Raw genomic sequence first — 144,179 nt, 5'->3', positions numbered from 1 at the left:
TGGCACCAGGGCAGAATGCTACCAACCTCTGCCCAGCACCAGTAACAACTGGAGTTCCAGGGACCCTGGGCAGTTGGCCCCTCTCTCCAGCGAGAAGCTGAGGTAGTAAAGCTTCTACTCCCAGCTGAATCACTGGTAACAGGGCAGAGCGCCCTGGGCCTCTGCCTAGCACCTACAATGTCTCTACAGCTTCAGGAAGCTGAGGCAATCGGTCACACTGTCCAGCAGCAGAGGGCGCCCCAGAATGATGACACCAACCCAGCTAAAGTGCTGGCAGCTGGACAGAGGGTCCAAGACCTCTGCCCCACACCTGTGGCAGTTCTGGAGGCCCAGGGTGAGGAGGTGGTGGTCACTCCCGACCAGCAGATCAGGACCCAAGGAGAGAATGCAATCTGCACCTCGCAACTGCAGCTTGAGCTAATACCGGTGGATGGGACTTCAGTCTCCACTTGTATACCCCAGGGATGCTGTGCGGCCGGCCCAGATCCCCAACAGCATGATGGAGTGAGCCCAGTCCCCCTGTCTTCTCTCCAGAGGCTGAAAAGACTCCAGGAAGAAGGGCCAGTCCAGGCATCTCCCCAGCGACGGGCATGTTCTCTGAGAGAGGCAGATGTTGGCTGGGTAAGTAATGTTCTGTTTGGGACAATTTGGGGTACTGTGTGGATGCCAGCATTGGAGGACTGGACCCACTAACTTCAGAGTCAACCCATCTGGAGTCTCCTCCTGTGTTAGTCTCCTGCCGAAAGGGGAGAAATGTGACAGAGGCTTTTGGAGGGGACTGAATGCCAGCCTCTTGCGACCGATCATGGGCCCTAGCATTTGGGGGAACGGTGCTCTTTGTGAGCTGTATGCCTGGGGACCCTTGAGGTGGCGCTACTTGAGATTCAAGTCCATGTCCCCCAAGTCTAGTATGGGATCTAAGAGTCATTAGATCCCCATTGTTGTTTGTGTTAATTAACTCTGCTATAGTGTAAAGGAGTCTGTGTTGATTTGATTGTGTTTTCTGAGCTACAAGACTGCAAGTCTGGCCTAAAGGTCATGTCTGAGTCATTTAGGCTGTCTAAAGGGATTAGTTAATTAGCTCATATTAATTAGGTTTCTGGTCACAGGTGTACATTCCGAGTAATATGAGCAGACGGTATGCACCTCCTCTTTTACTGTATAAAAGCCTGTATTCCTTTCAATAAAGATTCATTCCTGCTTGACCCTCAACACAGAGCCTTGTCTCATCTTGGGGGGGGAATTATTTGTATGGGTTTCTTGTTCAGCTGATGGAAGTGTTCGGTAGCTGAACTTTTGTTTGGGTATGGAATGTCCTAAGCGACTTTAACCCCTTTCCTACATGGGGTGTCGCTACACCAGCAATGTCTTAATGGCGTTCATTTCTTTCTGGACCACAGAAATCAATTCCTTAGAGGCCCCGTTGCCTCTTTGTAAACCAATTTGTCAATACAGGGCTTACAGAAGGGCTTTTTCCACCCTTCATTAAATTTGTTGGCACATGACGGACACCTCTTCTTCCCCCCTGACCTCTCCGGTTCTTTGGGCTAAGCCTGGGACAAGAGAAGGGGAGAAGAAAGGAGGAAAAGGAAGGGAGAAAATATACACAAGCTACCATCAGCAAACCTTTAACAGACTATGGGTGTCCTTCACCAACACCTATGCGCACCCCCCCCCCCCAGCCGCTGATGGGATTCACAGGACCCTAGTCTGGATCCCATCTAAAGAGAGGGGGGGGGACATGGCTACATAGGAGTCCATCACTTCCCCCCAGCCCAGTAGTTCCAAGGAACCCCTGTGTCCGCAGCTCCACTGCCACCTGGATCGGCTGCATCCATGCTGTCTGTTCCTTGCATTGTAAGGTAGACTACGCTGTGGTGTAGCATTGGGCTTCTGTGGCTGGCGCTTTTCAAATAAAGCACCCTGGCTCCATCGTCCAAGCTCACCGCATGACCCGGAACTGGAAGTGGTGCGCTGGAAGTCCCCGCCCTCCTCGTGCTCTGGGTCATGCGGACGCCAATACCAGCTATGTTTAGCCTGGCCGGAGGACCCAGATGCGTGCCACCTTAGACCGTCAGACCTCCCTCCTCTTCTCCCATGGTTAGCTCCCACGGTCAGGGGAAGGAGAGTGTCTTATCCAGACTCCTCCTCCTGTGGAGAAAACACAAATACTGAGGCAGAGGGACGGAAGCCGCCCATTAACCCTGACCGGCGCACACCGATGTACGTCGGCAGAATGGCACGGACAGGCAAATGGGCGTACCTGTACGTCCTTTAAAATTTGCCGCAGTGCCATCACATGAGAGCTGCCAGCTCCGAGCGCACATGTCAGTCGGGACCTCCATGAGTCGGATCGTGGGTCCCGCTGACTCGATCACCACGGGGATACCCACGATTGTCTCACAGGGAGGAGGAATGGGGAGATGCTAATGTAAGCAAGCATCTGCCCGTTCTGCCTAGGGACAGTGACACTGATCTCTGCTCCCTGTGATCGGAGCAGAGATCAGTGACATGTCACACACAGCCATGCCCCACACAGTTAGAAACACGCAACAGGACACACTTAACCCCTACACTCCCACCTAGCGGTTAACCCCCTCACTGCCAATGTCATTTACAGAGGAATCGGTGCATTTGTATAGCACTGATTGCTGTATAAATGGCAATGGTCCCAAAAACGTGTCAAAAATGTCTGGTGTGTCCGTCGTAATGTCACAGTCACGATAAAAATCGCTGATCGCCCCCATTACTAGTAAAAAAAAAAAAATTATCAATAAAAATGCCATAAAAGTAACCCCTTTTTTGTAAACGCTAAAACATTTGTGCAAACCACACGCTTATTGTGATTTTTTTTTAACAAAAATATGTAGAATACGTATCGGCCTAAACCAAGGAAATAAAATGTTTTTTATATATTTTTTCGGGATATTATAGCAAAATGTCAAATATTCGTTTTTTTCAAAATTGTCGTTATATTTTTGTTTATAGCTCAAAAAATAAAGACCGCAGGGGCGATCAAATACCACCAAAAGAAAGCTCTATTTGTGGGGGAAAATACGTCAATTTTGTTTGGGAGCCACTTCGCATGAATGCGCAATTGTCAGTTAAAGCGACGCAGTGCCGAATCGCAAAAAGTGTTTTGGTCTTTGCCCAGCAAAATGGTCCGGGGCTTAAGTGGACCTGGTGATGTGTTTCCTGCCTCCGGAGGTGGAGCCCATCTCCCTAGTGCTGTCCTGGACAGACGACTAGCGAAAATACATTTTAATTTTGAGATGAACTGTTTATTTCTCTAAAATAAAATTGTCCTTGCAACAATGTTGCTTCTTCAGAATTTTTGAATTTTTTTTAAGAATACTAGTAATGTGTAATGTTTTGGAAAAATATATTTTTCTCAAAAATCTAATCCAAAACTCACGTAGGTGTCTTCACAAACCACAAACAATACCATTGCTGATTCAAATTTTAAATGAGTCACAATTTTGTGTGTTGTTTAGTATTTCCAAATGATCATAATTTGATCCCAAAAAAAATGTAATATGTGTACCAACATCAGAAATAAAAATGTCAAATTCAGAGGGTAACATCATTATTTTATACATACACACCAAGAACCACCAAATATCACAGAATAAATCAAGAAGCATAACTCCTGACCTATTAGGTAGATGTCTAAAGAGCACTGGGGTCCAAATTCCAAACATGCCACTTCATGTTGAGAAGTTGAGAAGTTGTCTGTTCTTCCTATGTTATTAACCACTTGACCACTGGGCACTTAAACCCCCTTAATAACCAGACCAATTTTCAGCCTTCGGTGCTCTCACATTTTGAATGACAATTACTCAGTCATGCAACACTGGACCTATATGAAATTTTTGTCCTTTTTTTCACACAAATAAAGCTTTCTTTTGGTGGTATTTAATCACCGCTCGGTTTTTTCTTTTTTGTGCTATAAAAGAAAAAGTGACCGAAAATTCTGTAAAAAAATGAATTTTTCTTCGTTTCTGTTATAAAATTTAGCAGATTAGTAATTTTTCTTCATAAATTTTGGCCAAAATTTATACTACTACATATCTTTGGTAAAAATAAGTACAAAATTGGTGGATATTATTTGGTCTTTGTGAAAGTTATAGAGTCCACAAGCTATGGTGCCAATATCTGAAAATTGATCACACCTGAAGTACTGACGGCCTATTTCAATTCTTGAGACCCTAACATGCCAGAAAAGTACAAATACCCCCCAAATGACCCCTTTTTGGAAAGAAGACATTCCAAGGTATTTAGTAAGAGGCATGATGTTTTTTGAAGTTGTAATTTTTTCCCACAATTCTTTGCAAAAATCAAGATTTTTTTTACTTTTTTTTTTTCCACAAAATTGTCATATTATCAGTTTATTTCTCACACACAGCATGTGCATACCACAAATTACACCCCAAAACACATTCTGCTATTACTCCCGAGTACGGCGATACCACATGTGTGAGACTTTTACACAGTGTGGCCAGATACAGAGGCCCAACATGCAGGGAGCACCATCAGGCGTTCTGGAGCACCCAGGACAATTCTGACATTTCTCTCCTACATGTAAAAATCATAATTTATTTGCTAGAAAATTACATAGAATCCCAAAACATTATATATGTTTTTTTAGCAAACACCCTGGAGAATACAATGGTGCTTGTTGCAACTTTTTATCTCACACGGTATTTCCGCAGCAATTTTTCGAATGTTTTTTTTGGATAAAGTAGTAAACTAGTAAACTAGTAACTAGTAAAGTTAGCCCAATTTTTGCATAATGTGAAGGATGAAGTTACGCCGAGTAAATAGATACCTAACATGTCACTCCTCAAAATTGCACACGCTTGTGAAATGGCGCCAAATGTCGCTACTTAAAAATCCCCATAGGCGACGCTTTAAATTTGTTCTACTGGTTAGATGTTTTGAGTTACAGAGGAGGTCTAGGGCTAGAATTATTGCTCTTGCTATAACGTTCGCAGCAATACCTCACATGTGGGGTTTGAACACCGTTTTCATATGTGGGCGGGACTTACGTATGCGTTAGCTTTATTTTAGTTTGACATTTTTCCCCCCAAAAAATTTTTTTTATCACTTTTATTCCTTTTTATGTAAACATCCCTTGTAATAGGAATATGGCATGACAGGTCCTCTTTACAGTGAGATATGGGGTCAATAAGACCCCACATCTGACCTCTAGGCTGGGAAGCCTGAAAAAAATAAAAAAATAAAATAAAGAAAAGGGGATTCTGGCTTTGATCATATTGGCGAGTCGGTAGAAGCACCGTAGGGCGGCGGGAGGGGGGGGATGTCTATGGCTGGGTATTGCAGGGTATCACCGAGTATGGCTGGGTATCTCCGAGTATGGCAATTTATGGCAGGGTATTGCAGAGTATTGGCTGGAATTGTACTGCAGAGTATTAGCGGGTACTGCAGAGTATTGGCTGGCATTGCAGAGTATTGGCGGGTATTGCAGAGTATTGGCAGGGAATTGAGGGGTTACATTTCGGTGAGCAGCGATGTGGGCACTGCAGATGCAGCCCACAGCGCTGCTGACACCGATCTCTTCCCCCTCCGCTGTACCGAGAGGGGGAGGGAGGAACCGGCGTCATAACATGACGCCGGTTTGTTTACAAGTGATCACTCCGTCATTTGACGGAGCGATCACGTGGTAAACGGCCGGGATGAGTGGCCGTTTACCATGATCCGTGATGCGCCGGGTCCTGTGGACCCGGCGGTCACGGATGCTCTTGAGTGCGCGCCCCAGGGGGCGCGCGAGAGCGGAATTCTGAGAGGACGTCATATGAGTTAAACAACCGCCCTAAGTTAAACAACCGCCCTGTAGCCGTCATTCGGCTATGGGCCGGTTGTTAAGTGGTTAAACATAACTCCTGCCCTATGTCTAAATGTAGTATTTATGTGGAGGAGGGTTCCACCACCATTGCAAATCGTGTCATATGTTTCCATGGGCAAGGACATTAATCAGCCTTAACATTTCCCCACCAGCACTAATTGCAGCCTCTTGCCAAGCAAAAAGCAACACAATTTGAGATGGTTCAGCATGCTGACAGCAATCAGCCATACCCAGCCTTCAAAACAGATGGCATATGCCAGAAACAGGTTGTTTAATGGTTCTCCAGCCTTCCACAGTACATCTGCATTGATTAACTTATTGCACCCCTGGGACTTAGGACTGTTTGACAGCATAAAGATGCAGCCTTATAACAAGTTATACTACACAGTGCCTGTGTTTTTTTAAATGTATGCAGCATCACAGCGCCGCTGTGCAGTCACATGCTGTATAACATGCTTTAAAAGACCTTCTTCATCTTTTCTTTTTTTTGGGGGGGGGAGGGGGAATACAATCGCTTTAACCACTTTCTGACCATGCTCTAGCCAAATAACATTAATACATAAATAAATACATTTCCGTGACAGAAATAATAATGATAAATAGGGATGGCCGAGCGGTTCGCCCGGCGGTCGTTTCACGGCAAATTTCGGCTGTTCGCCGTCCGCCCGGCGGACTTCCGTGTTTACTGTGTAAAAGAATTTTGACCTATGATGACACATCCATCATGGGGTACAGGATAGCCAATTGAGACATTACAGCACATGGACACTTGGACATTCCCCCTAACTTATAAATAGACCCGATCCGGCGGCCATTTTACATTCTTTCTTCTGTCACTATAGGGAGAGGTTGCTGTGTGGAGCAGGGAGAGATTACAGTGACCCAAATCGCTAGCTATTTGGTCCACAAAAGTTCTTTTCAGGACTGGTATAGGTGTTAGGTGTAGTTCAGGATATAGGTTTGAGGCACTGCTGTGCTACTGATTGTTGCAGCAGCCTGTCTCTTGTCAGTGTAGAGAGAGGGACAGGACGCTGTGTGCTGCAGGGACAGTCAGTTTAATCATTAGCTGTTACTATTAGGTCCACAAAAGTGCTATTCAAGTTATTGTTCCAGCAGCCTCTGTTTTGTCAGTTTAAATAGGGACAGGTAGGAAGCTGTGTGTGAGGCAGTGAGGGACAGTCAGTTTAATCAGTAGCTGTTACTATTAGGTCCACAAAGGTTCTTTTCAGGACTGGTATGGTAATAGGCTTGTACACGTATAATATAGAAAGAATATTATACTTGACTGCTGCCCTTCTGCTGCAGTAGTCCTTTATGAGTATAGGAACTGAGGTACAGTCTGCTAATCATTCACAACCAACTTTTTACACAAAGGTCCTTATAAGGACTGGTAAGGTCTAGGGTGCTACAGTACATAGGGTTGAGTGAGGTACAGTCTGCTATTCCTTAAGGACTGGTATAGGTCCACAATACATAGGGTTGAGGTGCACTACTGCTGAGTCTGACTGCTGCCTTATACTGCAGCAGTCCTTTATCAGTATAGGGACTGAGAGTTTTGTCACAGGGTCATTTAAAAAATGACAGGCAGGGGAAGAGGCAGGCCCTTCCGCAGGGGTGGTAGGGGTAGGGCAGGAGCAACAGGCTTGAGCCAAAGTGGGAAGTTGCAGAAGGTGCGTTCAATTACTTTAAAGGACGCACCAGATTTGGTTGAGTGGCTCACTCAGCCTTACTCTTCTGCACCCTCCTCATCCTCTCGATCTGCACCCTCTTCTTCACTCTCTGCTATGTGCACCCCCAAAGACACTACCACCAACAACACCACCACCACCACCACCACATACCTTCCGCTTGAGTCACAGGAATTATTTTCCGATCCATATCAAGACATTTCTGATGCGCAGCCACTCTTGGTATTGGATCAGGAAGAGGAGGTAGCAACAACCGCTACTCAGCAGTCTGACGACAGTACCCAGATCAGCCCAAGGAGGAGGTTGGTCCCAGGTGTTGCTGCCTACTCCGAGATCTCTACTTATAGCGGTGGGGAAGGTGACGTCGATGATGACGTGTCTAGTGATGTCACGTGGGTGCCCACAAGAGAGGAAGAGGAGGGGATTTCAGAGGGAGATATGGACCAGCAGATAGGGAGGAGAAGCAGGAATAACTTACATTGCACAGGAGGGACAAAGCAGACTGCTAATGTATCAGGAGCGAGTCATCGACCATGTACGGTCACATCTGGCGCTCCCAGGACGCCGGCACATGGCTCCGCAGTGTGGGCTTTTTTTAACGTGTACGCTGCTGACAATAGCGTTGCCATCTGCAATCTTTGCAGTCAACGCATTAGTCGCGGTAAGCCCAACACTCACCTAGGGACAACCGCCTTAAGAAGGCACATGAGCAGCCATCACCGAGCCCAGTGGGAGCAACGGAACACACAAAGCCACACTCCAGGCTCTCACCATCCAGCCTCGTTTTCTACTTCTCCTTCTCCTCTCTCCTCGCAATTGTCCTCCACTCCACCTTCCATCACGCCAAGCTCACGTTTTTCTGCAAAAAGGCAGGCTTCCCTGGGCCTAATGTTCGAGCGTAAAAAAATGATGACGCCGGATAACCCTCTTGCCCAACGGTTGACGGCTGGTTTGTCAGAACTGATAGTCCGCCAACTACTGCCATATAAACTGGTGGACTCGGAGGCCTTTCGAAAATTTGTGGCCATTGGAACACCACAATGAAAGGTCACAGGAAGGAAGTATTTCTCAGCGGCAAGTGAATGTATCTCTGGCACACAGTGTCGGTGCCAAGATACATCTGACCACAGACACGTGGTCTAGCAAACATGAGCAGGGAAGGTATATCACTTTTACTGCCCACTGGGTGAACCTTCGACGGCCGTCAAGCATGTAACCCATGGCACCCGTGTAGATTTGGTTTTACCGACATGGATTGCATGCAGGCCTGGCTCTTCTCCTCCTCCTCCTACTCCATCCTCCTCCCTCTCCTCCTCGGCTGACTCCTCCTTTTCCACTGCTAGCGTCTCTTCCGCTGCTAGCGTCTCTTCCGCTGCGCCGCCCAAGCTCCCCAGAACCTATTCGACATGCCAGGTGAGACGTTGCTATGCCGTGCTGCGTCTGTTGTGCCTGGAAGCCAAGAGCCACACTGGCCCGGCACTCCTTTCAGCTTTGCGTTCACAGGCAGATCAGTGGCTAACACCGCTCAATTTGACAGTTGGTAAAGTGGTGTGTGACAACGGTGCCAATCTGCTTAGCACATTGAAACAGGGCAAAATTACGCACGTGCCATGCATGGCACACGTCTTAAACTTGGTCGTGCAGCGATTCGTTGTCAAATACCCTGGGGTCCAGGACATCTTGCGGCAGGCAAGGAAAATTTCGGCCCATTTCAGAAGATCTTACACGGCCATGGCTCGCCTTGCTGACATTCAGCGGCGACACAATCTGCCGGTCAGACGTCTTATTTGCGATTGCCCGACGCAATGGAACTCAACCTTCTATATGTTCGATAGGCTGCTCCAGCAGAAACGTGCAGTTAACGTCTACCTGTATGAACTCTGTGGCAGAACAGGTTCTGGGGAGCTGGGGGTTTTTTCACCGCGCCAGTGGCTGCTCATGCGCGACGCATGCAAACTTCTGCGGCCATTTGAGGAGATCACCAAACTGGCCAGTCGCAGCCATGGCGCCATTAGTGACATGGTACCTTATGCCTTCTTTATGGAGCGTGCATTGCGACGTGTCATTGATCAAGCTGTGGAGGAGCAGGAGCGGGAAGATGAGCAAGTCGCAATGCTGGATGAATTCCCAGGGGGGGCTACTCTATCTGAGACAAGTGAACAACAGGAGTCTGAAGAGGAGTCAGAGGAGGATGGTGCCGGGGCGGATGAGGAGGAGCAAGAAGAGCATGCTTTAAACCTTTCTGGGATCCCTGTTTTTGTGCGTGGATGGGGAGAGGAGAATGAAGAGGACGACATTATCCTGGATGATGAGCAGGAGCCAGGCCACCACACCGCTTCCAGTTTAGTGCAAATGGGGGCCTTCATGCTCCAGTGTTTTAATAGGGACCCCCGTATAAAAAGCATAAGGGTCAAGGACGAGTACTGGGTGGCAACGTACTTAGACCCCCGGTACAAACACAAAATGGCAGAAATGTTACCGCCATCACAGAGGACCGTCAGAATGGAGCACTTCCAGGCCTTGCTTCGAGAAATGCTGCATTCTGCTTTTGCGTGCGCTGGCAGAGGAGCAATTCCCACTCCCAGAGAAGGAGTTGCGGGTACCAATCCAACAGCGCCCGCAAGAATAGGCCGGTTTGAAGATGTGTTGGTGACTTCGGATATGAGGTCATTCTTTCAACCCATCGACAGGTGTCAACCGGATCCAGCATCAGGGAACGTCTAGACCGCCAGGTGTCCGACTACATCGGGTTAACGGCCGATGTGGACGCTCTGAGGAGTGATGAACCCCTGGATTACTGGGTGGGCAGGCTTGACCTCTGGCCATAACTTGCCCAATTTGCAATTGAACTGTTGGCTTGCCCCTCGTCCAGTGTCCTGTCCGAAAGGACGTTCAGCGCAGCAGGGGGGGATCGTGACTGATAAGCGTACTCGCCTAGCTCACGACAGTGTTAACTACCTCACATTTCTAAAAATGAATGAGGCATGGATCCCGGAGGAATTTAACACATGTGACCAGTATGGATGAGCCGAACACCCCCCGGTTCGGTTCGCACCAGAACTTTCGAACGGACCCCAAATTCGTACGAACTTTAGAACCCCCATTGAAGTCTATGGGACTCGAACATTCGAAATTAAAAGTGCTAATTTTAATGGCTAATATGCAAGATACTGTCCTAAAAAGGGTTTGGGGACCTGACTCCTGCCCCAGTGGACATGGGTCAATGCCTAAAATGTTTTTAAAAATGGCCGTTTTGGCGGGAGCACTGATTTTAATGACGATTAAAGTGAAAAAATAAAGTGAAATATTCCTTTAAATATGGTGCCTGGGGGGTGTCTGTAGTATGCCTGTGAAGTGCCACGTGTTTCCCATGTTTAGAACAGTCCCTGCACAAAATGACATTAAACGGAAATAACATCATTTAAAACTGCTTGCGGTTTTAATGTTATATCTGGTTCCTGCAATATGGTTGAAAATCATTCAGAAAAATGGCATGGGTAGCCCTCCCTGCCCATTACCAGCCCCTTTGGGTCTTGTACGCATATTAAGAGGAACCCCGTACCCATATTAAAAAAAGGAAATGCGTGTGGCCCCCAGGCCCTATATACTCAGAACAGCAGTATACAGGCGGTGCAAACAAGACAGGGACTGTGTAGGTTTGTTGTGTTAAGTTGAATCTGTTTGTAATTTTCAACTGGTACATTTTTAAAGTGTAGCTCCAGTCAAAAAAACTATTTTTAAGCTTTTAGGAAAACATAGGGAAGGGTTAACACCCCTGTATAATTTGTTTTGTCGTCCATCTTTTTTCATCTCACTTGCTGTTGTCTCCTTCCGTTTGCAAGTAGGAGATGTTTGTAAGTTGGATGTTTGAAAGTAGGGGCCTGCCCTATATGCTCTGCAGAAATGGCGGAACAAGGTGTTGGTTTTGCCACAACATTGTAAGCCCTGAAAGTGACTCTTGGTGGGCGCTGGAGCGCCCTGCTGTGAACGATTATATCAAGAATTGTAATTACATGCCATTGTTGAACAGTGGTAGAAAAATTGACCTTTGGTGGTTGTGGTGCTGGTGCCACAACACTATAAGTCCTCACAGTTACCCTGGGTGGGCACAGGAACGGGCCCTCCTGTGAAATATATCAAGAATTGTAATTACATGTCCCTGTTAAACAGGAGCAGAAAAATTGGGCCTTAGGCACTGGTGCTGGTGCCACCACACTGCAACCTCTCCCATATACTCTAGTTTTATTGCAGGAATTAGCCCTGCTGCAAAGCATTGCATCAAAAATTGTAATTAAACGCCCCTGTTAAACAGGGGCAGAAAAATTGGGCTGATGGCATCACCCAGAACCAGAAATGTTCTTCCAACATATCAGCGGAGGAGGAAGAGGATAGACAATCAACATAACAGGACAGTCACTCAGCATCAGCATAGGCAGTCTTGAAGGGATGTGATATTTTAAAAAAAATTATTCGGTTACATCAGCTTCAGGTGCTTGGTAGCTGTGGGTGATCCAAGACTGATTCATCTTGATGAAGGTCAGTCGATCAACTGATTCGGTGGACAGGCGCACCCTGTGATCGGTACCAAAGCCACCAGCAGCACTGAAGGTGCGTTCCGAAAGAACGCTGGATGCAGGACAGGCCAGTAGCTCAATTGCATACTGTGCAAGCTCTGGCCAGTGATCCATCCTCAAGACCCAGTAAGCCAGAAGATTTTCGGTGGGAAAGGTGTCCAAGTCTGACCTTGCCCCTAGGTATTCCTACACCATGTAAATCAGACGCTGGCGCTGGTTGCTGGAACCGATCATACCTTGGGGCTGCGGACTAAAAAATTGTCTGAAAGCATCAGTCAGACGGCCACCTTCTCCACCGCTCCTTCTGACCGATGCCTCAGCAACACGTTGTCCAGGACCAGGAGTTTGTAACCTCCCAGTCTCTGGGAACGCGTTGCACAGACCTTTCTGCAAGGCCTCCCGGAGATGTCTCATCCTCTGCTCCCTCTGTGATGGCAAGATAAGGTTGGCAACCTTACCCTTGTACCGTGGATCAAGGAGAGTGGCCAGCCAGTAATGGTCCCTCTCCTTGATCCGAAGAATACGAGGATCCTTCCGCAGGCTTTGCAGGATCAGGGAGGCCATGCAGCGTAGGTTAGCTGAGGCATTCGGTCCAGAGTCCTCTGGGTCACTAAGGGCAACATGATCCGCAGCTACCTCCTCCCAGCCACGTACAAGTCCACGTGTTTCTTGGGACTGTAAATCATCCCTACAAGACTCCTGCTGCTGCTGCTGCTGCTGCTGATGCTGAGTGCCAGCCTCCACCTCCATGCTGACACAATCATCCTCCTCCTCCTCTTCCTCCTCCTCATCCTCTTCCTGTGTGATGGGTGGCACAGCAGGAACACTGTCTGGATAAAGGGGGCCTTGAGAGGCAAGGAAGTCCTCCTCTTCCTGCCTCTGTTCTGCCTCAAGTGCCCTGTCCATTATTCCACGCAGCGTATGCTCCAAGAGGTGGACAATAGGTACAGTGTCACTGATGCATGCACTGTCACTGCTCACCATCCTTGTGGCCTCCTCAAACGGTGACAGGACAGTGTATGCATCCCTGATCATGCCCCACTGGCGTGGTGAGAAAAAACCGAGCTCCCCTGTCCCTGTCCTGGTGCCGTAGTCGCACAGGTACTCATTGATGGCCCTCTGCTGCGTGTGCAGCCGCTGCAGCATGGCCAACGTTGAGTTCCACCTGGTGGGCATGTCACATATAAGGCGGTTCTTGGGCAGGTTCAACTCCTTTTGGAGCTCAGCCAGCCGAGCACAGGCATTAAATGATCGGCGGAAATGCACACAGACTTTCCTGGCCTGCTTCAGGACATCCTGTAAGCAGGGGTACCTGCCCAAGAACCGCTGCACCACCAGGTTAAGGACGTGAGCTACACAGGGCACATGGGTCAGTTGTTCCTGTCGGAGGGCGGAGAGGAGGTTGGTGCCATTGTCACAAACCACCATTCCTGGCTTAAGCTGGCGTGGCGTCAACCACCTCTTGGCCTGTCCCTGCAGAGCTGACAAAACATCTGCCCCAGTGTGGCTCCTGTCCCCAAAAAAAAACAGCGCAAGCACGGCATGGCATCGTTTTGCCTGCGTACTTGCGTAGCCCCTGGAACGCCTATGGAGCACCGCTGGTTCTGAGGACAGAGCACTGGAAGAGGCCATGGAGGAAGAAGAATAGGAGGGGGTGGAGGAGAGAGGTGTGTCACAACCAATAGTAGCATTTTGGAGGCGTGGTGGTGGAACAACCTCCAACACTACTCCACCTTGTCCTGCATCCTTCCCAGCTGCCAGAAGAGTGACCCAATGGGCCGTGAAAGACAGGTAATGTCCCTGTCCATGCCTGCTGGACCATGAGTCAGCGGTAATATGCACCTTACCGCTGACCGCCCTGTCCAGCGAGGCAAAGACATTGCCTTCCACATGCCGGTAGAGAGCCGGAATCGCCTTCCGTGAGAAAAAGTGGCGTTTGGGGACCTGCCACTGAGGAACCGCACATTGTACAAACTCACGGAAGGGGGCCGAGTCTACCAACTGAAAAGGCAGCAGTTGAAGTGCTAGCAATTTAGCCAAGCTAGCATTCAACCGCTGGGCATGTGGATGGCTGGGAGTGAACTTCTTTCGCTGGTCCAGCAGCTGGGACAGGGACATTTGCCTGCTATAATCGGACGTGGGTGCACTGCTAGCAGAGTGCCCGGAAGCACTTGGCTGTGACACACCTAATTCTACACCTTCATTCCTCTCAGAGCAGGTTTCAGAGAGGACTGAAGGTCTAGTGGGGTTGGAGATGCCAGCTGATGAGGAGCAAGGAGAGGTCCGCTTTGTTCTTTGGTGTGGGTCTTTGAGGTACGCTTGCCAACGAGCTGCATGGCAGGTCAACATATGTCTGGTCAAGCATGTGGTGCCCAAGCGGCTGATGTTTTGGCCACGCAAGATACGCTTGAGACATATGTTGAGACATATGTTGCAAATAGCAGCGGTGCGATCTGATGCACTCATCTCAAAAAAGGCCCACACCAGAGAAATTTTTAGAATAACGCGCAGAGGCAGCGCCCTGCACAGGCGGAGCTCTGCGGTGTGATTCAGTCGGTGTGCTGCCCCTAAGCTGGCCCCCGAAGGGCATCCTGCCTCGTTGGACATTTTCCTCCTCCTCCTCGTCCTCCTCCTCTCTCCTACCAGGCACCCACATGGAGTCAGTGCCCTCATCATCCCCTCCTTCTTCATCGTTGTAGCAAACCTGGCAATATGCTGCAGCTTGTGGAACATGACTGCCAGATTGCTGTGCTTCTTGAGCATCCCCTCTCTCTTTATTCACGCTACTGCCTTCCCCTAGCTGAGTGTCATCATCAGAGCCTACAAAACACTGGGCATCCTCCTGGAGCATGTACCCAACACTGTGCTCAAAGAGTTCAGGAGACTCCTCAGGAGGACGTGGTGGGTCTAGGGAAGGAGTCACTGATGATGACATTGAGAGGAGGGAAGACGATGCGTTAGCAGCTGCTTTGCTAGTACCCTGTGGCCAATCATGGCTCTCCTCGCTGCTGGTGCTGTGATTGGCCAAGCATGCGGGGTCACAGTGCATGCTTGGCCAATCATGAGCCAGCAATGCACTGCACCATCGCCGTGAGCACCACGCGAATTTGGTGCGAACGGCCCATAATGTTCGGAATTCGCCGAACATCCGATGTTCGAGTCGAACGTATGTTCGACTCGAACACGAAGCTCATCCCTAGTGACCAGTAGACCATGTATATGTCTAGAAACTATTTTTTTAATCGATCACACAGACCTTCTTTCTTCATTTGGCTCACTTCCTTGTCCAAAAAAAGCACACCGTACTATATGCACACAGACCTTCTTTCTTCATTTGGCTCACTTCCTTGTACAAAAAAAGCACACCGTACTATATGCCCGTACCCTCCTGTTTGAAGAGGTTGAGTGGTGTCATATTTCTACTGGGGCTGCTTATTATGAGGGGCTCCCACCATCCCTGTGCTGTGCTGACTTCCTCCTGGGGCTGTACCTCTGCTGTGCATATTATGAGGGGCTCCCACCATCCCTGTGATATGCTCATTATGAGGGGTTCCCACCATCCCTGTGCTATGCTCATTATGAGGGGCTCCCACCATCCCTGTGCTATGCTGACATCCTCCTGGGGCTGCTTATTATGAGGGGCTTCCACCATCCCTGTGCTGTGCTGACTTCCTCCTGGGGCTGTACCTCTGCTGTGCATATTATGAGGGGCTCCCACCATCCCTGTGCTGTGCTGACTTCCTCCTGGGGCTGCTTATTATGAGGGACTCCCACCATCCCTGTGCTATGCTGACATCCTCCTGGGGCTGCTTATTATGAGGGGCTCCCACCATCCCTGTGCTGTGCTGAATTCCTCCTGGGGCTGTACCTCTGCTATGCATATTATGAGGGGCTCCCACCATCCCTGTGCTATGCTCATTATGAGGGGCTCCCACCATCCCTGTGCTATGCTGACTTTCTCCTGGGGCTGCTTACGGTGCAGGTGTCAGTGCTCTCTATCACGGTGCTGGTGTCAGATCACTCTATCACAGTGCTGGTGTCAGATCACTCTATCACGGTGCTGGTGTCAGATCACTCTATCACGGTGCTGGTGTCAGATCACTCTATCACGGTGCTGGTGTCAGATCACTCTATCACGGTGCTGGTGTCAGATCACTCTATCATGGTGCTGGTGTCAGATCACTCTATCATGGTGCTGGTGTCAGATCACTCTATTACGGTGCTGGTGTCAGATCACTCTATCACGGTGCTGGTGTCATTGCTGTATGTCACGCTGCTGATGTCAGTGCTCTCTATCACGGTGCAGGTGTCAGTGCTGTATGTCACGGTGCAGGTGTCAGTGCTCTCTGTCACGGTGCAGGTGTCAGTGCTGTATGTCACGGTGCAGGTGTCAGTGCTGTATGTCACGGTGCAGGTGTCAGTGCTGTATGTCACGGTGCAGGTGTCAGTGCTGTATGTCACGGTGCTGGTGTCAGTGCTGTATGTCACGGTGCTGGTGTCAGTGCTGTATGTCACGGTGCTGATGTCAGTGCTCTCTATCGCGGTGCTGGTGTCAGATGACTCTATCATGGTGCAGGTCATTGCTGTATGTCACGCTGCTGGTGATCATCTCCTGCACCCTCTTCTTTGCCTACCCTGACCTTCCCTCTCCTCCATTGCCTTCATGCGCTCCACAGTCCTGAATTGTCACAATTTCACATATAAAAAAAAGAATGCTTGTAGTTGTCGATCCCAGATTCACCTCATACATGTGTTATGTCATTGGCCATGTGGTGGGACTATGTTTGCACAGCTAGTAATTATTTTTTGGCTGCAAATTTGACCTGTAGGTTTGCAAAGTTCGCCTCCCATTGAAGTCAATGGGGCCCGCCGCGAACGTTATGGTTCGCAAACTATCGGCCGTGTTCGCGGTCCGCGGTCCGCGTTCGCGAAACGTCCCGTCGGAAGTTCGTCCACGACTAATGATAAATAAACATTAAATAACAATAAATAACCCAGTGAATAAGTGATAGTTCACACTATACATTCAAACACTCCTCAAGGAGTATTGCAAAACATATACAGTGTTCATACAATGTTGCAAAAGTCCAGGAGTCTTCAAAACATGCTTCACTTTAAGCAAACAATATTGATCAGTGTTTTTTTCTCAACACACCTTTCCTTCACCACACCGCTGTGAAATGTGATTCCTCTCCCGCTTATGTGAATTAACTCACCGACTAAATCAGCCTCACACTCAACGTGTTTGGCAAAAAAACGCTTTCCAAACCCTTTTTGCAGGGATGTGGATGACAGGCATACAATCCTTCACTTCAGCGGGAGAAGAGCTGACCCCATTGACAATTTCATAAACAGTGCTCTCATGAAATAGAAAAAAGAAATGCTCCCAAGCCACAGCACACTTTAACACAGCTAATTGCCAAAGCATTGGTGATCTTAGTGGACCCAGGGCATGCGAGACACACTCCTTAAATCTCTAACCGCTCCTTGGCCTTGCCAGCACCTTAGTGAAGATAGACATGAGCCGTCCGATGGTTCCTCTCACGCTCAGTCACCTAGTAGCCACGCCCCGACATGTTCCATCATTCACTTGACTTAATCATGGGGTTGGCTACTAGGCAGGCCGTCTGGCTTTTTATTCCCACCACAGCTAGATCACTGAGCGGAAAATACCTGTGCGCTTGCGCACTAACTGTGTCTGCTATCACATCAATGCCTCAGCAATATGAGTATGAACCAACTCCCGTGTTGTGCATTTCTGCTATGCCACAGGGTAAAAAATATGAAACACAAGAAAATCATTTCTGTCATGCACTAATGTAGTGTAGTTCAGATAGAACCAACAAGGAGAAAGGACACAAGCAACCTGCAGCATTGTGTTTTTCTGAAACAGAAAGCATCAACAAGCTTCAATCTTGAGTATTTCTGCTGTGCAACATAAAAGCAGACACTGCGGAAAAAGACAGACAGCCTTTACAGCGGCAATCTTTCTGGTCTGCTGCAAAATAAAACAATAATGCCATGATGAGTATTCCTGCTGTGTAGCAAAACCTCAACCAAAAAGGGACAGTTAAGTTTAGGGCTCCCACACCCGTGCGACCCAACCTGCGACTTGTGACTGCAAGACGCATCAGAAGACATACACTATGGCTTCCAATGGGTACCATTTGTGTCTGTGCGACTCCAGCAGTCCCTGATTCCTGGATCCACAGACCTCAAGATTACACAGGTCGCAGGGAAAAAAAAAAGATAGCAATTTTCAGGTCGAACAAGTAAGGGGTCCCCAATGCTGTGACTCACTGGAGGAGTGCAGCCAACAACCCCCTGCTGTGTATTCCTAAGATGCAGAAAGGTAGATCAGTGAGAAACACTGCTCACTGCTGTGCCTGATATACAAACGATAAGGCAGTAAATATAGGACACAAACATTCAATCTTTGTGTATGTCTGATGTGTAGCAATATACCAATAATGAGCAGAGATGCCACCATCCTCAATGTGTCTCTAAGCTGAGCAGCAAAAACAAAAATCTGAAAAAGACAAGCAACCTTCACTGCTGTGTCCTTTCTGATATGCAGCCAATAAGACAGTATATGCAAGACATAAAAAAGGACAGACAACCTTCAATCATGTATATGTCTGATGTGCAACAATATAACAATTCTGAATAGAGATAGCACATCCAAATTGAAGCGATTTGGACTTGCGACTCAACATGTCAAATCACATGGCTAAAATCAGCACAACACCACTTTGTGGTGCTACACGGATTACCAAAGGCAGTATATGTACTACACCTGGCAGGGGTTCAATTTGTATTTCTGCTATGTAGCCCAACAAATTCGAACCATCAGCTTTCACTGCTGCCTTTCTGATAAGGCATTAATACAGGACACAAAACCCCACAGACCTTAATCCTGTATATGTCTGATGTGCAACAATAAAACACTCTGAATAGAGATAGCACATCCATATTGAAATGATTTGTCATGCGACTCAACATGTCAAATCGCATGTTTAAACTCGGCAGCCATTGTCGTTAATAGCACTGTCTGAATCAGCACAACGCCGCTCAAATCAGGACCATCAGACTTCACTGCTGCCTTTCTGATAAGTAACCAACAAGGCAGTAATACAGGACACAAAGCCCCACAGACAGACCTCAATCTTGTGTATGTCTGATGTGCAGCAATATAACCATTATGAGCAGAGATGTCACCAGACTCAATGATGTGCATTTCTGCTGTGCAGCACAAAACCAGAAAGTACAGACCACCTTCACTGTTGTATTTTTCGGATCTGTAGCCAAACAAAGCAGTACCTTTAGGATATAAAAAGAACAGCAAACAAGCTTCAGTGCATTTCTGATGTACAGCAATATAGCCCTTATGAGCAGAGATGTCACAAATCTCAATGTGTATTTCTGCTGTGCCACAAAAACATCCCAGCAAGGACAAACCTTCACTACTGAGGTCTACTGGTGTGCAGCCAATGAGGAGTCATGGTCTATCCCTTTATGAAATAACCAACAGGCAATTCATTTCATAGGCATAGCCTGGGCTGTAGATACTAAACCTTCACCACCAGTGAAGGAACAAATTCTAAAATGGTTGGACACCCTACTATAGTAGTTGTTGTCCTACCTTACCTCCATAGACTGAGCAAACGCTAGCCAGCAAATACCCAGGTGGTGCTGATTAGCAACTAAAGTCTCAATGAGCCCAGCCCTAGAGACCAATTTAAGACAGCCTCTAGAAGAGGTGGTTACCAATTTAGCCTGGGGGTAAATAGCTACTTGCAGGCTTCAAACAAGCAATTATGTAGCTCTTGCATAGGTTTGCACAGAAAATCCTCAATTAAAAGGATGTAGGAAGCGATCTATGGTGAATCGCCTTTAGATCTGCCACTGAGTGGATTGTAGCCCAAACCAACAAGAAGGTTTTTCTTACCTCCTACACATAACCACAGTGTAAAGGTGGAGTGGGAGGTTGGAGCTTATGAAAGTTACCTATAGCAAGCAACCCCCAAAAGGATCTGTCACAAGGGAACCCCTACTGTGCCATACAGAAGCTTGGTCCCTGCCCATCCTTGAATGTTAGGTCAGCTTTTAAGCAGCATGAAGCAACTTCAGATTCCTAGCAGCTGGGCTAATAGGGCCAGTAACCTAGTGCACCTGCTGCCCAGGGAAGCTTCTGAATCCTCCAACCACCGCCCAATTAATTACTTGTTCAGTGGTATACCTGGCCTGTAAGTAACTTTGTATCTACCAGGTCCCCTCTTTACGCTATATTCATCCCTACTAATGTACCACAACTGGGCATGTAGGGAGAGGCTGGCAACCTACTGCTGCAATAACCACAGTGTCTCTGCTGTAAGAGGGAACTGTGGCTGGTGGTTTTAGCAGTGGCGTCTGGGCTATTTGTATCCCGACCCCAGGTTCTGCACTGCACCAGTCAGTATATACACTGGGAAGGGGGAGCAATGGCCTACCTACCTCTTTCTCATCTGAGGCGGTTTAGGCACACTCGTTCCTCTGCACCACCTGTCCACCATACAGTGTCTCTGATGTAAGAGGGAGCTGCGGCTGGTGTTTTTGGCTGAAGCTTAAGGGCTATTTGAATCCAGACCCCAGGGGAGATTATCTCAAATGCCCAGAAACCCTCTGGCTGGAATTGGGGATTTTGCAGCTAAATTCCCAAGGCAAAGGAAAGTACTCACCGTTGTCTTTCCCTTTTTGCCACAGCCAGCGGGCTTGCTTTTCCATCCTTATGGTCCACACGCAAGGAGGATAGCCGTCAAAGTGCCCCCCCAACTGCTGTCCCCTTAGGGAGGTGCAAGGTTAGGCTGTGTCCTGCACTGTACCAGTCAGTATATACACATGGGGGGGGCAATGCCTTCTGTTCCTCATTCCCATCTAAGGTGGTTAAGGCAGACATCCACCGTAGTAAACTGGTGCCTCCTCGCTCTAGCGAAAGGAGGATGTGGGCGCCTGCTCCTACTGACTCTCAGCCTTCCCTCCTGGGTAGAACGCCGCCGCCATTTTCCCGAAGTTTGTAAATTACACGGGTGCTTGTTGCCACGCCCTCCACGGCAACCCACGCGATCTACCGGGGACCCAGGAGTCGGGGACACAATCCCCCTGGAAAGAACCGATGGCCAGCACCCCCGTCCGAACAGCCACAGGAAATTTTACCACGAAATTTTACCATTTCCTGCGACCTATGAAATTCGCTCACCCCATCACTTCCGGTGCGGCTCCGTCACTGAAACAGCTGACGGCGGGCCTGTACCGCGCATGCGCCAATCCCCTGCCATTAACAGCGCATGCGCTGTATATTTATTTTCTCGGGTGGGCGGAGACTTGCGGGTGGGCGGGCGGAGCTGAACAGATGGTTAGAACGTCAGCAGCAGCCCCGCCCACCCCACGATTTTCTTCACTGGTCAAGAAAAATTATGGCTTCAAGCTGTATTAGCGCATGCACGGGATATTTGTTCAGTGGTCGACCAAAATTATGGACTCAAGCGGGCGGAGACTTGCTGGGAGGGAGAGATAGAGCGGAGCTTAGAGAGGGGGCGGAGCTTGGAGAGGGGGCGGGGCCCCGTGCATAGCACTGACTACATATACAGTACATTGTTCTGCCAATAAATACGCCTCACTGCGCCCAGCAAACACCACCTCACTGTGACTAGAAATCGCCGCCTCACTGTGCCCAGCAAACGCCACCTCACTGCGCCCAGCAAACGCCACCTCACTGCGACCAGAAATCGCCGCCTCACTGCGACCAGAATTTGCCGCCTCACTGCACCAAACGCCACCTCACTGCGCCCAGAAATCGCCACCTCACTGTGCCAAGCAAAAGCCACCTCACTGCGCCCAGAAATCGCCACCTCACTGCGCCCAAAAAATGCCGCCTCACTGCGACCAGCAAACGCCACCTCACTGCGACCAGAAATCGCCACCTCACTGCGCCAAGCAAACGCCACCTCGCTGCACCCAGAAATCGCCACCTCACTGCGCCCAAAAAATGCCGCCTCACTGCGACCAGAAATCGGTGCCTCACTGCGACCAGAAATCGCCGCCTCACTGCGCCCAGCAAACGCCGCCTCATTGCGACCAGAAATTGCCACCTCACTGCGCCAAGCAAACGCCACCTCACTGCGCCCAGAAATCGCCACCTCACTGTGCCAAGCAAAAGCCACCTCACTGCGCCCAGAAATCGCCACCTCACTGCGCCCAAAAAATGCCGCCTCACTGCGACCAGCAAACGCCACCTCACTGCGACCAGAAATCGCCACCTCACTGCGCCAAGCAAACGCCACCTGTGTGCACCAACCTCACTGCCCTGCCGCCCATGTGTCCTGTGTGAGGGCCCTCCTGTGACAGCTCTTATAAGGACTTCACCCCACTGTGTGATCCCCCTACATGACTGATCCCTCTGTGTCCAAAACTTACACGGGGAACCCCTCTGTTTGCTCCCCCTACATGTCTGCATACTCTGACCACCACCTGTACCATTTCCACATTCACTGACTGCCTCCTGTATCCTGTGCACATGTTCCGACCACCTCTTGTACCATGTCTGTAGCCTCTAGCCACCTCCTGTGTCCTGTCTGCAATCTCTGACTATCTCTTGTCTTTTAACGTGTCTCCAGTCTTTTAGGAGGAGTCTGGAGAGGAATCAAGAGTGAGAGCACCACCAGGATTGGGATTATGCAAGGAGTCAGATGTGTATGGACTGTGGAGAAGAGACTATAGAATAAAAACCAGAACCACCAACCTGGAGCCGTCTAACTGAGCCCTGCACGCTGCACTGGAGAGGAGGTCAGTGACAAGAGGGCATTGATATAAAGGTTTCCCATCATCTCAGTAACACCCCCCCCCCCCCAGTGTATTCACTCTGCGGAAGGTGGTCTCTGGTCACCAGAGTCCCCCCCCCCCCCCCCACATAACATTTCCCGGCATTCACCTTTACATCAGAGTCCGCAGGATTCCTCCCCAAGGCAAAGGAAAATGCTACAGAGCACGATCTAAGGAGGAACTCTGATGTAAGGGGTGCTCTGGTCACCAGAGACCACCTTATATCAGAGTCCACTGCATTCCCATTTACATCAGAGTTCCCACTTACATCAGGGTCTGCAGCATTGCCCTTTGCATCAGGGTTCGCAGAGTTCCCCCTGTTAGATTAGAAGGGATGGAGACACAGGGACATGTCCAGAGTACACAGAGGATACATGGGATAGATTAGAAGGGATGGAGGCCTCCTCTGTTTTCTCTGGGCCTCCATCCCTTGGGCGCAGTGAGGTGGCGATTTCTGGGTGCAGTGAGGTGGCGTTTGCTTGGCGCAGTGAGGTGGCGATTTCTGGTCGCAATGAGGCAGCGATTTCTGGTCGCAGTGAGGTGGCGTTTGCTGGTCGCAGTGAGGCGGCGATTTCTGGTCGCAGTGAGGCGGCATTTTTTTGCGCAGTGAGGTGGCGATTTCTGGGTGCAGTGAAGTGGCGTTTGCTTGGTGCAGTGAAGTGGCGATTTCTGGTCGCAGTGAGGTGGCGTTTGCTGGTCGCAGTGAGGCGGCATTTTTTGGGCGCAGTGAGGTGGCGATTTCTGGGCGCAGTGAGGTGGCTTTTGCTTGGCACAGTGAGGCGGCGATTTCTGGTCGCAGTGAGGCGGCAATTTCTGGTCGCAGTGAGGTGGCATTTTTGGGCGCAGTGAGGTGGTGATTTCTGGGCGCAGTGAGGTGGCGTTTGCTTGGCGCAGTGAGGTGGTGATTTCTGGGCGCAGTGAGGTGGCGTTTGCTTGGCGCAGTGAGGTGGCGTTTGCTGGGCACAGTGAGGTGGCGTTTGCTGGGCGTATGTGAGACGGCAATTTCTGGGCACAGTGAGGCGGCGATTTCTGGGCACAGTGAGGCATATTTATTGGCAGAACAATGTACTGTATATGTAGTCAGTGCTATGCACGGGGCTCCGCCCCTCTCTAAGCTCCGCTCTATCTCTCCCTCCCAGCAAGTCTCCGCCTGCTTGAGTCCATAATTTTGGTCGACCGCTGAACAAATATCCCGCGCATGCGCTAATACAGCTTGAAGCCTTAATTTTTCTTGACCAGTGAAGAAAATCATGGGGTGGGCGGGGCTGCTGCTGACGTTCTAACCATCTGTTCAGCTCCGCCCGCCCACCCGCAAGTCTCCGCCCACTTGAGGCTAGAATTTTTCTCCACCATGAAAATAAATATACTGCGCATGCGCTGTTAATGTCAGGGGATTGGCGCATGCGCGGTACAGGCCCGCCGTTGTAGTGTCACAGTTTGCTGCCTATCACAGGATGCTGCGGAAGTGACGTTGTTGCGTACTGCGCATGCGCGATGCGTTCCAAACACTCGCGCCGTGCGTTCCAACATAGTTTCGGCAATACAGTTCAGCAAAACCATCACATAATGTTACGGAAGTGATGTTACACACAACACAAACACGGCCACGTTGTTGCGTACTGCGCATGCGCGATGCGTTCCAAACACTTGCGCCGTGCGTTCCAACATAGTTTCGGCAATACAGTTCAGCGTAACCATCACATAATGTTACGGAAGTGAAGTTACACACAACACAAACACTGGGCCGTTCGTTACAACACTAATACTTCCCTTGTTGCCTAGTAGGTTTTGCATTGCTGGGACTTGTAGTGCCTATCCTGAGCTACATGCTTCAATGTTCAGTGTCCTCATCCCTATCCCCATGCTTCAATGTTCAGTGTCCTCATCCTTATCCCCCAGCTTCAATGTTCAGTGTCCATCCTTATCCCCGTGCTTCAATGTTCAGTGTCCTCATCCTTATCCCCGAGCTTCAATGTTCAGTGTCCATCCTTATCCCCGTGCTTCAATGTTCAGTGTCCTCATCCCTATCCGCGAGCTTCAATGTTCAGTGTCCTCATCCTTATCCCTGTGCTTCAATGTTCAGTGTCCTCATCCCTATCCGCAAGCTTCAATGTTCAGTGTCCTCATCCTTATCCCCATGCTTCGATGTTCAGTGTCCTCATCGAAGCAGGGGGATAAGGATGAGGACACTGAACATTGAAGCTCGCGGATAGGGATGAGGACACTGAACATTGAAGCTTGCGGATAGGGATGAGGACACTGAACATTGAAGCATGGGGATAGGGATGAGGACACTGAACATTGAAGCTCGGGGATAAGGATGAGGACACTGAACATTGAAGCACAGGGATAAGGATGAGGACACTGAACATTGAAGCTCGCGGATAGGGATGAGGACACTGAACATTGAAGCAGGGGGATAGGGATGAGGACACTGAACATTGAAGCTCCGGGATAAGGATGAGGACGCTGAACATTGAAGCAGGGGGATAGGGATGAGGACACTGAACATTGAAGCTCGGGGATAAGGATGAGGACACTGAACATTGAAGCACAGGGATAAGGATGAGGACACTGAACATTGACGCTTGCGGATAGGGATGAGGACACTGAACATTGAAGCACAGGGATAAGGATGAGGACACTGAACATTGAAGCTCGCGGATAGGGATGAGGACACTGAACATTGAAGCATGGGGATAGGGATGAGGACACTGAACATTGAAGCACAGGGATAAGGATGAGGACACTGAACATTGAAGCTCGCGGATAGGGATGAGGACACTGAACATTGAAGCACGGGGATAAGGATGGACACTGAACATTGAAGCTCGGGGATAAGGATGAGGACACTGAACATTGAAGCATGGGGATAGGGATGAGGACACTGAACATTGAAGCAGGGGGATAGGGATGAGGACACTGAACATTGAAGCTCGCGGATAGGGATGAGGACACTGAACATTGAAGCACGGGGATAAGGATGGACACTGAACATTGAAGCTCGGGGATAAGGACACTGAACATTGAAGCACGGGGATAAGGATGGACACTGAACATTGAAGCTGGGGGATAAGGATGAGGACACTGAACATTGAAGCATGTAGCTCAGGATAGGCACTACAAGTCCCAGCAATGCAAAACCTACTAGGTAACAAGGGAAGTATTAGTGTTGTAACGAACGGCCCAGTGTTTGTGTTGTGTGTAACTTCACTTCCGTAACATTATGTGATGGTTACGCTGAACTGTATTGCCGAAACTATGTTGGAACGCACGGCGCAAGTGTTTGGAACGCATCGCGCATGCGCAGTACGCAACAACGTGGCCCGTGTTTGTGTTGTGTGTAACATCACTTCCGTAACATTATGTGATGGTTTCGCTGAACTGTATTGCCGAAACTATGTTGGAACGCACGGCGCGAGCGTTTGGAACGCATCGCGCATGCGCAGTACGCAACAACGTCACTTCCGCAGCATCCTGTGATAGGCAGCAAACTGTGACACTACACCGTCAGCTGTTTCAGTGACTGAGCCACACCGGAAGTGACGGGGTGAGGGTTTTTCAGGAAATTTTACCACACCTTCAGAATGTGTAACGGAAGTGAGGTTTCATCACCGCCATCTTTCTACACCCGCACTCCTCCATAGTAAGGATACACTGAGAAGGGTGAAAGCGGACATCTTGTTCTACCCACCGGAGTTTTGCATTTTACAGTTATCTTTAACAATAAAGTGACTTTATACAGCGAAATACAGTACTTAGAACTCCGTCTGACTGGTTAGATGTTGAATTTTAAAAGCAGCGGTGAGCCTGCTCATCTGAAAAAAGTTTTTTTCTGCTTTTAAAAATCAACATCTAAACATTCATGCAGAGTTATAAGTACTGTATTTCCCTATATAAACTCACTTTACTGAAAAAAAAAAATGTTGAATGCAAAACTCCGGTGGGTATAACAAGATGTCCGCTTTCCCCCTTCTCACTGTATCTTTACTGTGGAGGAGTGCGGGTGTGGTAAGATGGCGGTGACGGAACGTCACATCCGTTACATAGTCTAACGGGTTGCCTATTCTGACGAAACACTATTTTCTACACTAGAGAACATGGCGGCCGATGATGTGAAGCAGTTCAAGAGTTTCTGTGAGAGCGACAAACAATGGCGAGCGAGGGAGGAATTTCTACTAAGAAATCTGAGGAATTTCCAGGGTGACAATGAGATAGATAAGCTGCTGGCTCTGTCTATGGTCTGGGCTAATCATGTCTTCATGGGTTGCAGGTATATATTACGTATTCTTTGTGTATCTCCCTGGCTGCTGAGCTGATGGGGAAAAGCTGGCCATGTACCGTGCAATCCCCTTTAGATCTACCGTTAAAGGTATTTAAGATCCTCTCTGATCATTTATAAATGGGATGATTATTAAAGCCCAAGTCAGCGGAACCGCCCAAGTTAATTGCTTCTTTGTGTTTAGGGGAACAATAGGACTAGATTTACCTGATCTTCTCCCTAATGTTAGGCAACATTCACATTGGCAATGAGGGCTGGTGCAAATTGTTGTGGCAGTTGATCACTGATGTACACACACACAAAATCCGTCCGACAGCGATCACCACAGGTAATCAATCACTGGCTGTGCAGAGAAATGTAAAGAGCTGCGGCCGCTGGCAACCTGTTATCGGGTCGGAGGCTGCGATGAGTCACAGAAAACTGCCACTACAATTTTCGAACCCCCTGGGATATTAGGGATGCACTAATGCTGCTTTTTTAAGTACGAGTACCGTGTAGGTAGGGTTTTTGTTTGGGGTTGTTAGGGGAGGGGGTGGCGGCAGGGTAGTTGGGGGTGGGAGAGTTGGGATGGAAAAGGCAGTGATTGCTGGGGGAAAAGGACAGGATGGGAGGGTCATTAGGAGACGTGGTGAGAAAGAGGGGGCAACACATGGCGTTATGGGGAGGGCACAGTACAGGGTGTTATGTACAGACTATACACTGACAGCATCCTGTACATTATATACAGACCAGTCTGTACCCTGACACCATACTGTACATTATATACAGACTGGTGTGTGTATAACATATAGTATGGTGTACAGACTGGTCTGTCTGTATATTATGTACGGTGTCGGGGGACAGACTGGTTTGTATATAATGTCCGGTCTGTACCCTGCTGAAACTGTACATACTACGCTAACCAGTTTGCAGGAGTTGCTCCCCTCTGTACTCGGTTCTGCTTCAGGGACGCTTCACAGCTGCCTCGCATAGAAACACAGGTGCTGATGCTGTCCAGCCCCTTGCCAACCCTCCCCCTCTCTGTCATTGGATAACAGCCAGCTCTCGCTCTCTGCGCCGGTGCATCACAAATATATCTATATACAGTGCCTTGCAAAATTGTTCACCCCCCTTGGCATTTTTCGTGTTTTGCCTCACAACCTGGAATTGACTTGGATTGTTTGAGGATTTGCATCATTTAATTTACAGAACATGCCCACAACTTTTGAAGATGGGGTTTTTTTTTTATTGTGAAGCAAACAACAAATAGGACAGAATAGCAGAAAAAGTCAATGTGCATAACTGTTCACCCCCCTAAAGTCAATACTTTGTAGAGCCACCCTTTGCACAGATCATTTTCCACTGGCTCCAAGAGCCAAACAGCCCTTATCATTCACACCCTCCTGTAATTACAGTGCCTTGCAAAAGTATTCACCCCCCGCCCCCCCCCCTCTGGCATTTTTTTTGTGTTTTGTTGCCTCATAACCTGGAATTAAAATGGATTGTTTGATGATTTGCATGATTTAATTTACAGAACGTGCCCACAATTATGAAGATTTTTTTTTTTTTTTTTTGTGAAGCAGACATCAAATAGGACAAAATAACAGAAAAAGTCAATGTGAATAATTATTGACCCCTCCCCTAAAAGTCAATACTTTGTAGAGCTGCCATTTGCGGCTGTCACAGCTCCAAGTCGCTTTGGATAAGTCTCTCTTGAGCTTGCCACTGGGATTTTTGCCCATTCCTCCTTGCAAAACTGCTCCAGCTCCTTCAAGTTGGATGGTTTGCGCTTGTGAACAGCAATCTTTTACCTCTGACCACAGATTTTATATTTTATATTTTATATTTGGATTGAGGTTTGGGCTTTGGCTAGGCCATTCCAACACATTTACATGTTTCCCCTTAAACCAGTCACGTGTTGCTTTAGTGTGTTTGGGGTCATTGTCCTGTTGGAAGGTGAACCTCCATCCTAGCCTCAAATTACACACAGAGTGGTACAGGTTTTGCTGAAGAATATCCCTGTATTTGGCACCATCCGTCTTTCCCTCAACTCTAACTAGTTTCCCAGTCCCGACTTCTGAAAACACCCCCACAACATAATGCTGTCGCCACCATGTTTCACTGTGTGGATGGTGTTCTTTGGGTGATGTGTTGGGTTTGAGCCAGACAGCGTTTTTCTTTGACCAAAAAGTAAAATTTTTGTCTCATCAGACCAGAGCACCTTCCTCCATACATTTTGGGACTCTCCTGCATGCCTTTTTGCAAACTCAAAATGTGCCATTTTGTTTTTTGACAAAAGTAATGGCTTTCTTCTAGCCATTATGCCATAAAGCCCAACGCTATGGAGCGTGCGGCTTATTGTCGTCCTATGTACAGATACTCCAGTCTCTGCTGTGGAACTCTGCAGCTCCACCAGGGTTACTTTAGGCCTCTGTGTTGTCTCCCTGCCTGGTCCGTGAGTTTTGGTGTGTGGCCATCTCTTGGCAGGTTTGCTGTTGTGCCATGTTCTTTCCGTTTGGCTATGATAGATTAGATGGTGTTCCTAGGGATCATCAAAGATTTGGTTATTTTTTTTTTTATAACCTAACCTTGACTTTTACTTCTCAACAACACTGTCTCTTGTTTGGAGAGTTCCTTGGTCTTCATGGTAGTGGTTGGTTAGTGGTGCCTCTTGCTTAGGTGTTGCAGCCTCTGGGGCCTTTCAGAAAGGTGTGTGTGTGTAATGACAGATCATGTGACACAAAGATTGCACACAGGTTCACATCATTTCACTAATTGTATGACTTCTGAAGGTACTGAACTAAAGGCTGTAATGTAACAAAATAGGTAAAAAGCCAAGGGGGGTGAATACTTTTGCAAGGCACTGTACACATACATTAGAGGTCAAATCTGGTACAAACCGTCACTCTAAAAAAAAAAATGTTTATTTAACCACTTGCCGACCGCCGCACGACGATGTACGTCCTATTTTTGAAGAGGGATATCTCGGTAACGACAGCAGCTGCTGCCACATTTGAGATATCCATCTCTTCAGGCGGCGGTCGGCTGTACGATAACGGTGGTCTCCGCGGCGGATTCGCCGCGAGATCACCGCTATCGGCGGCGGGAGAGGTGCCACCTCCCGCCGCCCTTCCGCCGCTTACCGGAGCCGTCGGTAGCGGCGGAGGCGATCGGGTCCTTTCATCTGCTGGGCATAGAGACAAGTGAGGCTAAGATGGCCCCCACTCGTCTCTATACCATAGGAGGGTGGAAGCAACATCAAAACGTCACTTCCGCCCATACCTCTTAAAGGTATTTTTTTTTTTTTTTGAAAACTAACATTTTATTGAAATTTCAAGTGAAACAAAGAAATCAAAAAAGGAATAATAAGGCACAGGCAATAAAAGTAAGCGGTCACAGACCACAGTAAGCAAAGGCAAAGAATACAACATTGCATCAACTCATGCATTACAGTACAATGACACTCGGTTACCGGGAGAGTTAGATTCCTGCAGCCTGCTACCGGTCAAGTTAACACACCTTTCTGTGACCAAAAAAGGAAGGGAGCTTAAAGAGAAAGAAGGAAAATAGGAAAGGTGAACAAGAACACGAAGAATCGTGCGAACAGCCCTAGAATGGGAGAGAAAAGGTGTAGAGTAGATTTTTTTTTTTTAAATGTCAGATTTTTTTTTTTTTTGCATTTTAGCCCAAATATGAGATCTGAGGACTTTTTGACCCCAGATCTCATATTTAAGAGGACCTGTCATGCTTTTTTTTATTACAAGGGATGTTTACATTCCTTGTAATAGGAATAAAAGTGATCCATTTTTTTTTTTTTTTTAAACAGTGTAAAAATAAATTCAATTAAAATAAATAAGAAAAAAAAATATTTTTTTTAAAAACACCCCGTCACGACGAGCTTGCGCACAGAAGCGAGCGCATATGTGAGTAGCGCCCGCATATGAAAACGGTGGTCAAACCACACATGTGAGGTATCGCCGCGATCGGTAGAGCGAGAGCAATAATTCTAGCCATAGACCTCTTCTGTATAACGCAAAAAATGCAACCTGTAGAATTTTTTAAATGTCGTTTATGGAGATTTTTAAAACTAAAAGTTTGACGCCATTCCACGAGCGGGCGCAATTTTGAAGCATGACATGTTGGGTATCAATTTACTCGGCGTACCATTATCTTTTACAATATAAAAAAAAATTGGGCTAATTTTACTGTTGTCTTATTTTTTTAATTCAAAAAAGTGAATTTTTTCCAAAAAAAGTGCGCTTGTAAGACCGCTGCGCAAATACGGTGTGAAAAAAAGTATTTCAATGACCGCCATTTTATTCTCTAGGGTATTAGAAAAAAAACAATATAAAATGTTTTGGGGTTCTAAGTAATTTTCTAGCAAAAAAAAAAGTTTTAAACATGTAAACACCAAGTTTGAAAAAGAGGCCTGGTCCTTAAGTGGTTAAAAATATCTAAAATGCTGTTTTGCAGATTTTCAGACAGGATTGTAATATTATGCAGACAAACTCCCTTGCCATATGCAGATTGCTTGATACAACCTCTGGCTGCTGTTATTTATGCTGGCCATATAGGAACGTATTTTATTTTTATTTTTTTTTCCGTAAAAAAAAAAAAAAACTACACTTTAAGAACGTTCAAATTTTTAATCATCAGTGGGGTCAAATTGACATTTTGTTTTCAACCACGGTGATGGGAAAATTCGAAGGAGCAGAATAGAAAACTTCTCGGCCTAAGGAATTTTCTGACCGCGTATGTGATTTTTTTTTTTCATTCAGAAATTACATTAATTTTACAATTGAATGTTAAAAGCAAGTGAACTTACACCTACACTTTCTTCATAAACAAAATGTTGGCAATGTTCTCTTTCGGGAGACTCATTTCTGCTCTGATCATATACCAAAAAAAAAAATATATATATATAATGAGGCATGTATCTCAGAGATTGGGTCAGCAATATCGAATTTTACGCAGGATCACGTAAACGATAGTACTTCCCTTTCTAACCAATGGGAAACATTGAAATGTATAGTGAGGGTCTTTTTTTTTATAAAACATGGAGCTAGGTTAAAAAAAGCAAAAGGAAATAGATGAGTAAAGCTTTTACAGGAAATCACTCATTTGGAAAAGCAACATAAACAAAACTCAATAGAGATATTTAATGAAATTAACAGATAAACGATTAGAATTAGGAACCTTATTAAATGAACAAACATTAAGGATTAGAGGTAAAAATCTCACCTTATATTCTCAACAAGGAAACAAACCCAGTACATTATTAGCTAGAGCACTACGCCAGCGAATAAACACTACAGCCATTGTTAAGGTTAAGACAAAAACAGGCGATACGGTATATGATCCAAAAGCGATTTTGAAAACATTCCACACTTTCTATTCTCGACTATAATATACCTAATCAACTAGCAGAGCAGGATCCCGAAATATTTCAGCAGAATATACGACAATATATAACGGATACTGCTGTACCAACTTTAACAATAGTAGAGGTAGAGCAATTAGAACAAGAATTTTCAGAGATCGAAATCCAGAAGGTAATTGACTCATTCATACCAGGTAAAAGTCCTAGCCTGGACGGTTTTACTCCACGGTTTTGTAAGCAATTTAAAGATCTGCTAATTCCAATCATGAAGCGGACCTTTAATTCAGTCTCTACTTCTCAACCATTTGTTCCACAGGGTATGCAAGCATATATCTCACTCATACCCAAACCAGAGAAGGACCATACACTCTGTGGAAAGTACCGACCAATCTCACTGACAAATATCGATCTTCGACTATACTCAAAGATAATAGACTTACACCGAAATTGCTGAGATGCATTCACTTAGAGCAAGTGGGGTTCATAGAGAGACGAGAAGCAAGGGACAATTCCCTGAAGACCTTGACATTAATAGAATATGCTCAGAAACATGCCATCCCATCCTGCCTCCTGGCAATTGATGGTGAGAGGGCTTTTGATAGGGTGGGATGGCGTTTTCTCGAAGAGACATTAAGACAATGGGGAGTGGGCCCAGTGCTTCTTGAAAAAAATAGTTCTATACAAGAATCCAGGCAAATGGAGAGGTATTCGACAGTCAATATAGCGGTTGGAACTCGGCAGGCATGTCCCCTGTCTCCATTAGTATATGTATTAGCCATGGAACACCTGACGAAAGCGATTCAAATTGATAAAGACATACAAGGAATTAAAGTGACAAATGAGGAATGTAAAATGTCGGTATAAGCAGACGATCTGCTAATGTATATCAAGAATCCAGTGGTGACAATACCAAATTTGATTAAGGAGTTTAAGCGCTTCACAGAATTGAGTAATTTTCAAGGTAAATTATAATAAATCTGAAACTTTGAATATTGCGCTTCCTAAGAATACGGTTGAACGTCTTTAAAAAGAATTTTCCTTTTAAATGGCAGAAAATGCAGTCAAAAACCTTGGAACATTCATACCTAGGGAATTGGGGAAGCTCCAGGAGTATAACTACCTCCCAATAATGCAAAAAAATAAGACTCTTCAACAATACGACAAGGGGATATTCTCTTGGACGGGCCGTATAAATATTATAAAAAATGGATATACTACCAAAAATACTTAATATTTTCCATACTATTCCAATATTTCCCTCAACAAATATCTTGAATCTTCTAAGAAAGGCCATTGGGGTGTTTTTTAAAAAAAATTTTTTATTATTAATTTATTTTTATAACAGGAGAAAAATGAACACTCCTTCTGTATATAACATTTCATTTCTGTACATACAGCCAGACTTAAAAAAAAAAAAAAAAAAAAAAACATAATGCCTTGTTACATTCCATTCTATCTACTCCTGTATGTTTCTAATATACTATCCAATAAAGATGGATACACAAATGAACCCAGGTAAACAAAAGAAAGGCGATAGAGACAGAAATAAGAGTACACTTCCTCTCTTAATTCCTTCCTCCCTGTTGTTACTCCATGCTGCGTCAGAAGGGGGCACCTACCCCAGACCCTGCCAGGACACTTCAACTACCTCTCGATATTCCGTCTGTTTCTATTTATAGTCCATTTCCTCCTCTTTTCCTTACACCCCCCCCAAAAAAAAATCCTAAATTTCAAAGACCCCTCTCTTATTCAACAATATTCTCCTCTCCTCCCCAAAACCCCTCCTCCTTTTTAAATTGTATCAATTTGTGACCAGGTTTTTAAATACATTTCCTTTTTTTTTTTTTTTTTTTTTTTCTCTCTAGTTGTCCAAACTAGGTCTTCCATCCTGTTTGCTTCCTCTACTTCCTTAATCCACATGCCCACTGTGGGGTGTTGTCTATTTCCACTTAGGCGGAATGCATGCTTAAGTGGCACAGGGTAGAATTTCTATATGTTTTCCCCGTAATCTCTGGCAGGTGCAAGAGAAAAAAAGCTGGGTCTTCCTGTATTTCCACATCACTAAACCTTTGAATTATCTCCCAGACCTTCCCCCATTTTGGGGCAGGACCAAAGAACACGTAGCAAAGTCCCCTGTTCTGTCTGGCATCGCCAGCATCTATCTGATACATTTGGGAAACCTTTTTTACGTTTATCTGGGGCTCTGTACCATTGTGAAATAATTTTATAATTAGTTTCCTGTATTTTGGTACATATCGCTGTCTTTAAATATTGAATGTATCATGTTGGTTTTTTGTTCCTCCGAGAAGGTCCTCCCCAAATCTATTTCCCATTTCCGAAGAAATTGTAACTGAAAATTCTCTGGTGGCCTAATCAACAACCATATATATATACATTCTAGAGACAGCGTGTGTTATTGGTTCAGTCTCCATACAACATTTCTCAAATGGTAACCGATTTCGGTCCAGAGGACTTGGCGGTATCTAGGTACATACATAATGTCATAATTGTGCTGCTGACCAGAAATATAATTGGAAAGGGCTACCAATTCCTGCACTGTTGGCCATCTACCAGATCTCAAAAAAGTGCGATGCCTGGAACAGCCCCCGTTTGTAATCAGTACGTCAAAGGGTCCTTTTTGTGTTCCTAATATAAATTGCGGGTTCCCCAATATAGGTACTAAAGGTGATTCCTGTGTAGATAGCTTGCCCTTAGATAAAAGGTTGTAACAAACCCAGAGAGTAGGTCCTATTGTAGGGTGAGTCTTGGTTTTAGATGCCAAGTCCTTGAAACACCAAAGGGCTCTATGCAGTAACTAAGGTTGAGCTCAGGCGGGTTCGCATAATTCACGCGCAGCGCCCGCCAGGAAGTCGTGCAGCTCTGCGCTAATCACAGGCAGTGAGACATTGCCCCAATGCACAGCTGCAGAGATCGGGCAATGTCTCACTGCCTGCGATTAGCGCAGCACTGCCCCCCCCACTGCGCTTACTTGAGTCTTGGCCAGATTTTAAGTTCTCTGTCGGCACCAGTCCAACATATGGCCCAGATGTACTGCCTGGTAATATTTTTTTATATATCTGGGACGGCCAACCCCCCCTATTGTTTTGGGAGGGACAACAGAGGAGTCCTGATCCTAGGATGTTTGTCAGCCCAGATACAAACATAACTTACAAAATGTATGTTTTAAAAAATTCTAGGAATTGCAATTGGGACCGCCTGGAGAAGGTACAAAATCTTTGGTAGGATGTTCATCTTGATTATATTGCTTCTTCCAGACCAGGAATATAATCCCTTATGCCATCTCTCCAGTAAGCCTCCAACCTTAACACTGGCAAAAAATGAAGCTCATATGTTTTAGAAGGATCAGCTGCTATACAAGTCCCTAAATACTTCAGGAATTGATCTGCCCATTTAAATTTATAGTTTTCTTTTATTGACGCCATAATTTCTTTCGGGACAGCTACTGCCAATGCCTCTGATTTAGAGAAATTTTATCTTGAAATAAGATGGTGTACTATATATCTCAATTTCTCTAAATAAGTTTGGGAGCGAGATTATCGGATTAGTCATTGGAAAGAGCATATCTGCATATTCTGCAACTTTATGTTGGGTTCCTCCTACCATTATTCCCCAGTTGTCCTTGTAAAGCCGAATTTTACACAGCAAAGGTTCCAATATCAATGCGAGCAATAAAGGGGACAATGGGCATCCCTGCCTTGTCCCATTCATTATCGCAAATAGGGGGGCGGAGACTACTCCATTTACCTTCACTTGGGTTCTTTATACATGCCTGTAATCCATCTGATCGTTTTCCCTCCTAGATTTATGTGACGAAGAACTGAAAACATGAAACCCCATCCCAACCGATCAAAAGCCTTCTCCACGTCTGTTCCTAGGAACACACACGGGGTCTTAGTTGAGTTTGCTATATGCATCAGATTCAAGGTTTTGATGGTATTATCCCTTGCTTCTCTTATTGGGACAAACCCTACCTGATCCCGATGGATCAGGAAGGGTAGTTGCTGTTGTAGTCTTAAGGCTACAATCTTACTGAATATCTTCAGATCCGCGTTCAATAAAGATATTGGCCTATAACTTCCGCATTGCTTTGGATCTTTACCTTCTTTTGGAATCACCGCTATCATAGCTCTTAATGTCTCTGGATGGAAAGAAGCTCCCTCCCCCAGCTCATTAAACATTTTAACCAAATAGGGTCCCAATACTGATGAGAATGAATTATAATACTGGGCCGAGAGCCCATCTGGTCCTGGTGCCTTCCCTGTTTTTGCTAATCTTATTCCTCTCTGTACCTCTTCTAATGTAATTGGGGAGTCCAACTCCTGCACGCTAGTTGTCAGGCACGGCATTCCACTTGTTTTTAGATACCCCTCCATCACTGTTCGATCTGGTGTGCCTATGTTCAGATTGTAAAGTTATGAGTAGAACTCTCCAAACTCCTCAGCTATCTGTCCAGGCATCCCAACCTCCTCTCCGTCTCTTTTCCTCACTAAAGGGATAAACGTCCTTTCATGCGTTTCACGTAATGTTCCTGCAAGTTCCCTACCACATTTATTGCCTGACTCGTAACTGCATTTTCTTCCTATTTGTAATGCCAATTTAGCTCTGTATTGTAATAAATCAGTCACTTGTCTACCGGCATTTAATAATTCTTGTTTCACTTAATCAGTCTGAACATGTTTATGCCCTGCATCTAACCCTTGAATTTTAGTTTTTATGGCTACCCTCTCTTTCTTTATTCTTGCACTGTGATTTATCAACACTCCCTGTATTACTGCTTTATGTGTTTCCCAGATTACTCCCGGGAGCTATCTGTTATTTGTTCATCTGAAAAAAACATTCTATTTCCCTCTGAACGCCCTTCCTTACCATGGGATCCTGAAGGAGTCTTTCATTAAGTTTCCATAGCCTCGGGGATGTATGGCGTCTGTCAGATTATATTTTTAAAAAATTGGTGCGTGATCTGACCATGTAATTGAACCAATAGAGGCCTCACTTACTAAATGTGATTTGTTTGTGTGGTATCAAAAAAAGGTCAATACATGAGTATACTCTATGTGGGTTAGAAAAGAAGGTATAGTTTTTTTCCCTTGGATGAAATAATCTCCATATGTCTACTATTCTTGCCTCTGCCATTGCTTCAGAAATCCCTTTCCTTATTTTAGGTGTCACTGAGGATACTCCTGATGAGGTGTCTTCTTTAGGTATCTAGGGCATGTTTAGGTCTCCTCCCATGATTAGCTGTCCTTCTTTAAATCCCATAGGTTTTTCTAATATATTTTTAACAAAAATATCTTGCTGGGAGTTTGGGACGTAGTATGAAGCCAGCGTTGCTGCCTTCCCACCAATGGTTCCCTTTATGAACCGATACCTTTTTCCTTTTACATCTATCATGGAATCTTTAAAATTCCAAGCCACTGTGTTCGATACCATGATAGATACTCCCTTGCTTTTGGATTCAACGTTGCATGCGTGGTACACCATTGGGTAATTTCTACTTCTTAACAGAGGAAGGTTATTTTCTCTAAAGTGTGTTTCTTGAATTATCGCAATATCTATATGAAATCTCCTTTAAATCCTGTTTTCTGGGATGTTTAGTCCCTTAACATTAAGGGATATTACAGAGAGGTTTTCCATTCTCTCCTACTCCCCCACCCACTTATACTCCCTAAGTGGGTTCTTTCCTCGCTAATTCCTTATAAGGACCTATATCACGAAGATGTGGAGGAGAGGGGAAAAAAAAAAACTATTTACAAAAAAAGACCTTTGAACCGGTCATTTGACTATGACCCCCAGAAGGTCCCTAAAGCACTACTGCTTTTTTTTTTGAGTGCTGGCCTATTTGGGGGTTATGATTGAGCACTTCAGCCCTCGTCTTATTCTATCTCTGTACAGTGTGGGCTCATGGACTCTTCATTGCCTATTCATTCCTTTCCTTACATTCCCTTACATATAACATTCCCCTAATTACATTACAACGGGGTACACAATAAAAAAAGAGGATGGGAAAACCCTTTGCGATAGGTCCCCCCCATCTCTACAGTTATTATATATATATATATATATATATATTTGTATATTATAATCTGTACATCATCAGTTCAGAAAAAAACAACCCAGCTTCCTAATTTTAAATGTAATAGTTCTATGTAGTTCCCTTACCCTATCCCCAGTCTCTACTTCTGTACCTTACCCTCCCTTCCCGTCCCTTCCTTCCACTCTCTTCCCGTCCCTTCCTTCCACTCTCTTCCCGTCCCTTCCTTCCACTCTCTTCCCGTCCCTTCCTTCCACTCTCTTCCCGTCCCTTCCTTCCACTCTCTTCCCTTTTTATATTAGTGTTTATATTGGCATCTACCCCTGTGTTCATTCGTGCATTTATCATCCTCCTCCTTTTTAAAAATTTTTTTTTTTTTTTTTTAAGGGTAGGGGGTTGATTGAGTTAACAAAAGCAATTGGAGATTAAGCCAAGACACCCCATGAAGAGAATGGGGAAGATATATGGACACATGCACATTATTATAATAATATAACAATAATAAATAATACAGGGAATACAAGTAGTATGGAAGGTGATGAAGATGCCTGGAGGAGTGAGTGAGGAATGAAAGAAATAGGAAGGAAATAGGTGAATGGAGGTTGGTTTGGGAAAGGAAGATGGGGTAGATGGGAATAGATTACCGTATATACTCGAGTATAAGCCGAGATTTTCAGCCTCTTTTTTGAGGTTGAAAGTGCCCCCCTCGGCTTATACTCGAGTCATCGCTGTCTGCCTGCTCGATCAGCGTGTCGAGCAGACAGACAGCGGCCATTCTATTCTAATTCAAAAGCCGCGCCTCCGGCTCCGCCTTCGCCTGTGATAGGCGGAACACTGAATTTCCCAGCAGCCTGTGTTCCGCCTATCACGGACATCCGCTCATCCTCGTACTACGGACGAGGATGAAAGGATGGCCGTGATAGGCGGAACACAGACTGCTGGGAAATTGTGTTCCGCCTATCACAGACAGGGAGGCGCGGCATTTGAACAGGAAAATGGGCGCCGACGAAGAGCGGTGATCCTGGGACGGGACCGGACGGAGGCTCGGCTCGGCTCGGGACGGGACGGGACCGGACGGAGTCTCGGGACGGGACGGGACCGGACCGGACGGAGGCTCGGCTCGGGACAGGACGGGACCGGACGGAGGCTCGGGACCGGACGGAGGCTGGGGACACAGGTAGGCTGGACACACACACACACACACACACACACACACACACACACACACACACACACACACACACACACACACGGATGGACACACACACAGGGATGGACACACACACAGGGATGGATGGATGGATGGACGGACACACACACAGGGATGGATGGATGGATGGACACACACACACACACAGGGATGGATGGATGGATGGACACACACACACACAGGGATGGATGGATGGATGGATGGACACACACACAGGGATGGATGGATGGATGGACACACACACAGGGATGGACAGGCATATCTCACCCTCGGCTTATACACGAGTCAATAGGTTTCCCAGTTTTTTGGGGGTAAATTGGGGGCCTCGGCTTATACTCGGGTCGGCCTATACTCGAGTATATACGGTAAACAAGAGGGGGGAATAAGGAAGGTAGTAGTAGGTTATAATTTGTTAAAGAGAATAAATAGATACTGTGTTATGTATGGTATATGTATGCTGTACAGCAGGGATATGCAATTAGCGGACCTCCAGCTGTTGCAGAACTACAAATCCCATGAGGCATAGCAAGACCCTGACAGCCACAAGTATGACCCCCAGAGGCAGAGACATGATGGGACTTCTAGTTTTGCAACAGCTGGAGGTCTGCTAATTGCATATCCCTGCTGTACAGCATACATATACCATACATAACACCGTATCTATTTATTCTCTTTAACAAATTATAACCTACTACTACTATCTTCCTTATTCCCCCCCCCCCCTTGTTTAATCTATTCCCATCTACTCCATCTTCCTTTCCCAAACCAACCTCCATCCACCTACTTCCTTCCTTCCTATTTCTTTCATTCCTCACTCACTCTTCCAGGCATCTTCATCACCTTCCATACTACTTGTATTCTCTGTATTATTTATTATTATTATAATAATGTGCATGTGTCCATATATCTTCCCCATTCTCTTTATGGGGTGTCTTGGCTTAATCTCCAATTGCTTTTGTTAACTCAATCAACCCCCTACCCTAAAAAAAAGAAAAAAAAAAAGCCAAGATATTCAGGGTGCATACATAGTACACACTTCCATAACCCCCTTCTCCCAAGAGAAAAGGACAAAATTTTTTATATATGTCCGGAGCTAGAAAAGAAGGAAAAAAAAAAGGGGCAAAAACGTGGGAAGTTCCTGTAGTTTCTTCTGGAGTTCCCAATACTGCTACTTTCTCATACTAATGCCCATACTATTGTCCTTTTAAATCTCCCCACTGGTCTTCCTGTATGGCATTAGTTTGTCTGCGGCAAAGGTGATCGCCAATTCGAGACCTCAAACAGTTCCACATTTAAGAAGGCAAACTATGTACTTGTAAGGTAACTTTTAACAGGCCCTTCTTTATTACTACCGCCAAGGGGTACTTCCATCTATAGGTTTCCCCCTCTCTCCATACACTGTCTAACACCGGACAGGGTAAAGCTCTACGTCGCCGTCTCACTCGGGATAAATCGGGCAATATCTTCACCACAGTCCCTTCAATTTCAATAGTTCCTGCCTCCCATGCCCTTCAGAGCAGGGTCTCCATATGTGTATATCGATTGAGGCGGCAGATGTCTCGGGGTCTTTGAGGGTCTAACGGTCTTTGGCCCAATGCCCAATGTACCCTGTCCAAGTTCATGTTGACCGAGATTTCACCCTCTAATATTTTATGAAAAATACCCATTACCTTCTCCTGGAGTTTCTTCCGTTCTGTAGCTTCTGGGACGCCACAGAGCCGCAAATTGCATCGGGGGCTTCGGTCCTCAAGATCTTCGACCTGAAACTGCATATCTGCCACCGTTTCCTCATGTGCTTCTCTCTCTCTCTCCAACGCCTCCACTCTTCCCTCTAAAGAAGACCCTGTATCCTCACCTATTGTAAGGCGGTCTGTTATCTGTTGTATCTAGGAATGTACCTGCTGCATCTCCATACGATGTGCTTCTTCCACTTTGTGACTGAGAACCTCAATATCTATTTTCTTAGGGAGGGCCTTTTATTAGGGACCTTTTAAGTCCTCCTCCATACCATGTTGCTCCTGCCAGGGAAGTACCATTTCAGGGGCTTCTCTGACCCTCAGTGCTTGTGGTGTATTCACCATTCCCCTGCCTCCTTCTCCCGGGACTGCTTTATCTGCTCTGCTCTTACTGGCCCTGCTCCTTTTGGGCTTGCTATTCTGGTATCCGGTTTCCCTTCCTGTAAGGCTGAGAAATGTTGTTTAATTCGCTGCAGTATATCGCTATTCCTTGCTGCCTTGCAGGAGATCTTGGTGTCCCACTGTTTAGCCAAGCACATGCCGGGGGATTCAGTCTCAGTAACTCTATTTCAGCTCACTATCTCACTCCACCTTGCTGTGTCTGGAGTGCTAAAAACTCATGTACTATGTGTCCTCATTCAGCCATGCTCAAGCCATACCCCCAAAGGTCATCTCTTAACCACTTGAGGACCGCCGTATTGCCATTGTACGTCAGCACAATGGCACAGGCAGGCATAATCACGTACATCTACGTGATTGCCTTCCAGCGGGTGGGGGGTCCGATCGGACCCCCTCCCGCTGGTTACGGCGGTCCGATTCGGTCCAGGAGCGCTCCGTGATGAGGGGATGGCCGTTGGTTTTCGGCCACCCCCTCTGGATCGCTCCTGGCCAATGAGAAGCTTCCTCCCCTGTGTATTGTTTACACAGGAAGGAGGAAGTGATGTCATTCTCCTCGGGGCGGTCTTTTTGACCGGACTACGAGGAGAAGAGTAAAAGTAAGTCTGCACGAACACTACACTGACATGTAGGTACACACAGGCACACAAACCCCCCCCGATCGCCCCCCGATCCCCCCCGCCCAGTCACAGTGTCACTGATTGCATTGATCATTTCTTTACTGATCAATGCATTCAGTGTCAGTTGTGACAGTAAAAACTGTCAGGACAGTTAGTGTTAGGTCCAGGGTAGCCCCCTATCACCCCCCAATAAAGATTTAACCCCCTGATTGCCCCTAGAGTTAACCCTTTCACCCCCTTTTGCCAGTGTCACTAAGCGATCATTTTTCTGATCGCTGCATGTGTCGCTAGTGTCGCTAGGTAGCTAGTTATTTTTTTAGGTTCACCGCCAGGTTTTTATATCGCTAGGTACCCCGATACACTACCCAATAATGTTTTTAACCCCCTGATTGCCGCTAGTTAACCCTTTCACCCCCTTTTGCCAGTGTCACTAAGCGATCGTTTTTCTGATCGCTGCATTAGTGTCGCTACAGTCGCTAGGTAGCTAGTTATTTTTTTAGGTTCACCGCCAGGTTTTTATAGCGCTAGGTACCCCGATATACTACCCAATAATGTTTTTAACCCCCTGATTGCCGCTAGTTAACCCTTTCACCCCCTTTTGCCAGTGTCACTAAGCGATCGTTTTTCTGATCGCTGCATTAGTGTCGCTACAGTCGCTAGGTAGCTAGTTATTTTTTTAGGTTCACCGCCAGGTTTTTATAGCGCTAGGTACCCCGATATACTACCCAATAATGGTTTTAACCCCCTGATTTCCGCTAGTTAACCCTTTCACCCCCTTTTGCCAGTGTCACTAAGCGATAATTTTTCTGAACGCTGCATCAGTGTCGCTAGTGTCGCTAGGTAGCTAGTTAACTAGGCTCCCAAAAAGTCCCCCACATGTGGTATCCCCGTACTCGGGAGAAGCAGCAGAATTTATTTTGGGGTGTAATTTGACTTCTGCCCATAGCATGTGTGAGCAATATATCATTTAGTGACAACTTTGTGCAAAAAAAAAAAGTTTGTAATATTCCCGCAACTTTTGGCAAAATATAAAATATTCCATGGACTCAACATGCCTCTCAGTAAATAGCTTGGGGTGTCTACTTTCCAAAATGGGGTCATTTGGGGGGGTTTTGTGCTATTTTGGCATTTTATGGCCTTCGAAACTGTGATAGGTAGTGAGGAGTTAAATCAAAAATTTGCACCCTTAGAAATCCTGAAGGTGGTGATTGGTTTTCGGGGTGCCGTGCGCGACTAGACTCCCAAAAAGTCCCACACATGTGGTATCCCCATACTCGGGAGAAGCAGCAGAATGTATTTTGGGGTGTCATTTCACATATAACCATGGCATGTGTGAGCAATATATCATTTAGTGACAACTTTTTGTAAAAAAATTTTTTTTTTTTTTTTTTTGTCATTATTCAATCCCTTAGGACAAAAAAAATAAATATTCAATGGGCTCAACATACCCATCAGCAATTTCCTTGGGGTGTCTACTTTCCAAAATGGGGTCATTTGGGGGGGATTTGTACTGCCCTGCCATTTTAGCACCTCAAGAAATGAGATAGACAGTCATAAATTAAAAGCTGTGTAAATTCCAGAAAATGTACTCTAGTTTGTAGACGCTATAACTTTTGCGCAAACCAAAAAATATACGCTTATTGACATTTTTTTTACTAAAGACATGTGGCTGAATAAATTTTGCCCTCAATGTATGACTAAAATTTAGTTTATTCGATTTTTCTTATAACAAAAAGAAGAAAATATCATTTTTTTTCAAAATTTTCGCTCTTTTTCCATTTATATCGCAAAAAATAGAAATCGCAGAGGCAATCAAATACCATCAAAAGAAAGCTCTATTTGTGGGAAGAAAAGGACGCAAATTTCGTTTGGGTGCAATATTGCATGACCGCGCAATTACCAGTTAAAGCAGCGCAGTGCGAAATTGCAAAAACACCTCTGGTCCTTAAGGTATTTATTGGTCCGGAGCTGAAGTGGTTAAACAGTGTCATTTCTTACTGAGTTTTCTTGGACCCTATAATCTGCATCCACTCACTGTTTGTTTTTAAACAAGTTTGGGAAATCATCCACAAGTGGCCTGTTGATGTACTGTTTATAAGACCACTGAGTTATAGTCCCCGAGTCAGCCACACAGTCCAACAAAGTGCCAGGCGGTTATAACTGCTATTATAACAAATATCTGAGAGCATGTTTCATACACTTAGCAAAACTTAATTTGCGGAGAATGTATTTGTATGATATAGTACCACAGAGCTGTGCCTCTGAGATCCTGAATATCTTTGGATTCTTTGTGTGGTAAAGATTTTTGCTAGAGCAATGTAATATACCAAACACCATATAGTTCTTTATAGTGCTGTTAAAAGTAAATTTCAGAGTAGCCTCCTGGATAACACTAGATGGCGCTAAATAGCACTAAATATAGAATCTGATATGTTCTTAATTCACTGACACAACTTGTGTATCAGCATGTATCGTAACATTGCCAATCTATAGAGTATTGTGTAAATTATATACGTTTTATATAAATCCCTAACTTTTCACAGCCTGAAACCAGTCCTCCAAACATTGTTTTGTTTATCACAGGCAAACACACATGCTGGAACCTTGTACTCAGATCCAGCTAATCAAGCAGGTAATTGGCTTCTCTCCTCACTTTCCCCTCTCGTCTTGACCTCAAAGACCGGCTTCAGATTACAAGGGACAGCATATAATTAAAGCACAGTCCGATGTTGCAGTGATAAGGGGAGTGAGGGGAGACACAGGGCACCCAAAACAGAGTTCAAAGCTCACAATCAGTGTTGGTATTCGCTCCTCTCTGCTTTGCTAAAAATGCTAAGAATGCAATCCACTCCACTGCGCTTCTTCTCTGTTCTCTGGACTTATTCCGGACATAATCCGCATATTTTACCAGTCTGCTGTGTTACCGGTTACTCTCTATGGCTCCAAGCTGATCCACCGGCAGAGCTCCAGGCAATAATCCACAGGCGGACCCCTTGCTCTAGCGTCTGCTCAGGCTGTGCAGGTGGCTGAACAGTCAGGAAGATTTTTTTAGAGAGGCTGGATCAAGTTGACAGTCAGTAATCAGGCTGGAGTCATGCTCCGGAGGTGTTCATCTCTCCAGTTTCCCGCTGTTTAGCTATGCTCGTGCCAGGAGCTCCAACCATACTAAATCTGGTGGAGCGCTCGGAGCTCGTGTGCTGTGCGTCCTCACTCAGTCATGCTCAGACCACGCTGCCTCATTGGGAGTTTTATTTGGGCAGGTAAGCCCGCCAGAATCGGTGGGAAGTTCTAACTAGGCTAAAAAAAGGATCTGTCGGTTTACCTTTTTAGAGCGGTATTTGTGGCTAGGATTGTGGGCTGGTTTCATAATGCGGAATACAAACCGTGGGTGAAATTGGAGGAGGACTGAACTGAAATCATTGCCATGGATAAAGAAGGAAAATAGGTCCCCTAAAGAAGAGATACTGTTTCTGGTTGTATCAACATTAAAAGTATGGGATGGGCCCAATGACACCCCTGTTCAGCAATCCTGAATTTCCACCAGCAACGGAGACTGCGACCTTCCTAAAATGGCAGAAAAGGGAGGATACAAGGATAGTAGAGATATTGGAGGGTAATAGACTTCCCCGATTGGAACCTCTGGGAAGGGAACATGAGGGGAAATGGATACAATATTGGCAACTTCAAAGATATATAACCTCTCTCAAGGAGGAGGAGACATTGGATAGATCACTGACAGCATTGGAAGTATTATTATTTCTACAAGAGCAGAAACCAACACAGTTTATATAATGTATATAAATATTTAGTTTCGAACAATAATGAACAGGAGATGAGCTTTATAAAAATTTTTTAAAAAAAGTGAGGAAGAGCTGGGGATGGTTATCCCCAGGGCTAAATGGGAGAAGATAATCACATTAATACACAAGATGTCGATTTTTTTCTAGTAGGCATCAAGAAAAATGACAAAATACTAGTCAGATGGTACAGATGTCCGCTAGATTTGCATAGAATTAATCCAGATAATGAAGACCTGGAGATGTCGGGGGGCAATAGGCACAATGTCACATATTTGGTATTCCTGTCCAGAGGTCCAGACATTTTGGAATAAAATATATTGGGATGTGATGGGTGCTAAGTTGCAACCTGACATATTGGTATCTATATTATCAATGATCCCAGGTTTGGTGAAAACTAAAAAAAAAATTTCTAAAATTGGATTTTTTTTTTTTTTTTTTTTTTTAACAAGCCTGTCATACTTGCCTGCTCTGTGTAATGGTTTTGCACAGAGCAGCCCCAATTCTCCTCTTCTGGTGTCCCCCACCAGTGCTTCTGGCTCCTCTTCCTGCCTTCAGAATGCCCCTATAGCAAGCCACAAAGTATACTATAGAGTGCCCCTATAGCAAGGTAAAAAAAAAACTTCTGCCTTTTGGAACCGCTCACTTCCTTCTCCTGCCCAGGACTACATGTCCCATGAGGCATTACTCCTCACACATTCACAAGCTCTCAGGCACCTACTGACATATACAGTGAGGGAAAAAAGTATTTGATCCCCTGCTGACTTTGTACGTTTTGCCCACTGACAAAGAAATAATTAGTCCTATAATTTTAATTGTAGGTTTATTTTAATAGTGAGACAGAATAACAACAATAAAATCTAGAAAAACGCATTTTAAAAATGTATTTGCGTTTTAATGAGTGAAATAAGTATCTGATCCCTTCGCAGAGCATGACTTAGTACTTGGTGGCAAAATCCTTGTTGACAACCAGAGGTCAGACGTTTCCTGTAGTTGACCACTAGGTTTGCACGCCTTGCAGGAGGCATTTTGTCACATTTATTTTTTTGCAGATCCTCTCCAAGTCATTAAAGTTTAGAGGCTGACGTTTAACTTGAAGCTTCAACTCCTGGCTAGGTCACACCAGGATCTTAGGCTGCATTCACACCTGAGCGTAGCGTTTTTTTTTTTTTTTTTAATAATTTTTATTAGGGAAAATAGAAAACAATACAGAGAATCGTAACAAGGCACAATCAGAGCATAAGAGGCATACATGCATGTGGATCCCAGGGGTGAATAAGAACCGAGGACGTAGGATTGGACAAAGACAGTAAAAATATGAAAAACCGAGGATAATAATGACCAGACTGGATGGATCAGCGACTGTTTTGAACCTCAGGTAGAATAGACGACAAATCCGTCTCTCTAAGGGCCAAATGCCTAGCTGTAATTTCAAATCAGTATAATAACATAGTAATAATAATAAAAGAAGAGGAGAAAAAGAAGGGGAGACAAGCAAAAACAAAAACAAACTTGGGGGGACCTGGGGAGGGGGGGGTACATTGGTATTATCCACAAAAGGATCCTGGTGAGGAGGAGAGTAAATGAATGAGAGTCGGCCTGCGCAGAATAGTCACGATGCGGTATCAGGAGTGGAGCGAATCATCATAGATGAAAGAGAGTTGGTCTAATGAGCGTTGGTCGTGGTGAGACATGGTGGCGTTCATGTACATCTGCCATCTGGCGAGGTATGCTGCTTTTTGTTTAGCATGGGAGAAATCTGTCATAAGTCTCTCCGTGTGGAGAAGGGATAGAAGATCCTTGTGCAGATGGGAGGCTGAGGGGCCAGACGGCTGCAGCCATAAACGTAAAATGAGGCGACGGGCCACAAGTAAACATAACAGGATCCAGTCCACTGTAGCTCGTCTTGGGGGTGACCCTGGAGAGGGTCTAGCGTCTGTAGAGATAGACCATGGTAACAGAATGGGGTCCCAGTAACCAAAAATGAGAAGTAGGGGTTCCTTAGGCACTTTCAGCAAGGTAATGTCAAATATGAAGGCCAAGACTTGGTCCCAGAAGGTGGATATTACAGGGCAGGACCAAAAGCGATGAGAGAGTGGCGGCTTTGATTGGTGGCAGTGAGGGCAGGAGGCTCCATCACATTTGGATTTAGGAGACAGGAAGGGGATGTAGGCCCTGTGGGCAATCTTAAGCTGAGTCTCCCTCCAAATTTCGTTTGGCGTCAGGCGTATAACCGTATTAAGACTGTGTAGAATCTTATAGACAAGATCAGTGTCCGGGAAGGTCGAGGTCCAGTTAGCAATGGAGGTAGAGGAGGCGGACGTCTTCGACCGTTGCAGAAGAGGTTTATATATATCTGAGATCTTGAAGCCTTCATCGTGAATCAGCTGATCCAGAAAGCTGGTTTGAAATCGTCGGGAGCCCTCCCTGCAAGTTTGGGTGATATAGCTGATGCACTGTCGGTAATGAAAAAAGTGAGAGGAGGGGATTGAGAATGAGTCCATCACTTTTTGAAAGGGTAGCGGACTTCCCGTATGTGGGTCGCATAGGGAGGAGAAGAGGGACAGGCCCTGTGCCGACCAAACAGAGAAGGCTTTGCAGTGAAGACCTGGAAGAAAACATGGATTTCCTTGGATAGGAAGATGGGCGGATAAGAAGGGTGGAAGTCCGGCCAATTTTCTGGATTCTCTCCACGCTATTGCTGTGTCCCTGAAAACAAGATTGTGTTGGTGGGGGGGGGGGGGGGGTACCGATTTCCAATGGGAATGCAGCAGTGCAGACAAAGAAAAGGGGTGGGCCATTGCGGATTCCAAAACAAAATTAGAATACCTGGAAGAATGAGTAATCCAGTCCAGGCTGGTTCTGAGCAAACAAGCTAAATTATATAACCTAATGTTAGGTAGACTAATGCCACCGTCGCCCCTAGGAAGGTGCAGTTTTTTTAAAGCAATACGTGGTCGTTTGCCATGGCATAAGAATTTGGAGATAGCAGATTCTAACGAAGTAACATCTTTGTGCTTGAGCAAGAGTGGGAGTGTTTGCATAGGATACAGAAGTCTGGCAAAACTGACCATTTTTATAAGGTGGCACCTTCCCAGGAGCGAGAGGGGCAGATCCATCCAGTTGGTCAATTCCTGAGATATCTTATGCAACAAAGGAGGAAAATTCAGCTGGTACAAAGAAGGCAGTTTCCCAATTTTAATTCCCAGGTATGTGATGTATGCGGGGGCCACAGAGAATAGGGAGTCACCTATCCAGGAGGGGGAGGAGTGAGAGCCAATGGGTAAAATTTCACTTTTAGAGTAATTTATGCGTAACCCTGAACACAACCTAAACTCATCGAAAGTATTTTTAATGGTGAGAATGTCGGATGGGGGATTTGAGGAGAATATAAGGATATCATCTGCGAAGAGGGATGTGCGTAATTCCACTCCTCCTATATTTATACCCTGAAGGGGAGCCGAGTGGGAAAGGTATCTGGGGAGGTGCTCCATTGCTAAGTTGAAGAGGAGGGGGGATAGAGGACAGCCCTGTCTGGTACCTTTATGCAGGGGGAAGTTGGGCGAAAGAAGGCCTGCCGCTACTAAGCGGGCGGTAGGGGAGGCATACATCGAGGTTATAAGGTGGCTAAATGGTCCTGAGAATCCAAATTTGGAGAGGGTCATGGAGAGCCAGTCAAAGCTCACAATATCGAAAGCTTTTTCGGCGTCTAATGTGATGATGGCATAGGTACCCTCGGGGTTCTGTTTGGCTGATTCGAGTGCTAGTAAAACTTTGCGGATGTTTAAGGTGGCCGTCCGACCCTTGACAAATCCCGATTGGGCAGGATGTATTAAGTGGGGGAGGATGTCTGCTAGTCTCGTGGGCCACTATCTTTTGAGAGGATTTTCACATCCAGATTAAGGAGGGAGATAGGTCTATACGAGCCGGGTTGTAACGGGTCTTTGCCTTTTTTGGATAGAAGTTTAATAACCGCTTGATTCCCAGAAGGAAGATAGGGACCCCCCGCCCAGATAGAGGAATAAACCGAGAGAAGTGTGGGCGCTGTGAGGTGAATGAGGTTTTTGTAAAAATCGCTAGTAAAACCGTCGACCCGGAGCTTTGTGAGGATGCAGATGGCGAATAGTAGCTTCAATTTCAGCTTAAGAAATGGGAGCATTGAGGGACTCCAATTGCTGCGCTGAAAGAGTGGGAAGGGACACTTTGTTTAAGAAGGCCTGAGCTTTCTCTCGCGATATGGGGTCTGGTGCATAGAAGTCAGTGTAAAATTTCAACATAGTTTCATTAATGGCTTTTGGAGAGGATTGTGTGCGGCCCAAGTGATCACAGAGGGAGGTGATGTGGGTGGGGCGAAAGCCCCCCCTTACATAGTCTGGAGAGAATTTTACCTGCTTTATTGCCGTATTTGTGAAGGGTGGCATCCAAGTAAGCCTTTTTCGTTCGTTCAATAGTATCGGCCCAAGAGTCAAAGGCTGCCTTGGCTGACACCCACTCATCATGATGAATGGAGGAATCAGATAGGGAGAGCTGTCGCTGGGCTGCATGTAGTCTGGCGCTGGCGGATTTGTAATGCTTGAGAGCATTACGTTGAAGTGGCGTAGCAAATAATGCGACCCCGGAGGTATGCCTTCCCTGCATCCCAGAATAGGTTAGGTTCTGTTGCATGAATGGCATTTGCGGAGGTGTATTCCGCCCAGGCTGTCTCCATGTATGTAATAAAGTCCGAGTTGTTAGCCAAAAAGGCTGGAAAGCGCCAAAGGTTGGGGTGGGAGGGGAGATCAAGCCTGTCCAGGGCGATAGCTACTGGGGCATGATCGGAGACCGCTATATCATGTATCTCAGAATCAGAGACCAAGGGTATACAATCGTCTGAACCAAAAAAATGATCAAGCCTGGCCAAGGATCTATGGGGGTTGGAATAGAATGTGTACTCTCTGTCTGTAGGGTGGGCGAGACGCCATAGGTCCGTTAAATGCAGGGAGTCCATGGTGGAGGAAAATGTAGTAGGGCTCGGGGTGGTGACGCTGTGCGGCTGTTTGTGGGGGGGAGGATCTATCAAACGAGGGATGCAAAACGTCATTAAAATCCCCCCCCTACCAAGTGAGGCAGGTGGGTGGATTGAAGCAACCACGACGAAAGCTCAGAGTAAAATTGCTTAGTGGGATTATTCGGGGCATAAATGTTAGATATATAGAGTTCTTTAGTGCCTATCCGAACCCTCGCGGTGAGAAAACGACCCGTATTATCTGAGAGGGTGGATAAAACCGTACAGGGAAGATTTTTGTGAATGAGGAGTAACACCCCCGCTTTCCGACCCACTGATTCAGCTCCATGAACCGATCCCACCCATAACTTTTGCATGCGCGGAAAGTCGGCTGCGAGTAAGTGGGTCTCCTGCAGTAGAGCAATGTCAGCTTTGAACCTTTTAAGATGGCGAAGGATCTTCATTCTCTTTTGAGGAGACCGAAGACCCTTGACATTCCAGGAGATTACTCTAAGAGGGGCGGAATCTGTGGGTGTGAACAGCTGGGTGGGGGACGTATAAGGGTGTGGGCATTTAGGCGGTGTAGGCCGAGCTCAGTAAAGGAATAAGGAGTGGGGTACAGACCAGGAATCCATGACTTATGATCGGGAGAAACCCGGGGGACATGATAGGGGGGCCGGGGAGGGCCAAGGGAAGGGGGGGTATGGGGGGCAACTGAAAACATAGTAAGAAAAACCATCCAAAACAACAACAGCATGTACTTCTCTTTTTTCCGCATGAGTTCACTGCGTCATGAGGGGAGCTCCCTAGCAGAGCCCCGCAAGGGAAGTAATAAATAATAAGCGGCGGGTAGTGCCGTGGGATCCTAAAGAGCCCGCCGGGTTAGGGAATAAGTCACAGTGCCACATTTAGGCAGCAGAAAGGGGGTATAGAACACAGTGGAGTCATGCTGAGAGTCGTCAAAACATGTAGGAACAACAAAAATAAAGATATGTTAAGGCAAAAGTATTGTAAGCATCAACTCCTAGCATAATGCCGAACCCAAGTAGCAGATATATTACAATGAAACGAGAAAAACAAGAACTGAACACTGGCCCGTGGGTACAGGCGGGTAACCTGAAATACAAATAGAGAGATACTAAAGGCTTACGGCAGCGGAAGTCCAACACCTCCAAGTCCGGTGGGGTGGCAGCACCCGGTGCTAGCTGGTGGCGAGCTGAGTAGTCGGTACGGATGAGATGTAAATATGGGGTGACCAACCAAGGTGGAGAGAGCGTCGGATAGCCACAACTCGAGCAAGGCCTAGCTCGTAGGCCGTGTGGAGGGAGGGGGCTGTAAAAAGAAAACAAGAGAAAAAAAGAAAATACAGAACCGTCATATGAAGACAGTGAGGAATTCAGCGAGGGAAGTTACGGTGTCTGTGGTCCGGATCTGAAGCTCGAAAGCGCTTGGGGGAATCCTTCCTAGGGCTCCTTTGATCCAGGGCTCGAAGGGTAGAAGCAGATTTAGATGGTGTAGCCGGTGAAGAGTCCGAACGGAGAGAGCGTAAGAACGCTTCCGCTTCAGCTGGGTCTTGGAAAGAGAGCTGTTCCCCTTTAGGGGATTGGAGACGGAGCACGGCAGGAAAAGCTAACTTGATCTGATGCTTGAACAGTTCCGTGCAAATCGGTTGAAAGGCTTTACGCTTTTTAGATACCTCAATAGAGTAGTCCGCAAAGATTAGGATTTTGACCCCGTCAATTTGCACAGGGGGAGATTGCCGCAATGCTTGTAGGATAGCAGCTTTGTCCGCATAATTAAGATATTTAGCAATGATGGGTCGGGGAGTCTTGCGGTCTGAGTTGAACAAACCTATGCGGTGGGCCCTTTCCACTGTGAACGGGCCTGTGAGACCCAAGGCTTCCGGTATGCGTTTTGCGCAGAAGTCGCTCAGATTAGCATTGGGTAGCGATTCGGGGACACCGACGAAGCGGAGGTTGGAGCGTCTGGATCTGTTCTCCAAATCATCCAATTTTTGAAGAGCATATTGAAGCATTTTGACCTGAGACTGCTCTGTGGCTTGGGACTGATAAAGGTCATCTTCTACCTCAGAGACTCTGTGTTCCAGTTCATTGAGCCTTGTAGCATGCTCTGTAAGTTGGGTTTTGATTTGTTTCATCCCGGCCTGTATGGCTTTCTCCACAGAGGATGTAATCATGGGAGATAGCAGGGCCGCCACCGCTTGCGCTATGCGGTCTGTGTGTCCATCATCCCCAATGGATGTCTGATGGGTATCCCCAGTGTGATGGTGAGGGGCTGTTACAGCATGCCCTCGAGGGAGGGGGGGTCCGGGATGTACCGGGGAGGTCGTTGTGGCGTTCCCACTCGCCTCCATAGCGGCCTCAGGATGACCCATGGAAGAGGCCTGCGAAGCTGGAGCGGAGTAGGCCGAAGCCGGGGGCTCAATTTGCGGCCGTTCGGCGGGCGCCGCCGCGGCCGCGTACGAACGGGCGCCCGTTTTCTCCACGAAGCGATCCATAGGAGCGGGGATCGTTAGAGGGTACCCGGGTCCGATGCGAGGCACTGGGGCCGCTGTGGCCGAGTTTTTAAGCCGATTTAGGGGGCTCTGCAGCGGGAGCTAGGCGGGAGCGCAGCTAGCTCATGCGGCGGGGATCGTTAGAGGGTACCCGGGTCCGATGCGAGGCACTGGGGCAGCTGTGGCCGAGTTTTTAAGCCGATTTAGGGGGCTCTGCAGCGGGAACTAGGCGGGAGCGCAGCTAGCTCATGCGGCGCCGGAACCGGAAGTCCCGTAGCGTTTTCAATCGTTTTTTTTGCGGCTTTCTACCAGGATTCGCGGCGTTTTTTGCCGCGATTTTGTGCAGGGCAAAAGGTCACCAATGTTAAAAGAAGAAAAACGCCCAAATCTGCTCAATTCGAGCGACAAAAAAGGGTCCGGAACTTGTTTGAGCTTCAGGCGTTCGGCTTCAGGCGACATGTAGTGGAGATGTGAACCATCTCCATTGAGAATAATAGAATTTTTCCCCTCTAGCGTTTTTGTAGCTTCAGGCTTCAAGCTACAAAACGCTCAGGTGTGAATGGGGTCTTAATGTGCTGCTTCTTGAGCCACTTCTTTGTTGCCTTGGCTGTGCGTTGTGTCATTGTCATGCTGGAAAACCCATCCACTGCCCATTTTCAATGCCCTGGTTGAGGGAAGGAGGTTCTCTCCCAAGATTTGGCGGTACATGGGCCCCATCCATCGTCTTTGATGCAGTGAAGTTATCCTGTCCTTTTTTTAGCAGGAAAACGCCCCCAAAGCATTCCACCTCCCATTTTTGACGGTGAGGATGGTGTGCTTGGGGTCATAGGCAGCATTCCTCCCTCCCTCCTTCTCCCCCCCCCCATTCATCATCCATTCATCATCCATCCATCATCGCGGCTTAGTGTGTTACCAATTGTTTTCTTGGTGGCTATGGTCCCAGTTGCCTTGAGATCATTGATGAGATTCTCCTGTCATTCTGGGCTGATTCCTCGCCGTTCTCATGATCATTGGAACACTAGAATGAGGGAGATTGACAGTTATTTTGTGTTTATTCCATTTGTGAATAATCTCACCAACTGTGTTTCACCCTCTCACCAAGCTGCTTAGCGATGGTCTTGTAGCCCATTGCAGCTTTGTGTAGGTCTATAATCTTGTCCCTGACATCCTTGGATAGCTCTTTGGTCTTGGCCATGGTGGAGAGATTGCAATCTGATTGCTTCTATGGTCTTTTATACAGGTAAAAAGATGAGATTAGGAATACTCCCTTTGAGAGTGCTTCTAATCTCAGCTCTTGCCAATATAGAAGACACCGGGAACCAGAAATTTTGCTGATCGATTGGGGATCATAGACTTTTTTTCGCTGATTTAAAATGCAAATCGATTTCAAATATTTGAAATGCGTTATTATGGATATTTTTGGTCAGGGTGGATTCAATTTAAATCGACCCATTTTTTTTTTTTTTTTTTTTTTTTAAATCGCGCTTTAAATCACTAGTAAAAAAGGCTTGATTTTAAATCATAATTTCTATCCGCTTCATCCCTGGAAGATTTTACCCTCTTCCTGACCAGAGCACATTTTGTGATTCGGCGCTGCATCACTTTAACTGACAATTGCGCGGTCTTGCGACCTTGCACCCAAAAAAATTGACGTAATTTTTTTCCCTCGCAAATAGAACTTTCTTTTGGTGGTATTTGATCACCTCTGCATTTTTTTTATTTTATTTTTTTTTTTCTCTTTCGTTCATTGACGGACACAGCTCCAGTAATCTTGACCGTAGGGTTATTACGCCACCTTCAGGAGAAGACTGGCAGAGCATGTAATACATGTGAAAAAACAGAATTTTACAGTTCTACCCAGGGGGCGGTCCCTCTGGTAATAACCCCTAGCCTTCTTCCTGCAGCTCAGTTTTTTTTTTTTTTTTTTTTCTGCCTAATAAAGGAGAAGGACCTAGGCTCTCTGCGGGACCATTGGTCCTGGGATTTTTTTGCTGAATGTTTGCCTTTTGTGCAAGATTTTAAGATCCTGTGATCTATCAACAGCCGGCTGGGTGACGGGCTAGATAATCTAGATCCTTGTAGTCTCCCCAGCCTGGCCATCAAGTGTGTGTAGACCCTAGCTACGCGCTGGGTCGGCCACGACATGCCCCTCAGGCTCCAGGGGTGGCCGGTGGCCGCAACGCTCCGTGGCACACACATTACTGGACTACCGATGTCCTTGTCACAGTGTGCCATGGCCAGCAGCCACCCCGTACTGCTCGGGAGTGGGTCTGTGATGGGATGTCGCCAACTCGTCCGGATGGTAAGTACAGCTCTTCCTGCCTCTGTGGGATTGAGCACCTGGGCGTTTCCTGGGAGGTCGATTAGGGGGTCCCTCTCCTCCCTCTCTTCTCTCCCTATCCCCCCCCCCCACCCATGGATGATTCTGCATGATGGGCTGCTGAGCAGTATGTGTACCTGAGACAGTGGTCCTCCGGGGGCTCTGACCTTAGATTGGGACCTGTGTCTGTGGTCTCCCCGCTGGGTGTCTGGAGATCTGCATGTGTTGATCGCCATAGCGCTATTCTGCTGCCATTATCTCTGTTCATTCAGTGTACAGTTGTTTGTCGGCCATTTTTGGTGTACCTCAGTGGAAAGCATGGCCAGGGGCCATTTTTCTGTAGCTTGGCTGCCATTTTCTTTGTAATTTATGTGCCTTATACAGGGCGGCCGGCGACCATTTTGTTGTAGTCCAGCACGGCTTTTATCCTCAGCGCTGGTCCCTGCTGTTTAGAACGGCACATTTTTTTTTGCTCAGGACACCTGGGAGCTGATACTGGACGCAGACACCTGTAACTGAACGGCGCAGCACTCGGTCGGGGTGGTGAGTCCTGCAGTGGGGGCCCCTCAGTCTGCAGCATCTAGGAAGGTGGGATTGTGCACCTGTCCTAAGTCCCAAGGGTGTCCTGTCCTAAGGGTGGCAGACGGTGAGTCAGCATGGCTTCAGAAACTGGTGTTTCTTCCCCAGAACTCCCTGCAATTGCAACCGGCTTGTCTGCAAACAGTGCAGTGCCTTTGGACGCTTTGTCGGCAGTCCTTAAAATGTTTGTTGCCAGGGTGGAGGTGGTGTGCAGGCGCAAAGGTGGTAAAAAGCGGCCCCTGCTCAGGCCCCCCCACCCCCCCTCCCCCCCGTCCTCCAGGGAGAGCTCTGATGCAGGCTTGGCCCCGCTGAGACTGGCGGCCCCTGCTCTGTTTCAGATGACGCTCGCCAGGACCGATCAGACAGTGAGGATGAGTCCCCATCCAGGTCTGCTCAAGACAAATCGCTTGTTAGAGCACTTATCACAGCTGTGCGCGATACCCTGAAAATTCAGGATACAGCAGGTTCCCGTAAGCCAGCCCTTACACCTAAGGTGTTTCCGTATCTGGCTTATTTCGATAAGTTCATATACAAGGAATGGGGAAGCCTGCAACGGACCTTCTCGGACCCTAAAAGAATGGCAGTGCTCTACCCCTTTGAGGAGAACCTTCTTAAGAAATAGTCGGCTCCTCCGGTCGTGGACCCCCCCCCCAGTATCCAGGTTAAATAAAGTAAGCACGATCCAAGTAGAGGGGACACTACCAACAGGAAGGCCGAGGCAGTAGTCCGTTCCTTGTTTACGGTTGTGGGATCAGCAATACGACCAGTACTGGCCACAGCACTTGTCGCAGACACTTACTGAATGGGCAAAACTTTTGCACTGCGAATTGGAGAAGCAGCAGGCTACTCCTGTCTGCATGGAACTAGCAGACCAGTTAGTGCAGGGCCTTAAGTACATTTGTGACGTGATAAATGTAAACATTGACAAGGAAAAAGGGAAATTGGGGAGAAAAATAAAAAAATAAAAGAACCTTCACATAAAAGACCTCGAAAAAATGTGGGTTCAGTTGGACTTTTTAGGCATAAAGAAAGTTGTGAACACAACCAATATATTCAAAAATAATTATTTCCATTAAAACAAGTAAAAACAGAAAATAAATAAAAAATTCAATTTTCTTTTTACAAAAAAGAGAGATGTTTTCTCCTTATAACTACACATTTAAGACCTAGTTGACATCCTATCAAAGGTAATAAAGTCCATTTCAAATTTCCAAAAGGGAAAAAAAAACAAAATACATATCTATATAAATATAGAATCAAGGATATCAACCATACAGTCAACAATTACATGTATTTTTGGTGCTCTACATGTTTCGCGTCTGTAATGACGCTTCTTCAGGAGCTGATAACAGTGTTATTCCTTCACAACGTGTGTCCCAGATGAAGAGACCGCCATTTCCGAAGGAGAGTGGGGAAGTTGATACGATTATTTACACACCCATTTCTCCACAAAGGAAAAAAAAGGAAGGGGAACGGGGAAAGAGAGAGTAGTTGTTGAACAAATAAATGTAAATATATGATTTTAAACTTGGTGGGATCACTTTAAAGGTGTATTGAGCCCATGAGGCTTCCGACACTCAATTTTTAATAGGTGTTCTTGAAACGTAAGTAACCAGAAGTAAGATCGGTGATGGGTACTTTTAGTATCCCCTGAGCTCAAGGTGCAATAAAACGGACCAAGTTCCCACTGGGAACACCTATTAAAAATTGAGTGTCGGAAGCCTCATGGGCTCAATACACCTTTAAAGTGATCCCACCAAGTTTAAAATACTTCTGTTTTAATGGAAATAATTCTTTTTGAATATATTGGTTGTGTTCACAACTTTCTTTATGCCTAAAAAGTCCAACTGAACCCACATTTTTTCCAGGTCTTTTATGTGAAGGTTCTTTTATTATTTTTTTATTTTTCTCCCCAATTTCCCTTTTTCCTTGTCAATGTTTACATTTATAAAGTGATAACTAGGACGTGGCATTTTGTTTATCAGTGTATCCACAGACACCACCCTGTGACAGATACACACTTTTTTTTCATTTAAATATCAACATTTGTGACGTGGCCCTGGACACGCTTCCTTTGCCCTCCAGGGCTTCAGTGTCAGCAGTGGTGCTGCAGCACCAGATATGGCTAAAATGCTGGTCTGCAGACCAAGCATCTAAAAAAAAAAAAAAAAAAAAAAAAAAGCCTTGACTGATCTAACCTTCCTTTTGGTGAGTGGCTCTTTGGAGCCTCGTTGGATAACATTATTAAGAATGTCACAGGTGGGAAGAGTACCTTACTCCCACGGGCCAGGAAAACGAAGGTGCCACGCCGCAAGCAAGGGCCCTCGTTTTCCACTCGAGGCTTTTTTTTTTTTTCTCTGTCCGGAACCGCAAGGCTACGAGCAAAAGTGCTACCAAATGAAGGTTTGCCCCCGCCCATCTCTCAGGAGGGATGTCGCCTTCGGCTGTCTGGCCAATGGGTCTGCAAACTGATTTCCTCTGGCTACAAGATAGAGTTTCTATTGGCCACCAAACAGATTCTTCCCTTCCAGCATACCCTTACTCACGGCTCGCCGGGAGGCCCTATTGGGGGCAGTAAGGGACCTGCTAAGCCGCGGGGTGGTAGTGCCTGTTCTGGAATCGGAAAAGGTTCCAGGGGTTCTACTCCAATCTGTAGTCCCCCCCCCAAAAAGGAAGGGGTGTGTCCAATCTGGGACCTGAAAGCCCTCAATTGCTTTGTAAAAGTACAGAGGTTCAGAATGGAATCAGTTCGTTCAGTAGTCGCTGCATTCCATCAAGGGGACTCCCTGACATCTTTGGACATTCAGGATGCATACCTGCACATACCCATATGCCTCAGGCATCAGAGGTTTCTGTGATTTGCAGTAGGGGAAGACCACTACCAGTTTGTGGCTCTCCCTTTTGGCTTGGCATCAGCATCCCGAGTCTTTACCAAGGTATTGGCTCCAATTTTGGCATTGTTGCAACAACGCGGGATTGCAATAGTAGGTTACCTAGACCATCTCCTCCTGAGAGCAGCTTCCGCCTCAGAATTAAAGGAGGATGTGGCGATCACCATGCAAACCCTGCAGGAATTTTGGGTGGCTGTTGAACCTCAAAGTCGGTGCTTAAACCGACTCAGCACTTGGAGTGCCTAAGCTTACTGCTGGACTCCATGGAAGCGAGGGTTTTTTTTTTCTCCGTTCAAAGAAACTGCAGACGCTCAGAGCCACGGTAAAACTATTGATGAACTGCAGGTGGTCATCGCTGCGCTTCTACATGTGAGTCCTGGGCCTCATGGTGGCCTCCTTCGAGGCGGTACTGTATTCCCAGTTTCACACCAGAGTCTTGCAGAAGGAGATATTAACAAAATTGGACAAATCTCCGTTATCCCTGGATCGGCAGATTTGGGTGAGCCAGTCAGTCAGGGACTCCTGCTCTGGTGGCTGAGGTCCCCGGCACTTCGGTCCGGGAAGTCGATCCTACCTCTGTATTGGACAGTGATCACAACGGCCACCAGCCTTACCGGCTGGGGTGGAGTACTGGGAGTACAATCGACCCAGGGCCTCTGGTCGGGGGAGGAATCCAAGTTGCCGATCAATGTGCTCGAGCTCCGAGCGATCAGGCTTTGCCTCTCCACATGGTCGACAAGACTAAGAGGGCGTCTGATCAGGATCCAGTCAGCCAATGCTACAGCGGAGGCATATGTCAATCATCAAGGAGGAACAAAAAGCTACAGCACAGGAGGTCGCTCACATCCTACAGTGGGCAGAGCGTCATGTACCGGCCTTGTCAGTCATTTACATGCCGGGAGTAGAAAACAAGCAGGCGGACTACCTAAGTTGCCAGTTGCATCCAGAGGTGTTCAGGGTGCTGTGCCTGTGGTGGGGCACACCACACGTGGATCTCCTGGCCTCCCGGCTCAATCGGAAGGTGCCGAGATTTGTATCCAGGACAAGAGATCCTTGGGCAGACACGTCGGAGGCGATGGTGGCTCCATGGGGTCAGTACCGACTGATCTATGCCTTTCCTCCGCTAAAACTTACCACATCTGCGCCGCAGAGTGGAGGCCAAGGGAATTCCAGTGATAGTCCCTGGTACGACGACCTCGTACGCCTGGTTGCGGACCCTCCCTGGCGAGTACCGTTGCGAGAAGACCTTCTGTGTCAAGGTCCGATTCTCCATCCTGCTTTACCATCGCTGGTTTTAACGGCATGGCTGTTGAGAGCCAGGTGCTAAGGAACCGGGGACTATCGGACTCCATGATTTCAACTATGTTGAGGGCACAAATCTTCTTCTCAGAAGATATTCCATCGTACCTGGAAGGCCTCCATGTGTGAGGAGAAAGGGTGGCATCCACGTGCCTATTCGGTTTCCTGGATCCTGCTGTTCCTACAGCGAGGAGTAGACCAGAAATTGGCTTTAAGCACCATTAAGGGACAAATATCAGCATTGGCTGTTTTTTTTCCAACGACCCCTGGCGTCTCACTCTCTCTAGTGAGCACTTTTATTCAAGGGGTCCGGCATGTAGTTTCTCCGGTGCTTCCACCTTTGCCCCCGTGGGATCTGAACCTGGTGCTATCGGTGCGTCACAAAACGTCTTTTGAGAACATCAGGGAAATTCCCTTGTTGACTTTCTCAGAAAGTGGTCTTCCTAGTGGCCATTACATTTGCCAGAAGGGTTTCGGAACTGGTGGCCTTGTCTTGCAAGTCGCCCTATCTGGTTATCCATAAGGCTAAGGTGGTGTTGCATCCGCGACCTTATTTCTGCCGAAGGTGGTTTCGGCATTTCACATCAATGAAGACATTGGGGGTTATTTACGAAAGGCAAACTTGGAAGTGCAGTCGCTGTAAATCTGAGGGGTAGATCTGAAATGAGGAGAAGCTCTGCTGATTTTATCATCCAAACACGTGCAAGCTAAAATGCTGTTTTTTATTTTCCTTGCATGTCCCCCTTTGGATCTACAGCGACTTTATTTCCAAGTGCACTTGCAGTGCAAGGTGTATTTTCCTTTAGTAAATAACACCCATTGTGTTACCATCTGTGTCCTAAACCGACATCCTAAAGAGATGGCCCTTCATTCCCTGGACATGGTCCGGGCTCTAAGGGTATATTTGTCTGCCATGGCTCCCTTCCAGAAGTTAGACTCAGTTTCAGTAGCTGGTCCGCAAAAAAAGGTATGGCGGTCTCGTCGGTCACCATTTCCAGGTGAATCAGACAAATAGTGGTCCAGGCCTACGCCTTGAAGGGGCAGATGCCCCCCTTTCTTGTCACGGTCCATTCCACCAGGGCAAATGGAACCTCTTGGGCTTTCCGACATCAAGCGTCAGTCGCTGAAGTGTGTAAGGTCCTCCGTTCTTACTTTTACCAAATTCTACAAAGTGGATGTAAGCGCATCTTCGGATGCATGCTTTGGCTGCAAAGTTTTGCAGGCGGCCGTGTAATGTTTCAATTATGCACTCTTTCCTCTCTTTTTAAAGAAACAGTTACTTTTGAGTATTAATGCACTGTTACATTTGTTGACTGCAAACTGCGGTTAGTTAAGATGGTGACTCACCTGTTAGGGAGCACCGCTGGTTGTGGGTGAAGTTTTATTGCTATTCCCACCCCTCGTTATGACACTGCTTGGGGACATCCCTACGGTCAAGATTACTGGAGCTGTCAGTCAGTGTACGAAAGAGAAAATAGGATTTTTGTACTCGGCGTAAAATCCTTTTCTCTGAAGTTCATTGACGGACACAGCACCCTCCCCTCCTATTTATGTTATACTGCTTGTTGACTTACTGAGCTGCAGGAAGCAGGCTGAGGGGTTATTACCAGAGGAACCGCCTCCTAGACAGAACTGTATTGCATGATCTGCCTAGTCCTCTCCTGAAAAATAATGCTATGGTCAAGATTACTGGAGCTGTGTCCATAAATGTACTTCAGAGAAAAGGATTTTACGGTGAGTACAAATATCCTATTTTTAGATAGAGAATATATATTCTCTCCCTCTCCCTTTCTCCAACTATTATCATAAACTATTATAATTTGATTATGCCAATATTGGTTTCAACCCTAGTAATTTGATTTTAATTCAACTTTCAATATGGTTATGCAGTGTTGCTTGGACATGGTTTGCATATTCTTTGGGCCAAAATCTTGCTGGAGTCACTCCAAAGTAGAACAGGAATCGTTGTGTCTTGAGTTGCATTGATGTGAACGGGCACCACGGAAAACAGTGGCATTTCCATTGTCGTGCAGTTCTGTAAGACTCAAGTCACATCTGAAATCGTACTTGTGTGAATCAGGCCTCAGGGTAAACTCGCATGTTACATCATTTTGGCAGAACTAACGGAAAATATACAGATTGTATAGGTGTATGACCAGTTGTAGTCTAGTATGGCCTTTTCTAGGGTTGGTGTAGCCTGTTTTGACTTGTAAGGCTACAGCAGCTAGGCTTACCCAGGTGCATTATACTATTATATATTCATAGATTTTAAATAATAAATGCACATTTTTTGCAGATAAAAGAAAAATGTGCATTTTATTATTTTTTGTTGCAGGAGCCTGTAAAGCATTGCACCAGCGATCAGCATATCGCTGATTCAATGCAGGCCTCCTGCAGACCTGCCAGTGTATTTGCTCAGACCTCGTATGGGCAAGCCGATACACCCTGACGGGAAGAATCAATGAACTACCATGGCGCTAAACTACAAACCAGCAGCCGCTAAGGCTGTCAAGACTTGTAGTTTTCCATTCACTAAACTAAATACTGTGAATAAGTGATGCGGCAGAGAAGATCCCCCCCCCCCCCAGCTGTCCAAAATGGAGGCCTGTCTATTGATAACATGGATATAGGTGTAATATGCTGTAAAACTATTCTTTAACCACTTCACCCCCGGAAGTATTTACCACCTTAATGACCAGGCCATTTATTTATTTTTTGCGATACGGCACTGCGTCGCTTTAACTGACAATTGCGTGGTCGTGCAATGTTTAACCCAAACTGTCCCCCCCAAAAAAAAAAATATATAAAAAAAAAAATATTCATCGGTTTAGGCCAATATGTATTCTGCTACATATTTTTGGTAAAAAAAAAATCGCAATAAGTTTGTATTGATTGGCTTGTAGCGTAAAAAAGTTATAGCGTAAAAAAAAATGGGCACAAAGATTTATGGACTGGTTTGTTTAAATTTTTTTGATCTATGTATAAATGACACTGGCATGGAAGGGGTTCATTCTAGGAGGTGATCAAGGGGTTAACTGTGTTCTCTGGGTGTATTCTGTGTGGGGGCTGAGATCGCTGTTCCTGATCACTAGGAACAGCAGATCTCAAAGTTGTCCCCTGTCAGAATGGGAATCCACCTTGTTTACATAGACAGACAGATCCCCATTCTTCCTCTGTACCGTGGTGCGCATCAGGCGTGCCCACAGTATCGCATGGAATGACATACAGGTAGTATGTGTGGTGGGCATTCTTAAAGTGGTTAATATGTTGGCCAAGGTTGGCCATACATAATACAATTTTCTTATTTAATCTTTTACCTTCAACTATGTAGTGTAAGAGCCTGTCTGGAGCTTTAGAGGAGGAAGAAAAACATTTGCTTACTGTAATTATCTGTTCACTCGTAAACTTTATGTAAGCTGGTATACTGATGTATTAAATCGTGAACATTTTACAGATACAGTGATGAACTTTTGGGAAGAGTTTTCGCTATGGCAAATGATATTCACATCGAGGATGCTCCACATTTCACCACCAGGGATGAAATAATGAAACGGGTATGTTTTTCTGAATTTGTAACAGTCATGATTTTTTTTCTGTAGACTGGTGCATGCTGCTCTTTAGTAGCTGGAGCAAAGTTTAAGTAGAAACTAAAAAAGAAAACTGCAGCAGGTGCTTTATTGCAGAAGAGAGATACTTTGTCCCTTCTGCAATAAAACAAACGTATCTGGCTTACCCACCAGTCATCTTTAGAAGCTCAGCTCAGTGTACATTCTTGACACACAACTGTGCTGGAATGAATGAACTCTTGGGTGCATGTGTGGGAGTTGCATAATTTCATCTTCTGCCAATCAAGATGGCAGAAGGTTCCAAACGTAAAGGAAGGTGGGTTCAGTTTTTTTTTTTAACTGCTTACCACCCGGGCCATTGTAAAATGATATTATTATTATTCACGATTTATATAGCGCCAACAGTTTATGCAGCACTTTACAATGTAGAGGGGGGGACAGCCCAATTACAGTACAATACAGAAGGGACAGGAGGGCCCTGCTCGTAGAGATTACATGCTAAAGGGAGGAGGTGGTGGTGCAAAAAAAAGTGAGTTTTCAGGGATCTCATAAAGGTGGACAGGTTAGGGGCTGATTGTATATACTGGGGCAGGGGATTCCAGAGGATAGGAGAGGCTCTGGAGAAGTCCTGAAGACGAGCAATTGAGGAGGTAACAAGGGAGCTGGATTGCAGGAGGTCCTGGGAGGAGCGGTGGGGACGATTTGGGTGATATCTGCAGATGAGGTTGTTTATGTAGCTGGGGCGATGGGGCTGGCCTTGTATGTTCTGGTTGGCATTTTAAATTTCCTACGGTGGGGTAGGAGAAGCCAGTGAAGGGATTGGCAGAGAGGAGCAGCAGTCACGGAACGGTTAATGAGGTGTATTAGTCTAGCAGCAGCAGCATTCGTAATAAACTGAAGGGTGGCTAGACTGCGCAAGGGTAGGCCATTAAGGAGAACATTGCAGTAGTCAAGGCAGGTAATAATCAAGGAGTGAATAAGTTGCTTTATGGTGTCAGTCAGGAAGGGTCGAATTCTGGAGATGTTGCGGAGGTTAAGGTGGCTGAAAAAGTGAGTTTGAGAAAGTTGTGTGACATCCATACCGAGATGTCAGTCAGTAAGTGTGAGATCCGTGAGATTGAGGGGGTGAGTTGAGGAGTGGAGAGATAGATCTGGATGTCATCAGCGTACAGGTGGTATTGGAAGCCATGGTAGGTTATCACCTGGCCCAGGGAAGAGGTTTAGAGAGACTAGGAGGGGCCCAAGGACAGAGCCTTGGGGTTCCCCAACATATTGTATACAATTGTGTTGCTAGCTGTTGGTCACAGTGATCACACGGTACCGACAGGGCCAATTACAGCCCATTTGTACCATGTGAGTAGCTGTGGCCAATCACAGTTAATCCCAATAATACCTTGTCTACACACTGTCATTTAGTGAAACCATAGTATGTTAAAAAAAAAAAAAAAATCCTCAACTTCCCAGTGTTACTATGGCCACGGTATATAAGAAAGAGAGAAAAGAAATTAATATATAAAAATTATTATTTATGTTGTCACCAGTCAGTGTCCCTGGTCACCGCCACACCAGTTATGTTGACTCTGTTTTGCACTGCTGACTGTATGTAAATATATAAACAAAATGTGAAAAATCCTTTTTTTTTTTTTTTTTTCCTTCACGCTCCAAAAAATTACTTAACCATTTCCCGACCGACGTACGTCAGCAGAATGGAACGGGCAGGCAAATGGGTGTACCTGTACGTCCCTTTGATTTTGAATGTGCCATCTCTTGCGTGCCGGTTGGGACTTCCGTGAGTCGGATCGCGGGCCCCACAGACTCGATTGCTGCGGGGATACCCGCGATCATCTCATGGGGAGATGCTAATGTAAACAAGCATCTCCCCATTCTGCCTAGTGACAGTGTCGCTGATCTCTGCTCACTGTCATCGGGAGCAGAGATCAGTGACGTGTCATACACAGCCACGCCCCCCCAGTTAGAAAGACGCCCCAGGACACCCTTAACCTCTACACTGCCACCTAGTGGTTAACCCCTTGACTGCCAGTGTCATTTACACAGGAATCTTGTATAGCACTGATTGCTGTATAAATGACTGATCCCAAAAATGTGTCAGTCACGATAAAAATCGCCGATCGCCACCATTACTAGTAAAAAATTATTAATAAAAATGTCAAAACTATCCCCTATTTTGTAAACCCTATTACCGTATATACTCGAGTATAGGCCGACCCGAATATAAGCCGAGGCCCCCAATTTACCCCCAAAAAAACTGGCAAACTTATTGACTCGTGTATAAGCCGAGGGTGAGACATGCCTGTCCATCCCTGTGTGTGTGTCCGTCCATCCCTGTGTGTCCGTCCATCCCTGTGTGTCCATCCATCCATCCCTGTGTGTGTGTGTGTCCATCCATCCATCCATCCCTGTGTGTGTGTGTCTCCATCCATCCATCCCTGTGTGTGTGTGTCTCCATCCATCCATCCCTGTGTGTGTGTGTCTCCATCCATCCATCCCTGTGTGTGTGTGTCTCCATCCATCCATCCATCCCTGTGTGTGTGTGTATCCATCCATCCCTGTGTGTGTGTGTGTCTCCATCCATCCGTGTGTGTGTGTGTGTGTGTGTGTGTGTCCAGCCTACCTGTGTCCCGAGCCTTTGTCCCGAGCCTCCGTCCCGTGCCTTGCCTCCTTGCCTCCGTCCCGTGCCGTGCCTTGCCTCCGTCCCGTGTCATGCCTTGCCTTGCCTCCGTCCCGTCCCGTGCCTTGCCTTGCCTCCGTCCCGTGCCCTCTTCGTCGGCGCCTCGGCGGCCATTGTAAAATTCAAAAGCCGCGCCTCCGCCTTCGCCTGTGATAGGCGGAACACTGAATTTCCCAGCAGCCTGTGTTCCGCCTATCACGGACATCGTATCATCCTCGTCCGTAGTACGAGGATGATACGATGTCCGTGATAGGCGGAACACAGGCTGCTGGGAAATTCAGTGTTCCGCCTATCACAGGCGAAGGCGGAGCCGGAGGCGCGGCTTTTGAATTAAAGAATGGCCGCTGTCTGTCTGCTCGACACGCTGATCGAGCGGGCAGACAGCGATGACTCGAGTATAAGCCGAGGGGGGCACTTTCAGCCTCAAAAAAGAGGCTGAAAATCTCGGCTTATACTCGAGTATATACGGTACTTTTGCGCAAACCAATCAATAAATGCTTATTTCGATATTTTTATATATATCTATATAATCTCAAAATGTAAAAAATAAAAAAGCTTTTCCGCGATGGGGCATTTAAAAATATTTGCGGCCAATCACTAAAATTAGAAAAGCGATTTAACCTTAAACTGTGTACACGATTCTTTAATGTAAGAGCAGTAAGGATGTGGAATTCTCTTCCAGAAGCAGGTTTCAGCAGGGAGCATCAATTAAAAAAAAAAAAAAAATTAGATTGCCACCTAAAACGTCCACAACATACAGGGATATACAATGTAATACGGGCACACACACACGATAGACTTTTTTCAACCTTACCATCTATGTAACAAAGAAGGCCTAGGCCAGCGTTGGCGAACCTTGGCACCTCAGATGTTTTGGAAATACATTTCCTAAGATGCTCAACTACAAGCATCTCTCTTCTCTAGACAGAAAAAGTTCAGTGCTAGTAAGGTTTCCTCATAACCAAGATCCTCTAGTCCCTTTATTAGCTTTGTTGCCCTTCTCTGGACTCTCTCTCCATGTCCAGCACATCCTTCCTGAGGGCTAGAGCCCAGAACTGGATGGCATACTCCAGGTGCTGCTGAACCAGAGTCTTGTAGCGTTGGAGAACCATCGTTTTTTTTTTCTCCTGGAGTTAATTCCTCTTTTAATGCATGCCAATATTCTATTGGCTTTTCTTGCAGCAGCTTGGCATTGTATGCCATTGCTGAGGCTATCATCTACTAGGACCCCCAGGTCCTTTTCCATTCTAGATTCCCCCAGAGGTTCTCCCCCCCCCCCCCCCCCCCCCCTAGTGAGTAGACTTTTTTTTTTTTCTTTTCTCACCCAAATGCCTTATTTAAAAATTTTCTACATTAAACCTCATTTGACAAGTAGTTGTCCACTCCATTAATTCAGATCTTTTTGCAAGGTTTCCACATCTCGCATAGAAGCTATTGCCCTGCTTAACTTGGTATCATCCGCAAATACTGAGATTGAGCTTTTTATCCCATCCTCTAGATCATTTATGAATAAGTTAAATAGGATTGGTCCCAGGACATAACCCTGGGGGGACTCCCTCTCAACACTGGACCATATCGAGTACTCGCCATTTATCACTACCCTCTGAACTCTCCTCTATAGCCAGTTTTCAAGCCACGTACTCGCCCTGTGGTCCATGCCGACAGACCTTAGTTTGTACAGTAAACGTTTATGGGGAACTGTATCGAATGCCTTTGCAAAATCCCAGATACATCACGTCTACGGGCCTTCTCCTTTGCTTTTATATGCATTTTTACATTGGAGTTAAACCACCCAGGACTTTTATTAGCTCTTGAAAATATATTACTGATTGGGATGGACTGGCTAATACCCTTATTTAATATGCTCCTAAAGCACACCTTTTTCTCTTATATTCACCGACCGACACAACACTTCAGAACTTTAGTTCTGCCCGGGGGGGGGGGGGGGGGGTCCCTTAGGCTACAATCCCCACACTCTGCCCTAGCAGCCTCAGTTTTATTTTACCTAGTGAGGAGATAGACCTAGGAACCCTGTGGGCCCATGGTCTGTGGTTTTTTTTTTTTTTTTTTTTTAATGCAGAAGCTTGGCTTTTTGCGCAAGATGAATGATCCTGTGATCTTCTATCAACAGCCGGCTGGGTGACAGGCTGGTTCACTTATCTTTGTAGTCTCCCCAGTATGGCCATCGAGCGTGTGCAGGTCGCAGCTACGGCTCGGCAGGCCACGACATACCTCAGCTTCAGAGGTGGTCGGTGAGCTTCTATGCTCCGGGGCATACATATGACAGGGCTACTGATGTCTGCGTCACAGTATGCCGGGCCAGTAACCTTCCCTGTACTGATCAGGAGTTGGCTACAATGGAATGTCTCCCAGCTTTTCAGGACTGGTAAGTACAGCTCTCACTGTCTCTGCAGGGTCGAGCAGCTGGGCATTCCCTGGGAGGTCGATTCGGGGGGCCCCCTCACCCCCCGCTGGATGCTGAGTGGTGTGTGTGTGCCCCTGGGCCCTCACCTGGGTTCTGGCTGTACTGGGGTTCCTAAAAGCTGCCCCTGCTCACCCCAACCCCCCCCCCCCATCCTCTGGGAAGAGCTCTGACGCAGACTCTGGTCCTGCTGAGACCGGTGACCCCCTGCTCTGTCTTGTCAGATGACGCTGACCAGGACCGTTCGGACAGTGAGGATGAGTCTCCGTCTGGGTCCTTGCGTGACAAAACGCTTGTTGGAGCACTTATGACAGCTGTGCGTGATACCCTGAAGATTCAGGAGCCAGTGGATCCTTCTGCTGATGTACCGGTCCCTTTTGGGTCCCACAAGCCAGCACATTCACCTAAGGTGTTCCCATATCTGACTTATTTTGACAAGTTCATTTACAAGGAATGGGGTCGCCCGCATCGGACCTTTTCGGTCCCCTAATACATGGCGGTGCATTACCCCTTTGAGGAAAGCCTTCTCAAGAAATGGTCGGCTCATCCGGTCATGGACCCCCCAGTATCCAGCTTATCCCACGGACAGGAAGGCCAAGGCAGTGACTTGTTCCCTGTTTACGGTTGTGGGGTCAGCCGTGCGACCTGTACTGGCATCCGCACTTGTGTCGCAGACCCTGACTGAATGGGCAAAACTTTTGCACCGCGAATTGGGAGAGCAACAGGCTTCCCCTGTCTGCGTGGAACTAGCAGACCAACTAGTGCAAGGCCTTAAGTACGTCTGTGACACGGCCCTGGAAACTCTCCCTCTGTTATCCAGGGCTTCAGTGTCAGCTGTGGTGCTGAGGCGCCTAATTTGGCTAAAATGCTGGTCTGCGGACCAGGCATCCAAAAAAGCCCTGACGGATCTTCCTTCCCTTGGTGACTGGCTCTTTGGAGCCTCGTTAGATGACATTAATAAAAATGCCACTGGTGGTAAGAGTACACTACTCCCACAGGCCAGGAAAGCTAAGGAGTCACGCCATAGGCAAGGGCCCTCCTTTTTTTTTTTCTTTTTTTTTTTGCTCGAAAATGGCTTTTTTGTCTGCCCGGAGCTTCGACTAAATGTCCCCAGACTGTCAGAAACGCCCCTGGAATCACAAGCCTGTGAATAAGTGTTACTGCATGAAGGTTTGCCCTCACCCTTGACTCGGGTGGGGGGGTTGCCTTCAGGAGTTTGCAGCCCGGTGGTCCTCCCGGTTATCTGACCAAATGGGTCTGCGGCCTGATTTCCACAGGCTACAAGATTTCTCTCTTGGCCGCCAAACAGATTCTTCCCCTTCAGCATACCCATATCCCCGGCTCGCCGGGAGGCCCTCTTAGGGGCAGTAAGGGACCTGCTGAATCACTGGGTGGTTGTACCGGTTCCGGACTCGGAACTCTTCCAGGGATTCTACTCAAATCTGTTTGTCGTTCCCAAGAAGGAAGGGGTACGTCCAATCTTGGACTTAAAAGCCCTCAATCACTTTGTGAAAGTGCAGAGGTTCAGAATGGAATCGGTTCGCTCAGTAGTTGCTGTGCTCCATCAAGGGGACTCCCTGGCATCCTTAGACATCCAGGATGCGTACCTGCACATACCCATATGCCTTTGGCATCAAAACTTTCTGCGTTTTGCAGTCGGACGACCATTACCAATTTTGTAGCTCTTCCCTTTCCCAGAATTAGGAGGATGTGGCGATCACCATGCAGACCCTGCAGGAATTTGGGTGGCTGTTAAACCTAAAGAAGTCGGTGATTGTGCCGACCCAGCTACTGGTGTACCTAGGTTTGCTGTTGGACTCCAGGGAAGAGAGAGTTTTTCTCCCTCCAGACAAATAGCAGACTCTCAGATCTGCTGTCAAACTACTGATGGAACCGCAAGTGGTCATCGCTCCAGTTTTGCATGCGAGTACTGGGACTCATGGTAGCCTCCTTCGAGGCAGTACCTTACGCCCAGTTCCACACCAGAGTTCTGCAGAAGGAGATCTTGACAAAATGGGACAATTCTCAGTTGTCCCTAGATCGGCAGATCCAGGTGAGCCAGCCAGTCAGACTCTCTGATCTGGTGGTTGAGGTCAGAGCGACACGTACCGGCCCTGTCGGCCATTTACGTCCCCGGAGTGGAGAACTGGCAGGCGGACTATCTAAGCCGCCAGATGCTGGACCCAGAAGAATGGGCGTTGCATTCAGAGACATTTAGGCTGTTGTGCCTGAAGTGGGGCAAACCAGATGTGGATCTACTGGCCTCCCGTCTAAATCGGAAGGTGCCAAGATTCGTGTCCAGGACAAGAGATCTGTGGGCAGACGCGTGGGACGAGCTGGTGGCCCCGTGGGATCTGTACCAGCTGATCTACGCCTTTCCTCCACTCAAACTGTTGCCACGTCTGCTTCTCAGAGTGGAAGCCGAGGGGATCGCAGTAATACTGGTTGCCCCGGATTGGCCTCAGCGTCCTTGGTATGCAGACCTGGTGAGTCTGGTGGTGACTGCTGTTGCGAGAGGACCACCTATCTCAAGGTCCAATTCTCCATCCTGCTTTACCATCGCTGGCTGTCTTTTTTTTTTTTTTTTTTCCCAACGACCCCTGGCATCGCACTCCTTAGTGAGTACATTCGTTCAGGGTGTACGACATGTAGTCCCTCTGGTGCATCCACCGTTACCCCCATGGGATTTGAACCTGGTGTTGTCGGCGCTTCAAAAACCACCGTTTGAGAATATCAGGGAGATCCCCCTTTTGATTCTTTCCCAGAAAGTGGTCTTCCTAGTGGCCATCACCTTGGCCAGGAGGGTTTCGGAGTTGGCAGCCTTATCCTGCAAGTCGCCCTATCTGGTTATCCACAGGGATAAGGTGGTGTTGCGTCCGCAACCATCTTTTCTACCGAAGGTGGTCTTGGCTTTTCATATCAATGAGGACATTGTATTACCATTGCTGTGTCCTAAGCCGAAGCACCCAAAAGAGGTGGCCCTTCACGCTTTGGATGTGGTTAGGGCTCTGAAGGTGTATTTGTCTGCCATGGCTCCCTTTCGGAAGTTAGACTCACTGTTTCGGTAGCTGGTCCCAAGAAAGGCATGGAGGTCTCGTCGGCCACCATTTCCAGGTGGATCAGACAGATTGTAGTACAAGCCTACGCCTTGAAGGGGCAGGTGCCCCCCTTTCCGGTCACGGCCCACTCCACAAGAGCAATCGGAACGTCTTGGGCCTTCCGACACCAATCGTCGGTCGCTCAGGTGTGTAAGGCGGCAACCTGATCGTCTGTCCTTACGTTTACCAAGTTCTACAAGGTAGACGTCAGTGCATCGGCTGCTGCCTGTTTTGGCTGCAAAGTTTTGCAGGCGGCCGTGTAGTTGCAATTGAATAGGCAACCGATATTTTTTCCTGTTTTTTCGAAAAAACGCAGTACTGTTATGTTAATGCACTGTTGCATTACTTCCGCAGTTGGCTGCGGTCTTGGGGATCACTCCTGTTGAGGATACCCTGTTGTTTTGTGGTGGTTTTCCACACGCTACTGTTTTTTTGTGGGTTTAGTTTCACTAGTTCCCACTTGCCATGGTGTATGAAGTTTTATATGCTGTTTTTCCCACCCCTCGTTTGGCACTGCTGGAAAATCCTTTTCTCTGTAATTCACCGACCGACACAGCACCTGTCCCTCCTTTTTTTCCTCTTTACGTTATACTGCTTGTTGACGTACTGAGGCTGCTAGAGGCAGAGTGTGGGGATTGTAGCCTAAGGGACCGCCCCCCTGAGCGGAACTAAAGTTCTGAAGTGTTGTATTACAACTTTGCCTAGTAATCTCCAGTGATAGGGCTAACAATCCATTTTGTTAGAGTGGAGCTGTGTCAGTCGGTGAATATAAGAGAGAAGGATTTTACGGTGAGTACAAAAAAATCCTATTTTTTTTTTCCTCTGTGTTCCTTGTTCCTAGGATTGTATCCCATTTAATCTTCTAGCAAGGAACATAGTTTATGGAAGTTGACTCTTTTGAAATTCAGTGTCTTTGTTATTCCCCTTGTGTTTCCTGTTTGTGTGATTTTATACTGAAACAAATTGACCTGTGATCGCCGTTTCCTAAATTGCCCCTTATTTCCACATCTGTGATCAGGTCTGCATTGTTAGTAATCAGTAGGTCTAGTAACGCATTATTTCTTGTTGGGGCATTTACCATCTGACCCATGAAATTGTCCTGCATGACATTTAGGAAATGGGGGGCCTTAGACGAATGCCTGGTTCCTTCCGCACAGTCTGTTTGGATAATTAATATCCCCTATTATAATGACACTTCCCATCCCTGCCACCATTCCAAGCTGTGATAGGAGGTCCTCCTCTCCCTCTGGTTAGGGACCCTATAGCATACTCCCAGTATTATTTTCTGCTTGGTTTCCTCCCTCTATAGCTATACCCATAGGGATTCCACCTCCTCGCTTCCTCCATCAGTGATGATGTCCCTCACATTCACTTGTACATCATTTCTGATATACAGGCATACCACTACCCCTTATTTAACCCTCCCTATCTCTGCAATATAAGGAATATCCTTGAATGGTTACCAAGTCTCTGAAATTCCCACGAAATCTAAATCTTCCTCGTACAATAGCAGCTCTAGTTCTCCCATCTTTTTCGCCAGACTCCTGGCATTGGTGGATAAGCCTCATAGCTTTGTCTGGACGCATGCTAACTCCTTATTGGGTGTTATGAGGTTGCAAATCAGATTTGTTACTATACTTACCACGGGTTTAGGTACTTTAGTCAACCTACCACCAATGCACCTAGTTTTAAAGCCCCTCTAACTTCTCAGCCATCTTCTCTCCCAGCCAATCTGCATCTTCCCCATTTAGGTGCAGACCGTCCCTGCTAAAGAGCTGGTAACTGACTGAGAAGTCGGCCCAGTTCCCCAGGAACCCAAAGGGCAAGAACTGGCAGCTAGAGGCATCACTCTGCTCCAGCAATGCTGGTCTCTGACCAGTGTCACTCAATGATAGGGGTGCTGAAATCGATGCATCGCGATTTGGGGGTCCCCGTTGCAGCATCGATGCATGGGACCCGAAAAATCGATGTCGGGTGATGTCATCCCAACTTGCCCCGCCCCTTCCCGGAAAACCGATCTCAGCGTCTGTCAAAATAGCTTTTGTAATAAATGCGGTGTTGCAATCTATTAAGTGGCCACCGCTGTACGTGTTTTTAAAATGCATGTGGCTTCATACCTCATTTCTTACTGTATGTATACCATGGTCTGTTGGCGTGATTTCGTCAGCCGCAGCTCTCCCTGTGTCTGTCGTCCCCCCCACCCCCTGCTTGTACTCGCTTCTTTCTATCTGCTATAAAATCTTATCCCCACCATACCATACTAAAATGTGTCCCCTGCCTATTTAATGTAATATTTAATGTAATGAAATCTGCCAAACTACTTTTTTTTTTTTTTTCTTTTATGTATGAACGCCACTCTGTCTGTTCTATTCCCCCCTCCTCCTTGCTGACGTCGGGGGGCGGCTCAGCCCCGCTCGCTGCAGCTGTGAGCTGGAGAGAGGAGGAAAGGAATCGGCTGTGAGCCCAGAACAGAGCTTATATCAGTACAGATCTGACTTTTTTTATTTTTTAAAGAAAACGGGCACAGAGACACGTTGTTAAGGTGCAGATGAGATGATTTCATAGAAGTGGGTTAAGAACCACTTTAAGGGACACTTGCCTCCACATCCCAATCGCCCCGGAAAACCTCAGACCCTTTTAAGGTTCACAGCTCTCACAAAACAGGGGGTCCAGCACTGGCAGTTCTGAACTCTCCCCTTCAGCCTAGTAGCAAGCCCAAGGGTATTTCAGAGGAGGTAGTGGCTGACCTTCTAGGGATCTCCCTAATTCCATACTTGGACAATATCCTAATTTGTGGACCTTCCCAAAAGCAGGGGAGAATAGACTTAGAAAAGGTGATCCTCTCCTTAGATGTCCTAGAATGGGGTGTCAATCAGGAAAAGTCATCCCTCAGACCTTCCCAGTCAAGGGTTTCTGGGATATCTGGTAGACTACAGGGCTCAAACTTTAATTTTTTAATTTTTATTTTTTTTGTTCTCCCTTCACCTTTTCAGGACCGCACCAGGGAGAGAGCGCAGCTCCACCTCTTCACTGCAAACACTGCAGTGACAACGCCCCTTTAGAGCAGCTGCTTCAACCATGCCATCAGTCTTCTTTTCTCTTCTTTTCTCTTCTTTTCTCTTCTTTTCTCTTCCTTTCTCTTCCTTTCTCTTCCTTTCTCTTCCTTTCTCTTCCTTTCTCTTCTTTTCTCTTCTTTTCTCTTCTTTTCTCTTCTTTTCTCTTCCTTTCTCTTCCTTTCTCTTCCTTTCTCTTCTTCTTTCACAGACAACATCCTTCTCGACCTCTTCCCCCCCCCCCCCCCCCTACAGTCCAGCTTCTGTCCACAACATTCCACTGAAACTGCCCTACTAAAACTCACCCATGACCTACTAACTGCTAAAACCAGTGTTGTATACGGGGTGTGCAGTAAGCTCAGAAATCTCTCTTGCGCCCTTCTTTTAGTTTTTTTGCACAGTATGGTGCCACCTATCTCGGCAGGTTGGAGCAGCTGGGCATTCCCTGGGAAGCCGACTGGGGGTCTCTTAATCTCCCTGTCCCTTCCCTCTCTCCCATGCTATGGGCCGCTGTTTAGCTGAGCGCATAGGGGTTCGGTGCACGTACCTGGCCGGGGGGGGGGGGGGGTGGGGTGGTCGGGGTTTGCTCTGGGTCCTGGTAGGAGGCTGCACTGGGTGTTGGGGGGTGGTCTGCTTGTCCTCTTTGCAGTTTCTGGGCCAGGGTGGGGTGTCTGTGCTGTGAGAGGCATATGGGGAGGCTACCGCATGCTCTGCAGCCATTTTCCTTGGGCTGCGGCCATTTTTTTTATAGTCGCGGCCATTTTTTTTTTTTTTGCCACAGACATTTTTTTGCCTTCAGCCATTTTCTAGTAGTTCGGCAGCCATTTTCTTGGTGCCCTCAGACGTGTTCGCTGAGGCGGCCGGCGGCCATTTTCTAGTAGCCTCAGGTAGTTTTGCCTCTAGTGCTAGTTGCTTGTCATGAATTATTGCTCTCACTCTACCGATCTCGGCGATACCTCACTTGTGTGGTTTGAACACCATTTTCATATGCGGCGCTACTCGTATGCGTTTGCTTCTGCACGTAAGCTCGGCGGGCTGGGGACGCGTTTAAAACTTTATTTTTTATTTTATTTTTTTCCTTTACACTGATCTTTAAAAAAGTGTCACTTTTTTATTCCTATTACAAGGAATGTAAACATCCCTTGTAATAGAAAAAAAAGCATGACAGGACCTCTTAAATATGAGATATGGGGTCAGAAAGACCTCAGAGCTCATATTTACACTAAAATGCAATAAAAAAAAAATGGCCCTTTTAAGAGCTATGGGCGGAAGTGACGTTTTGATGTTACTTTCACCCTGCAATGGTATGGAGACGGGAGGGGGCCATCTTCCCCTCACTCGTCTCCATACCCAGCTAGGGACAGCATCCGATCGCCGCTGCCGACGGCTCCGGAATTGATATCTTCAATTTAAAGGTTCTGCTCTGAGAAGGAGAAAATACAAATGTGTACCCAGCTAATGCAGATTTCTCATGTTACATTTTAGACCCCTATCCCAATAAGTCAGTAGACGGCGCTTACTCAGGTTTTTTTTTTTTTTTTTTGCATCATATGTGCACTACGTTATGTAATATAGGCAACAGTGGCCTGGCAGTATATAGTAATGGGTTATGATGGACTTATCTATAAAATCGGGTTGTTTTTTAAAGCTAATCTACTACTAATCGTCACTTGTGTTGGTTGTATATAACTGTCCCTGAAGGTGCCCATAGACATGATTGCCAACTGCTCTGCTATAAGCCGATCAGGGAATGTTAAGTCTTGCAGCTATTTTCCACTACATTTGCTTTCTCTTGCATTCATTGATAGACACAGCTGCTTCTTCTTTAAGCATTACCAAACAGGGTTTTATAGCCCCATCTACAGGAGTAAGACTCTAGACAGAGAGGCTTGGCGCCTCCTATGGGCAGTCCCCTCTGAGCATAAAACCCCCACTCTCTGCTATAGGCCTTTAGTCATTCCTGCCTAGCGTCTTCAGGAGCGTAGACTTGTTTTTCTGCTTAGACTTGTGGTACCACAGCTTTTTCCTATTTTTATTTATTTATTTTTTTATGGAATTTTGACTTTTTTCCTGCAGAGATCTTCTATCAACAGTCGGTTGCACATAACCGGGTGCTTATAGTCTGTGTCGGTGTTACCCTGGCCGACAGCGCCCCCCCCCCCACTTCAGTGGAGAGGAGGCTCTATCACTGGAGCCTTACCTGCATGCTCTGCTGGATTGGTAAATAGATGCCTCCTCCCTTCCATCTCTGGTGTCCATGTGGGGCACAATTACTCCCTGGAGTGGTCGGTCTTGCCTTCTCCCTCTGTGACTGTCCTCTGTCCATCCTGCTGCTCCAGTGTGTGGAGCTGCCACCTACCATCTCTACCTCACCTCTGGGCCCGGGGCCATGTGCGGCCACCATGTAGATTTGATCGGCCGGCGGCCATGCTTGTGGAGCTGTGGTCGCCATTTTGCCTTGGCTTGGAGGTATTCATGCTCTTCTCTGCTGGCCATGCTCAGAGGCTATTTTGTTGTGAACTGAATGCCTGTACATGGTATGTGGAGCCTGCTGTGGGAGGTACTCGGCGTACATTTTGCTGTAGCCCAAGGAGACTCCCCTGTCCTTCCTTCTGAGGGTATGAGGGGTGGTCCTTGCAATTTGTGGAGCACACGTGGGTGACCTTTTTGTAGCCCCTGGTGGTGGTCCGGTGGTGAGTCCCTTCTAAGGGTTCCCTTTCTCTCTGCTGGGCAGCTTGGAGGGGGGGTCTCCTCTGAAGACTTTGTGGGGTCCCTGGCTGCAGCATCTCCCATCAAGTTGTGTGATCCCTATGGTGTCTCAAGAGCACTCTTTCCCCCTGGTGTTCAGATGCGAGGCAAGCATGAACTGTCGTTACACCGTTCCTTTGCCTGTTCTGAACCCGAATCTGGCTCCACTGCTGGTTGCGCGTTGCTGTGGCTCCAGATGTATCCCTTGATTCCACAGATGGGGAGGATGGGTCCTCTGCCTCTGTTGCTGCACAGAAGGCACTAGTCGTCACTCTTGTTGATGCTGTTTGGAAGATGCTTAAAATTGAGGATGCTGTAGGAAGGTTCTGCTGTGGTGCCTGTCCTTTTTTGGTATGCACTAGCTAGCTTGAGAGCTGCTAAGGTTTTGCCTTATGCCGAATATTTTGACAAAATTGTCTGAAGACTCTGGGGTTGCCCGAAGCGCCGTTTGTACTTACTAAGTGCTCCGCGGTACGCTACCCCTTTTTGAGGAGGCCCTTCTGAAGAAATGGTTTATTCAGCTTGTGGTGGATCCATCTATCTCCTGGCTCAATATGACCACTGTGATCCCGGTGAAAGAATCTCCCTCCTTTTTAGGACCCTGTGGCCTGCAGGACTGAGGTATTAGCATGGTTGCCATTGCTAGATCTGTGGTCTAGCCTGTATTGGTCATGGCCCTGGTGTCTCAGATACTGACTGAATGGGCCAAGGTCTTGCTGCAAACTTAAAAAAAAAAAAAAGTATGGGTTTATTTTTTATTTTGGGATTTCATACTTGCTTATGTGTGGATGCAGCATTTAACCGATGCTCCAGTTGTCCCCCACTGTCTCTGGACTGAGAACCGAGCCACCGAACATCGCTGTTGGCTGATCTGAGAGGAGAGCTGCTGACGGTCAGCATCTCTCCTCTCTGCTTCTCTACGCTCATTGGAGCGCTGAGCTGTGGAGGGGCAGGGAGCGGCCATCTAGCAGCTCGCTGAGACTGTCATCAATCAAGGCAGCTGGCAGATCCAGACTTTGAAGTCAGGATGATGCGCTGCTTCAACTGATGCTAGTGATGTCATCGGAGAGTGGACTTCAGACCGCTCTCCACTGAAAAGGGGTCACAGGTGTGCAAAACGAATTGCACTCCTGTAACCCAGAGGAGAATCCCAGCCTAAAAAGCCAGAAGCCAGATGCCACAAGCGTCTGTGGAATTTGCAGACCAGTTGGTCCGGGGGCTGAAGTACGTTTTTAACACGTCCCTTGATGACCTTTCCATTTCAGTGGTGGGTCTTTTCTTCGGCAAACCAGACTTAGTGTTGAGAAGATCATTCAGCGTAACCCCAAACCTTTTCTCTAAGTGGCAAGTGTACCTTCCTGCCCCAGACCAGAAGCGTAAGGAACTACACAATTAACCACTTAAGGACCAGGCCTCTTTTTCAGATTTGGTGTTTATATATTTAAAACAGGTTTTTTGGCTAGAAAATTACTTAGAACCCCCAAACATTTTATATTGTTTTTTTTTCTAACACCCTAGAGAATAAAATGGCGGTCATTGAAATACTTTTTTTCATACCGTATTTGCGCAGCGGTCTTACAAGCGCACTTTTTTTGGAAAAAAAATCACTTTTTTGAATAAAAAAATAAGACAACAGTAAAATTAGCCCAATATTTTTTTATATTGTGAAAGATAATGGTACGCCGAGTAAATTGATACCCAACATGTCACGCTTCAAAATTGCGCCTGCTCGTGGAATGGCGTCAAACTTTTAGCCTCAAAAATCTCCATAAGCGACATAAAAAAAATTCTACAGGTTGTATTTTTTGCGTTACGGAGGAGGTCTAGGGCTAGAATTATTTCTCTCGCTCTACCGATCGCGGCGATACCTCACGTGTGGTTTGACCACCGTTTTCATATGCGAGCGCTACTCACGTATGCGCTCGCTTCTGTGCGCAAGCTCGTCGTGACGGGGTGTTTTTAAAAAACTTTTTTTTTTCTTATTTATTTTAATTGATTTTATTTATTTTTACACTGTTTTTAAAATAAAAAATAAAAATAAAAAATGGATCACTTTTATTCCTATTACAAGGAATGTAAACATCCCTTGTAATAGAAAAAAGCATGACAGGTCCTCTTAAATATGAGATCTGGGGTCAAAAAGTCCTCAGATCTCATATTTGGACTAAAATGAAAAAAAAAAGAAAAAATTACATTAAAAAAATATATCTTTAAGAGGTATGGGCGGAAGTGACATTTTGACGTCGCTTCCGCCCTCCTATGGTATAGAGACGAGTGGGGGCCATCTTAGCCTCACTCGTCTCCATACCCAGCTAGTGAAAGAACCCGATCGCCTCCGCCGCTACCGACGGTTCCGGTAAGCGGCGGAAGGGGGGGGGGTGGCACCTCTCCCACTGCCGATAGCGGTGATCTTGCGGCGAATCTGCCGCGGAGACCACCGTTATCGTACAGCCGACCGGCGCCTGAAGAGATGGATATCTCGGTTGTGGCAGCAGCTGCTGCCGTTACCGAGATATCCCTCTTCAAAAATAGGACATGCATCCTTGTGCGCTGGTTGGCAAGTGGTTAAAATGGATCTACTTTTTCAGCTCACAAGTGGATTTTTTCATCCCCCTGGCCCCTCGAACAAAGGGCTCCAAACTAGTGCTGCAACTAATGATTATTTTCATAATCGATTAGTTGGCCGATTTTTATTATTTTGATTAATTGGTTAATAACCTTAAAATTGTGGTGTATAATTTAGTTAATATGTAAAGTTTCCAAAAAAGGCAATTTATTCTTAAATATCTTTATGCAGTGGTATATATAAATAACCAACTATATGGTTAGGGAGCAAAATCTCTAATCCACTCTGAGAATAACAGACGGAAGAGATATACTGGATATACTATTAAAGGTTGAATCTGGTAAATATCAGAATCGGATCGATTGTTTGTTTTTTAAATAATAATAATAATAAAAAAAAAAAAAAAAAAGTCTTCCTTCAAATAAATCAATTAAGAACGTTCATTCGATTTTCTAATCGTTAGTGGGGTCAAATTAGGGCTGAAACAACTAATCGATTAATCGACAACTAATCGATTATGAAATTAATCGATTACTATTTTCATAATCGATTAATCGGCCAGTAACATAATGGGGTAAAAGAAGAAAAACTAAAATGAGCCCTTTATAGTACAAAAATAGCAAATAATCACTACTGTAAATATTACTTTCACTGTTCTACAGTAAAAAAACAATAACCCCTTACAGTAGTGATTATCTGCTTTTTTCTACTATAAAGGGCTCATTTTAGTTTTTGTTAACCCCATTATGTTACTAAACGTCTTAGATCTGGTTCACATCTATGCGTTTTATGGTGCTTTTTGCAGAAATGCACTACAGTTCATTTACATGGTTTCTTATGGGACATGTTCACATCTGAAAGGGTCAGGAACTTTTAAATCTAAATGGTGCTTTATTGGTTCAATACACTTCCATGGAGAAGCTGCAGAAAAGCATGTAATGCATTTTTGCAACAATGTGTTTTTTAATCTGCCCAAAAAAATGCAAATTGCAGTAAAATCACGTGCGCAAAAATCAAAACGCACAGCAAAAAGCACTGCAGAAACAGATCAAAGGCAAACTGTATAGGTGTGTACCGAGCCTTATGCTGGCCACACAGATCAATTTTCAGATGAGAATATTCAGACGAAAAATCTTTGTACATTCGCTGAATGAAAGAATTTTGTTTGAAATTTTAACTTGTTTTTAACATTCTGTTTTTAAAATGAAAACCACATACACTGTCTGAAAATTCCTTTGACTAAGAAGTTTTCTATTATTTCCAAATTTTCCCGTCACTGTGGTTGAAAATGAACGTCAATTTGACCCACTTTTTACTTTTTAAGGTTATTAACCGATTAATCGAAACAATAATCGGCCAACTAATCGATTATGAAAATAATCGTTAGTTGCAGCCCTAGGTCAAATCCACGTTCATTTTCAACCACAGTGACGGGAAAATTTGGAAATGAAAAGCATCTTCGTAAAAAAGGAATTTTCAGACGGTGTATGTGGTTTTTGTTAAGGCATTACATTCGTTTTAAAAACCGAATGTTAAAAACAAGTGAAAATTTCAAACAACATTCTTTCATTCAGTGAATGTACAAAGATGTTTAGTCTGAATATTCTTGTCTGAAAATTGATCCGTGAGGCCAGCAATAAGGCTCAGTACACACCTATGCAGTTTGCTTTTGATGTGTTTCTGCAGTCCTTTCAGCTGTGCATTTTTGCGCATGTGATTTTGCTGCAATTTGCGGTCTTGTATTTTTTTTGGGCAATTTGTTGTTGATTAAATAACACAAATTTCTGCAAAAACGCAGTACATGCATTTCTGCAGTTTCTCCATTGAAGTATATTGAACCAAAAAAGTACTGTCCCCTGTTGCATTAAAAAAGAGGCCCTGAAACTTTCATAGATTAGATGTGAACATGTCCCATAGGAAACCATGTAAATGAACTGTAGTGCATTTCTACAAAAAACAGAAAAACACAGATGTGAACCGGGTCTAAGACATTTATTAACATAATGTGGTTAAAAAAAACTAAAATTAGCCCTTTATAGTACAAAAAGAAGCAAATAATCACTACTGTAAGGGGTTCAGATTATTTTTTTTATTTAACTGTAGAACTGTGAAAGTAATCTTTGCAGTAGCGATTATTTGCTCTTTGTACTATAAAGGGCTCATTTTTAGTGTTCTCCCCCCCCTCCCCCCCATTATGTTACTGGCTGATTAATCGATTATGAAAATAGTAATCGATGTCATAATCTATTAGTTGTCGATTAATCGATTTTGTTACTTCATCCCTACTCCAAACCTTTCAGGCACCTGCCGGTGGCGCCATATGTCCTGGACCTGTGGTCCTCATCGGCCTAAAGTTTTGCCCTCAAACACCTACCCCCCCCCCACCTTTTTGCTGGTTTTAATGCACGTGGACTTCCCTCTTTCCTGACAAGTTGGCCCACCAAACCACTCTCTGACCATAGTCTGAGAATTTCCACCAGATGGGTTCTTTCCCTCCAATCTGCAGCTCTCACTGGACCATCTGCTAGCCTGTACGGGGCTGTGCAAAATTTGTTACTTTTTGTGGGGGGTTTGTCTTTGTGCTTGAGTCATCCGTTTACAGTCCAAGACTAACGGTGATTCTGGATCTCAAGGCCCTGAATGCCTTAGTGTGGGTCCATAAGTTCAAACTGAAATACATTTGTTCTGTTTTGGCCTCCCTTCACCAGGGGGTTCTTTTGGGCATCTGTAGACATCAAGGACATTTACCTGTACATTCCCATCTGCAAGGGATAGCCGTGTACCCTACGCTGTTCTATCCGGGATGCACGTCATCAGTTTGTAGCGCTGCCTTTTGATATGGCCCCCACTCCTCAAGTGTCTGCCAAGCTCTTGGTCTTGGCCCTAGTCTTGCTGAAACAACTGGGGATCGCTCTGATAGGTTACCTGGTCAACTTGCTTCTTTTGGAAGAGTCTCGCTCATCCCTGTTGGACATGGTAGCTTTCACCATGCTTTCCCACCAGGACTTCGGTGGATCCTGCAACTCAGGAAGTCTGCGTTGACTCCCACCCAAGCTCTTGGAGTCTTTGGGACTGCCCCTTGATTCGTAGTGGGTCAAGAAGCTCTAGTGACTCTTGGCTTGCAGTCGGCCCTCCCTGCACTTTTGCATGCAGGTTTTGGGCTTAATGATGGCTACCTTCGAGGCATTTTCTGTATGCTGAGTTCCATACGAGAACATGGCAGAAAGAAATCCTATCCAAATGGAACCGGTCTCCCTCTACTTTGGACATTTGGATGCACTGGGAGCAATAAACTAGGGCCTCCATCCTCTGGTTGCAGTCTCCCGCCTTCCAGAGAGGGATGTTCTTCCTTCCCCTTCGCTCAACTGTGGTCATGACTGCTGTCAGCCTATCGGGCTGGGAAGGAGTTCTGGGATCGGACTCTGCTCAGCATTGCCAGATTCTGGCAGAAGCCTTCTTGTCTATCCGTGTTATGGAGCTTTCAAGTGATCAGGGTGTCACTAAAAATTTGAACAGATGACCTAAATGGTCTACGGATTGGACAATGCCACAATGGTGGTGTATGATCAGGGAGGTGCGAGAAGTGCAGCATCTCGCATCCTGCACTGGGTGGAGGGGTTCGTGCTGGCTCTGTCCGTTGTGCACATGCAAGGTGTCGGAAACTGGCAAGTGGATTATCTCATCATCAGACACTGGATCAGGGTGAGTGGTCCTTACACCCAGAGGTATTCTATAAGTTCTATGTTCAGGGATGCCGGACATGAAGCTCCTTGAGTCTTGCCTCAACCGGAAGTTTCCATATTTGTGGCAAAATCATTTGGATCCTCTGGCGGATGCAACAAATGCACCATGGGAACAGTGAAATCTTATCGCCTTTCCACTCCTCTCTCTCAACCTCATCTATTGCACAGGATAGAGGCTGATAGGATCATGGGGGCTCTGGCCTGGCCTCCTTGTCCATGGTACGGTGACAAGTTGCGGTTGGTGGCAGACGCTCCCTGGTGGCTGCCTATTCGAAAAGGGACGATTTTCCACCATTTTACTTTTGTTGTCTTGACAGCATGGCTGTTGTAAGCCAGGTTCAGATGGACACGGGGTTGTCTGCTTCAGTGATCTTGACTCTGTCAAAGGCTCACAAGTCTACCTTCCAGAAGATTTCTCATTGCACCTAGACGGCCTATATCATTTAGTGATTAGCCCTGGGGTCATTCTTGATTTTTCTCTGTGGCTCAGATATTTGGTCTACTTGCAACGTGGTGTTGCTCAGAAGCTTGCTTTTAGTATGATCAAGGCTTCTGCTCTGGATAATTTCTTTCAGCGTACCTTGGCTATGCATTCCTTGGTCCGCAGCTTCATTCAAGGGGTTCCTCCTGGTGCCCCCTGTACATTCCCCTTTGCAGCACGGACCTTGAATTTGCTGTTTGTTGGCTCTTCTGGAACCTCCTTTTTCCCTTGCTTGCGCTTTCTTTTTTTTCTTTTCTAAAATCTCATTCTCTGAGTTCATTGATGGACACTGCACCCTTCCCTCTATGGAAATTATCCTTTTGACACTTCTTGTGACTGACTGGCGGCCTATAGTGGAGAGGGCGGATTTTATACCCAGAGAGGACTGCTATAAAACCCTGTTTGGTAATAGATAAAGAAGCAGCGGTTTTGTTCGTCAGAGAAAGGAATTATGAGGGGTAATGAAAAATAGTTTTTGCTCTGTACGATATGTTTATCACTTGAATAATATTTTTTTTCTTTTGTGTCTTTTTAAAATTAGAATCAAAGTAACTGATATGGATTCGGATTCAGAGCCAGCGCAATCGTGTACGTCCGATAAGAAGATGTATTTGTATATAGTCGCATGATCCGGATCATCGCTTTCAAAAAATTTAAATGTGAATAATGTATTGCTTTATGCCAGCAGACATGGTTTTTAAACTTATTTAAAATGTTTCACATTTTTAATAAAAATTTTTACATTGCAGAAATTTAACTTTTTATTTTTTTTAATATGATGTATTGTGCGATTTGAGTTTTTTTTTTTTTTTTTTTATCATTGTGCTAATAGACTTGGACTGTGTGTGTGTGTGTGTGTGTGTGTGTGTGCGCGAGTCCCGATTTTGCTTCGCTTTCTGAGATGACCCCTCAATATTGTAAAGTGTGCACAGCTTTCTGGGGAAAATTACAAGGGGCACCACCCATCAGATCCAAGCCTTCCTTAATGGTGGTTAGTTTATGCAAAACGAAGAGCATAATTCTGCATTGTGTTTAGCCTATTTGTGATTAAAAAGTCAAGGAAGACTTAATTTAAATTATCAGCAATAAATACAAGGTGTTCTATGATTGGAAGAAGGGAGGTTGTGATGTTCATCCACATCACCTCCCATCACAAAATGTCTTGCATATAAGGAATAGAAGAAATTTTTAGATTGTATGAGCTGCTTGGAGAACAAACCACTGTGCTATGGGGTAATGTAGACAAAAACTCACCCAAGCTCTACCGCATGATTGTAGAATGATGAGCCGAATAACGGTGCTCAGGCTTGTTGTGTCCCATAAACCTCAAAATGGCAAGAAATGCCAGCAACTCGATTGCGTTTTCCTAAATCTTTATTGAGCACTAACAGCAGTGCGACATCTAAAGTGCTAACATGTTTCAGCTGGAGCCTTCCTCATAGAATACAGATTTACAATAAAATAAAGTTTGTATAGAAGATATCCATTCCTCCAAAATAACAGGGGGGGGGGGGGGGGGTTCAATCCAATTTAAACTCAATTAAAATTGTGTGAAGTTGGCAGAACCAGAGAACTCTAGGGAAAATAACATTGTGGAATCAAATTGGATTTTAAAAACAAATTTGCATCCATCCTACTGTTCGTTCCACTAGGCAATCAAGTATTCAATCTGTGTATCCACCACACCTCCCGCTCAAGTAGGGTATGGTATGCATCCCCCCTTCAGATCTTCTCACCTGTTCCAGACAGTGAAAAAAATAATTCTCCAGATTACCACCATGAACTGTTCTAAAATGTTTAGACACATTTGAAATATTTTTTTGCATTGCTATTAAGAGAGTGTCATTGTAGTGTGTTCTCTCACATTCAGCTTTTAAAATGTTTAGCTCTTTCAGCTGATGGTGGGACTTCTTAACTCTAAACTTTTTTTTTTCTACTATTTTTATACTTTTTTTAAATATTAAGCTTTTTAACACTTTGTTTTAACAAGTCAATGAGAGCATGCTTAAAATCCTTAATCTTCTTCCGCTACCAAAAGTTTCAGCTCCTTCATACTTTCACCTACAGATGCCAAACAAACTTTAACCACTTGAGATCCGCGCTATAGCCAAATGACGGCTACAGCGCGGATCTCCTTTTCCGGGACGACGTCAATAGACGTAGTCATGTGTACGAGCGGCCTGCGCGCCCTGTGATCAGCGAGTCCATGAGACTCTCCTGATCACCGATCCGTGCAAGGGGTCGATCCCGACCCCTTATCACGTGATCAGCTGTCAGCCAATGACAGCTGATCATGTGATATAACGGAGCCGGTAATCGGCTATTATTCCTCCTCGCGCTGACAGCGCGAGGAGAAAAAAAAAAGCCGATCACCGGCGGCCGTGATCAGGACATCAGTCCCGATCACGGCCAGCCCTGCTAGCGCCCACCTGCCCCCTGCCAGTGCCCACCTGCCCCCTGCAGTGCCACACTTATTAAAAGTAAGTGCCCATAGTGCCACCCAGCAGTGCCGCCCACAATCTGCCTCAAAGGTGCTGCACCCCAGTACCACATATCCGTGCCCATCAGTGTCATCTACCAGTGCCCAGCAGAGCCACCTATCAGTGCCCATCAGTCCCATCTATCAGTGCCCATCCGTGCCATCTTATCTTTGCCCATCAGTGCCGCCTTATCTGTGCCCATCGGTGCCGCCTTATCTGTGCCCATCGGTGCCGCCTTAACTATGCCTATCAGTGCCCACCAGTGCAGCCCATCAGTGCCCACCAGTGCAGCCCATCAGTGCCCACCAGTGCAGCCCATCAGTGCCGCCTAATCAGCGCACTTCAATGAAGGAGAAAAATTACCCGTTTGCAAAATTTTATAACAAACTATTAAAACATGATTTTTTTTTTTTTTGCATCTTTTTTTTGTTTGTTTAGCAAAAAATAAAACTCCGAGCTGTAACTAAATACCACCAAAAGAAAGCTCTATTTGTGGGAAAAAAATGATAAAAATTTCATTTGGGTACAGTGTTGTATGCCCGTACAATTGTCATTCAAAGTGCATCAGCGCTGAAAGCTGAAAATTGGTCTGGGACTGAGGGGGGTTAAAGTGCCCAGTAAGCAAGTGGTTAAAATGTTCACAAAATATTATCTGGCTATAACTTTTCAGTTTGATATCTTTTAGGGCCAATTCACACCAGATGCAGTTCTGTGCAGTGCATTTCTTCTGCACCAATACAGTCAGTTCCGGTCAGCTTCTGCACCAGAAACTGACTGCATGGTGTGAACTAGAGCCATTGGAATACATGGAAAACCTCGTGCATGCACTTTTAGTGCAGAAAAAAAGCACACGGAACTGCATCTGGTGTGAACTGGCCCTTACAGTTTGTGAAACAGCGGTTTGTTTAGTGATCATTTCAGGAAATTTCATTTTAAAGGCTTTTGTTGCCATGGTTACCAAAGCTTTTTCTACACAGTGATGGGCAGTGGGGGAGAGCACAGACGCACCATGTACTGATTTATAATAGAGGAATATGATGGGACAGTTTTGATGGTGGCAATATGATGAGGCAGTTTTGATGGGGCCAATATGATGGGGTAGTTTTGATGATGAGGCAAATTTGATGGGGGGCAATATGATGGGGCGGTTTTGATTGTGGCAATATGATGGGGGCTGTTTTGATGGTGGCAATATGATGGGGCATATATATATATATATGTGTGTGTGTGTGTGTGTGTGTGTGTGTTCTTCCATAGCAAGAGCACTTACTGTTATCTCACATTTATTATTATTATTATAGATTATAGCCAAATTTACCACCCTAACTCCTCCCACAGCTTTTACACTACATAGACAGTAATATACTGAAACACGCGTATTGTTGCCGATTGGTGCGCGATTACTTTGTGTAACGTTTCGCCGAATTGTTCAAAAAATATCGTCATTTTTGCTGCGAATTTTGTCCCATAGGAATGAATTGCAAAATGTTCAAAACTAGAGTGGGAGGTGAAAAAAGCTGACCCCCCCCCATGATTAGCCAAAACATTATGACCCCCCCCCCCTCCCATGATCAGCCAAAACATTACCCCCCCCCCCCCCAATGATCAGCCAAAACATTATGACCCCCCCCCCCTCCCATGATCAGCCAAAACATTGACCCCCTCCCTCCCATGATCAGCCAAAACATTATGACCCCCCCTCCCATTATCAGCCAAAACATTGACCCCCCCCCTCCCATGATCAGCCAAAACATTATGACCCCCCATTATCAACCAAAACATTATGACCCCCCCCCCATGATCAGTCAAAACATTATGACCCCCCCTCCCATGATCAGCCAAAACATTATGACCCCCCCATGATTAGCCAAAACATTATGACCCCCCCCCATGATCAGCCAAAACATTATGACCCCCCCATGATCAGCCAAAACATTATGACCCCCCCCCCATGATCAGCCAAAACGTTATGACCACCCCATGAAAAAAAAACAATAATAAAAAATAATAATTTTTGAAACATTTTTGAAAGAAATAAATAAAATAAAAAAAAAACATTTAAAAAAATGTTCAACTAATGATGGGACTTTACTACTATTTATACTTTAAAAAAAATATTAAGCTTTTTAACACTTTTCACAGTTACTCCGGTCACTCCAACCACACAAGTTACTTAAGCCACTCCAGCCAGTCACTCCGCCCACTCCAGTAGGTGGAGGCAAGAACACTTCACACAAAAATTGTAGCTTTTCTAGTTATTATAGCCAAATTTTCCACCCTAACTCCTCCCACAGCTTTTACACTACATAGATAGTAACATACCGAAATGTGCGAGTTGTTCCCGATTGGTGTGCTATTACTTTGTGGAACATTTCGCCAAATGGTTCACAAAATGTTTTTGCGGCGAAATGTGTCCCATAGGAATGAATGGCAAAATGTTCAAAACTAGAATGGGTGACAAAAGCTGACAACCCCATGAAAAGCCAAAACATTATGACCACAACATGATCAGCCAAATTTATGACCACCCCATGATCAGCCAAAACATGACCTTCCCTCCCCCCATTATCAGCCAAATAATTTATGACCACCCCATTATCAGTCAAAATATGACGACCACCCCATGAAAAAAAAATTATAATTTGAAAAATAAAATCTTTTGAAAAAAAATAATTAGAATTAAAACTTTATTTGAAAAGAAAATGTTGAGCTCTTTCTGCTAATGATGGGACTTTACTACTATTTATACTTTTTTAAATATTAAGCTTTTTAATACTTTTTAGTTACTCAAGCCACTCCACCCAATTACTCCGCCCACCCCAGTAGGTGGAGGCAAAAACACTTCACACAATTTCCCCAGAAATTGTAGCTTTTCTAGTTGTTATAGCCAAATTTACCACCCTAACTCCTCCCACAGCTTTTATATGACATAGACAGTAATATACAAAAACGTGCGGATTGTTCCCATTGGTGTGCTATTACTTTGTGGAACGTATCGCCGAATTCACAAAATATCGTCATTTTTGCAGTGAAATTTGTCCCATAGGAATGAATGGCAAAATGTTCAAAACTAGTGGGAGGTGACAAAAAAGCTGACACCTCATGATCAGCCAAAACATTATGACCCCCCATTATCAGCCAAAACATTATGACCCCCATTATCGGCCAAAACATTATGACTCCCCCCATGATCAGCCAAAACATTGACCCCCCCCCCCATGATCAGCCAAAACATTATGCCCCCCCCCATGATCAGCCAAAACATTATGACCCCCCCCCCATGATCAGCCAAAACATTATGACCCCCCCATGATCAGCCAAAACATTATGAACCCCCATAATCAACCGAATAATTTATGACCACCCCATAAAAAATAAAATGATAAAAAATTATTTTTGAAAAAAATTATTTTTTGAAAAAAAAATGTTCAGCTAATGATGGGACTTTAACTTTTTTAATACTATTTATACTTTTTAAAATATTAAGCTTTTTAATACTTTTCACAGTTACTTCAGCCACTCCAACCACACAGCTGTTACTCAAGCCACTCCACCCAGTAGGTGGAGGCAAGAACACTTCACACAATTTCACCAGAAATTGTAGCTTTTCTAGTTATTATTTATTATTATAGCCAAATTTCCCACCCTAACTCCTCCCACAGCTTTTACACTACATATACTGAATATATACCAAAACGTGGTGTGCTATTACTTTGTGGAACATTTCGCCGAATGGTTCACGAAATATCGTAATTTTTATGGTGAAATTGGTCCCATAGGAATGAATGGTGAAATGTTCTAAACTAGATTGGGAGGTGACAAAAGCTGACAACCCCATAATTAGCCAAAACATTAAAACACCCCCCCCCCCCCCCATGATCAGCCAAAACATTATGACCTCCCACATGATCAGCCAAAACATGACCCCACACGATCAGCCAAAACATTATGACCCCTCCATGATGTGCCAAAAAATTATGACCACCCCCTGATCAGCCAAAACATGACCACACATGATCAGCCAAAACATTATGACCACCCCATGATCAGCCAAAACATTATGACCACCCCATTATCAGCCATTACATTATGACCACAACATGATCAGCCATTACATTATGACCATCCCATTAAAAAAATAAAATAATTTTTGAAAAAAAATAAAATAAATTATTTTCTTACATCAGGGGACACAGAGCCATAGTACTTACTATGTGGGTTATATCGGCGTATCAGGTGCTTGTCAGTGGCATGCCCCTTAAGGCATGAACTTCCCCCATATAATCCCTCCCATTACTGGGAGATCCAGTACTTTTTGGTAGTAAGGCCAATAAAAGTTTACTGGCAGGGTCTTCTCGCCGGTCCAGGATTGTGGGATTACCTGAGTGTACCCCTGTTCCTGAAGGTTTCCTTTCAAGGTCTCTGAGCCTACCGTGAAGGACGAAGATTGGGTTTTTTATCTCTGATAAAACCCTGCGGCGAGGAAAGGTAGGGGAGATTTTCTGCAAAGGAAGCTCTCCTTCCATGTATTGTTGTCATGTCTATGTGTCACCACTGGAGGCTGTATTGAGCACTCACCATTCTTACACTGGAAACAGCAAAAGCTTTCACTCTCCTCTCTGTTCAAACCACCTCAGACCCGAAGGGGGTTCTGATTACTTACTGGGCCCCCAGATTGGCAGTTTTTTTGTTCTTAAATGTCAGCCCGCTGCCACCTTTTTTTTTTTTTTTTTTTTTTTTTTCCACTTCCCTGTTGAAAGGGAGGGGGCATTTTTCATGCAGGGGCCATGGCTAAAACCGCGTCAGATGCCGGCCACACGTGGAGGAAGTAATTTGAGCTATACAGGAAAAGCTGCAGTCTAGCGGTGGAGGGACAGAGCAGAGTGGTCAGGTTTGGTGACACAGGCATCTGCCTTCTTGTTGACAACATTGTACTGTATAGCTAGGACTAATAGCAGCTTTTGTACTGCACTATAGCCTAGCAAGTGTAACATTATTTTTCTGGTACTGCCTCTGCTTTGTACTGTAAGCCTATGAGTGACAAAGGGACCAGGAACTCCTCTAAGGGGTTAATGATATACAACAAACTAAAAACCCTTCCAAAAGAATGTCTTACTCACCTGATAGGTAAAAAAGAAAAATACCGCCAGTCAGATGAGCCGTCAAGGGTAGAACACTTCTGTCCCTATGTATTTCATACAAACAGGTTTTTTCTTCTACCATTTAAAAGATTATTGGTATGATGTCTTTCCATAGTAGGACTAAAAATAGCAGATCCCCATCTAGTTCTCTGGGCCCTTTTGTTGAGGTGCAGGAGGCTGGGGAACTGGTAGATCTTCCCGAATCGGCACTTGAACATCCAATCCTTTCATAATTCGATCGGCTGTGCAAGGAGGGGAGTTGCATATCTCCATGTGCCAAAGTTTCCTGCTTACCAGAAATTTCTGCGGTTTGAAATATAAAATTATTTTTTCAATCATGGCATTGCCATTCGGCTTAGTCACAGCACCACAAGTGTTCTGAAAGATTCTGGCACCTGCTTTAGCCAGGTTAAGGGCTCAAGGCATAACGGTCCTAGCCTATTAGAAGATCCACTTTTAATAGATCATTCAGTCTCAGGTCTAAAACCAGATTCTGATCTCAGCTGTAGATATCTGAAATCTCTAGGTTGGATTCTCAGCCTAGGAAGATTCTCCTTAAAACCATCAAGGACGTTACTTGGGGGCTGGTTATAGATACCATACAGAAGAAGGTATTCTTACCCCAGACAAGAATCGGTTCCATTGTAGGACTAATTCAACTTATCAGGATAAAGGAAAATTCCTTCATTCGGCTGCAGGAGATTTGTAGGGGTGGCCTCCTTCAGGGCCATCTCTTACGCGCAGTTTTATTCAAAGACTGCTTCAAGACACCATCCTGTCAGTCCGGAATAAAAAGGATTCAGGCCTTGTTTGTTTCCAATACACTTGGCTCCCGACATAGGTCAGAGCCTAAATTGGTGATTATCAACAGATGCCAGCCTTCTAGGATGGGGAGCAGTTCTGGAGGAAGATTCTGTCCAGGTTAGAGGACCTTGCCTATCAGCTTTGTTGGAAGTTTCAGGCAGTACATCTGGCCATAGAATCTTGGCGGTCAGATTACGGGACTGTCCTGACAGGATTCAGTCTGACAGAGCCACGGCGTTGGCTTATATATAAAAAAAAAAGTGAATAATGTTCTAGTTTTGACAGAATACAACGCTCCTTGCCTATCAGCAATTTTAATATTTCAGGCATACTACTTGAGACGCCAACAATTATTTCTGGGAGAATGATCTCTTCACCCCGACATCTTCCTAGCAATATGTCAGATGGGGTACTCTGGACATGGACCTGTTCGTGTCCACATTCATTACGAGGGTCAACAAATTTATGTCGAACTAGGGGGCCGCTAGCAGGTGGAACAGACGCATTAGTCTTCCCAGGGGATCAGTTTTTCACTGATCTATGCGTTTCCTCCAGTTCTGCTACTTCCGCGCCTTCTCTGCAGGATTAAGCAGGAACAGAAGGAGGCGATTCTGGTGGTCCTAGCTGGGTCCCAGAAGATCTTAATTTTCAAGATCATAAAGAGGGCAGTAGAAGTCCTTTGGACTCTGCCATTATAGCCAGACCTTGCACCAGGTCCGGTATTTCATCCTGCTTTACGGGCAAGGAGTTTAACAGGTTTGACTGTTGAATCCCACTCTATAAAAGATCATGGGTGATCTCCTTCAGTAGTGTCTACTTTGACTAAGCCCAGGAAGCTGGCTTCCAGAATCACTAACTTTAGAGTCTGGAAGGCATAGGTTTCTTGGTATGGATCCAGGGGTTGGCACCCCAGGAAGTATTTCAATAGGCAGGATTTCTACATATGGGATCTGAAATGAAGCTGGTCTTGACTTTTATCAAGAGCCAGATCCGGGCCTTGTCATTGTTTTTTCCTATTGCCTCTTGCTTCCCACTCTTGGTGCATAGTTTATTCAGGGGGTAACATGGTTTATCAAGGCACCTCTAAATCCTTAGGATTTAAAATGGGTCTTTATGGCTTTGCTGAATCAGCCATTTGAACCTTAGGAGAAGTTCTCTTGGTTCTTTGACAAAGATATTTTTTGCTTGCCATTTCTTCTGCTAGAAGAGTATTGGAACTAACGGCTTTGTCTTGTATGAGCCATATTTCATCATGCATAAGGATGAGATGGTTTTATGTTTTTACCAAAAGTTTTATATTTTTACCAAAAATGGTAACAGGTTTTCAATTAAAGATATTATTCTTCCTTCTTTCTCCCCAGAAGCCTTAATCTGGGGAAGAGAAAGCACTACATTCTCTTGATGTAGTAAGAGCGATCAGAATCTATTTAGAGGCGACCTTTCAGGTTAGCAAAACACAGGTTTGTTTGTACTGCCAGAGTGTCCAAGATATGGACAGGCAGCGTCAAGATCCACTATTTTCCAGATGGATTTGTCAAGTGATCAAGCTTCAGCATAAAGAAGAAAATTATTCCTTCTCAGATTAGGAGCACACTCATCCAGGGCGATTATGGCCTCTTGGGTGGTGCATCACCAGGCCTCTATGGCTCAGAGCTGTAAGACCGCAACTTGGTCTTTGGTTCAGATGTTTATCCAATTTTTTCAAAGGGTCATGAGGATATTGCCCTTGGGCACTGCAGGCTGCAGTATGAGTCCTCTGGCCTCCTTTTTTTTGGTCTGTCTCCCCCCCCTTAATTTGCCATTGCTATGGGACATCCCATATAGTAAGTACTATGGCTCTGTGTCCCCTGATGTAAGAAAAGAAAATAGGATTTTTAAAACGGCTTACCTGTAAAATCCTTTTCTTTGATGTACATCAGGGGACACAGCGGTCCCTCCCTTCTTATACACTTTGATTGCTTGGCTACAAAACTGAGGCCTCCCAGTAATGGGAGGGGTTATATGGGGGAAGTTCAAGCCTTAAGGGGCGTACCAGTATCCAGCTCTGTGTCCCCGATGTACATAAAAGAAAAGGATTTTACAGGTACGCGGTTTTAAAAATCCCATTTTCTGAAAAAAAAAATTAGAAACATAAAAAATAAAAATTTTAGAAATTAAAAAAAAAAAAAAAAAAAACATTTTTGAAACAAATATAATTTTTGAAAAAAAAAATCATTTCACTGAGCTCACTCGAGCCCATTCCCTGGAAGCCTTCACCACCAACACACAGAGGAAGAGGAATACATAGATCGGCTGCACTCCAACCTCCCGAAGGTGCTATGAAACACACTACCTGTTAGAGGATGGATGCTGACAGCCTTGCATACTAGCTCCAAAGACCTGTGTTACCAAGGGATATACAGATGAACCCAATAATGTTGATGTGCCTCTACAGCACTACCTTCATGTAAGTGTTTTTAATACACATAATAAATCTTCTTTAGCCTTATTGCTGCACTTGGAAGGCGCCAGCTCTCTCTTTATTTTGGAGAACCTAGGCTTACTGCTGGACTCCATGGAAGCAAGAGTGTTTATCCCTTCAGACAAGCTGCAGACTCTCAGAACCGTGGTAAAACTTGATGAACTGCAGGTGGTCATCGCTTCGCTTCTGCATGCAAGTCCTGGGACTCATGGTGACCTCCTTCAAAGCAGTTCCGTATGCCCATTTTCACACCAGAGTCCTGCAGAAGGAGATTTTGACAAAATGGGACAAATCTCCATTGTCCCTGGATCCGCAGATTCAAGTGAGCCAGTTAGTCGGGGATTCCCTGCTCTGGTGGCTGAGGTCCCTGGCAATTCGTTCCGGGAAGTCATTCCTACCTCTGAAATGGACAGTTATCACAACGGACGCCAGCCTATCAGGCTGGGGTGGATTAATGGGAGTTCAGTCGACCTAGAGCCTCTGGTCGGTGGAGGAATCCAAGTTGCCGATCAATCTGCTCGAACGGAGAGTGATCAGGCTATGCCTCTCCACATGGTCGATAAGACTGCGAGTGCGTCCGATCAGGATCCAGTCAGACAACGCCACGGCTGTGGCATACGTCAATCACCAAGGAGGAACAAGAAGCTCGGCTGCTGCACGGGAGATTGCTCACATACTTCGGTGCGCAGAGTGACTTGTTCCAGCCCTTTCAGCCATTTACATCCCGGGACTGGAGAACTGGCAGGCGGACTATTTAAGATGCCAGACGCTGGACCCAGAAGAATGGGAGTTGCATCCAGAGGTGTTCAGGCTACTGAATCGGAAGGTGCCGAGAGTTCCTGTCCAGGACAAGAGATCTGTGGGCAAACGCGTTAGACGCACTGTTGGCTCCATGGGATCAGTACCAGATGATCTATGCCTTTCCTCTGCTGAAGCTGTTACCACGTCTGCTCCACAGAGTGGAGGCCGAGGGGATCCCAGTAATACTGATTGCCCTAGATTGGCTTCAGCGTCCCTGGTACGTAGACCTAGTGCGCCTGGTGGCAGAGGCTCTTTGGCGACTGCCATTACGAGAAGACCTGTCTCAAGGTCCGATTCTCCATCCTGCTTTACCATTGCTGGTTTTAATGGCATGGCTATTGAGAGCCAAGTGTTGAGGAACCGGTGATCCCAACTATGCTTAGGGCACGGAAATCTTCTTCTCGGAAGATATATCGTACCTGGAAGGCCTACATATCCATATGTGAGGAGAAAGGATGGCATCCACGCTCCTTTTCTATATCCAGGGTCCTGCTGTTTTTTCAGCAAGGAGTAGACCAGAAGTTGGCTTTGAGCACCATCAAAGGACAAATATCAGCTTTGGCTGTCTTTTTTCAGCGACCCCTGGCGTCACTCTCTAGTGAGCACTTTTGTTCAAGGGGTGTGGCATGTAGTTCCTCTGGTGCATCCACCGTCACCCCCATGGGATCTGAATCTGGTGTTATTGGCGCTTCAAAAACCGCCATTTGAGAATATCAGAGAGATAACTATGTTGACTCTTTCCCAGAAAGTGGTCTTTCTAGTGGCCATTACATCGGCCAGGAGGGATTCGAAACTGGCGGCCTTGCCCTGCAAGTCGCCCTATTTGGTTATCCACAAGGATAAGGTGGTGTTATGTCTGCAAACTTTTCTGACGTAGGTGGTTTTGGCGTTCCACATCAATGAAGACATTGTGTTACCATCTCTGTGTCTGAACCCAACACATCGTTGGGAGGTGGCCCTCCATTCCCTGGATGTGGGCCGGGCTCTGAGGGTGTATTTGTCTGCCACGGCTCCCTTTCGGAAGTCAAAAATCCTTGTTTGTTTCGGTGGCTGGTCTGAATAAAGTCATGGGGGTCTCGTCGGCCACCATTTCCAGGTGGATCAGACCGATTGTAGTTCAGGCCTACGCCTTGAAGGGGCAGGTGCCCACCTTTCCTGTCACGGCCCACTCCACAGTCTTGGGCCTTCCGACATCAAGCGTCTGTCGCTCAAGTGTGTAAAGCGGCGACTTGGTCATCTGTTTACACTTTTACAAAATTCTACAAGGTAGATGTCAGTGCATCAGCTGATGCCTGTTTTGGCCGCAAGTTTTGCAGGCGGCTGTATAATTGCACAAACAATTTTTTCCTTTTTTTTGGATAAAAACGCAGTACCTTTAAGTTAATGCACTGTTGCATTTGTTACCGCAGTTCTGGTGGGGTTTGAGGGTAGTATCTCTCTGTTGAGGAGCACCCTGTTTTTTGTGGGTAAAAAAGTTTGATTATCCCACACACTGTCGTTTTTTTGCGGGTAAAGTTTGTACTAGTTCCCACATGCCATGGTGGTTGAAGTTTTATGCTGGGTTTTTCACCCCTTGCTTTTGCACTGCTTGGGGATGTCCCAATGACTAAAGAGAGGTGCTGTGTCAGTCGGTGAATATAAGAGAAAATAGGATTTTTTGTACTCGCTGTAAAATCCTTTTCTCTGTAATTCACCGACTGACACCGCACCCACCCCTCCTATTTTTCTTTACATTATACTGCTTGTTGATGTACTGAAGCTGCATGGCAAGCTGAGGGGTTGTTACCTAAGGGACCGCCATTTGGGTGGAACTAGAAAGTTCTGAGTTTTTTCATTACATGTTAATATGTTATGCAAGTCCTCTGCTAAAGTTGGCATAACAACCCAATGGCTAAAGAGAGGAGCTGTGTCAGTCGGTGAATTAGAGAGAGAAGTTTTTTTACGGTGAGTACAAAAAAATCCAATTAAAAAAAAAAAAAAATCGTTTAACAAAAAAAAAACATTTTCCCAGAAATTGTAGCTTTTCTAGTTAAGTGTTCTGGCATAGCAAGAGCACATAGAGCCGGTTCAAACAGGGGCAACTCAGATCTGACTTCAGGTCACCTCAAGTCGCGCTACATGTAAAAATCAATGTAAGTGAATGAGAGCCGATGGGGCGTGTCCAAGATGGCGAACTGAGAGGTTGTGGACACTAGAGCTCTGCTGGCAAATTATCCTGTATCGGCGCTCCTGCTGCGGTTTCCGAGCAAATAAAGCTCACCTGAGCTCCGGATGTCCTCTAGAACAAGACAAAGGGGAAAAAGGCTTCATTTTCCGGACCAGACCCCGGTGGCGGCCCCGCGAGTGGTGATCCCCCCTGTGAGAGCGTGCAATATGGCCTCACAAACAGATATGGACGAACAGGCGGAGGACGCGGGAATTGGCTTTCGGGAAGTGATGGCAGCTATCGCAACGTGCCAGGCCACCCTGACTAACAAAATTGAAGCTGTGCAGCTGGACGTTGGCCTCGTTCGCCAGGACCTCGATAAGCTACGATCGCGAGTATCAGAAGCTGAGCAACGAGTGGGGAGGACGGAAGACCTTACAGCCGAACACGCGGAATCCATCCGCACTCTACACACGCGGGTTCAGGCCCTGGAATACAAGGTCGACGACGCAGAGAATAGGAACAGGAGGAACAATCTCAGCGTCGTCGGCCTGCCCGAAGGAGTGGAGGGGAAGAACCCGACATCCTTCGTTGAGGAGCTGCTGTGGAATCTACTACCGGAGGCGCAGTTCTCCCCATATTTTACGGTGGAGCGAGCACACAGTGTCCCCCCTGCTCCCGGGCCTCCTGGTGCGAGACCGCGCACCCTGATATTTCGGCTTTTACACTTCAGGGACAGGGATGAGGCTCTGCGCGCTACTCGCAAGGTGGGAGAAATGCGCTACCAGAATGCTACTGTGATGTTGTTCCCGGACTATTCCCTGGAAACGCAGAAAATGCGCAGATCCTTTGATCAGGTGAAAGTGGGCTTGCGGGCGCGCAATATTAAATACAGTGTACTTTTCCCGGCCAGGCTGAGGGTGCAGGATGGAGAAGCCACCAGATTCTTTACCAACCCGCGGAAGGCTGCTGCCTGGCTGGAATCCCTGCCTTTACATCGATAGAACACCGGTGAAATGCTTGTTTTTCCTTGGCCTATGTTGGTGGATGCCATTATGCTCTGGATCTTCTATGGACCCACCCTTTCCCCCCTTTTTTTGGTACCTTCCTTTCTTTTTTTCACATGTGGGGGGGGGAGGGGTATGGTGGCCTTGCTTCCCGCTGTGCTACTGCCCAGTATATCCAGGGTCCCCGGGATTATTTTTGTACCTTTTGGCCTTGGCGATGAGGATTTACTGACTGCTTAGACTACCTGGGGGGGGGTTCTGCTGGGGTTGCTTGGTTCTTTATGCTGAGGATGTGCCCCTGTGTTTGCTATTGGGCACCTGCTTTGACTTTACCCCTGTCTGCGGATTCCTGCTTGATTGGACAGGTTGCTGAATGACCGTGGCCCGGGGGCGTGGTATGTCCGAAGTGGTTGGTGCTTTTGGGGACGGATGGGCACGGTTGCTGCTGCAACCCTTTACCGTTATGCTATTATCTGCCCCTGTGAGGGAGACTGATTCTTCATCAAAGGACCCCCCCGGGAAAAATATCGCATACTGAATGTTTTTTTTTTTTCTCTCTCATTTTCTGTTGCTTTGTTTTTTTGTTTGTTTCGAAACTAAGTTGGTGCCTCTAGCTGCAGCTAGGAGACATAAAAAGACGCTTTTCCAGCATCTCTATTGCCCTTCAGTGGCCACTGGGCGATACCTCTTGCTATGAGTGCACGCCCTCTACTGTAGTTACACATGTTGGTTTTCGGGGGTACGATGCATCCCCGGGTTTGGGGGGGGTGTGGGGAGAGGGGGAGAGTTTACTTCCGCCGTTGCGGATGGGGAGTTCTAACTGTTTATTTTTTGCTGTTGGAGTTGCTTTATGTCCGAGGGGATTCGACTAGATATTATGTATGGTATGGTGTGGCGGTGTTCTCCCTTCTCAGGATGCCCTGGGCGGGAGAGCTGTTGACTTACCCGCTCTGTGGCCATCCTGCTGGGGGCCTGATGGGGAGGGGGACCTGTGGATCGAGCTATGTTCCATATGTGTATTCTATGATGGCTAATATATCCATTATCTCCTGGAATGTCCGGGGTCTCAATTCGGCTACTAAGAGGTCCTTGGTCTTTAAATTTTTGCAAAAATATAACCCCCATATATGTATTATTCAAGAGACACATTTGATTAGCTCGCGAGTACTCGGTATTCGGAGAGCATGGGTGGGTGCCCACTACCACGCTACCTATTCTACTTATGCGAGGGGAGTTAGCATTCTAATCCACAGGTCTCTCCCGGTACAAATTTTGACTGTTCGGACGGACCCTGGCGGAAGATATGTGATTCTGCATGTCTCTATGTACGAAAGGGAAGTAGTGTTGGTGGGGCTATACCTCCCACCTCCGGCTGATGTGCAGTTATTATATGATGTCATGCACATGGTTATGGGATTTAATGTACAGGAGGTATTCGTCTTTGGGGATTTTAATATGGTGCCCGCGCAGGACCTGGACAGACTCCACCCTACGTCCCAATTCAATAACGCTCTACAAATCTGGGCGGATACCTTTGCTCTAGTGGATGTATGGCGCCATTACCACCCACATGTGCGTGAGTACACATGTCACTCTGCCTCTTACCGAGCATTGTTCCGCATCGACCTGGCCTATGCCTCGACTGGGGCCTTGGGCTGGTCGAGGACGGTGAGGCATTTGCCGCGTGGGATATCGGATCATACTCCGATTCTGCTTACCATTTCCCTAGCGAGGCCTCCAACTATGAAACTGGCGTCTGTCCAGGTTCTGGGCTACCGATGTGAGCATACAGGAACAGACGACGGAGGCCATCTGCAATTTCTGGACCCTAAACGAAGAGTCTGCAGGGCATGCTATTATTTGGGACGCATTTAAAGCGGTGATAAGGGGTCATTATATTTCTAGCATAGCTACCTTACGTAGGGAGACATCTAGGTCCCTTGAGACGCTGGAGGAGGAGTGTGGGAGGCGTGAGGCAGACTACGTTCGAACTCTGGATGATATCGCCTATAGGCGATGGCAAGAGGTACTTAGAGAGCTGTCCCTTCTTAATGTCACACAGACCCAGCAATCCATGCTATACTCTAAACAGAGGCTTTTTGAGTATGGGAACAAAAATGGGAGATTGCTGGCATGGTTGGCAAGGACCCAGTCAGCCTCTACACATATTGCTAGTATTCGAGATGTCAGTGGCCAGTTACTTACCTCCCCTGAAGACATTAATAATAGATTTTATGCATTTTTCCGGGATGTGTACGCCACTAGGTCCTGTCACTCTGCGACTGAGTTGCGGGATTACTTAGATGGAATTCCCTTTCCGGAACTATCTGATGGGGATAGAGAGCTATTAGACAGGGATATATCATTGGAGGAGGTCCAGTTGGCGATAGGTGGTCTTCAAAGTGGCAAGACTCCAGGCGCAGATGGACTGCCCACTGAATTTTACTCGCAACATGCTGACCTGGTGGCGCCTAAGCTCAAGGCTCTGCTTGATGGGCTTGGGGAGGCGGATTGCCTCCCTGGATCTATGGAGGAGGCTATTATTGTATTGATTCCTAAGCCGGGTAAGGATCCTCAGGAGTGTGGGTCGTATCGACCCATATCTCTATTGAATGTCGATGCCAAACTGCTAGCGAAGATCCTGGCCACTCGCTTAACCTCTGTGATTTCCACTCTGATACATGTTGATCAAACGGGCTTTATGCCTGGTAAGGGTACTGACATAAATATTAGGCACCTGTTCCTGAACCTCTCTATTGATCACGATGATGTGGGGTCCCGAGCGATTGCCTCTCTCGATGCCGAGAAGGCTTTCGACTCGGTAAAGTGGGATTTCCTTTGGGAGGTACTCCAAAGTTTTGGGTTTGGCCCTAAGTTTTTGAGGTGGGTGAGATTGCTCTTCAGGGCTCCAAGGGCCAGAGTGCGTACCAACGACTGGGTCTCGGAGCCTTTCTCCCTGCAGAGGGGCACCCGGCAGGGATGCCCCCTGTCACCCGGTCTGTTTGCTTTGGCTCTGGAGCCTTTGGCGATTTTGATTCGGGAGTCGCCTGTAATATGGGGTTTACGGAAGGGTGCCCTGGAAGAAAAAAATCTCCCTCTATGCCGACGATGCCCTGCTTTATCTGAATGACACAGGCCCATCCCTGTTCAATTGAAATTAAAGAGAACATAGGTGGGACTTTATATGAGACCATGGCCATCCAGCACACAGGTCTCCATCCCTATTTGCATAAAATATAAAAGGGGGAATAAATAAGGGACAGGGGGGCATTGGGACTTTATATGAAACACACCACTCGGACAGGATGAGACATTGAACATGATAAAGAGAGGTACTGTATAGAGGCAACAATGGGCATAGTTCAATAATTGATATTATATTTGATTCAGGAATATGATACAAAAGAAATAAACATGATTAGTAACGTCATATTGTAATAGAGTTAGTCGCAGCAAGGTACAACAAACATGATTAATGCAAGTCTTATAAAAAATTCATAATATAGTAAGCTATATACAACATGATTATACTTAGTATCCAGAATAAAATACAATTTCATATAAAGTCCCAATGCCCCCCTGTCCCTTATTTCTTCCCCCTTTTATATTTTATGCAAATAGGGATGGAGACCTGTGTGCTGGATGGCCATGGTCTCATATAAAGTCCCACCTATGTTCTCTTTAATTTCAATTGAATAGGGATGGAAACACACACTCATCTACTATCTTACCTCTTGGTTTACTGTTGACACACATCAAGTGCCAATACAAGATATCTGCAATATGGGGATATCTTGTTCTGTTGACTATACTATTGTGAGGTTAGCACTGGGGGTTGATCTTGTCTATCTCCGGGAGCTGCGACGCGCACCGCGTCATTCCCCCACCCCCTCGATCTTGTTGGTTGCGGGGTTGGGGGGTGTGTACTCGCTGTGCGTCGGCGCCACGCCCTACACGCGTGCACGGCTGACGTCACTCTGATGCCGAGCTCTGGCGTGTCCTTTGACCAACTGCGTGCAATACTGACGGGGGCCCGACGCCTTCATATGGGCGTTCTTTTGCCTATGTGTGGTCGCATCCTCTCTCAGAGCACGGTCTAGCGTGACGTTGGTGGGATTTGGGTGTTTTGACGGGCTGGACTTTATGTTTATGGGGACATCACATCTAGATTCACCGCATACACTCCTACTGCATTCCCTTCCACATTGGCTTATCCAAGCCATAGGTAAATTCACTTTATGATTTGCTATTCGCTGTCTGATTGATCTTATATTCTTTAGAATCCTTTTGTTTCATGTTCATTCCCCTTTACCCTAGGGGGTTGTTTTTATTCAGTTTTCCATACCCTTTTTTTCACTTTGTTTTTTTCTTCAGCATTCTTTTTCCCTGCCAGTCTAGGCACTACATACTCACCTTGCTCACCATATACACTTTTTCTTTTTAGTATACCCTTCGGGATCACACTGATCATCCCAGCTGTAGAAGGGGGATCTTACTTCACGCACTTCATTTTCACCGTTCCCGTACTTGTCCTGTCCTATTGCCGCCCTGTCGCCGCCTCAGCTCCCGGGGAGGCGGTTTCTTCACCCCTTGATGCTTACCACCAAGTATATCTACAATTTATATGGTTTTTATACAATCCTATCTATACCCACAGGTAAGAGGGCTAGGACCATAGATTGTGATCCCTCTCTTCCTGTGTTAATTTATCATCATTTATTATATATCTACTTTTCATTCTAGATATTCCCAGATACCTGCTCCTGACGAGTGGATACTACTCCACGAAACGCGTAGAGCTTTTAATATTTGATGCTGTGTCACAGTTACCATGCTTTTTACCTTGGACTTTATTCGGCTGAGCCATTGAATTATTATATGATGCTCATTATGTCTGTGTATACTGTGGGTGTATTCTGGATACTAAGTATAATCATGTTGTATATAGCTTACTATATTATGAATTTTTTATAAGACTTGCATTAATCATGTTTGTTGTACCTTGCTGCGACTAACTCTATTACAATATGATGTTACTAATCATGTTTATTTCTTTTGTATCATATTCCTGAATCAAATATAATATCAATTATTGAACTATGCCCATTGTTGCCTCTATACAGTACCTCTCTTTATCATGTTCAATGTCTCATCCTGTCCGAGTGGTGTGTTTCATATAAAGTCCCAATGCCCCCCTGTCCCTTATTTCTTCCCCCTTTTATATTTTACAGGCCCATCCCTAACGGCCGCGCTCACGCTTTTTAATCAATTTGGTTCCTTTTCGGGTATCCGCATAAATTGGTCCAAATCGATCCTTTTCCCCCTGGATGCTCAAGCACCCCCCATCGTCTGGTAATATGCTGCTACAATGGGCAACTGAATTTAAATACCTAGGGGTGATGGTGACTAGAGATTATACAAAATACTACACCCTAAATGTGCTTTCCCTTCTCCGCCTACTGAGAGAGAGATGTCGGTCGTGGTCTGGGTTCCCGTTGAATTTGGTGGGACGCATAAATATCATTAAAATGATAGTTCTGCCCAAATTCAACTATATATTCCGGAATTGCCCGGACTGGATACCGGGGTCGTTTTTTCAGGAGGCGGACAAGTGTATTGGTTCCTTTATATGGAACGGTTCCGCCCCCCGGCTGGCCAAATCTGCGCTGCAGGCACCGGTGAGTTTGGGAGGTCTTGCTCTTCCCAATCTGCGAGTCTACTACTGGGCTGCTATGTTGGTCACCGTCTCTTGGTGGTTTACGCCATGGAGATCTAACGCAGCGGTGTGCCTTGAGGCTGCTCTTCTGGGCTCCCTGCAGGATCTACGAAATTTGGTCTACAGGGGGGTGAAGGCGTATGCTACTCTCCCTGGGCCGACGAGGGCGACAATTAAAGTCTGGAGTGTGACCGAGCGCAGGTTTAAGCGGTCGGGGTGCTGGTCTCCGGCCCAGCCCTTATGGGGTAATCCTAATCTGCCGCATTTCAGAACGATCCCGGACCCACAAGTGTGGGCGCGTTTCGGTATTAAAACCTTGGGAGATATCATGTCATTGGGTAACTTGTTATCACTCCATCAGCTGACCCTCTCCCATGTGTTCCCTGGCTGGATGTATTTCAGGTATGCCCAATTACGCCATGCGGCCAGAGCTCAATTTCCTGACCCCCCGGTTTTGCAACTTAGTCTGTTGGAGGAGCTCTTTACAGGGGATGGCCCATGTAAACCTCTGTCCGAGTTGTACCGCACCATTCTCCCAATAGACTCTTCTAAACTGAACTCGCTTTGGGACAAATGGAAGGCCGATATCCCCACACTGGAGAGGGAGGATTGGGAGGACTGCTTGGAGCGGGGCCCCAAGTTGGTTATCTCGGCGGGGGACAAACTTATTCAAACTAAATTTCTACACAGAGTGTATCATACCCCCGTGCGCTTGGCCAGGATCTACCCTGCAAGGGATCCTCGCTGCCCCCGTTGCAAGTCGGAACTAGGGACGTACCTCCATATGTTCTGGGAATGCCGTAAGCTATCTAGATTTTGGTATGAGATTTTTGACCACTTAAATACCCGGCTCAACCTGAATGTCCCCAGGACTCCTGAATTAGCATTGCTGGGCGTCCATGATAATGAACAAAGGCCACACCACACTAAGGCCGCGTACACACAGGCGGACTGTTCGCCCAACCTTGTCCGCTGAACAGTGTTTGGGCGGACAGTCCGCTCGTGTGTGGGCTTTCAGCGGACAGTTTCAGCGGACAGTTGGACGGACAAGGTCTTTCGGAAATTCCGAAAAACTGTCCGCTGAAACTGTGTTTGAGCGAACAGTCCGCCCGTGTGTGGGCTTGTCCGCTGTACTTTCGAAATGAGCGGACTGTTCCCGCTCGGAAAGTCCGCCCATTTCGAGCGCGTGTACAGGTAGGCGGGGCCCGCGAAGGAGACGTCGCGGGCTCCGCTGCCTGGAATGGGCTTAAAGGGGAACCCCAACGCCGAAAAAAAATCGGCGTGGGGGTCCCCCCCAAGTCCACACCAGACCCTTGTCCGAGCACGCTACCCGGCCGGCCAGGAAAGGGGGGCGAGCGAGCGCGCCCCCCCTCCTGAGCCGTACCAGGCCGCGTGCCCTCAACATGGGGGGGGTGCCTCGGGGAAGGGGGGGCCGCGCGGCCCCCCCACCCCAAAGCACCTTGTCCCCATGTTGATGAGGACAAGGGCCTCTTCCCGACAACCCTGGCCGTTGGTTGTCGGGGTCTGCGGGCGGGGGGCTTATCGGAATCCGGGAGCCCCCTTTAAGAAGGGGGCCCCCGGATACCGGCCCCCCACCCTATGTGAATGAGTATGGGGTACAATGTACCCCTACCCATTCACCTGTGAAATAAAGTACAATAAAACACACAACACAGAGAAAAAGTATTTTATTGCACAGCCGGGGGTCTTCCGTCTTCGGGGGTCTTCTCGCCGGACTCCTCCGCTATGTGTGTGTAGCTCTTTTGCCAGCGGAGGAGTCCGGCTTTCTTCCTCCCCGCCGCCGGCCTCTTCTCCCGACTTCGGGGGTCTTGTCCCCCTCTTCGGTTCTTCTGCCGGGCCACCGCGCCTGGTCCGGTGGCCCGGTCTTCTGTCGCCGTCTTCTGTCGCCGCCTTCGGTTCTTCTGCCGGGCCACCGCGCCTTCTTGTAGCTCTTTTACAGGCGGTGGCCCGGTCTTCTGTCGCCGCTGTCGTCGCCGTCGCCGCCGCCGCCGCCTTCCGTTCTTGTTCTTCTTCTTGTTCTTCTTCTTCTTCTCCTGGAGATGTTGACTCGACGATCTCTCCGGCCGGAATGCCAGAGCCGCGCTGTGCGGTCACTTATATAGTGACAATGGGGCGGTGTCACATGGTATATGTCACATGGGTTGGTCACATGGTGACCCCGCCCCCTTACGATGTCATAGTCCCCATGTGACATCAACCCATGTGACCAACCCATGTGACATATACCATGTGACACCGCCCCATTGTCACTATATAAGTGGCAGCGGAGCGTGTCCCTGGCATTCCGGCCGGAGAGATCGTCGAGTCAACATCTCCAGGAGAAGAAGAAGAACAAGAAGAAGAACAAGAACGGAAGGCGGCGGCGGCGGCGACGGCGACGACAGCGGCGACAGAAGACCGGGCCACCGCCTGTAAAAGAGCTACAAGAAGGCGCGGTGGCCCGGCAGAAGAACCGAAGGCGGCGACAGAAGACGGCGACAGAAGACCGGGCCACCGGACCAGGCGCGGTGGCCCGGCAGAAGAACCGAAGAGGGGGACAAGACCCCCGAAGTCGGGAGAAGAGGCCGGCGGCGGGGAGGAAGAAAGCCGGACTCCTCCGCTGGCAAAAGAGCTACACACACATAGCGGAGGAGTCCGGCGAGAAGACCCCCGAAGACGGAAGACCCCCGGCTGTGCAATAAAATACTTTTTCTCTGTGTTGTGTGTTTTATTGTACTTTATTTCACAGGTGAATGGGTAGGGGTACATTGTACCCCATACTCATTCACATAGGGTGGGGGGCCGGTATCCGGGGGCCCCCTTCTTAAAGGGGGCTCCCGGATTCCGATAAGCCCCCCGCCCGCAGACCCCGACAACCAACGGCCAGGGTTGTCGGGAAGAGGCCCTTGTCCTCATCAACATGGGGACAAGGTGCTTTGGGGTGGGGGGGCCGCGCGGCCCCCCCTTCCCCGAGGCACCCCCCCCATGTTGAGGGCACGCGGCCTGGTACGGCTCAGGAGGGGGGGCGCGCTCGCTCGCCCCCCTTTCCTGGCCGGCCGGGTAGCGTGCTCGGACAAGGGTCTGGTGTGGACTTGGGGGGGACCCCCACGCCGATTTTTTTTCGGCGTTGGGGTTCCCCTTTAAGCCCATTCCAGGCAGCGGAGCCCGCGACGTCTCCTTCGCGGGCCCCGCCTACCTGTACACGCGCTCGAAATGGGCGGACTTGTCTCCGCCTTACGTGGGCGAGTCCGTTCATTTCAAAAGTTGAGCGAACTGTTTGCCCAACCTTGTTCGTCAAACAGTCCGCTCGTGTGTGGGCAAGTCCGCTCATGCTAATTTTGAGCGGACTGTTTGCCCAAACTGTTTGACGAACAAGGTTGGGCAAACAGTCCGCGCGTGTGTACGCGGTCTAAGCTGCTGATTTCATATCTCCTTTTTTACACTAAAAAAGAGATCTTATGTAGATGGATCTCCTCTACTCCGCCTAGTGTAGTTTCATGGGAAAAGAGCGTGAATAATGTTTTGCCGCTATATACGTTAGCATACCTTAATCGAGGATGTCCGTGGAAATTTGACAAGGTCTGGCTCCCATGGACGTCTAGTTAGACAGATCGTTCTGGTTGAGGGGGTCCCCTGCCCCCCTCCCCCCCTTCTTCCCCCCCCTCTCTTTCCCCCCTCCCTCTCTCTTCCCCCCCCCTCTCCTCTCTCCCCCCTCTCCCCTCTTTCCTCACTTCCTCTCCTCCCCCCCTCCTTCTCCCCCCCCCTTTTTGGGGCTTGCACAATCGCCTGTTATCTGTTGGCGGGTGCTATACAGAGGTGGCTGGTTCCTTGAATCTTTTGACGACCGGGGTTACTTCTCTACTACTATGTCTTGCTGCCTGACTCTTAATAACTCGACTGTATGAATACTTGTAAATGTGTTCTGTACCATACTATGTTCCGGTCTTGATGTATGTAGAACAACTGTATTCTGAGCTACTGTACTGTCTATAATTGTTTGACAATAAAGCACTCCTGTTGTTTAAAAAAAAAAGTGAATGAGAGCCGTCTTAATGCACACTACTGAAGTCGCTCCGACTTCAGAAAAGGTTCCTGTACTACTTGTATCCGACTTCTAGGCGACTGGTACCCATTGATTTCAATGGAAGTCGCCTCCAAGTCGGATCTCCGTCTATACTGAGGCGACTCTCACAGAATTATCAGCTCTCGAGAGGGAACTCCACGCCAAATTTATTAAAAAAAAATACGGCGTGGGTTCCCCCTCTGTGAGCATACCAGGCTCTTAGGTCTGGTATGGATTTTAAGGGGAACCCCCTACGCCGAAAAAACAGCGTGGGGGTCCCCCCCAGATCCATACCAGACCCTTATCCAAGCACGAAGCCTGGCCGGTCAGGAAGGGGGTGGGGACAAGCGAGCGGCCCCCCTCCTGGACCGTACCAGGCCATGTGCCCTCAACATAGGGGGGATGTTGCTTTTGGGGAAGGGGGCCGCAAAGCACCTTGTCCCCATGTTGATGAGGACAAGGGCCTCTTCCCGACAACCCTGGCCGTTGGTTGTCGGGGTCTGCGGGCGGGGGGCTTATCGGAATCCGGGAGCCCCCTTTAATAAGGGGGCCCCCAGATGCTGGCCCCCATCCTATGTGAATGAGTAAGGGGTACATCGTACCCCTACCCATTCACCTGGGGAAAAAATGTCAATAAAAGTCATTTATTATGCAGCTCCGGTGTCTTCTTCCGACATCGGCGGGGTCTTCTGACGACTTCTCCGCTCTGTTCGTCCTCTTCTCACGCTCTCCGGCGTCTTCTCCCAGGCTCCTCCGCTGTCTTCTTGCAGCTCTTTTACTAGCGGAGGAGCCCGGTCTCCTCCGCCCTCTGTCGTTCTCTCTTTCTTCTTTCGATGTTGACCCGGCGCTGTCTTCCGCTGTACTGGCTTGTGCGACGTGCGCGGGGACTTATATAGGTATGGGGCGTGGTCACCGGGTGATGCCACATGGTGACCTTGCCCCTTTATGACATCCCAGTCCCAGCATGTCCCTGACATCCCAGTCCCATGTCCCAGCATCCGCCGAATGGTTCACAAAATATCGTCATTTTTGCGGCAAAATTTGTCCCATAGGAATGAATGGCGAAATGTTCAAAACTAGAGTGGGAGGGGACAAAAGCTCTGAGGGGAATTATAGCTCCTCCCGCACAGCTCTGAGGAGAATTATAGGTAGTCCCACACAGCTCTGAGGAGAAGTATAGGTAGTCCCACACAGCTCTGAGGAGAATTATAGCTACTCCCACACAGCTCTGAGGAGAATTATAGCTAGTCCCACACAGCTCTGAGAGAAATTATAGATAGTCCCACACAGCTCTGAGGAGAATTATAGCTAGTCCCACACAGCTCTGAGGAGAATTATAGATAGTCCCACACAGCTCTGAGGAGAATTATAGATAGTCCCACACAGCTCTGTGGAGAATTATAGCTAGTCCCACACAGCTCTGTGGAGAATTGTAGCTAGTCCCACACAGCTCTGAGAGGAATTATAGATAGTCCCACACAGCTCTGAGGAGAATTATACCTACTCCCACACAGCTCTGAGGGGAATTCTAGCTAGTCCCACACAGCTCTGAGGAGAATTATAGCTAGTCCCACACAGCTCTGAGGATAATTATAGCTAGTCCCACACAGCTCTGAGGAGAATTATAGCTATTCCCACACAGCTCTGAGGAGAATTATAGCTACTCCCACACCGCTATGAGGAGAATTATAGATAGCATAGTTACCAACTGTCCCGAATTTCCCGGGATTAGGACATTTGTCCCGGGAAATTCGGTTTGTCCCGGGAAATTCAAATTTCCTGTTTTTCACCGCCGGCCGCCATTTTTAAGAAGACCAGAAGCTGGTCTTCAATAGAGATCATTGCTGTGGCGCCACCCACCCACGCTGCCAGTGTGTGTGTGAAGTGCAGTGGGTGGCGCCACTGTTGGTTCAAAGTCTCCGCGTGGCAACAACGGGATGACGGGGGGCAGTGAGTCTGTGGATCATGTCGGGAGCCAGTCTGTTTGCCGGGGGCCAGTCTCTGTATGTCGGGGGAAAGTCTGGATGTCAGAGGGGCGCAGTCAGAGTCTGGATGTCAGAGGGGCACCAGATGTTAGGAGGACTGATGGGGACACCAGATGTGAGGAAGGCTGCTCTGATGGACACCAGATGTGAGGAAGGCTGATGGGGACACCAGATGTGAGGAAGGCTGCTCTGATGGACACCAGATGTGAGGAAGGCTGCTCTGATGGACACCAGATGTGAGGAAGGCTGCTCTGATGGACACCAGATGTGAGGAAGGCTGCTCTGATGGACACCAGATGTGAGGAAGGCTGCTCTGATGGGGCACCTGATGTAAGGAGGGACTCTGCTGGGGGCACCTGATGGCATCTGGTGGCAGGCAACGTGGATAGTGACGCGCTCATGGCTCCCACTGATTCTACATTATGGTGAGTTGAATGAATTAATTTCATATTACAATGTAATAATAGAAATAATGCGCTTCAATCATCCTGACACCATAACAATCATGGCGCCGGGATGATTGAAGCGCTAACACCAGGTATTTGGAGTATCTTTATCTGCTGATTGTCAAACTCTGGAAAACACATTTCTATTGTGGTATAGGGTCGGGGGGCTGCTGTCCCTACATCCCTCCCCCCTCTTTCCCTCTCCCTCTTTCCCTCTCCCTCTTTCCCTCTCCCTCTTTCCCTCTCCCTCTTTCCCTCTCCCTTTCCATCCCGCATTCATCTCAGACACTAACCACACCCTTTGAGCCACGCCCCATGTAAGCCACGCCCACTGTTTTACGTAAATCACGCCCATATTTTGCTACGCGGGCCGCATTTTATCCTTGTCCTATGCCACACCTATAACCGCATGCCCCGCCCCCTAATTATAACACAACTCCGCCCACTGCCAAAAAAGTGTCCTGAATTTTTTATTTTTTTTACAATGTTGGCAACTATGAGATAGTCCCACACAGCTCTGAGGGGAATTATAGCTAGTTAAGTGTTCTTGCATAGCAAGACCACTTACTGTTATCTCACATATTTCTAGTTATTCTTAATATAGCCAAATTTACCACCCTAACTCCTCCTACAGCTTTTACACTACATACACAGTAATATACCAAAACATGCGGATTGTTCCCGATTGGTGTGCTATTACTTTGTGGAACGTTTCGCCGAATGGTTCACGAAATATAGTAATTTTTGCGGCAAAATTTGTCCCATAGGAATGAATGGCAAAATGTTCAAAACTAGAGTGGGAGGTGACAAAAGCTCTGAGGGGAATTATAGCTCCTCCCTCACAGCTCTGAGAATTATAGCTCCGCCCACACAGCTCTGAGGAGAATTATAGCTAGTCCCACACAGCTCTGAGGGGAATTATAGCTACTCCCACACAGCTCTGAGGGGAATTATAGATGGTATCACACAGCTCTGAGGAGAATTATAGCTAGTCCCACACAGCTCTGAGGGGAATTATAGGTAGTCCCACACAGCTCTGAGGAGAATTATAGCTACTCCCACACAGCTCTGAGGGGAATTATAGATAGTCCCAAGTCCCACACAGCTCTGAGGATAATTATAGCTACTCCCACACAGCTTTGAGGAGAATTATAGGTAGTTCCCACACAGCTCTGAGGAGAATTATAGCTCCTCCCACACAGCTCTGAGGGGAATTATAGATAGTCCCACACAGCTCTGAGGAGAATTATAGGTAGTCCCACACAGCTCTGAGGAGAATTATAGGTACTCCCACACAGCTCTGAGGAGAATCATAGGTATATAGTTCACGAAATATTGTCATTTTTGCAGAGATATTTGTTCCATAGGAATGAATGGTTAAATGTTCAAAACTAGAGTGGGAGGTGACAAAAGCTGAAAACCCCATGATCAGCCAAAACATTATGACCCCCCATGACCAGCCAAAACATTATGACCAGCCAAAACATGATGTCCACCCCATGATCAGCCAAAACATGATGTCCCTCCCCCCCCCCCATAATCAGCCAAAACATTATGACCACCACGCGATCAGCCAAAACAGTATGTCCACAACATAATCGGCCAAATAATTTATGACCACCCCATCATCAGCGAAAACATTACGACCAGCACACGATCAGCCAAAACAGTATGACCACCACATGATCAGCCAAATAATTTATGACCACCCCATTATCAGCCAAAACATTGACCACCCCATGAAAAAAATGTTTTTAAAAAACTTCAACTTTTTTACTACTATTTATACTTTTTAAAATATTTTTACTTTTTTTTTAACACTTTTCAGTTACTCCAGCTACTCCAACCACACAACAGTTACTCAAGCCACTCCACCCAGTTACTCGGCCCACTCCAGTAATGGTGAAATGTTCAAAACTAGAGTGGGAGGTGACAAAAGCTGAAAACCCCATGATCAGCCAAAACATTATGACCCCACATGATCAGCCAAAACATTATGACCCTCCATGATCTGCCAAAACATTATGACCCCCCCATGATCAGCCAAAACATTATGACCCCCCATGATCAGCCAAAACATTATGACCCCCCATGATCAGCCAAATAATTTATGACCACTCCACGATCAGCCAAAACATTATGACCCCACATGATCAGCCAAAACATTATGAACCCTCCATGATCAGGCAAAACATTATGACCCCGCCATGATCAGGCAAAACATTATGACCCCTCCATGATCTGCCAAAACATTATGACCACCCCCTGATCAGCCAAAACATGACCCCACATGATCAGCCAAAACATTATGACCACCCCATGATCAGCCAAAACATGACCACCCCATGATCAGCCAAAAAAATTACCAGCCAAAACATTATTAATTTAATTTATTATTAAATTATTATTATTATTATTATTATTATTATTATTATTATTATTATTATTAAATTTATTTATTTATTAATTTATGGGCGGCACAGTGGTGGAGTGGTTAGCACTCTCACCTAGCAGTAAAAAGGGTCACTGGTTCAAATCCCAACCACGACACTACCTGCCTGGAGTTTACATGTTCTCCCTGTGCCTGCGTGGGTTTCCTCCGGGTACTCCGGTTTCCTCCCACACTCCAAAGACATGCAGGTAGGTTAATTGTCTTCTGTCCAAAATTGGCCCTAGTATATGAATGGGCACCTTGGATTGTGGGCTCCTTGATGGTAGGGACCGATGTGAGTGTGCAATGTACAGGGATAGGGATGGTTGTAGACACTCGCTTAGGTTGAACTGGATGGACTGGTGTCTTTATTCAACCTTACTAACTATAAAACTATAAAACTATTATGACCACCCCATAATCAGCCAAAACATTATGATCAGCCAAAACATTATCACCCCCCATGATCAGCCAAATAATTTATGACCACCCCATTATCAGCCAAAAGATTATTACCACCCCATAAAAAATTATAAAAAAAAATGTTGAAAAAAAAAATCGTTAAAAATTTTTTTTTGAAAAAAAACATGTTTAACCACTTAACAACCGCCCATTGCTGATTAACGGCATCAGGGCGGTTGTTTAACTCTAAGAGGCCGTTAATTAACGGCCTCCTAGAATTCTGCTCTCGCGCGCCCCCTGGGGCGCGCACACGGGAGCATCCGTGACCGCTGGGTCCAGTGGACCCGGCGCATCACGAATCACGGTAAACGGCCGCTCATCGCGGCCGTTTACCACGTGATCGCTCCGTCAAATGACGGAGTGATCACTTGTAAACAAGCCGGCGTCATGTTATGACGCCGGTTCCTCCCTCCCCCTCTCTGTACCGATCGGTACAGCGGAGGGGGAAGAGATCGGTGTCAGCAGCGATGTGGGCTGCATCTGCAGTGCCCACATCGCTGCTCACCGAAAATTAACCCCTCAAATCCCTGCAAATACTCTGCATTACTCTGCAATTCCCTGCAAATACTCTGCATTACTCTGCAATTCCCTGCAAATACTCTGCATTACTCTGCAATTCCCTGCAAATACTCTGCATTACTCTGCAATTCCCTGCAAATACTCTGCATTACTCTGCAATTCCCTGCAAATACTCTGCATTACTCTGCAATTCCCTGCAAATACTCTGCATTACTCTGCAATTCCCTGCAAATACTCTGCAATTCCCTGCAAATACTCTGCAATTCCCTGCAAATACTCTGCAATTCCCTGCAAATACTCTGCAATGCCCTGCAACACTCTGCATTGCCCTGCAACACTCCGCAATGCCCTGCAACACTCCGCAATGCCCTGCAACACTCCGCAATGCCCTGCAACACTCCGCAATGCCCTGCAACACTCCGCAACGCTCTGCAATACCCTGCAACACTCTGCAACACCCGCCAATACCCTGCAACACTCTGCAATGCTCTGCAACCCCCGCCGATACCCTGCAACACTCTGCAATGCTCTGCAACCCCCGCCGATACCCTGCAACACTCTGCAATGCTCTGCAACCCCCGCCGATACCCTGCAACACTCTGCAATGCTCTGCAACACCCGCCAATACCCTGCAACACTCTGCAATGCTCTGCAACACCCGCCAATACCCTGCAATGCTCTGCAACGCAGTACTCTGCAACACCATGCTCTGAGATACCCAGCCATAGTCGGTGATACCCTGCAATACCCAGCCATAGACATCTCCCGCCGCCCTCCGCCCTCCGGTGCTTCTACCGAATCGCTAATACGATCAAAGCCAGAATCTTTTTTTTTTTCAGGCTTCCCAGCTTAGAGGTGAGATGTGGGTCTTATTGACCCCACATCTCACTGTAAAGAGGACCTGTCATGCCATATTCCTATTACAAGGGATGTTTACATTCCTTGTAATAGGAATAAAAGTGATCAAAAAAATTATTTTTGGGGAAAAAAATGTCAAACTAAAATAAATAAAGTAAAATGAACAATAAAAAAAAAATGTTTTTTTTAAAGCGCCCCTGTCCCCATGTGCTCGCATGCAGAAGCGAACGCATGCGTAAGTCCCGCCCACATATGAAAACGGTGTTCAAACCACACATGTGAGGTATCGCTGCGAACGTTAGAGCGAGAGAAATAATTCTAGCCCTAGACCTCCTCTGTAACTCAAAACATATAACCAGTAAAAAAAATGTAAATCGTCGCCTATGGGGATTTTTAAGTAGCGACGTTTGCCGCCATTCCACGAGCGTGTGCAATTTTGAAGAGTGACATATTAGGTATCTATTTACTCAGCATAACTTCATCTTTCACATTATGCAAAAATTGGGCTAACTTTACTGTGTTTTTTTTTTTTTTAAGCACAAAACAGTTTTTTTTCCAAAAAAAAGCATTCGAAAAATTACTGCGCAAATACCGTGCGAGATAAAAAGTTGCAAAGACCACCATTGTATTCTCCAGGGTGTTTGCTAAAAAAACATATATAATGTTTTGGAGTTCTATGTAATTTTCTAGCAAATAAATGATGATTTTTACATGTAGGAGAGAAATGTCAGAATTGTCCTGGGTGCTCCAGAACGCCTGATGGCGCTCCCTGCATGTTGGGCCTCTGTATGTGGCCACGCTGTGTAAAAGTCTCACACATGTGGTATCACCGTACTCGGGAGTAATAGCAGAATGTGTTTTGGGGTGTAATTTGTGGTATGCATATGCTGTGTGTGAGAAATAACCTGATAATATGACAATTTTGTGAAAAAAAAAAAAAAAGTAAAAAGAATCTTGATTTTGCAAAGAATTGTGGGAAAAAATGACAACTTCAAAAAACTCATCATGCCTCTTACTAAATACCTTGGAATGTCTTCTTTCCAAAAAGGGGTCATTTGGGGGGTATTTGTACTTTTCTGGCATGTTAGGGTCTCAAGAATTGAAATAGGCCGTCAGTCCTTCAGGTGTGATCAATTTTCAGATATTGGCACCATAGCTTGTGGACTCTATAACTTTCACAAAGACCAAATAATATCCACCAATTTGTACTTATTTTTACCAAAGATATGTAGTAGTATAAATTTTGGCCAAAATTTATGAAGAAAAAATTTCTAATCTGCTAAATTTTCTAACAGAAACAAAGAAAAATTCGTTTTTTTACAGAATTTTCGGTATTTTTTCTTTTATAGCACAAAAAAAAAAAAACCCAGCGGTGATTAAATACCACCAAAAGAAAGCTCTATTTGTGTGAAAAAAAGGACAAAAATTTCATATAGGTCCAGTGTTGCATGACTGAGTAATTGTCATTCAAAATGCGAGAGCACCGAAAGCTGAAAATTGGCCTGGTTATTAAGGGTGTTTAAGTGCCCAGTGGTCAAGTGGTTAAAAAACATTTAAAAAAAATGTTTTAAAAAAATTTTTGTTTGAAAAAAAAATAATTTTTGAAACAAAAAATTATTTTTGCAACCACGGATGTTCCCTTGTGGATGCTTCTGGAGGTACCTAATTGCGACCCGTGCTCGCCTCAAGCACTGCTCTGGCTCCCCCAGAAACTACGCCCCCCCTTTGAGCCCCATGCTACTACATGGTCTGCAGATTTGGGACTCGATCCGCTTTTCCGGTAACCTGATGTCCCCCTTTCTACTCCTGCTCCCTATCACTCACAATCCTCTTTTTCCACCAGGCCTGGAGGAACCCCAGGCATTCTCCTGGTGGCCCTCACATGGCTACCTGCAAGTCCAAAACTTTTTCCTCACGCCTCTTCCTCTCCTGGGAGACTATTCAAGAAACGCAAGGTGCACCGGCTAATAAACAGTATGGTTTCATTCAATTGAAACATTTAATTGTATCCTTGCGTCACATGTCCACCTACCCATTTTGAATAACTTTTTTTGAGCACGCATGCCAACATGCCCCTGGGTCCCCGGGCCTTATCTCAGCTATCTATGCATACCTAAATAGACGTCCGCCATCAGCATCCCTCTCTTACATAGCCCAATGTGAAACGGACCTACGGGCCCCAATAGATTTAGAAGACTGGATTAAGGCCTGGAAAATGGTAGCCAAATGCTCGTTTAATACGAACACCCTAAAAGCAGCATACAAAGTACTATTCCGCTGGTACTGGATACCGGCCCGCACAGCTCAGGCCTTCCCTGGAAGTACTGACAGATGCTTTCATAACTGTGGACAGCGGGGTGGTGATATACACACGTGGTGGTCCTGCCCAAGGCTGGGGGGGTTTTGGTCGAGGGTTTTCGGTTTGCTGCAGACACTCTTCCATCTAACGGTCAGACGGGACGCCAGGCTAGCCCTATTGCATTGTCCGATACCAGGATTGCGAGGTCCCCAGCAGAAGCTGGCCACCTACCTCTTTATAGCTGCTAAGCGGACCATTGCCCAGGCCTTGAAGACCCAGTGGGTAGAATTTCAAGGGCTGAAGACACGTATGACTGCTATGCTACTTCAGGAACACACGTCCAGCATTGTGTATGATTCACACGCTAAATTTTTTCAAGATCTTTGAGCCATGGATCTCTTACGAGTTTCCTACACTCCAAGCAGCATGTTTAGGCCTGGTCTGACTCCCCTCGGTGGGGCGTCCGTGTCCGAGTTTTCCTGTCCCTTTCCTCCCTATTCTTTACTCTGACCTTCTTTCTCTTGTCTCTTAGCTCTTTTCACTTTTCTTAATAGCCTCTAACGTTCCCAGCAATCACGGCTGCCCCCCATAGAAGGGGATAACAGGAGACGGGCTTTCCTTCCAGGGACAATGAAGGGGACAGGACACTTTATACTGTAGCCTACCTCGATATCCTCCCCTAGCTACATTATGCTACCTGTTAATTGTGATGATTTGTCCTGTGGATTACTTTTTATGTTTGTAGCCCCTGCGAGGGAGTTTAGGCTGCATTCACACCTGAGTGTAGCATTTTCAAGCAGAAAATCGTGCGAATTTACCGCGATTTTGCAGCGTTTTTTACCGTGATTTGCCACGATTTTGTGAAGGGCAAAAGGTCACCAATGTTAAAAGAATCAAAACGCCCAAATCTGCTCAATTCGAGCGACAAAAAAGGGTCCGGACCTTGTTTGAGCTTCAGGCGACATGGAGTGGAGATGTGAACCATCTCCATTGAGAATAATAGATTTTTTTCCCCTCTAGCGTTTTGTAGCTTCAGGCTTCAAGCTACAAAACGCTCAGGTGTGAATGGGGTCTCAATGAGCACATTATACTTTCTTGTTCACTCAAATTTTCAATAAACATATTGAAATAGAAAAATAAATCATTTTTGAAAAAAATGTTCAGCTCTTTCTGCTAATGATGGGAATTCAACTTTTTTAGTACTATTTATACATTTTAAAATATTAAGTTTTTAACACTTTTAACACTTTTCACAGTTACTCCAGCCACTCCAACCACACAACAGCTACTCAAGCCAACTCCACCCAATTACTCCACCCACACCAGTAGAACACTTCACACAATTTCCCCAGAAATTGTAGACTTTTCTAGTTATTAAGTGTTCTTGTATAGCAAGACCACTTACTGTTATCTCACATATATATTATTATTGTTGCCAAATTTAACACCCTAACTCCTCCCACAGCTTTTACATTACATAGAAAGTCCCGAACGTGCGGATTGTTCCCAATTAGTGTGCTATTACTTTGTGGAACGTTTCACCAAATGGTTCACGAAATACCGTTGTTTTTCTGCCGAACTTTGTCCCATGGGAATGAATGGCGAAATGTTCAAAACTAGAGTGGGAGGTGACAAAAGCTGACAACCCCATGTCAGCCAAAACATTATGACCCTTCCATGATCAGCCAAAACATTATGAGCACCCCATGATCAGCCAAAACATGATGACCCCCATGATCAGCCAAAACATTATGACCACCCCATTATCAGCCAAAAAATTATGACCACCCCATGATCAGCCAAAACATTATGACCACCCTATGATCAGTCAAAACATTATGACCACCCTATGATCAGTCAAAACATTATGACCACCCCATGATCAGTCAAAACATTATGACCACAACATGATCAGCCAAAATATTATAACCACCCCATGAAAAATAAAAATAAAAAAAATCCTTTTTTGAAAAAAAATCATTTTTGAAGAAAAAAAACATTTTTGAAGAAAACAATATTTTTGAAAAAAAAACATTTAAAAAAATTCTCAGCTCTTTCAGCTAATGATGCAACTTCTTCAACTTTTTTTTACTACTATTTATACTTTTTAAAATATTAAGCTTTTTAACACTTTTCACAGTTACTCCAGCCACTTCAACCACACAACAGTTACTCAAGCCACTCCACCCAGTTACTCCGCCCATTCCAGTAGGTGGCGGCAAGAACACTTCACACAATTTCCCCCGAAATTGTAGACTTTTCAAGTTATTCTTATTATAGCCAAATTTACCAGCCTAACTCCTCCCACAGCTTTTACACTTCATAGACAGTAATATACCAAAAAGTGCGGATTGTTCCCAATTGGTGTGCTATTACTTTGTGGAAAATTTTGCCAAATGTGTGTAGAAATTGAGTTATTACTGTATTAATAACTATATTTCAATAATTCATATTGATAAGGAAAGTTCCAAGAAAATCCGTTCAGTTCTCGTGTAAAAATACCAAAATTGATTTAATAATAAAAATAGCAAAATATTACAAGAACAGTGTCAAAATGTAGAATATAAAATAGCATCGATAAGTTTCTTATTCTTAAAATGAAGATAAATGTATCTTTGTGTGTGTGTGTGTGAGAAAGTTTGTCAGCCTCCTCCAAAGTCTGTGTCAGTCTGTGCTCTCTGCAAGTCTGCCCTCTAGAAAACAGCCTGTCTGTATTTTTCTACCCCTAAAACTAAAAACCCCCACCCTTTTCCCTATTAAGAATGGTTTAACTGAGCTCTGTTGTACCACAGGGAAAGCCCGCGAATTCTGAATGAGCAAATTCCCTCCCACCTCATCCAACAGGATGTTGAAATACAAAACCGTCTCTAATCAAAACATTGCAAAACTGCCATGTATTAAACCATTTAAGTTATACAATACAAGTTTCCTATCTTCTAAACCAAATTCTACATATATCAGTAAATAGATTATATACGTTTAAAATGCAATGTACGTAATGATAATCCTAATCAGGAAATACTGTAATATAAAGAAATAACATGTATCATACTGAAACTCTGTCTTACAATGGGGGAGGGGAATGATCAACTGGCTCTAAATTACAGCCATATGTGAAATGTACATAGAACTACTTCCCATGAAATGCATATGAAGCTTCAAAAACTTTTACATACATGTATGCAAACATACATACACATATATACACATATATATACACATATATACATACATACATATACACATATATATATATATACACATATATATATATATATATATATATATATATATATATACATATATATATTTACTTCACTTTATCCACATCTAGAATATATAATGATATACATAAGCAAGTCAATCATACTCAAGACCCAAACCATTTATAAATTTTAATATTCTAACAATGGGTCAAAACTAGAGTGGGAGGTAACAAAAGCTGACAAGCCCATGATCAGCCAAAACATTATGACCCCCCATGATCAGCCAAAACATTATGACCCAGCCAAGATAGTATGACCAGCCAAAACATTATGACCCCCTCATGATCAGCCAAAACATTATGACCACCCCATGATCAGTCAAAATAGTATGTTCACAACATGATCAGCCAAATAACCCACCCTGCGACACCACTCCTCCCTACTTGGAATTTGCGGACGCTTCCAGAAAATGGGGAGCAGTCGCTTAGCTGCATTTAATAAGTGAGGCAGCACACTTTTCTTGTACTGGCTCATTGGCATGGGAGGAATGTGTAGCAGGAAGTGAATAGGGGAGAGAGGTATATCCATTCCTATGATTTCTTTGATCAGAGATTTAATGTCTTCCCAGTAAGGTCTGATCACAGGGCAATCCCACCAAATATGCAGAAGAGTGCTCTTGTGACCACAGCCCTGCCAACATTTGTCTGACGTGGATGGGTATATCTTTGCTAAGTCTGCCAGTACTCGGTACCAGCGATTCAGTAGTTTGTAGTTAATTTCTTGTGTCTTGGAGTCAAATGAGCTGGATCGGGTAAGTTGGTAAAGGCAGGATATTTGGGCGGGGGTGAAAATTATCTCTAAGTCCCATTCCCAGGGCCTCATGTGGGCTTCACCGTGGGGGATGCAGAGTTAAGCAGTTGGTAGTGTTCAGAGACCATATGTGGGATCGGTTCTTCTGCTATAAAGAGACATTTGAAAGGTGTGAGGGAGGAGATGTCTCGTATGGAATGTCCCTGCGTTTAAAAAAAATGGTGGAGTTGCCTATACCGCCAGAAGTCCATAGGGAAACTCATTCTCCAGTCTTGAAGGGTTTCAAGGGGTATTAGTTCACCATTCTGCATTAATTTACCACAACTGGCGCTACCATCGTCCACCCATGGGCCAAAGAAAGCTGCCTGTTCACCCGGAGGGAACCATAAGTAACCTCCCAGTGGGGACACAGGGGGCGTCATTGTCAAGTTGACATTGAGTCTGTCCCAGGTTCTCAGGGCCTGGGTCGTCAGAGGAGTGAAGGTGGACAGCCTCCTGTGTTCCCGTGCTAGCCATGGTGCATAGGCCAAGTCTCTCCCCTCCATGTATTTTTCTAGGGAGACCCAAAATTTTGATCGAGTATGGAAACGCCAGTTCAGTATTCTCTGGAGGACTATTGCCCTGTAGTATCTTTGAGCGTCAGGGAGGCCCAGGCTTCAGTCAGGGAAGGTGTCAATTGGATAGGTAATATCACCGATTTTATGAAATTAATTTTAAAGTTAGAGAGTGTCCCGAAGTGTTGGAGTTCCCGCATCAGATTAGGCAAGGAGATTAGGGGTTCCACGAGGTGGAAAAGCACATTGGCGTAAGCCGAGAGCTTGTGCTCCGTATGTCCCACCGTGAGTCCTTTAATGTTCAAGTTCGCTGTGCGTAGAAACGGTTCCAGCACCAGGGCGAACAAAAGTGGCGAGAGGGGGCATCCCTGTCTTGTGCCATTTCTAATCAGGAATCTCGGGGAAAGAAAGCCATTGACTTTGACTTGAGTATTCGGGTCTGAATATAGAGCCATAATCCAGGTAAGCATGTGTGTGTGTGTGTGTGTGTGTGTGTAGGCCCAATGCTTCCAACACAGCACGCAGGTATGTCCAGTCCACCCTATCAAAAGCTCTCTACGTCGGTGGACAGGATCATGTAGGGGGAGGGATTCGGGGGAGGCGCGCGCCCAGTGAATAAGGTGGATTGCTCTGATAGAGTTATCTCTAGCCTCTCTGCCTGTTATAAACCCTGTTTGGTCTGAGTGGACAATTAGTGGGATCAGGTGCTTCAATCTAGTCGAAAGAATCTTGGCCAGTATATTAATGTCCACATTAAGAAGGGATATGGGTCTGTAGCTTTGGGGCATAGTAGGGTCTTTCCCCTCCTTGGGGATTACAGAAATATGGGCCAATAGGGCTTCACTAGGGATCACGGTGCCATCTGCTATGGAGTTAAAGTAGTTGCACATCGACTCGGAAAGTAAGGGTAGAAAAAGTTTATAATAGGCCTTGGTGAACCCGTCAGGGCCAGGGCTTTTCCTGTTAGGCAGGGAATTTGCTGTGGATACTAGCTCAGTGGTGGTGATAGGGGCCTCCAGCATAGAGCACAGTTCATCTGACAGTGGGGGCAGGCCAGATGCAGTTAGATAGGTTTGAATGTCTTTCAGTCTCGCTGCCTGGTTCTCGGGGGCTTGTGTGGAGTTCAAGTTATAAAGGGTGCTATAGTAGTCCCAGAACCCAGCGGCTATTTGGGAGGACCGGACCGTGTAGTCATCTGAGGAGAGGCGCAGCCTGTGCACATGCATGAGTGCCTGTTTCTTCCTAAGAGCTCTAGCCAACATACGGCCACATTTGTTGCCATGCTCATAGTATCTATGCGACATGTATCGCAGTTGCTTGCGTGCCTGTCTGTCCAGCAATCGAGCAAATAAATCTCTCAGTTCTGTCAGTTTCCTCAGAGCCTCATGGTCACTGTCTTGTTTGTGTTTAAGTTCCGCCTACTGGAGTGCCTGGAGTACCCTATCAAAATCTGCTTGCCGGGCTTTCTCAAGTCTGGATCCTTGAGAGATCAGTTCGCCTCTCACCACTGCCTTGTGGCTCTCCCAAACAATCCCGCTGCTCATCCCCTCCATGTGATTTTCCTTGAAGTAGTGGGACAGAATCCCTGTGACCCCGGAGCCCACTGCCGCATCATCCAGTAGGGAATCATTTAAGCACCACGACCAGGCCCTACGGGTGCTTTGTGGTAAGACCAATGTTGCCGTTACTGGGGCGTGGTCGGAAATCTTAATATTCCCTATAGACGAGGTCTGCAGCAGCTCCAGGGCCAAGTGGTCCACGCAAATCAGATCTATGCGGGTATAGACGTTGTGTACTTTGAAGTAATAGCTGTAGTCTCTATCTGAAGGGTGGAGAACTTGCCAGCTATCCAAGAGGCAGTGGGCTTGTAGGATCTACGAAAATGTTTAAGAAATGTGAATTTGAGGGACGTCTGTGTGAAGTGTCTAATTGTGTGTCTGGGCTGACATTAAAGTCACCCCCTAAGACTAAAGGAACTTCTCTGAATTCCGTCAGACTATCGAGGGTGCTATCCAAAAAGGTGAGCTGATTGGAGTTTGGAGCATAAATCGTGGCCACTGTGAGTCTCTGTCCCGCGATAGTTCCCTTTGGGAAGACATATCTACCCTGAGGGTCTAGTTTACTCTCGATGGCCTGGAGAGGGCAGGATTTGTGTATGGCAATAGCTGTGCCTCTAGATTTCGCAACCGGTGAATTACTTAGGAACCAATGATTGTATATGTGGGTGGGTAATTTGGGTTTTGACTGGGAGGTGAAGTGTGTTTCCTGTAAAAGGACCACCTGAGCGCTTGAGTTCCCACCATAATTTGCTGCGTTTACCTGGGGAGCAAAGACCGGGTACATTGTACGAGATTACCTTAAGTGATGCCATGTGAAGGTCTTGGAGTGGATGGGTCTCTCAGTATGACTGTGAGCGCAGAGCAGGGGGCAGAGCCGGAGGCCATTTCTGTAAGGTGGTATGCAGTGGAGTGAGATAGAAAGGAAAAAAGGAAGCATGGTAAAAGAGAGCATAACACATATCTAACGCAAAGTGCATTAATAGTAACAATATCACAACAAGGGATATCTGGGGGCCGAGCGTCAAGCCACTCCCCATGGGGAAGAAGGTCCCACTTCCAAAAATAGGAAAAAAATACCTAGATAGGTACAGTGCCTTGCGAAAGTATTCGGCCCCCTTGAACTTTTCAACCTTTTGCCACATTTCAGGCTTCAAACATAAAGATATAACATTTTAATTTTTTGTGAAGAATCACCAACAAGTGGGACACAATTGTGAAGTGGAACGAAATCTATTGGATATTTTAAACTTTTTTAGCAAATAAAAAACTGAAAAGTGGTGCGTGCAAAATTATTCGGCCCCTTTACTTTCAGTGCAGCAAACTCACTCCAGAAGTTCAGCGAGGATCTCTGAATGATCCAATGTTGTCCTAAATGACTGATGGTGATAAATAGAATCCACCTGTGTGTAATCAAGTCTCTGTATAATTGCACGTGCTCTGTGATAGTCTCAGGGTTCTGTTGAAAGCACAGAGAGCATCATGAAGGCCAAGGAACACACCAGGAAGGTCCGTAATACTGTTGTGGAGAAGTATAAAGCCGGATTTGGATACAAAAAGATTTCCCACGCTTTAAACATCCCAAGGAGCACTGTGCAAGCGATCATTTTGAAATGGAAGGAGTATCAGACCACTGCAAATCTACCAAGACCTTGCCGTCCCTCTAAACTTTCAGCTCAGACAAGGAGAAGACTGGTCAGAGATGCAGCCAAGAGGTCCATGATCACTCTGGATGAACTGCAGAGGACTACAGCTGAGGCGGGAGAGTCTGTCCATAGGACAACAATCAGTCGTACACTGCACAAATCTGGCCTTTATGAAAGAGTGGCAAGAAGAAAGCCATTTCTCAAAGATATCCATAAAAAGTCTTGTCTAAAGTTTGCCACAAGCCACCTGGGAGACACACCAAACATGTGGAAGAAGGTGCTCTGGTCAGATGAAACCAAAATCGAACTTTTTGCCCACAATGCAAAACGATATGTTTGGCGTAAAAGCAACACAGCTCATCACCCTCAACACACCATCCCCACTGTCAAACATGGTGGTGGCTGCATCATGGTTTGGGCCTGCTTTTCTTCAGCAGGGACAGGGAAGATGGTTAAAATTGAGGGGAAGATGGATGCAGCCAAATACAGGACCATTCTGGATGAAAACCTGTTGGAGTCTGCAAAAGACCTGAAACTGGGACAGAGATTTATCTTCCAACAAGACAATGATCCCAAACATACAGCAAAATCTACAAAGGAATGGTTCACAAATAAACGTATCCAGGTGTTAGAATGGCCAAGTCAAAGTCCAGACCTGAATCCAATCGAGAATCTGTGGAAAGAGCTGAAAACTGCTGTTCACAAACGCTCTCCATCCAACCTCACTGAGCTCGAGCTGTTTTGTAAGGAAGAATGGGCAAGAATTTCAGTCTCTCGATGTGCAAAACTGATAGAGACATACCCCAAGCGACTTGCAGCTGTAATCGCAGCAAAAGGTGGCTCTACAAAGTATTAACGCAAGGGGCCGAATAATTTTGCACGCCCCACTTTTCATTTTTCTATTAGTTAAAAAAGTGTCCCACTTGTTGGTGATTCTTAACAAAAAATAAAAATGTTATATCTTTATGTTTGAAGCCTGAAATGTGGCAAAAGGTTGAAAAGTTCAAGGGGGCCGAATACTTTCGCAAGGCACTGTATGGCCCACGTGGGGAACGTGGACCATCACGAGAGGGAGGAGGGCGAGGGTCAGCCACTGCCGTCTCTTGCTTAGTAGGCGGTGTACTAGAGGGGAGAGAACATATTGCAAAACTCGAGGGGGGAAAAAAAAATGAACTCGGGAACAGGGTACTCAAAAGCCAAGGCCTATGGGTTTGGAACTGCATCCTCTAAGTGTCCTCTCTCAAGGCATCAGTAGGAGTACTTTATCAGTCTCGCTAGCCAGATCAGTTGCATTTTTAGAGGGGTTCACAGTGACATATTGTGTCGCTAAGTGTGTTTCAAGTCCAGGCCTTCTGTCTATCACATTTGACAAGGAGCCTCTGTAGAGTGTAGGGTGAATTCCTGTAACTGAAGGGAATAGTTACATAGTTACATAGTTAGTAAGGTTGAATAAAGACACCAGTCCATCCAGTTCAACCTGAGTGTCTACAATTGTCCCCATCACTTTACATTGCACACTCACATCAGTCCCTACCCTCAAGGAGCCCACAATCCAAGGTCCCCATTTATATACTAGGGCCAATTTTGGACAGAAGCCAATTAACCTACCTGCATGTCTTTGGAGGGTGGGAGGAAACTGGAGTACCCAGAGGAAACCCACGCAGGCACAGGGAGAACATGCAAACTCCAGGCAGGTAGTGTCGTGGTTGGGATTTGAACCAGTGACCCTTTTTACTGCTAGGTGAGAGTGCTAACCACTCCACCACTGTGCCGCCCATAAATTAATAAATAAATAAATTTAATAATAATAATAATAATAATAATAATAATAATAATAATAATAATTTAATAATAAATTAAATTAATAATGTTTTGGCTGGTAATTTTTTTGGCTGGTTGGGATTTGAACCAGCGACCCTTCTTACTGCTAGGTGAGAGTGCTAACCACTACACCACTGTGCCGCCCTGCTAACCACTACACCACTGTGCCGCCCTTATAGTGTTCCTCCCTAAAATGCAGAGAGCAGGTCGGAAAGAGAGGGAACATGCTTTTAGCGTCACGGTGACCCAGGATCCGTGGGGGAGGCAGAAGTGGGACATCTGCATCCTCGTTCGCGGCTCCGGCGCTTAGTTGGGAGCCAAGGCTGGGGGAGCTGCAGGTGCGGGTGGTCTTGAGGGTTCCTCCAGTCCGGGAAGTCAACTGGCACGAGACCCAGGGTATCCAAAAAATGCGGGAGGTCGTCCTTGGTGCATAGCGGAATCCCCAGCGATAGGGTAGGCCAGCTTTTTGGAGGGCCTCCAGCAAGGGTTGGAGGGCCCTGCGTTGCATGAGAGTGTGTCTTGATATGTCCTGATAAAAATATAGATGGGCTCCATCGAAGTCAAAGTATTGCCTCTCGCATATCTTTTGCATAATACTGTTCTTCAGTGTATATTTGTAGAGCTTACAGATGATATCTCTCGGATTATCCATATCTTTGGAGGGTGGTCTGAGGGCTCTGTGGGCACGGCCTATCTCATTTGGAGCCGTGGCAGGCAGTCCTAATATCTCTCTGAAGATATCTTCCATGGTGGGCACAATATCTTTAGGCGCCGTGGCTTCTGGCAGACCGCGTATGCGGATATTTGCCCTCCTGCTGCAGTTCTCAAAGTCATCTAGCTGACACAGTAAGTGCTCATGCACACGGACGTTTTAAAAAACTGGCTGCAATGCTAGCTCCGACGCCTGGAAAAATCGGCGTTAAAAACGCGATTTTTACCACGTTTTGCATTGGCGTTTTTGCGCGTTTTTTAGCGTTAAGTAGCGTTTTTTAAAGAAACACATCTCTTGGCTATAGCACTCAGAAAACAAAGAAAAAATGGTGCGCGTTTGTGCGCGTTTATGCGCGTTTTCCCGCGATTCGCGTTTTTACAGCTCTAGCTCCGCGCCAGGGAACGCACTGGTCCTGGGTTTTTTTTACAGCTTAAAAACGCCTATGCCATTTGCAGCTCAAAAACGCCTATGCCATTTGCAGCTCAAAAACGCCTAGGTGGGCATGAAGCCATAGACTAACATGGACAGGCCTTTTTAAGCTGCAAAAAACGCTCAAAAAAGCGGCTGTAAAAACGTCCGTGTGCATGAGGCCTAAGACTTCAATTTTCTGGTCTTGATGGCTGCATCTCTCCTGTAGCATGGAGATAGCAGGTAAAACCTCATCCAGCCTCTGTCCCACCGTTTCCACCCTGGCTCCCAAATGGTTGGTATCAGCCTTGAGCTGGGCTATGCCCTCCTTAAAGGCTTTCTTCACTCTGGCCGCAAATCTTTCCAGGTTGTTCCGGGTGGGGAGGGACAAGATATGTTGCTTAATGTCTCCTTCTCCTAGGAAGTCAGTCATGTCAGGGCCTTGGTCATGGGAGGCAGAGGATCCCGGGGAGGGTGGTGTGGCTGTGTCACTTACCAGCTGCGGAGAGGGGATCTGTGAGTCCCGTTGCTTCTGCTATTGTTGAAACGCCGCTTTCTGCGCAGCCTTTGCAGCGTTAGTTGCTTTTGGCATCTGCGCCATTTTAGAGGCCATGTGTCCCTGTCCCCGGGTCGGGTAATGAACCCTCTACTCTCGATTGCTGTGAGAGCGCTCTCCGTCCGTGTGACATGCTCTCCAGTGGCGATCTCTCCCCTCTGTGTGGCTGTTGTTTTAGCGGCGGACCGGGGCTGAGGGGACACACATCCTCACTCCTCCATAACCAGGCCGCACCCCCAGCAGACTCTTTTGAATGATATTAACCTCTGGTGGTAGTCTTTCAGGCTCTTTAACAGGCAGCGATTCAGGGAGCATCACACCTGGAGAGGAACAAGGGGGACCTCTGTATCACTATGGCTGGGTGCAGCAATATGGCCACTGCACGTGGCCAAGGGATTAGGGCCGAATCTGCTGCCTGCCCCATAAATATGGTGCCTTCTTTAATCCACCTCAGGACCTCAGGTGCCCCTCTCCATCTGATCGGGGTGCTCCGGTGGTGGGATGGGGCCTGGATGTAGCTCCGAAGGGGTGGGAGGGCCTCGGGCGTCAGTTAAGATGCACCAAGATGGCCACGTACACCTGCTGTGCCTTGAGGGATTCGCCTGGATGCCGTATGGTTGTGGTACCGATGGACCCCAAGGCAGTGGCTGGCCATATGAAGAGCCCTGTTTGCCCTGTGAGGAGGTGACTGGGCGGAAAAGAGCCAGTGGGGCCAAAAGGAGGAGAAGGCACCGTTCCTTGGGTGGAGCAAGATAGCCGCTGCTCTACCGAGTATAGGCCGGAACCGCAGGCCTCGAGGAGTTGGAGCGAGGAAGGACACCGCTCCGACGGCCGCAGGTGCCAAGGTGAGTGTCTGATGGGCGGCAGTTGTGCCCGTTTTTGGCGGCTGGTAAGTCAGGAAGGACTATTTTGCCCGATGGCTGTCAGAGCTCTTCACCAGCACGTCCACCCAGTCCAGCTTCCGGCCACCAATATCCCAAGACCACATTTGGTAGAAAAGACGGTTGCGGACACAACACCACATTATCCTTGTGGATAACCAGATAGGATGACTTGCAAGACAAGGCCACCAGTTCTGAAACCCTCCTGGCCGATGTGATGGCCACTAGAAAGACGACTTTCTGGGAAAGAGTCAGCAGGGGAATCTTTCCGATGTTTTCAAACGGTGGCTTTTGAACACCAGGTTCAAATCCCCCCTAAAAGAAGGTAATCACTAATGAGTGAGACACCAGGGGTCGCTGAAAAAAAGACAGCCAAGGCTGAAATTTGCCCTTTAATGGTGCTTAACACCAATTTCTGGTCTACTCCTTGTTGAAGAAACAGCAGGATCCTGGATATAGAAAAGGAGTGCGGATGCCATCCTTTCTCCTCACCCATGGATATGTAGGCCTTCCAGGTACAATGGTATATCTTCCGGGAGGAAAATTTTCATGCTCTTAACATAGTTGGGATCACCAAGTTCAACAGACCCCAGTTCCTCAACACCTGACTCTCAATAGCCATGCCGTTAAAGCGAGCGATGGTAAAGCAGGATGGAGAATCAGACCTTGTGAGAGAAGGTCCTCTCGCAACGGCAGTCGCCAGGGAACGTCTGCCAGACGCACCAGGTCTGCCAGATGCACCAGGTCTGCGTACAAAGGACGCTAAGGCCAATCTGGGACAACCAGTATCACTGGGATCCCCTCGGCTTCCACTTTGTAAAGCAGACGTGGTAACGGTTTCAGTGGAGGAAAGGTGCAGATCAGCTGGTACTGATCCCATGGAGCCACCAGTGTGTCTGACGCGTCTGCTCATGGATCTCTTGTCCTGGACATGAAGGCCAGCAGATCCACGTCTGGTGTGCCCCACTTCAGGCACAGTAACCTGAATATCTCCGGATGCAACGCCCATTCTCCTGGGTCCAGCATCTGTCGACTCAGATAGTCCGCCTGCCAGTTCTCCACTCCCGTGATGTAAATGGCTGACAGGGCCGGTATGTGTTGCTCTGCCCACCGAAGTATGTGAGTGACCTCCCGTGCAGCGGCTGAGCTCCTTGTTCCCCCTTGGTGATTGATGTATGCCACCACAGTGGCGTTGTCTGACTGGATCCTGATCGGACGCCCTTGCAGTCTCAATGACCATGTGGAGAGGCACAGCCTGATCGCTCTCAATTCGAGCAGATTGACGGCAACTTGGATTCGTCCGACCAGAGGCCCTGGGCCAACTGAACCCCCATCACTCTACCCCAGCCTGATAGACTGGCATCCATTGTGATCACTGTCCATGTCAGAGGTAGGAATGATTTTCCTGACTGAATCACCGGGGACCTCAACCACCATAACTGAAATTTGTCCCATTTTGTCAAAATCTCCTTCTGCAGGACTCTGGTGTGGAACTGGGCATAAGGCACTGCCTCGAAGGAGGCTACCATGAGGCCCAGTACTCACATGCAAAAAGCGGAGCGATGACCACTTGCGGTTCATCTGCAGTTTTATCGTGGATCTGAGAGTCTGCAGTTTGAAGGGAGAAACACTCTCACTTCCATGGAGTCCAGTAGCAAGCCTAGGTACTCCAGACGCTGGGTCGGTATGATCACCGGGGGTCAGTACAATCACCATGCAGGTTCTGCATGGTGATCGCCACATCATCTAATTCTGAGGTGGAAGATCTCCTCAGGAGGAGATTGGGTATCACCCGATCGCGATCCCACGTTGCCGTAGCAATGCCAAAACTGGAGCCAATACCTTGGTAAAGACTCGGGGGATTCAACAGCCACCCAAATTCTTGCAGGGTCTGCATGGTGATTGCCACATCCTCCTCTAATTCTGAGGCGGAAGATGACCTCGGGAGGAGATAGTCTAGGTATCCCACGATCGCGATCCCACGTTGCCATAACAACGCCAAAACTGGAGCCAATACCTTGGTAAAGACTCGGGGGCTGATGCCAGACCAAAAGGAAGAGCCACAAACTGGCAGTGGGCTTCCCTGACTGCAAACCGCAGAAATTTTTGATGTCGGAGGCATATGGCTATGTGCAGGTACACATCCTTGATGGAGTGCAGCGACTACTGAGCGAACTGATTCCATTCTGAACCTCTGCACTTTTACAAAGTGATTGAAGGCTTTTAGGTCTAAGATTGGACGCACCCATTCCTTCTTGGGAACCACAAACATATTTGAGTAGAATCCCTGGAAGCTTTCCGATTCTGAAACCGGTACAATCACCCTGCGATTCAACAAGTCCCTTACTCCCCCGGGGATATGGGTATGCTGGAGGGGAAGAATCTGTTTGGCAGCCAAGAGAGAAACTATCTCACTGGGCGGCACAGTGGTGTAGTGATTAGCACTCTCACCTAGCAGTAAAAGGGTCGCTGGTTCAAATCCCAACCACGACACTACCTGCCTGGAGTTTGCATGTTCTCCCTGTGCCTGCGTGGGTTTCCTCCGGGTACTCCGGTTTCCTTCCACACTCCAAAGACATGCAGGTAGGTTAATTGGCTTCTGACCAAAAAAATTGGCCTTAGTATATGAATGTGGACCTTAGATTGTGAGCTCCTTGAGGGTAGGGACCAATGTGAGTGTGCAATGTACAGGAATAGGAGTAGACACTCACTCAGGTTGAACTGGATGGACTGGTGTCTTTATTCAACCTTACTAACTATGAAACTATGAAACTATCTTGTAGCCTGTGGAAATCAGATCGCAGATCCATTGGTCGGATAACTGGAAGGACCACCGGGCTGCAAACTCCCGAAGGCAACCTCCCACCCGAGACATGGGTGGGGGCAAACCTTCATGCGGTAGCACTTTTATTTGCAGGCTTGTGGTTCCAGGGATGTTTTTGATTGTCCGTGGTCGTCCTGTTGGGCTGGGGACATTTTGTTGAAGCTCCAGGCGGACGAAAAAGCCATTTGTGAGTGGAAAAAGAAGGCCCTTGCCTACTGCGTGGCTCCTTAGCCTTTCTGGCCTGTGGGAGTAAGGTACTCTTACCACCCGTGGCATTTTTAATAATGTCATCCAAAGAGTCTCCAAAGAGCCGGTCGCCAAGGAAGGGTAGATCCGTCAGGGCTTTTTTGGATGCCTGGTCAGCAGACCAGCATTTTAGCCAAATCAGGCGCCTCAGCACCACAGCTGACACTGAAGCCCTGGATAACAGAGGGAGAGCATCCAGGGCCATGTCACAGAAATACTTAAGGCCTTGCACTAGTTGGTCTGCTAGTTCCACAGAGACAGGAGAAGCCTGTTGCTCTCCTAATTCACGGTGCAAACGTTCTGCCCAGTCAGTCAGTGTCTGCGACACAAGTGCGGATGCCACAACCGTAAACAGGGAAGAGCCACTGCCTCGGCCTTCCTGGGATCTTTGAATGCAGGAGTCCCCTCAACCGGGATCGTGGTTACTTTATTTAACCTGGATACTGGGGGGGGGGGTCCACGACCGGAGGAGTAGACCATTTTTTGAGAAGGCTCTCCTCAAAAGGGTAACGCACTGCCATGTATTTGGGGACCAAAAAGGTCCATTGCGGGCGACCCCATTCCTTGTAAATGAACTTGTCAAAATAAGTCAGGTACGGGAACACCTTAGGTGAATGTGCTGGCTTGCCCAAAAGGGACCGAACGGTCCTGGTCAGCGTCATCTGACAAGACAGAGCAGGGGGGTCACCAGCCTCAGCAGGACACAAGTCTGCGTCAGAGCTCTCCCCAGAGGACGGGGGTGCGGGCCGCTTTAGTGCACCTTTCTTCCCACGCACCGCCTCCATCTTGGCAACAAACTAATTGAGGACCGCCGTCAGGGTGGACACTACTAGTCAGCAGGTGACCTGGTTGCAATAGCCTGGATTTTGGGGGAAGAAACGCCAGTTTCTGAAGCCATGCTGACCCTACCCTGTCTGCCACCAAAGGGGACTTAGGACAGTGACAGTCCCACCCTCCTTGCCGTCGCTGGCTGAGGGGCTCTTTCCCGCCGGACTCACCACCCTGAGGAGTTCTGCACTGTCTCGCAAGTAGTGCCTGTAGTCCCTGAGTGCTCTCCAGTGCAGCAGAAACAAAAGCTGTGTCGGTGGCAGCTGCCAGAAATAGCACCAAACCGCTCTAGAAATGTGCTCAGGTTTCAATAAAATGGCTGCCCAGGATCCAGTACAAAGACAGAAAACACAGGGAAAATGGCTGTGAGAGCACATGAGTCATGCTGCTGCAAGAGAACACTGAAAACATGTTCAGGCTTCCAGAAAATGGCTGCCAGTGTCCTGAATAGGAGATCACTGGGAAAATGTCCGCTGAAGCCCAGGAAGGCATGCTGCCCTCACCCACACCTAAAATGGCCACCAGCAGCTCCATGAGGTCCAGAAAGAAAAACGATGGCAGAGAACACAGCGCTGCACCAGACAACAGCAGACCCTCACAGGCACCTTCCAGGGGCATAAAGCACAGGACCCAGGACAACGCTAGAGCCAGCCCCCCCCATTCCAGGTGAGAGCCCACCAGAGAGCCCCTGTATATGCACACATACACTGCTCAGCAGCCACATGCAGCATCCCCCCAGTGGAGGGAAGATAGGGACAGAGAGAGAAGAGAGGGGGTGAGGGACCTCCGAATCGACCTCCCTGGGAATGCCCAGCTGCTCAGCCCCATGAGGCAGGGAGAGCTGTACTTGCCAGTCCTGAAGAGCTGGGAAACATTCCATTGCAGAACCACTCACTGATCAGTACAGGGTGGCTTCGGCCCACTCTGACGCAGACAGCAGTAGCTTGGTCATATGTGGGCCCAGGAGCATAAAAGCTCACGACCACCTCTGGAGCTGAGGTTTAGTCGCGGTCTGCCGAGCGCGTAGCTGCGGCCTGCACATGCTCGATGGCCGGACTGGGGAGACTACAAGGATAAGGGTATCCAGCCTGTCATCCAGCCGGCTGTTGATAGCAGATCAAAGGATCATTCATCTTGCGCAAAAAGCCAAGATTCTGCATAAATAAGCACGAACCGATGGGCCCGCAGGGTTCCTAGGTTCTTCTCCTTCACTAGGCAAAATAAAACTGAGGTCTGTCTGGCAGACGAGAGGGTTGTTACCCAAGGGACACCTCGCGCCACCTCTCTCCTCTCCCTGTCTGACGGATGCAGTGGGAGGGGCCAAGATTCCCCTGCTGACGTCAGTCTGGAGGGAAGGAGGAGAGAGCTGGCACGTCACGTGATCTCTGATCAGCGCTCACAAATAAGGTAAATACAGCTTTTTTTTTCAACACACACACAAGGGGGACACCCTTAGAAGAAATAACAGATTATTTCAAGACATGTTATTACAGCAGCAGCAGCGAGGGAGGGGGGGCACTGACACAGGAGCTGACAGGCAGGGAAGGAGGGGGGAGGAGAACAGAGGAGAGATAGCAGGGCTGTGGATGACGGAGGCACGTAAAATGAACACGGTGTCAGGGCTCAGCAGCCATGATCATAAACAGGGGTCAGTTTATATAGGGAAGGGTAGAAACTGGCAGGATCAGCCTGGTGTTAAAGGGGTGGCAAATGACACAGCACAAGCATTGTGCTGTATAAAATGCTTTAAAGGTACAGGATCCATTTTTGTGGGTTAACAAATGCTTTAATACAAAGGACTTTGCTCGCTTTGGAAACTGCAGTTTGGTATTCCATGCCATTATTAAGCTTACGATCTACAAAAACACTCAGATCCTTGTCCACCATTGATTCTCCCAGTTGTATTCCACCTAGCACTGGGTTTCCCCAAAAATAAGACCAGATCTTGAATTAATTTTGGCAAAAGACACAGTAGGGCTTATTTTCTGGGTAGGTCTTATGTAATGTTACATAGTTACTGAGGTTGAAAAAAGTCCATCAAGTCCAACCTGTGTGAGTTTTTATGTCAGTATTAAATGCGTATTTTTGCCAGTTCCTGTGCCCCCTGTCTCCCCAGGCCTGTCAGGTTAGGAGTCCTTAGCATTATGAATTTAGGAATCCCCAATGTGAACCGAGTTTAAGTGGTTGTATACCCCTTTTTTTAATAGGAATTTTTTTTCCCCCCAATCGCCACCCCTAGGATTTGGAAAGACCACTTTGAGAATGAAGAACTGGATCACTGAGGTATCGAAGCGATGGTGGAAACCAATGTGTCTACCAATCGTTGTAAGTTTGCCGCTTTCCAAGTAATAAAGGTGATCCCCAATACGCTGTCTAAATTCACGGGTGGTCTTTCCAATATAAAATGCTTTACACCTACAAATCATTATATATACACTATGCCTCTGGTGATACAATCAGAGTATATACGTGGTGAAAATAATTCACCGTTTGGTAAAACAAATTGTTTGCCCTCCATAACCCATGGACAGCGGGGGCAATTGTTACATTTAAATGTACCACCAGGGGCATTGCGTGTAGGGCCAGTAGGTGAATATTGACTATGTGTTAATCGATCCCGGAGAGAGCATGCTCTACGAAAAACTAACTCCGGGTTAGGACGTACATGTTTTGCCAAAATGTGATGATCCGTAAGAAGATACCAATTTTTAGTTTGAATTTTCCGAAGTGTTTTATGGTGGGCAGAATAAGTTGTAATAAATTTCACAGATTCATTGCCTGTAGTTTTAGGACGTTGATGTAATAATGCACTTCTGGGATGTGACACAGCTTTGTTGAAAGCTTTTTTCAAACTGGTGGGGGAATAACCCCTCGCCAGTAGTCGGTCACGTAAGGGATCAGCCTGAATCAACCTGAAGTCCGTATCCAAGCTGCAGTTTCTGCGCAACTGCAGAAACCGCGCAAAAGGAATACTGCACACTAAAGGTTCTGGATGGGCACTAGTGGCAAACAGTAAGGTATTGCCTGCAGTGGGTTTGCGGTAGAGATCTGTGGATAAAGTACCATCCAATTGTTTTAATAATGGATAAATCCAAAAATGGAAAATTCTCGTTTTTCTTTTTGGTGAAGGGTATGGGTGTGTTTTTTTTTTTCTTTTTCTTTTTTTTGTCAATTTATTATTATTTATTATTTTTCCAAAAAAAAAACTTTCTTTAACTTCATGAGCTAGCAAATATAAAGTATTTTTATTAGAGCCATCTAATCATCCCCCATGTCCGCTGTAGGGGGAATATAGGGGCCTTCCTACCTGCAACCCATTTTTCAAGTTTGTGGTGAGCTGACCTCCTTTCTTCAATTATGTGATGAATTTGGTTATATGTATATAAATGTCTATTTTTATGAAATGCTGCTCTTGTTTGCTATTTAAATGTTATTTGCTACACTTTGTATAGATATCCTCCTGAAGAAGTGGTTTGTCCCGCAAAACTAGTAGAGGAAACCCTGTGTGCCACCAAGTTTGAACCCTCCCCATGGGGAATCCGTTAGGAGCGCTCTAACTGTGGTGTACACACTATTGTATTTTAATGAGTGATGTCTTGTTATTTTTTTATGTGTTTATTAAATATGAGATTTTAATGAATTCTTTTTGGCTTTGCTTAAATTACCAAGTACCGATATAGTCCAATTTATGCTATTGTGGTTTGGAACTGTTTAAGGGCTAGCGTGAGTGGCTACCCCAGCACTCCCACACCAATTATTCTTTCAACATTATGAATGGTGGATGATGGTACTTATATGTTATATAATCCATGCGATTCAGAGGCGACATTTATAATTTGTTAACCAGGATGCGATGCAGGGGCTTAGTTCTAAGGTATTTCATAATGAGCTAGTATGCGATGCATACTAGCTCATTATGCCTTTGCCGTACAGTTTTTTTTTCCGTTTGAGGGTATACAACTGCTTTAAAGTGGTTGTAAAATCCTATAATGCACTCTATACAGTATTATAATGTACGTGTGTGTTTCTGTAAGATTATTGTGCCAAATACCTTTGTTGCCCCCGCCCCGAGATCCCTCGCTGACAGCCGGGAGAAGAGGAGGAGAGCAGTGGGAGGTCAGGTGAGTGCCGAGGAGCAATGTAAAGAAGGTATTTGGCACAATATTACAGAAACACACACTGTACATGATATAACACTGTAATAAAGTGGTTGTAAAATTCTAGAATCCACCCTAACACGATTCACACTGGGGCGGCTTCAAAGTCGCCTGACTCTGAAGCCGCCCCTCACAGCGTGACTTCAGCACGGCTTGCAAATTACTTCTTTAATAGAAGTCAATGCAAGCTGCTCCGAATTCATCCCCAAGTAGTGCAGAAACCTTTTTCTAATTTGGATCGATTTGAGTCAATGATTAGAACGGTTCCATTGCACCGAATGGAGTGCGACTTGACTAAGTCACCTCACGACACCCAGTGTGAACCGAGCCTAAACTAGGGCTTATTTTCAGGGTAGGGCTTATATTGCAGCCATCCTGGAAAATCACAGTAGGCCTTATTTTCAAGGTACATCATATTTTTGGGGAAAGACGGTATGTAAAATGCATGCATATTCTTAGCCTCAGTCAGGACACTGTGCAGGCCAGTCAAGTTCCTCCATCCCAAATTCACTCATCCCTGTCTTTATGGACCTTGGTTTGTGCACTGGTCCAAATCACTTGGTGGAGGTGTGATTATGGTAAGAAAATGAAAGAAACACTTTTTAATCAGAGTATAGTCAATTAAATTCCTGGGATTTTGATCTGGTCAGTTAAGTAGCAGACGGGGTTGTTAATCAGTTTCTGCTGCTTTGGTTTAATGGAATAAACAACCGGTGCACTAAATGGACAACAATGAGATGACCTTCAAAATAGGAATAGATTTACTGGTGGAGGCCACTGACATATTTTTTCCCTACTCATCTTTTCTGACTGTTTCTCACTAGTTTTGCATTTGGCTAGGCTAAGTGTCACTACTGGTACCATGAGGCGATAACTGGACCCTATAGAAGTTGCGCAGGCAGTCCAACTCTTCCAAGATGGCACATCACTACGTACCATTGCCAGAAGGTTTGCTGTGTCTCAAGAGCATAGACTGCACCTAAAATGGTAATCCATATGATATACTTACAGTAGTTTTTGCTTTACTGGTGCCAATCTATGGCAACATAGATGTGGTGGTAGCCCTGTCTACTTCAGTCCACAGATCAGTACATTGCTATAAACTGTTGACACTCTCTACAATGCTATGAATGAACTGGATGGATTTAGTATTCTGCCATGGATTGGCACCAGAAAAGAAAAATAAATTGCCCGATTGATATAATTTTCTTTTTTAGATACTGTGCCCATTTGCTTGAATGGCAATAAAAAAAAATACTAAAACATTGCAGCTTACATGTGGTAGACCAATAACTTGCTACCAAGGTAGGAAGCTTAAAGGGGTTGTAAACCCTTGTTTTTTTAAATACCAAACATACTTCTCTCCGCTGTGCAGTTGGTTTTGCTCAGTGGCCCCGATCATTGTCTTATGGGGTCCTCTAACGGCACTCACGACTCCTCCTGTATCGGTAAACCCCCTAGGAGAAGCACTTACTGGCAGCAGTGGGAGAAAATGGCTGCGCTGCTATCAATCTATCCAATCAAGAGTCGAGAACCCCCCGGCCAGAGAGGTAGAGCGCGCCTCCGGCGTGGGAACGAACCTTAAGCAAATTTTATTTTATAAGAAAGTGAGGAAGCTTCAACCTGCCAACCAAAATCAACTGAAGGGAAGGCTGCTGAGCCCATTATTATTGCTGAATGAATGTGCCATTAGAGGACCGGTTTGGCAGCTCTGCCTGTTGTCTTTGTTGAAAGGCCCTAGAGAATAAAATAGTGATTTTGCAATTTCTTATGTCACACAGTATTTGCACAGCGTTTTTTTCAAACACACCTGTTTTGGAAAAGATATTTTAAAATTTTAATGCAAAAAAAAAATACATCACACATAACCCAATTTTTGGCAACGTATAAAAGATGATGCTACGCCGAGTAAATAGATACTAAACATATCACACTTTAACTAGATGCTGACCGCCGGCTGTCAAATGACGGCCAGGCGGCGCACCTATTGTGGCGGGAGGCCGTCATAACAGGGAATGCGCGCGATCGTGCGCGCGCATCCCTGTTTCTTCGGTGGCAACGTGTCACGGGGGCACCGCTCACCATCGAAGGGGGTGAACAGCCATTGGTTATGGCTGTTTACCACGTGATCGGCCGTGATGAAGTCACGGCCGATCACAGATGGTCACACCCCGACTGTGCACGGCGCATGTGTGCGATCGTGAGCGTGATGCGCGTGCACGTCGGTGGCGGCGTGTTCCCCGGGAACAGTGCTCATCACCGACGCTGGTAAACAGCCATTGGCCGGCTGGTTTTTTTTTATATTCTTTATTTTTCGTCTTTATACATATCAAATTTATAAAAACATTAGTACAATTTATTAAGAGGTCTTCTTACATCACATGCAATCCATTTCAATAAACCTCTCCCTCCCCTCTAACCTCCCTCCCTCAGCCCAGGGGCAAATAAAAAAAAAAAAGGGGGGGGGAGGTATGCCCCTCTATCTCCCCCCTCTTGTTCGCCACCCTCTCTGTCCCCTTATCCCTCGAGTGTTACGCGACAGTCCCCCCTCTCCAAGAATGTCAGCCATTGTTGCCATATCCCAGTGTTTCTCAAATCCAGTCCTCAGGCCCCCCCAACAGGTCATGTTTTCAGGTTTTCCATTATTTTTCACAGGTGATTTGATCAGTTTCACTGCCTTAGCAATTACCACAGCCGTTTCATCTGAGGGAAATCCTGAAAACATGACCTGTTGGGGGGGCCTGAGGACTGGATTTGAGAAACACTGCCATATCCCATGATATTTCCCTTCTGTGTCTTGTAGTTTGTGTATCGACTCTTCCATTAACCTAATTTGCTCCACCCTCTTATATAGTTACATACCGTATATACTCGAGTATAAGCCGAGATTTTCAGCCTCTTTTTTGAGGCTGAAAGTGCCCCCCTCGGCTTATACTCGAGTCATCGCTGTCTGCCTGCTCGATCAGCGTGTCGAGCAGACAGACAGCGGCCATTCTATAATTCAAAAGCCGCGCCTCCGGCTCCGCCTTCGCCTGTGATAGGCGGAACACTGAATTTCCCAGCAGCCTGTGTTCCGCCTATCACGGACATCGTCTCATCCTCGTACTACGGACGAGGATGAAAGGATGGCCGTGATAGGCGGAACACAGACTGCTGGGAAATTGTGTTCCGCCTATCACAGACAGGGAGGCGCGGCATTTGAACAGGGGAATGGGCGCCGACGAAGAGCGGTGATCCTGGGACGGGACCGGACGGAGGCTCGGCTCGGGACGGGACGGGACCGGACGGAGGCTCGGCTCGGGACGGGACCGGACGGAGGCTCGGGACCGGACGGAGGCTGGGGACATAGGTAGGCTGGACACACAAGGCCACACACACACACACACACAGATGGATGGATGGATGGACACACACACAGGGATGGATGGATGGATGGACACACACACACACACACACACAGGGATGGATGGATGGATGGACACACACACAGGGATGGATGGATGGATGGACACACACACACACAGGGATGGATGGACACACACACAGGGATGGATGGATGGATGGACACACACACAGGGATGGACAGGCATATCTCACCCTCGGCTTATACACGAGTCAATAGGTTTCCCAGTTTTTTGGGGGTAAATTGGGGGCCTCGGCTTATACTCGGGTCGGCCTATACTCGAGTATATACGGTAGTTACATAGTTAGTAAGGTTGAATAAAGACACCAGTCCATCCAGTTCAACCTGAGTGTCTACAATTGTCCCTATCCCTGTACATTGCACACTCACATCAATCCCTACCCTTAAAGAGCCCAGGATCCAAGGTCCCCATTCATATACTAGGGTCAATTTTGGACAGAAGCCAATTAACCTACCTGCATGTCTTTGGGGCGTGGGAGGAAACCGGAGTACCCGGAGGAAACGCACGCATGCACAGGGAGAACATGCAAACTCCAGGCAGGTAGTGTCGTGGTTGGGATTTGAACCAGTGACCCTTCTTACTGCTAGGTGAGAGTGCTAACCACTACACCACTGTGCCGCCCTGTTTACCATGTGATCGGTCGGGATTGTTCCAATATTGTTGGAACCTGTGTAGTTTTCCAATGGCATAGGATCAGCGCTTTGGCTGCATTCAACAAGTGCGGGACTATCGTGCCTTTGTATTGCATTACCCCTTTCTCTGTATCATGGAAAAGACACACCCATGGGCATTTTCTAATCCTCGTTCCTGTCACCAAAAATATAATTTCTATTATTTTATCCCAAAAGGGAGATATTTTAGGGCAATCCCACCATAGGTGTTTTAGGGAACCCTGTTCTGTACATTCCCTCCAACAAGTTGCTTGTTCTTCCCCTCCAAACCTCTGCATTCTTTGGGGCGTCATATATCACCTTGATATTAATTTGTAAGACATTTCAATCGTTCGAGATCTCTTCGTTCCTAAGTGATCTTAATTCCCCTTCCAATTTCCCCAAATATGCCAGTAATTCCGAATCTGCCTCCCGTCTTAATATTTTATACATTTTCGATACCCTTTTCACTAAACATTGTTCATCCTTAAGTAGTTTCTCTAATGGTCTTAACCGTGACATTCCTCGTAAAGGCTGTGACAGCCCTTGTGTAAAGTGTGATAGTTGCGCGTGTCTCCATCTATCTAACGGTTTGTGCCCCCACTCTTGTGTAATTTCCCTATACGTGTATAACCACATTTCCTTTAATCACCTCCCCTAATGTTATTTCCTCCTCCTTTGCCCATCTACTAATATATAGTCGCTCCTCCTTTCCTGGCAAAAAATAATTTGTGTCCAACAGTGACATTAATGGGGAATTGTGGGTCCAGTTATGTGCCTTATTAATTTTATCCTATATTTTTAGTGTATGTCTTGTTAAAGTGCTTGTGCCTACTCCTAAATTCCGCCACTTTGATGGGATCCATATAATTTTTGTTAATTCCACCCC

At 46.5% G+C, this 144,179-nt stretch overlaps 1 protein-coding gene and 1 long non-coding RNA gene across 2 annotated transcripts; one reads left to right on the top strand and one right to left on the bottom strand.

Annotated features, from left to right (window-relative positions):
• The first annotated feature begins 27,054 nt into the window (after nucleotides 1-27,054).
• CDKN2AIPNL (CDKN2A interacting protein N-terminal like) lies at nucleotides 27,055-86,143 on the top strand. The gene is made up of 3 exons (XM_077473923.1): nucleotides 27,055-27,258; nucleotides 64,480-64,579; nucleotides 85,933-86,143. The coding sequence occupies exons 1-3, from the start codon at nucleotides 27,086-27,088 to the stop codon at nucleotides 85,945-85,947; spliced, it is 288 nt and encodes a 95-aa protein (XP_077330049.1). The 5' UTR covers nucleotides 27,055-27,085; the 3' UTR covers nucleotides 85,948-86,143.
• A 604-nt stretch (nucleotides 86,144-86,747) lies between these two features.
• LOC143964215 (uncharacterized) lies at nucleotides 86,748-126,215 on the bottom strand. Its single transcript, XR_013271098.1, has 2 exons — nucleotides 125,937-126,215; nucleotides 86,748-87,127 (listed from the first exon to the last, which is right to left on the bottom strand). It is a non-coding gene; the product is annotated as an uncharacterized LOC143964215 (long non-coding RNA).
• Nucleotides 126,216-144,179: the final 17,964 nt, after the last annotated feature.

The sequence above is a fragment of the Lithobates pipiens genome, unplaced genomic scaffold, assembly GCF_037356315.1.
Source record: "Lithobates pipiens isolate NorthernLeopardFrog02 unplaced genomic scaffold, aLitPip1_a1.2 Scaffold_8, whole genome shotgun sequence".
Taxonomy (NCBI): Eukaryota; Metazoa; Chordata; class Amphibia; order Anura; family Ranidae; genus Lithobates; species Lithobates pipiens.
The sequence above is the reverse complement of the archived record's forward strand: the minus strand, read 5'-3'. Positions and strand labels throughout refer to the sequence as shown.

Excerpts from the sequence above, each read along its gene's own strand:
- CDKN2AIPNL (XM_077473923.1), top strand. The coding sequence starts at position 27,086 with ATGGCGGCCGATGATGTGAAGCAGTTCAAGAGTTTCTGTGAGAGCGAC. Across the intron at positions 27,259-64,479 it reads CATGTCTTCATGGGTTGCAG|ATACAGTGATGAACTTTTGG; the intron begins GTATATATTACG and ends AACATTTTACAG.